Source organism: Monodelphis domestica, chromosome 4 (assembly GCF_027887165.1).
Source record: "Monodelphis domestica isolate mMonDom1 chromosome 4, mMonDom1.pri, whole genome shotgun sequence".
NCBI classification, from domain to species: domain Eukaryota; kingdom Metazoa; phylum Chordata; class Mammalia; order Didelphimorphia; family Didelphidae; genus Monodelphis; species Monodelphis domestica.
The window spans coordinates 69,237,038-69,381,216 of record NC_077230.1 but is presented as its reverse complement, the minus strand read 5'-3'; the positions used below and the strand labels follow the sequence as shown (position 1 = coordinate 69,381,216).

Below are 144,179 nucleotides of genomic sequence, written 5' to 3'. Positions count from 1 at the left end.
GTTTTTGCTTTTTCAACAAAACATTTATTACCAAATGTCCTCACTTCTCAAGACTTATGATCTTTAACAATTAAACAAAACAAAACTCTAACTGCCTTTTATTCTCTTTATCCCTAGATCCATGGTACTATAGTCACCTTCTTGTTAGTTGACTTTCCTCTTCCTCTAAGCTGAAAGATCCAATGTGCTGAGCTACAGAAAATGGAACAAACCATTGCAAAACATTTAGATTTTTTCAGTCCATAGTATTCCTTAGGTTGGAAAATGATGGGCCAAATGATCCTTAAGATCCATTCAAGTTCATTGTGGGGGACACTGGGGTAGTCACAATAAAAAAATAAAGAGAGGACACTAGCTGTATACTACATGTACTATATTGACTGTGGTTCAGATGATGGAGAGCCAGACCTAGGGATCAGAAATCCTGGGTTCAAATCTGGCCTCAGACACTTCCTAGCTGTGTAACCCTGGGCAAGTCACTTAACCCCAGTTGCCTAGCCTCTACTGTTCTTCTGCCTTGGAACCAATTAACAATATTGATTCTAAGATGGAAATAAAGGTCTAAAAAATGAAAGATGGAATTAAGGATTAGATAAGTGGGGTTAGGGAGAGTGGCTTCTTTAAGGGTTGAATTGTTCAATATCTCTGGAATGGAGAAAGGAAGAGATCATGGAAATGATATAACCGTTGAAGAATGAGTCCAGATTATCAGGGGATCCATAGAAGTCTGCCTATGAAGATGTGTGATGTAACCTTTCAGATCTTCCATCAGGTGTAGGCTCTTGCAGCAGGTATTGTAGCTCTGTCCTGGGGAGGAGGCAAGGGTGCAGCATGTTAGCATGCAGATGCCCAGATTCCCTACAGGCACAAGCAGGATCAGAGTGTGTGTATGAATATTTTTATAGGAAACTACTTGATCCAGGAGGCCAGATTTCTAATTATAGCTCTGACTCAAATGTTCTGTCCTTGAGTGGAGTAATAGAGAGGAAAGAGTCTTGCAGACTTTTGGAAAATTTTTAAGAGGTGAGGGAAAGGAAGAAATAGAACCCCAAACCTCCTGTAACCAAGAATACTTTTTCTCTCCTTCCAGAAATGCACAAAAGTAGGCATGTAGTGTACTAGCAGGGATCAGGAACTAAAGCTTTACAGGTAGCTGAAAGGGAGGGAACAGATAAAAGGGAACACCACTTTCCTCCTAGGCAGAACTGTCTAGAGAAATGGATTTGGACCTGACTAGAGCTGAAGGATAAAAGATAATCCCCTTTAATCTCTTCTCCTATTTTCTTCTTTAGTTGATATTATTTATGATCCCCTTTAGTACATTTAAGATATCTGAGTGCTCAGTAAGTTGGAATATCTATTTATTAGATAAGGGGTTTGGTATAATAAATTAGGAAAGAGGGAATAGGAAATCCCTGAACTATCTTCCTCCTATAGTTTCTTTAGGGATTTGAAGCTCAAGTCTAGGGACTACGTCCAGACGATCTTAGTATCTTTGTAGGTTCAAGATGATTGTATTTCTTGGCACAGAGATATAGTTTTGTAGGAGTCTTCTGAAAGATAGGCTATTGCCTTCCCTGAAGGGAAAAAAGTCTCTATCCAATCACTAAGAGACAGATGGATAGTCTGGATATTTTATATTGAATGAGGGATTGGTAGCTAAATATACTCAGTGGAAATTGCTCCTTCCTTTCTCAGTTCAAAAGGGAATAGCTGCTCTTCAACTGCTCAGCTCCTGCTTTTCTTAGCTGGAGGTTCCATTTCCATCCCCCATTGGCAACCGGAGTTCTATCTCCTTTTTCCATGAGATAACGCTGCCATCCAGTCCTTGCATTACCTTCAATATTTCTCTCTTTCACATTAGTGGTACAGTAGATAGATTGCTGGATTTGGAATCATGAAGACCTGAATTCATGGCAGTCTCAAACACTTATTTAGCTGAGTGACCTTTGTCAAGTCACTTAACCTCTTTGCCTCAGTTTTTTCAGTTATAAAATGAGGATAATACTAGCATCTACTCACAGAATTGATGTGAGTTTCATATCATATAACTTATAGAGCATATATAAAACATAACACATAGAAAACATAGAAACATATTTAAAATGAGATAACATATAAAATGCTTTGCCCATCTTAAAGCATTTTACAAATACTAGGAATTGTTATTATAATTGAAAATATCAATCAACAGCTACCATATACCTTTTCACTGACCATCTCTTTGCCAGGAATGTTCCTTCTTCATCCCCCTCTCCAACTCTAATCCTCTTTTCCCTGTTTCCTTCCAGACTCAATTTAAATCCTACCTTCTGCAGGTTTTCCTAGATCCCTTCCACTTCTTCCTAGGTCCTCTCCACTCCCATTGCTTGTCTTCCCTTTGAAATTATCTCCCATTTTCATGTGTTTATACCTATATACACCACAAATACATGCATTATGCACATAATTGTTTTCATGTTGTCTTTCCTCATTAGAATGTGAGGTCCTCAAGGGTCAGGTCTTTGCTTTTGCCTCTCTATTCATCCAGAGTTTTATTCAGTATCTGGATGCACCTACTGACTGCTTGCCAATGGACTTATTGAGAAAGACTGATAAAGAAGGGATGGTTACTTCCCCATTCAGGAGCACATGGCTTGATCTAAGGAGAAATATCTGATCTGGCTTGGCTTCCCCCCACACCCGAGGAAGGAAATCATGTTTTCTGCTCCCAGGGGATAATCAGACCCAGTGTGCTACATTTCACTTGTCTTTTTCTATAACACAATAAATGCAATATAAACAAATTGTGCAGTAAAAAGCAACCCCCCAAAACAAAACAATGATAAGAGAAAGAGAATATTAAGTGTATTTATTCCCTAAGAAATTTCTGTCAGATACAACAGCTGTTGGCTGTTATATTGATATTTCTCCCCTCCCCTCATATCCCCAGGCTGAAAGGAAAAGGCTGTTATTAATCCCCCTGGGGTGAAATTACCGAGGTCCACAGAACCAGTGAAACCACAGACTGTCACAATATTAGATCGGGGAGAAATGAGACCAATTTTAACATTTCAAAATTCATTTTCCTTTAGTGTTCTTTGCTCTCACTTTCTTTTCCATGGTATTTGACTAAGCTCATTTCCTTGGAGCAAAAGATTATGTATTATTAAGCAAATACTCATTTACCTTCTGTTGGATTATTTTCTCAGTTCTAAGGAAATTTTGATTGGTTACATATTAGTGGATGGCATCACCTCTCCACCAAAGTGTCATATCCTTCCTCAGTTTTTTTATAGCTCTTACCTGAGTGCCTTCCTCTTTCCTAATCATATTCTACCTATTTGTTCAGGCCTCAACAGCAGGAGTTAAAGAGTTTTTCATCTTCATATCCCCAGTGAGTAGCACAGTGCCTGGAACCTACTGCTGTTGAATCGTTCTCAGACATGGTCCCTTTTGGGGCTAGTTTTTGGCAAAGATACTGGAACAGTTGCTCATATCCTTCACTAGGTCATCTCATCGATGAAGAAACTGAAGCAAAAACAGTGAAGTGATTTGCCCCAGGTCATGCAGCTAGTAAATGTCTGAGATTGTATTTGAACTCAGGAAGAAATCTTCCTGATTCTAGGTCCAACACTCTATCTATCACGCCATTTAACTTTTTAGTAAACACCAAATGGGTAGTAATCTTTTACAATGGAAGTTCTCATGTGATCTTGGGCAAATAAGTTAGTTTTGAAGCCTTCTTCAGGCATCAGTTTCTCATATGTAAAAATGAAGAGCTTAAACCAGAATGTTCCATCCAGCTCTTTGATATCTGGCAAACTGCTAACAAAAAAGTTGAACTTTTATATGCTCTAATCTTGAAAAGAATATTTCTTTATGAATGTTTAAGTTTATAATTCCCCTAAATAAAAGCAAAGATTGCATAAATTCAAAGCAAATAAAATTAAATAGTGGTATTTCTGAGATGAATTATCTGCTGATGAGAATAAAATGACAAAGAGATTATCATGTTTCTTATCTCCATGTTCTCAATTATCCTCACTTTCCTAATTATCCTCACTAGGAAAAAAATGAAGTCAGTGCAATTTCCCAAAAAGAAATGTGTGCAATTTGGTAGTTTGTGATGTATTATATGCTCTGAAAAAAAAGGAATTCAAATACAGTGTCTCCCCCTAAAAATTATGTATCACTTTGATTATATTGTTTAAGTAATATTTAGGGTTGTATATGGAGTTTTGCTGAGAAAATGCTGAATCTGAGTAGATAGATCTACCCCTCCCTAAACCCACAGTGAAGGTGTATGGTTTATGTAAGAAAGTGGTATCTGTTTATAAGCATTAATTGACCACCTACAACTTAAGAAGTTCTGTTCAGGAGCACTAAGGCTAAAAAGACAAAATGAGATGGTCGCTTCTTCTCTCAAGAAGCAAACATTCTACAGAAAAGGAGGTACATTTGTAAGGAGGTGCAAGGAAAGTATCCTCTTCCCTACCCCCTCTCCCCAAATTAACCTGGAGTATATATTTCAAATGAGATAGTGCCTGAATATAAATAAATATAAAGTTCCTCTCTATTCTTCTATAGTGTATAGTCTAGTTAAGATAACAGAGAGAGGCAAAAAATCAGAATCCAAGAAATATTTATTGTTGTTTCATCATTTTTCAGTCATGCCTGTTTCTTTGTGACCCTATTTGGGGTTTTCTTTGCAAAGATACTGCAGTAGTTGACCATTTCCTTTTCCAGCTATTTTTATAGATAAGGAAACTGAGGCACACAGATTCAATGACTTGCCCAATGTCATGCAACTAGTAAGTGTCTTGAGAGCATATTTGAGCTTAAGAAGATGAGTCTTTCTTACTTCAAGCCCGGTACTCTATTTACTGCTCTCCCTAGCTGCCCCAAACATTTAATAAAGCTTACTCAAGATTCCTCTTGTGACAAATGAATAATAAAGATTATTCTTTATTATGACAAATGAAGAATATTTTATTATTAATAATAATAATAATTAATAAAATGAATAATAATGTATTATTGTGGCAAATGAATAATAAAGATTATAAATATCAAAAGGTTTCAGAAGAGATTCTCCAAAATCTGACTCCAATCTAATTTTCTCTCTTGATCTCAAAAACACTTTCCCAAAAGCTCCCATTGGAGCATTTACTATATACTCTGAACCCAACCCAGGTCTTCGTCGGTCTTATTTGTCGGTGTGATTTTGCTCACACCCTCCCTGTGCTTTTGGGGTGATAACTTCACATTTAGATCTTTTTATTTAAATTAGTTTTATAGTATACAGAGTTTCCCCCCAAAACGCTGTGAGGCATGTATAGGATGTATTAGTCTTGCTTTGCTGCTATTTTACAGATTAAGAAACAGACATTTGGGGCAATGAAGTCACTTGTCCATAGTCACAAAGCTACTATACATCAGAGCTTGAATCTGACAAACAAATACCCCTTTCACCTACCCTCCTCCTCCATCTCCTATCATTGCCTTTTGGAATCCTGTCTATATTCCAAGGGTTTACTTAAATTTTGCCTTTTCTGGTCAGAAGTGATATATTTGTCACCTGATTTCTTGTAGTACTTTTTTTGTACTACCCTCTGGCACTGACCAAATTATATTTTTATTACACATGAATCACATTATTAATTGGTTTCTTAAACATTTGACACTGGAGGATATTGATAGAATGCAGGTAAAAATGTTGGATGAAATAATGTTATAGGGAGCAAATAATTCGAATAGAGTAGGAAATGTTATAATTGTATTGGTTCATGTGGCTCAGCCCTTAATGAGCATCTGGGTCAATAAAAATCATGGTAGACTGAATTGAGTTAAGTATCCTGCTAAGTATTGGAGCAATGACCAAAATCAGACTAGAAATTTCTCCCCCCAAGTGAAAGAGCTAGAGGTGGGCAACTGTCAATGAAAGGCTACATTTCCTGGATCTAAGGCATGATAGAAGGAATTTTTAAGCCTTGCAGCTCATTCCAGCAAACTTATTATATATCTTTGTGCTACCATTTTGAATAAAGAAGCCATTTATTCTTACAAATAATCAGAAAAGAACAGATTCTAGTCTCAGTCAGAGGCAGTGGGCTCAGCTGAGCAGGATCTGGCACCATGTTTCAGTTTTCAGAAGAGACTGGATAAAGCCAGTGGGGAACACTCTCTTCTACAGGCAACAGTCTGGGAAGCAAGAGATGATGGGCTCATTGAAGTCTCTTATTTATTATTATCTTATATGACCCAGAACTGATAGTTGTTTTTGTTGTTCAGTCATTTCAGTCATGATGGCTCTTTATGGCCCTATTTGGATTTTTCTTGGCAAAGATACTGGAATGATTTGCCTTTTCCTTTTCCATCTCATTTTACAAATGAGAAATTGAGGCAAACATAGTTAAATGACTTGCCCAGGGTCACATAGCTAATAAGTAAGGCCTGGAATCGAACTCAGGAAGATGAGTCTTCCTAATTCCAGACCCAATCACTCTATCCACTGTGCCACCCTGCTGCCCAAGTAGTTGTCTACTAGCCTGGAAATGGATTGTTTAGAATGATTTTTGTGAGGATTTCAAGGATAATATTTAGAAGAGGCCATGTGGCTAGCAACAGGCACAGAGGATAATTTAGACATTTAGAGACAAAGAGAGCTGAGTTTTAAACCTTCCTTAGAACTGTATGCTTTGGGCAAGCCACTAAAGCTCTCTTGGTCATAGTTTCCTCATCTGTAAAATGAAGTGTTAGAATCTGTCCTCTAAGATCTATTTTAGCACTAAGTCTTTGGTTCTCTTCCCACATAAAGGGGAATAGAAATAACTTGTCAAAGTGTTGACATTTTTAAATCTCCCTTTGGGGTACCAGCTCTTAGAACCCCATCATCATTGGTGGAAATAAGTAGCCATGGTCACCTAGGTTTGGGGAGCCCAGAGGTTTGAAGGAAGATTGTGACTGCTGTGACGGGCATGGATAAAAGCAGATGAGAAGGGAGATAATGTAGATAGTTAGGCAGCTCTCTGAAGGCAAGAGAAGTGTATGAATTGCTCTACCTGTGCCTTGGGGCTCCTCAAACTTCATTTAGCTCCATGTGAACTGTTCTCACTCATGTCTCTTTATGCAGCTTCTGTGACTGATCACATACTCAGACCTGGAATGATTTATTGCCATCAGAACAGAATAGACTCCTGGTGCTGTTCACCACCTGATTGCTCAGGGGGTAAGGGAAAAAAGGCAGTCAAGCAATTCAAGACAGATGGGGGACAGGAGCATGGAGAAAGAACCCCCAGTTATTGGGTGGACAGGTCAATGAGCTAGAAAGAGAAAGAGATTGATGTTAGAGATAGAAGCAAGGTCAGAGAAAGAAACTCATAATATTGTCCAATAGAGGAGCTGGAGAGAGACAAGGTCCAGGTTTCAGGCTGAAAGAGTAAAGCTTTAGGATAAGGCGAGCTGAACTAGGCAAATAACTTGGGTTCAGTTGATCTCACTCAAAACGTGAATAGGTACATGCAAGTTTGAAGGCTCTGTGCTGCTGAGATGTTCTCCTGACTTGTCCTTCCCTGTCAGCTGGAAAACATTCTGTGCTGCTGTCATCTTCATCATCCTTCGAAGAATCTATGGAAACTGGGTTATCCACAGAACAACTTTGCATTGGCATTTAAGCAATAGTTATGGTGGGTTGGTTCTGAAACATTAATAGCAAAGTTATGAAACTTTATCTTATATAATATATCTCCTGTATATTTAATATAAAATATTAAGATTATGAAAACTTCTCTAGGGGATAGATTATGTTGTAGATGCCTATGATTGCAGCTATTCAATTCTATTTAATATTTAGTAAATGTATCTTAGGTAGGATCAAGAAAGCATAGATGGGACCTTGAAGGTCAATTCCCTCATTTTATAGAGAAGAAAATGGAGGCACAGAGAAAGTAAGTGATTAGCCCTGGGTCATACAGCAAGTATCTAAGGCAGGATTTGAACAGATTTTCCTGATCCACATTTAACACACTTGGCCACATAGCTTTCTCTCAAAGGCTAAAACTACAAAGGAAAAATGGAAAGTTTGCCCTCAAGAAAGGAACATATACTGGAAGAATCAAACAGGTACACATTTTGTGGCTAGCTGAGACTCTAATTACCCTGGCACCGAGTAGCCCAGGCCAGGAAAAGAACCAGGCTACTTCTTCCTTCACTTCATCATCTAGCTCTACTGTCGACCTACTGGCATAGTATAGAGGTTGGAGGAAAGGGAACAGTGCAAAGCTATTAACTGAAGCCTTGCCCCAGATTCTAAGAGGTATAAAAAAGGGAGCACCTGTGAGACTCAGGGGCTAGAGAACCAAGTCTGGAGACAGGAGGTCCTGGGTTCAAATGTGGCCTCAGACACTTTTTAGCTGTGTGACCCAGAGCAAGTCACTTGACCCCCATTGCTTAGCCCTTACTGCTCTTCTGCCTTGGAACCAATACTGTATCAATTCTAAGAAATAAGGTAAAGGTTTAAATCTTTTTAAAAAATTTAAAGGACCCAGGAAACTCACATGACACTGACCAGCCAGAGCTTATTTTTAAGCAAATAAAATTGCTTGGTGGGAATGGGGCAAACTGCCAATGAGAAAAGTGACAGAAAGACAACTGATGGATAATTCCTACTGGCTCCCTCGGGAGTGTTGTTTCTTCATGCAGCTGGACAAAATTTGAAATGGATAAAAGCTAGCTCCTGATGTAAGTGGGACCCAGGAAAAGGGAAGCAGTGAAGTGTCCTAGAGACTGAGAGAATATTATGATAAATATATATGCCTGTCTCTCCATCACCTGCCTGACAGTCTGTTTTACTCTCCTTCCCCCAGGTATCCATAACTCAATTTCTCTCATGTAAAAGAGAATGCTTCCAGAGGGAGGTGCTTCATGCTACATTTCATGGTGAATTTGGCGCTCAAGTTGGGACTTGAAAGAGATCTTCTACAGTCATAGGTTTGGAGAGGGGCATCATGCAGGATATGAGCAAAGCTTGACTGCTCACAGATCTTAATGAAACAGGCATCGATAATTCAATTGAGATGGAGAGTTTTGCCATTTGACCTTCCAGGACCTCCTAAGTATTCTAAGATCATCTTGGTCTTCCCATTTACCCTGTCTCTATGCCCTATTGTTCTCTGATACTAACCCCTTAACCATTTATGTAATGGAAGAGCTTCTAAGTCTTGCTATCCTTCTCACCACTGAACCTCTGGAACTTCTGGACTTTTCTACCTTCCCTGAAGCTAAATTCTCTTTTATGATTTCCTCCCCTTGTTAGAAAGCTTTTTCTACCCCAAGTCCTAGCAACCTTGCTTAAGGCACATGCCTTAAGCCCTTGGGAAGTATTTAATAAATGCTTTCTTATTTCCTGGGGCTAACTGGTACAGTGCATAGCACTTTGGACCCAGTCACATAAATCAGAGTTCAAATTTGGCCTCAGATACTTATTAGCTGTATGACTTTGTGCAAGTCACTTAACCTATTTGCTTGAGTTTCCTCAGCTGTAAAAGTGGGGCTAATAACAAGAAGGATGAAGATAAAAAATGAGATATTTGTCAAGTATTTAACATAGTACCTGGCACATAGGAAGCACTGTATAAATTATCCACCTTCATAGGATAATGTAAGGATATAAAGGTAGGATAAAATAGTTTTAAATTCCAGTCCTTAGAATCTAATTTTTATTCAGAAGACATCAGGGAAGGGCAGTTAGGTGAATTGAGAGTCATGCCTAGAGATGGGAGGTCGTGGGTTCAAATTTGACCTCAGACTCTTCCTAGCTGTGTGTCCCTGAACAGGTCCTCATTACCTTAGCCCTTAGTGCTCTTTTGTCTTGTAGCCAATACTTAGTGTTGATTCCAACACAAAAGGTAAGGGTTTTAATTTAAAAAAAAATCAGGGAACAGTTGTCTTTGGATCTAGAAATGGCATGGTCAACCTGCTTCATTAGGAAGATTATGAACCAATCAACACATAAGTGCTTGTGCCATGCTAGCCATTGTGCCTAGCTCTGAGAATACAAGAACAAAAGGGAAACAATCCCTATCCTCAAAGAGCTCACATTCTGATGGTGGAGACAACACATACTTAAGCATATACAGAAGGTATACAGAATGAAAACAACATCGTTTTGGAGAATAGTGACCTGTCTACTGTGAGGAATCAAAAAGGTATAGTTGTGAAGGAGACGTCAATCACCCAACATTTTTTAAATGACTGCTACATGCCTCCTTATCCTCTGAGATCAGCAGGGAGAAGAGGACGTTGAGTGGTTTAGAAAGTTGGACAGGTGGAGTCAAGATGGCTACATAGAAGGAGCAGAAGTTCAGACCTCTGAAAACCCTTCCTTACCAATCACAAACTGAATGCTCCTAGGGGACTGAAAATCAAACCCAACAACCAGACAGAGCCAAGGAACCCTCCTGCTGGACTCAATTCAAAAGGTACTCCCCTCCCCCCAAAAGCTGGAATCCAAGAACACTCAAGTTTAAAGGGAAGGTAGAAGGAAGGTCCCAGGACCCTTCCTCCCCCCCTCTCCCACCCGGAGCGCTGGGCCTCCATCAGCAGCAGGAACCTCAGGGCAGGTACAGGTACTGGTCTGGAGGGTGTACCTTGCGGGCATGGCAGTGTCAAGCTTGAAGCGTCAAGCACAGATGGCAGGGAAGGAGCTGGAGAGGGAGCTGGCAGCCTGGTCAAAGCCGTGGAGATCTTCCATACTGTTCCAGCCTTCCAGGAGGTTTTTGGTCTCAGAGCACACCTAGCCCAACCCAGCTGAACTTAATACCATCAAAAGTCTTCTGAACTCAAGGAAGCTTAGGCTGCAACACTGACTGCTGAACTTTAATCCAATCAAAAGCCTCCAGAGGACAGGGAAGGGCAAACTCCAACACTCCTCCCCTAGAGACTGCACCAAGAGATCTGACAAAGCTCCAAGAGGGAAGACTGACAGAAAGCCCCAAAATCAAAAAAATGAGTGGAGCACGAGCACAGACAAATACAGGGAGCAAAGAAGGGGTAAATATGAGCAAACAACAGAAAAAGAAGAAAGAAATTACAATTGACAGCTTCTGCACAGGCAACGAACCAAGAACAAACAATACACAGGAGGATGCAAGTAATAAAATAGAAATCCCAGCGAATTGTACACAGGCTTTGGAAGAACTCAAAATGCAATTCAAAACACAACTAAGAGAGGCTGAAGACAACTGGGACAAGAATTTAAAAACTAAGATAAGTCATCTGGAAACAGAAAATAGTGTTTTGAAAGCCAGAATCAACCAGCTTGAAAATGAGGCAAAGAAGATGAAAGATGAGGCAAAGAAGATGAAAGATGAGGCAAAGGAGATGAGAGATGAAGTAAAGAGGTTGAAAGATGACCTCCAAAGAAAATCAGACCAGAAGGAGAAGGATGACCAAAAAGCCAGGGAAGAAATCCAGTCTTTAAGAACCAGAATACAACAACTAGAATCAAGTGACCTCACAAGGCAGCAGGACACTATAAAACAAAACCAAAAGAATGAAAAAAAGAGGAAAATATGAAGCTTCACATTCACAAAACAGAGGATTTAGAAAATCATTCAAGAAGAGACAATTTAAGAATAATTGGACTACCAGAAGACCACGACAAAAGAAAAAGGCTGGACATTATACTACAGGAAATTATTCAAGAAAACTGCCCTGATATTCTGGAACAAGAGGGAAAAGTGGAGATTGAAAAAATCCACAGATCACCTCCTGTTCTTAATCCCCAACTGACAACACCCAGAAATGTTATAGCCAAATTCAAGAACTATCAGACCAAAGAAAAGATATTACCAGCTGCCAAGAAAAAGTCATTCATATACCATGGAACCACAATGAGGATAACACAGGATCTGGCTGCATCCACACTGAAGGACCGAAAGGCATGGAATATAATATTCTGGAAAGCAAGGGAACTAGGTCTACAACCAAGAATCAACTACCCAGCAAAACTGACGATATTCTTACAGGGGGAAGTATGGTCAGTCAACAAAATAGAAGAATTCCAAGAATTTGTAAAGAAAATACCATACCTGAACAGAAAATTCGATGCCCAAGCACAGAATTCAAGAGAATCATCAAAAGGTATTTTAAAAAAAAGGGGAAAAAGAAAAACAAAACAAACCCCCTTTTTTTAAAGTTATATTTTATTTGATCATTTCCAAGCATTATTCATTAAAGATATAGATCATTTTCTTTTCCTCCCCTCCACCCCCCACACCCCCCATAGCCGACGCGCAAATCCACTGGGCATTACATGTTTTCTTGATTTGAACCCATTGCCATGTTGATAATATTTGCATTAGAGTGTTCATTTAGAGTCTCTCTTCTGTCATGTCCCCTCAACCGCTGTAGTCAGGCAGTTGCTTTTCCTCGGTGTTTCCACTCCCATAGTTTATCCTTTGCTTATGAATAGTGTTTTTTTCTCCTGGATCCCTGCAAATTGTTCAGGGACATTACACCGCCACTAATGGAGAAGTCCATTATGTTCGATTATGCCACAGTGTATTAGTCTCTGTGTACAATGTTCTCCTGGTTCTGCTCCTCTCGCTCTGCATCACTTCCTGGAGGTTGTTCCAGTCTCCATGGAATTCCTCCACTTTATTATTCTTTTTAGCACAATAGTATTCCATCACCAACATATACCACAATTTGTTCAGCCTTTCCCCAATTGATGGGCATCCCCTCGTTTTCCAGTTTTTGGCCACCACAAAGAGCGCAGCTATGAATATTTTTGTACAAGTCTTTTTGTCCATTATCTCTTTGGGGTACAGACCCAGCAGTGCTATGGCTGGGTCAAAGGGTAGATATTCTTTTGTCGCCCTTTGGGCATAGTTCCAAATTGCCCTCCAGAATGGTTGGATCAATTCACAACTCCACCAGCAATGAATTAATGTCCCTACTTTGCCACATCCCCTCCAGCATTCATTACTTTCCTTTGCTGTTATGTTAGCCAATCTGCTAGGTGTGAGGTGATACCTCAGAGTTGTTTTGGTTTGCATCTCTCTGATTATAAGAGATTTAGAACACTTCTTCATGTGCTTATTAATAGTTTTGATTTCTTTATCTGAGAACTGCCTATCCATTTCCCTTGCCCATTTATCAATTGGAGGATGGCTTGATTTTTTGTACAATTGATTTAGCTCTTTATCAATATGAGTAATTAAACCTTTGTCAGAGGTTTCTAAGAAGATTTTTTCCCAATTTGTTGTTTCCCTTCTGATTTTAGTTACATTGGTTTTGTTTGTACAAAAGCTTTTTAGTTTGATGTAGTCAAAATTATTTATTTTACATTTTGTGATTCTTTCTATGTCTTGCTTGGTTTTAAAGCCTTTCCCCTCCCAAAGGTCTGACATGTATACTATTCTGTGTTTACCCAATTTACTTATGGTTTCCTTCTTTATGTTTAAGTCACTCACCCATTTTGAATTTATCTTGGTGTAGGGTGTGAGGTGTTGATCTATTCCTAGTCTCTCCCACACTGTCTTCCAATTTTCCCAGCAGTTTTTATCGAATAGTGGATTTTTGTCCCAAAAGCTGGGATCTTTGGGTTTATCGTATACTGTCTTGCTGAGGTCGCTTGCCCCCAGTCTATTCCACTGATCTTCCTTTCTGTTCCTTAGCCAGTACCAAATTGTTTTGATGACTGCTGCTTTGTAATATAGTTTAATGTCAGGGACTGCAAGGCCCCCATCATATGTGTTTTTTTCATTATTTCCCTGGATATCCTTGATCTTTTGTTCTTCCAAATGAACTTTGTTATGTTTTTTTCTAAATCAGTGAAGAAGTATTTTGGTAGTTCAATGGGTATGGCACTAAATAGATAAATAAGTTTGGGTAGGATGGTCATTTTTATTATATTGGCTCGTCCTACCCATGAGCAGTTAATGTTTTTCCAATTGCTCAAGTCTATTTTTAGTTGTGTGGCGAGTGTTTTGTAGTTGTGTTCATATAGTTCCTGTGTTTCTCTCGGGAGATAGATTCCTAGGTGTTTTATTTTGTCTAAAGTGATTTTGAATGGGATTTCTCTTTCTAGTTCTTGCTGCTGAGCTGTGTTGGAGATATATAGAAATGCTGATGATTTATGTGGGTTTATTTTGTATCCTGCAACTTTGCTAAAGTTGTTGATTATTTCAATTAGCTTTTTGATTGAATCTCTAGGATTCTTTAAGTAGACCATCATGTCATCTGCAAAGAGTGATAGCTTGGTCTCCTCATTGCCTATTTTGATGCCTTCAATTTCTTTTTCTTCTCTAATTGCTACTGCTAGTGTTTCTAATACAATGTCAAATAGTAGAGGTGATAATGGGCATCCTTGTTTCACTCCTGATCTTATAAAAAATCCTTTTTTTAAGAGACTCAATAAGTTAAAATGATATGTATCCCTATAAGAAAAGAGGTCATTGGTAAAAACTATTGTTATCACCAGAGCAGCTAGAAGGATTACACTTGCAGCAGTTCTCAACCTCTCAATTTGTAGCAATGAGAATACATAATGCATATCAGGTATTTACATTCCAAATCATAACTGTAGAAAAATTACAGTTTTGAAGTAGCCACCAAAATAATTTTTTTAGTTTGGGGTCACTGAAACATGAGGAACTGTATGGCGGGGTCACAGCATTAGAAACATTGAGAACCACTGAGAGGGAACAGTGACAAACTGTATAAGATGAAAGGACAAGACAGAAATAGGTATATAGATATATGCATGCATAAATACATACGTGTGTGTGTGTGTATAAAACCAGAGCTAAAAAAAAAAGAGGTTAATACTAAAAGAAATGGGAAAAGAAACAAATGGGGGTAAATTTATATGTCACAAAGGAGCTCATACCGGAAGGGGGGAGAACATCAATACACTAGAAGGGTAAAGAGGTTGGAGATAGGAAATACTCAACTCTTACATGCATTGAAATTGACTCAAAGAGAGAAGAACAATCCAATCCATTGGGGCAGAGAATTGATTTACGCCCTATAGGGGAGTAGAAGGTTAACAAATGGACTGGTGGGGAGGGAAGCAGTATAAGGGAGGGAGAGGGTGGGGGTAGTTTTAGAAAGACTACAGGGAAAATAAGGGGGGTAACAAGAAGGGAGGGGTGTTGAAATGGAACTAGGGGGACTGATTAAAAACAAAACATTGGTGTAGAAGGAAATAATGAAAGAAGAAAAGGCAGGACCAGGAGTAGAAATCAAAATGCTGGGAAATACATCCTAATGTAAAGAACAACATGTAAATGGGTTCTGATCAAGGACACAAGTAATACCCAATGAAATTGGGCATTGGCTGTAGGAAGGTTGGATGGAGAGGAGGGAGGGAAACAATGTGATTATTATAATCAAGGAATAATGTTCTAAATTGACTAAATAAACTAATTCAAATGGAAAAATTAGGAAAATAAAGAAAGTTGGACAACAAAAATAGAGTGAATTCATATCTAAGTCTGAGATCCAGTATTAAATCTATGAAAATCTGAAAATTATTCTCACTCCCAAGTGCAATCTGAATTGTTGTTTGATAGTTTTCATTTGTATCCAACTCTTCATGACCCCTTTGGGGATTTTCTTGATAAAATTACTTGAGTGGTTTGCCCTTTCCTTCTCCAGATCATTTTACAGATGACGAAACTGAGGCAAACAGGGCTAAATGATTTGCCCAAGGTCACACAGATCATAAGTACCTGGGGCCAGATTTAAACTCAGGAAGATGAATTTTCCTGACTCCAGACTTGGAGTCCACTGTGCCAACTAGATGTCCCACAATATGAATTCCCGCCTTTGCAAATATGGGGATATAATAGCTGATCAAGTTAGACTGAAATAAGAGTATTGTCCTTTAAAAAAAACAAACAAGCAAAACTTCAGAAAAATAATTGTCTGTGCCTTTTCATCTTTTGATGAGAAATAAATGTCCAGCCAGTGGGCTTCTGGTCATATTGGGAGACCAAGTTTATCTGCCCTGCTGTTAGTTTGGCCAGTAGACCTCTTTCCTTTTGACTATGTCCTTTTTTGTGAAATCCAATCTCACCATCAAGATAGTCTGATAATAGGCTTTTAATAGCAGTCTAAATTATATGGAGAGAAAAATAACAAAATTGTGTATTATCACTAATTTGAGCATGTTTATAAGTAATTTAGAGGTTTTTTTTTTCCTCCACAATAAAATCAACCCTTTGAAAATGAATGTTGCATCTAACTTTAATTATCCGAACACCTGCTGATAGTTAAGTTACACTTGAAGGCTTGTTTTGTTTTCTATTTAAAATAATAAAGTTACTTAAAAGAAAAAGAATGCAGAAAAATCTACATAATAAACCATAGTGGGAAATTGGTGTTTATAACGAAACCCATATTTTCCAATAATAATAATAAAACCCTGAACTAGGATTTAGAAAACTTATTTCCACCAGCTCTGTTAGTAATTAGTTATGTTTTCTCAACCTCAGTTTCCTCATGTACAAAATTAGAGTACTTAAGAAGATCAGTAGTTCCTAGTTTTAAAAAAACTCAAACAAATCCTTTTCATCTACTTTTTTCATTATTTTATATTTATTTATCTCATTTTCATCATTTCATGTTTTAATTATCTTCATCATTTTATAACTTTATTGTTTTCATCATTTTTATTCACTGCTTTCTATTTTTTTTAAAAAAGGATTACTCACTCCTTTAAGAGATTTCTAGGATTTTTGATAATTTTTTGATACTGATCAATGTTTATTTTTCTTATCTCTCTGGCTTTATTTTCTGATTTGGGGCTTTGCCTCTTATTGCATTTTTTTCAATTAGCAATAATTGCACCTAGAATAAACCTCATTGGCTAAAATATTGTCGTTGTGCAAAGCTCTCTTACTGTACTTCTGGATGAGGTTGTTGGCCCTGCTTGATTTTGCTCTGGACTTGTACTCTCACCTCCACTCCTTTGCATTAGGCTCTCTGGATCTCCAAGGTTCAGAGCCCAGCATCCTCAGTGCCTTCTAAGGCAAGAGGTCTCCGTCTTTTTTAATGTCATGGACCAGTCTGGCAGTCTGATGAGCTCTATGTACCCCTTCTCACAATAATGCCAAAAATAAAATGATGAGTCTTCCCAACTATAGAACCGATGTTCTATCCACTGCACCACCTAGCTGCTCCTTTTTTCTCTTGCTTGTGACTTTTTTCCCCCAATTTGGGGCTGGAAAAAAAACCCACTTATTATTGTTTCGCATTATATTTCTTAGTCATTATTCATTCTGAGATGAAATTTCTGGTTTGTTTTAGAGTAGATAGGTGGTTCCTTAGTTATCTGCCCCCTCATTATGTAGCCCTCTTTTGTCCAGAAATCTAAATCCTCCTGCTTTTTTGAAGTTAGTGTTCCAATTATTTTTTAGTTGTATCCCTAGGATTATATTAATATAAAATTGTGTCGTATGTAAAAAAACCCAACAATTTAGGGGGGCAACTAAATGGCTAAGTGGATAAAGAGTCAGGCCTAAAGATGAGAGATCCTGGGTTCAAATATGGCCTCAGACCCTTCATAGGCCCTGGGCAAGTCATTTAACCCCCATTGCCCAAACTTTACTGATCTTCTACCTTGGTATTAATTCTAAGGTGGAACGTAAGTGTTTTTAAAAAAGGCAGTTATTTATGTCCTCTTTGCTTAATGCTTATTTTCTCAAAAATTCATTTTTATCTTTTCCTATAGCTATCATTTCTATTACATAACAGTGGTTATTATAGACATCCTTATTTAACCTGAAAATTTCTAGAATAGGCCTCTAGAGTTTCTCCATTTCAAATAATGCTAGTCCTTGGATAGATATTGCTTCATTAGGAAAAAGCCCATTTATTCCTAAAAATTTTAATGTTTCTAACATACATGAGTATTGCTTTTGTTAAGACCCTTTCCCATCTATAGTAATAAAATCATTATATTTTTATTATTATTAATACAATATTATATGTTGTTTTTTATTTTTTCTTTCTTGTTTTCCTATTTTTTCTTCTTTCCTTCCTATCTTTCTTATAGTAGTTATAACAACTAATAATAATTTAAAAAATAGTTTTCTCACCCTGGAACAAACCTCTGTCATACTGGCCTGTTTCTCCCATTGCTGAGTTCCTTCTGGGGCTTCCATATTTGGGGCTGATCAGGATTGGTCATGCTTCATTCATTTCCTGGTTGTGCTTCTCCAAGTCTATACTTTGTCACCATCATCAGTTGTCTTATCCTGAAACTTACCTCAACAATATATGTAATAATGGAATTAATCCATCTTTAAATGTTTGTAAGACTTCATTTTTAAACCTACCCAGTCTTAATTTTTTTCCTTAAGCAATTCAGTTATGGCTTATTCAATTTCTTTTTCTAAAATTAGATTACTTAAATTCTCAATTTCTTTTTTGTTAATCTTGATAAGTTCATGCCATTTACATCTATTATGATTATTAATTTTGTATTTCCTTCTATAATATCTTCTTGTATTCTCTTTGCCACTACCCCTACCTTTACAAAGAAGAAAATAAAAGTGGAATATGATCAACCTTCGTAGCCAATAACTGAAGCAATTTGCTCCTATTTTACTATCCCTCTTCTTTTCACTTAGCTCCCAGACCCCAGTCCCTGACTCTTACATTTTTTTCAATCTTCTTTTATAATTGTCCTTCGAAGGGGCAACCAGGTAGCTCAGTGAATTGAGAGCCAGGTATAGAGAAAGGAGGTCCTGGGTTCAAAATATGACCTTGGATGCATCCCAGATGTATGATCCTGGGCAAGTCAAAAAATCCCATTGCCTAGACGTTACTGTTCTTCTGCCTTGAAATCAATACTACAGAAGGTAAGAGTTTACAAAAAATTATTGGCTTTCTAAAGTTTAAATTCCTTCTTGTGTCTTTTTTCATCCCCAATTCTATCCTCCTTATTAAATCCCTCCCCTTCTCTCTTTCCTTGAATATTTCTCTTTTGGGTTTAAATGATTCCAACATCAGTCCTTAGTTTGATTCAGATAAGAGTGAGGTTTGTGTTATGTCTACACCACTAAACAATCCTTCATATTAGTGTCCTGGAATATATATCTTAATTATGAGAAATACTAAATTTCTCCTCTTTCTTTCCCTAAGGTTTTTTTAAAATGTTTCTTTTAAATCACTTCCTTTCCTCTCTTAAAATGATCCAAACAAACAAAAAAAGACACTAATCTCCTGTCTGACTTTCTTAATTCTTCCTATGAGACCTTTGAGATTACTGGGGTTCAGAAGGGACACTTGTGAATAAAAGTACTTCATCATTTAGCCCGTTCCAATTGCTCAGATGTTTTTGCAATCTTAGCTTTCTCTTGTCATCTATATTTTTGTATTTAAAAGTTTCTACTCAATTCTGTTTTCCATCAAGAATGCATGAAAACCATATATTCTATTGAAAATTCACTTCATACAATGTAGGTTTATACTCAGGTTTTTTAAAAATATTCTAAAAATGTAATTAATTATATAAAAATGCTTATCCAAGAGAAAAAAAAATTCTTGCATTAGCTATGTCCAAAAATCTGTCTCATTCTTCCCCCCGCCCTCCCACTCACTCCTTTTTCTTCCCCAAGAAGGCAGGTAATATGATATAGCTTGTACATATGTTATCATATAATACATTTTACCCTGTTCATCATGCTGTGAAACAAAATATCACTTACACAAGAGAAAAAAATTAAGGGGAAAAAAGTGAGGAGTTGTATGTTCAATCTTCATACAAACTCTGTCTACTGTCCTATTTTGGTGGATACCCTTTTTCACCATGAGTCCCTTTGAGTTATCCGGGATTCTTACCTTACTGATAATCATTGGCATTCTCAGTTGATCATCACACATTACTGTGGTTACTGTGTACAATATTCTCCTGGTTTTACTCACTTTGCTTTGCATCACTACATAAAAGTTTTTTCCAGGTTTTTATGTGATCATCTTGTTTGTAATTTCTTATGGCACAGTAGCATTCCATTACAAACATACATCACCACTTGTTCAGACATTCCCTTCAATTTCCAGCTTTTTGCCAGCACAAAAAGAGCTGCTACAAATTTTTTAGGAGGTACAGGGTTCTTTTTTTCCTTTCCTCTTGATCACCTTAGGAAATAAACCTAATAATGGCATACTGTGTCAAATGTAAACACAGTTTTATAACTCTTTGAATATAGTTCCAGGTTGTTCTCCAAAATGTTTGGGTTAGTTCACAGTTGTACCAATAAAGTATATGTCCCTATTTTTCCAAATCCCCTCCAATATTTGTAATTTTGCCCTTTTATCATTTTAACCAATCTTATAGGTGTGAGATGATATCTCAGAGTATTTTGATTTGCATTTCTCTACTCAACAATGATTTAGCACAGTTTTTATATGGTTATATGTACCTTTGATTTCTTCATCCCAAAACTTCCTTCTACTCTTTGCTACATTAGTTTTATTTGTACAAAAATTTTTACCTTGATGTATTCAAAATTTTCCATTTTCCAGTTATATTTTCCACTGCTTTCTATCTCTTACTTATTCATAAAGTCTTCTCAAATATAAATTGGATAGGTAATATGTTTCCTGTTCTTTTAATTTATTTATAATATCTTCCTTTATATCTAAGTCATGTACCCATTTTTATCTTATCTTGGTAAATGGTGTAAGATATTGGTCTATATTTAGTTTCTGCCATACATGTTTCCAGTTTTCCCAGAAATTTTTACTTTAATTAATGTAGGGGTTTCCTAAAAGTAGCTTAATAACTTCATTCTTTTCCCAGATGAAATGTCCCATTGATTAGGAACTTTTATGACAATTCTGTTTGCCTATTTTTTTAAAAGAAAAAATGTACTGAAGATAATCTAAATATTATATGGTAAATTCAAAAATCTTTACTCTAAATTAGAATGTAAGCTTCTTGAGTAAATGTATTGGTTTTGTGTCCTTAGCTCTTATAATATGAGTAGAGAGGATGCTGGATGACACAATGGATAGATAGTTGAGCTTGGGTTCAGTTGAAAAAACTCTCATTCTCTCCATTGAGTCCAGCTGAATCCTAGGGATTTTCATATTTATATTTACCTATTTTGGGTTAGGCTTCCCACAAATGGAATTCACCTGTGAATTATAGGAGTCAATCCCCTTCCCACTGTACCTCCAAAGGGCATGAAATTCATGAAAGTCATAGCAGAAGATGTCTAGATTTGCTTCTCCATATCGTGGATCAGTATTCTGTTGCTTCTCTAGATCCATGCCACACAATTTCTCCTTTTCTCAACAAGTGGCTTGACCCAGCAAATTGAATACAACTCCACTTCTTCTTCTTAGAAGACAGAGTCCAAGAACTTTGTGTTATCCAATAAATCTTCCTCCTGTCTTTGGACATCTGACTCTCTCAATGTCTCTAGCTACTGCCATTTCTACCTAGGTTTTGATTTATCAAGGTTCTTCATCTAGAGAGACTTTCATTCTTCCAGAGCCAAGTCTACTCTATGGCCTCTGACCTCTGCCTTTGCTTGATTCTCTCTCTCTCTCTCTCCTTGGTTTGAAGGAATGATTTCAGATTAGAGTAGTAACTAGTCTCTTTTCATTCTCCAATATTTAGCAGCAACTATTTTCTAAATCTATAATTATATAGTATCTCCCCATTGTTTGTGTTTAGTCCTTTTCAGTCATGTCCTTTTTTGCTGTCTTCTTGGCAAAGATACTAGAGTGGCTTGCCATTTCCTTCTTCAGTTCATTTTACAGATGAGGAAACAGAGGCAAATGGGATTAAATGACTTGCCCAGAGTCACATAGCTGATAAATATCTGAAACCAAATTTGAACTCGGGTCTTCCTGACTCCAGGGTCATCACTATTCACTGTACCATGTAGCTGCCAAGTATTCCCAACATAACATGAAGAAGTAAAAAGAGAGGCCAACATACAATTTCTATATCTAAGGAGGGTTTATTGACAGATAAAGATAATGAAGAAAAGTTCTAGAATGCCACAGGCTTCAGTATTCCTCGTGTGATGAATTTTCTTTCTTTATTCAACTCCCATATCTGGGAAGGGCAGGCAATAATAACAATCTCAATCATTTATATTAAGAGTTTACTATATTCCAGGTATTTTTCTAAGGACTAGAGATGCAAAAAGAGGTGAAAATGTGGCATTCAGTCTCAAGGAGATCACATTCTAATGGCAGAGACAACACACACACACACACACACTTATGTACATATAAGATACATACAGTGAAAGAGGTAATTTCAGTTCAATGTGATGTCAAAAGCTAGACTAAAGAAGGGTTTAAAGGTGAATGAAAAGATAATAGTTGTAGATTAGTTTCCCATGGAGTTTGTATACCCATGAAAGGAAGGAGAGATGGCTGGGTTGGTGTATCTTTAACAGCAGAAAGTTTCTTGGAGGTGGGGTTGTTTGTTGGCAAAATGCAATCTGAGACTGCGTTGTTTATACTTAATTAGAGAATCCACCTCTGCTGTGGTGTATCCATAAAGCCTCATCTTTCATCTGATCTTGAAGGTTTCAGGAGTGTTCATTGGTAAGGGGACATATGGCTGTGTTCATGGACAGCCTCTTTGAATTAAGGATTGGTCCTGTGGGAAGCTCAGTCTTGACACACATTCAACACCCTCAGCAATTTTAGACTCAAATGACTGCTTTCAGGACAGGATGCCTATGCTGGTCAGTCTTTTTCAATTAGTTAAGAATGACAGATATTCAATAACCTTGGATTATCATTGTTTTTTTTTCAGTGTAGGTGGGGCTGCATAGTATAGCTGCTAATGATTCTCCTAAGAATGATTTTAGAACAGCCTTCTCTTAGAATGGAGGTAGCAAAGTCTTCACTGAACTGTAAAGGGAATGATACATTAAGAAAACCATTGACTAAGTATTCAAAGGTATAATTCACGACATTTAATATGTGTTTCTTCTGCTCAGGATGTCAGTGTCCCAGGGTAAGAGTTGCACAGATGGTTTCAGTATAAAAACAAACAATGAACAAATAGAAGCATCCATGCCTACACACATGAATAACTAAGTGAATAGATAAGTAAATGAATGAATGAATGAAGAGATAGATAAATGAATGAATGAATGATCAAAAATGGATGCACTTAAGATGGATCTAATTCTAAGCACAAACATGATCCTTCATTTCACTTTTCTCCTGGGGATAGAAATCCAGTCATCAAGACAACCTCAATATTGTGAAATGTGTCAAAGCAGTCACATAAGGCATTTGCTAAGAAAGATGCTGCCTGTAAAATTCTAGAACTCTCATTTTTCTTCTAGATCAATGTGTTCCATTTTATGGGCAGAAGGCCAAGGGCATGGCTCAGAATCTACAATGAAAGTGATTCAATCAATCATCTTCAACGAGGTATTAATGAGTTAACAAGTGTGTAGGCCAAGTGTAGGGAGAAGGCAATGTGAAGAATAACTTTACTGTGGTTTCATTTATTGGGGATATCCACACCTTTTGCAAAAAAAAAAAAAGATACTATTTTCAAGTAAGAATGAAGGTATCATTCTTCAGCCTTCTTAATCTGACTGGAGGATCTCTTATAGCTCTTACACTTAAAGACGGGTATTTCTTATTAGAAATTATTTCTTATTCTTAAACTATTGTTTAAGAATTCAGAGTGCCTCCAAAAGAATAATTTTAAACCCTAATGTAAATGGTTTCAAATTTAGAAGAACTCCAAAAGAATATGAAGCTACACTCTATAAACTCTTTTCCCCATGGTGATGCAGGTACTTTGGCCTTTTTGTTTTAGTGGTCTCTTCACCATATGAAAGACTTCGAAAGTCTTTTGGAATCAAGAACTTATTTGCCAACAAACAGAAGTAAAATCTTCCCATACCTTGGGAGATTTTCAGGAAAGTTGGCAATAAAATCATATACTGATTTGTCCTATTCCAAATCTAAACAGTTAACATTCCACCATGATGATGATGATGATGATGATGATGATGATGATGATGATGATGATGATGATGATGATGGTAGCTAGCATTTGTATAGCATTTACTACACGACAGACACTATGCTAAGCATTTTACAAATATCTCATTTGGACCTCATGACAACCCAAAGAAGAAGATTCTATCATTATCCCTTTTTTACAGTTAAGGAAACAAGTGACTTGTCTAAGGTTACATGGCTAGTAAATGCAGGAGCTCACATTTGAACTCAGGACTTCCTTATTCCAGACCCAGGAAATAATGGCCACAACACACCTATTTTGAAAACTGTTTACTCAGGCTCAGACATAAAGAAATTGATCATTGAAGGGAATGATTTTACTATTTTGTTCTGCAGAGCCCTTATATATTCAGTGATAAATATAGGTGAGATAAAGCTAACTTTCTTGATTCCCAGCCCTGTCGATCATTTACTCAGCTCTTTCTTTGCTCCCATACTATTTTGGTGATGGAAATCTTGGGGGGAAAAGTCACAAAAGAGAGGGATCTCTGTTCATCATTGGTCTTTGAAACCTTCATGAAAGATGTCCAGAAGAGAATCCAAGTGAAAGTTAAATTCCCTAAAGAGAGTATGCTGCCTACCCCCCAATAGATGCTTTTGTTTCTGAATATTTTCTTATGAAATAATGCAAAACCTGAAACATTACCAAGTTTTCTGGGTCAGAATGATAATACTTTTGTTTTTAAAGTTTGGACTAACTATCCACACCGAAAAATCCTTGTGGATAAAGCATGTCTATTGTTCAGAGGCAGTTGAACAGTCGATATAAATTGCATAGCTGATTAGTACATATATCTTGTATGGATGCCTCAAATGGGTCATAAACTATTATGTTAATAAATCTTGGTATTTTTGTCAAATGAATAATTTTATTTTCACTGAAGTCCTACTTTAATGACACATAATGGCATTAAATGTAAACTTAATTCTTAAGTATCAAAATATAAGTATTTCTTAGAATCCATGTACATGCTTTTGTATTTATTTCTTTTTTGATGAACTAATTCTGAACATAAAGCAAAAAATTATGTGCAACACTCACTTCATAGTCTCATTCTTATGCAAAATATTCTGAATTCAAGGAGGGAAGAAAATTCCATTTAATATGTTGGTTGTTTGTAATTAATACTAATATTTCTATTTATATAAAACTTTTACTTTTTTCATATAGAGACTCCTTAAAATGAGGGGATACCCTTTGATTGGGGAATGGCTGAACAAATTGTGGTATATGTTGGTGATGGAATACTATTGTGCTCAAAGGAATAATAAACTGAAGGGATCCCATGTGAACTAGAACGACCTCCAGGAATTGAGGCAGAATGAAAGAAGCAGAACCAGGAGAACACTGTACTCAGAGACTGATACACTGTGGCACAATCCAATGTAATGGACTTTTCCACTAGCAGTAATGCAATGATCCAGGACAATTCTAAGGAATTTATGAAAAAGAATGTTATCCACATTCAGAGAAAGAACTGTGGGAGCTGAAACACAGAAGAAAAACAACTGCTTGATCATGTGGGTCGAGGGGGATATGATTGAGAATGATGACCTCTGAATGATGACCCTGGTGCAAATATCAATAATATGGAAATAGGTCTTGATCAATGACACATTTAATACTCAGTAGAATTGCACATCGGCTACAGAAGTGGGGAGGGAGGAGATGAGGGAAAGAACACAAATCGTGTAACTATGGGAAAATATTCTAAATTAATCAATTAAACAAATTTTTTAAAAAATGAAAAAAATAAAGAGACTCCTTAGTAGCCTATAGCAAGGTTGGCTCCAAGTTAAATTTGCAAAGTAGCATGGTTTATTTGGCAGATGAAAGTTGTGAATTTTAAATGGATGTGTCTGAGGAAGGTGAGATAGAGAGTCCTGGGAGTTGTAGTCTCCCAGGGTTCAGAGCCATTTTAAAGCGTACAGTGTCTCTCTTCTGTCTGGTCTCTATTATTTATATTGCTCCACCTAACTTCTTGTCTTAACACCTTTTAGAGAAAAACAATATGATAATGTAAATTATACAAAAGTGTTAGTGGTGATTTCTACCTTTACCAGCAATATGTACATTTTAAAAACAATTAACTCTTTCATGTTCTTCTTAACCCAAAGGAGTGAATCTTTAGTGGTAAAATTCTGGATACGATGTCAGCTGCTCTTAGCACAGTGCCTGTCACATAGTGGGGAGCTTATTAAATATTTCTTACTGACTGATTAATTTGAATAAGAGAATTTGGGGGATGAGGCTAGAGGACATCTCTGAAATAAAAGAGAAAGGAAGACTTGTGTGATTGGTTAAGCAGTTGATGTCAACAATTGAGGTTGAATCTCAGAAACATTAACATAGTTGCCCAAAGTGACTAGGATGAATTTAAGCCTTTGTAGTTACTTAAAAGGGACTCTGATAGAATGGGTAGACCTGTGGAATTCGTGTCAGGAAGAACTCAGTTCAAATCTTGCATCATACATTTATTAGCCATGTTACCCTAGGCAAGTCACTTATCTGTTGTGTTCCTCAGTTTCCTCATATGTAAAATTAGGAATTAGAATCAATGATCTCTAAGATCCCTTCCAGTTCTATATCAATGATCCTATCATATGCACCCCATTTTCTTTCAGATGAGAGAATTAAAATTAATATACAATAACTCAAGTATTATATTTATAAGATTTATTAAAATAACTAAAATAAAAACTAGAGTTAAAAAGGAGCTATCTAACTCAAGCCATGGACACAAGAGAAGAGATGGAGAGGGCAGAGTGAGGGAACTATACACACACATAACAACACAAACTTGAAGACCAAGGGAAAGGGATGCTGGGTAATGAAAAAGAATTCTGGGGAACGTAGTCCTGGGGTTCAAGATTTTCCAACTATACACCACTATGATTTCAATCTTTAATAAATTTAATTTATGACTAATCGTAAACATGAAAAGATTCATTGAGATAGCTCTGAATTAAAACTATTATTTGATACTAAATCCAAAATTGGGGGTCTTGCTTTTAACATTGAATACCTCTTTTATTATTAATCAACTGATATTTCTAACCTTCCAAATTAGAATATTTTTTGTCTTTTTTTAAATGTAGAGTAGAAATAAAATGCATTCAGTATTCCAATAAAATAATGTATGTGATAACACTTATCTTTTTAATTTTTCTTCTCCAAAGGATGAGAAAATTGAAGAGATAATATGCCTAAAGAAAATTTTAGGCTTATTTAAGCACAAATCTGATTCCATATGTTTGTTACATAGATGTGTGTTCATTATCAGCCAGCACTTTTTGATAGTAGTTTACTATCATTCTATCAGACATATATTTGATACTTCTCAGATCTTATTAAACTAAGCTAGTATGAACAAAATACAGGTATCCTTTTCACGTTGTTGGAGTTAGGAGCAAAGCACCCCAGTGATCTGGAATATCCACACAAAATTTTTGACTCTCCCTTCATACTAGAGAAGCCTGAATTTTTTCTTTTCTTTTTATGGGGTGTTTTTAGTACCTTTTATGCATTTAGAAGTTACTAAACTTTTAAAGATGTCTACATTTCTAGCCTTTGTGTGTCATCTGCTGGCTTTTGCATTCTTTTCACAAACTTTAACTTTTGTTTATTCTAACTTTAAAAAAGAATGTATGCATATTTATGATATTAACAGATAAAATAGGTTGATATTATATAATATTATACATATTTTATTCATTTCTGAGTTTCTAAATTTTTTCTTTGTCATCTGCTGGCCTTCACATGTCATCTGCAGCTTCTGCAAAACTTCTGAAAAATTCTCATTTAATTTTTTACACTGACTCATGATCTATCAAAACTGCAATGGGGAAAGTCACAATGTGGAAGGGATATCTATATTTGCCAATGCTATTAATTCTTATCTTTTTTCAGGATTGCTATTTCTGCTAAAGCACATTCCATTTGCTTTGTTTCTATCCTCCCTCATTTGTTTCTCTTATTGTTGTTGTTCAGACATATCCAACTCTTCCTGACTCCACCAGAGTTTTCTTGACAAAAATACTGGAGTGGATTATCATTTGGGACAAACAGAATTAAGTGACTTGCCTAGGATCATACAACTAGTTACTATTTTGAGTCTGGATTCTAACTCAGGTCCTCCTGACTCTAGGGTTGGTGCTCTATCCACTGTGCCACCTAGATGCCCTTCCATTCTCTTGGTTTTCCTTAAATTTATAGGAAGTAGGGGCAGCTAGATGACTCAGAGATAGAGTGCCAGGCCGGGAGACAGGAAGTCCTAGGTTCAAATCTGGCCTCAGACACATTCTAGCTATGTGATCCTAGGTAAGTCTCTTAACCCCAATTGCCTAGCCCTTAAAGCTCTTCTGCTTTGGAACCAATATTCAGTATCAATTTTAAGACTGAAGGTAAGAGTTTTCTTGAGTTTTTGTAGGAAATATCATTGATTTGATCAAGATCAAAGGAATCCCTCAAAGTCCTTATGATCATAGATGTAGAGTTTCTAGGGAACATGGAAATCATCTAATCTAACCTTCTGGTTCTTTAGATCAGTAATCTGAGATTTACCAAGGTGAGGTCACCTATTCAAGGTCACACAAAGAACAAGTGGCAGGATGCTAGATTAAGAGCTGGTAGGAAGTCAAGAGATCATCTAGTCAAACTGCCTCCTTTTATAGATGAGGTAACTTAGTTCCAGAGAATTTAAATGATTTGTCCAGTTGTCCTTAGTACAAAAGCCTTATCTGGAGTTGAACCCAGGTCTTTTAACTTCAAATTCTAAAAGATGTTACTTAACTAATAATCCTGTTAGAGAATATACATTCTCCAATGTTTGAAGAAATAAATTATAATATCTAAGGAGGAGCCTCCCATCAAATGTATATCAGGCTCAAGATACTATTTACTTAAAATCATATCTCATAAGTCACCACCAATTTATTTACTTTTTCTTTAGCTGGGCAGAGGATACAGTTCAAAGCAAATTTATTTAATGAAATTGTATAGTTAGAAATTTTAGAGTACATCATTCCCCACCCCAGATATCTAGACATAATATTACATATATATATATATATATATATATATATATATATATATATTGAGAGAGAGAGAGAGAGAGAGAGAGAGAGAGAGAGACGGATGGATGGATGGATGGATGGATGGATGGATGGATGGATGGAAGAATGGATGTTAGATAGATAGATAGATAGATAGATAGATAGATAGATAGATAGATAGATAGATTAGATAGATCAGTGGGTCTAACTAGAGGCCATGCATGAGAGGCCAGTAAGTAGAGAAAATATGTGGAAAGGCAAGTCACAGCTCTGCAATGTCAGAAACTTTGGTATCTTCGGGTGATTTTATTGTAATTCATCCCCTGGACTTGTTCAGCACTGGGTACAGTGTCTGTCATAGATTCAGTTTTCCAATGGGCTCTGCTGTTGATCAACTCTCATGAGACTACACAAGTAGAAAGTATTAGAGGTAGGATTTGAATACTTTTCTGATGGTAAATCCCTTTTTTTTCTCATTGAATGCCATTGATGTTCATAGTAGATGGGTACTTAATGTTGATCAAATGTAACTAAATTAAAATTTTCTTAGAATTCAACTATATTTAGCTAAATTTTCCTAGTCTTGAACTCTCTCAGCTTACTCCCCAAACTGATGAGAAATACTATTTAATTATATTATTCTAGCAACATTAAGTTCAGCAGGAGCATAATTTCCCATTGTAGGTTTGGGGACATAATCAGCAACTGCCTAGTTAATTAGCATTTCTAAGGGCATTAATAATCATTGAACTTTAATAGGAAAAGATCTGAAACTATTAAGAAAGAAGTATTCTAGCTGCTTAAGACCCTAGAAACTAGACTGGAACTCTATCCCAGATTTAAAAAAAAACAAAACCTATCTTTGCAAGAGAAAAATAAAAATTATTTCCAACGAGTCACAATAAAGAAACATTACTCAGTTCTTTTCTACATAAATCTGCAAGAACTTTAAAGGCCAATCCTTTCATATGATAGATGAACATCTGTAATTAGACACCCAGTAAAATGCTTCAAAAGCAATAAATGAGACTTAACTTTGCAAATACTTTCCTTTTTCTATTTACACAAACCTGTTCTAACCACATAAGACAGCAAAGTAGCTGAGAGGCTGGCTTTGGATTCAGGAAACTCCAAGTTTAAGTCTTATCTCAAATACTAGCTGTGACCTTTTTTGCTGCTTTTTAAAAAACAGCCATTACAAATTCACAGATTTGTAGCCAGATGGAACCAAAGCAGACATCTGATTCAGTCCATTCATTTGACAGATGAGTAAATGGAAACATGGAGAGATGAGGCGACTTGACTCTGATCACACAGAAAATGGCAGAGGAAGAGATTAAAACCCAAGTCCTCTGACTCCAAAGTGAATATTCCTTCCATTTTACCATAGTGCCTATAAAAGTCTGGAATAGCTGGAAAAATCTTTCTTCTTGAAGAGATATCATAACATGGGAAGGAAAGGAAACAGCATTTATTAAGGGCCTACTATGTGCTGGGCACTGTGCAAAGTGCTTTACAAATATTATCAAATTTGATGCTCCCAGCAACCCTGGGAGTGAAGTGGTACTATTACAATCAAGGAAATCAAAGCAGACAATTGAGGAGACTGAAGTAGAAGGAAGTTAAGTGACTTGCCCAAGGTCACACAGTAGTAATTATTAATAAGTATCAGAGAAGGGATTTGAAACCAGATCTTCCTGATTCTAAATTTAATCATCTATGTTCCCAATCCAGCCTCAGACACTTGGCACGAATGACCCTGAGCAAATCACCAGCCTGAGAATCAATTTCCTTATCTGAAAAATAAAAGAGTTGAACTAGATAGTAGCTAAGTTTCCTTCTAACTTTAAAGTTGTGCTTTTTGATAAAACACAAGGCCACTATTTTTTTAAACTGTGAGTCACAGACCATAAAGAGCAAGAAATATTTAAAATAATGTAAATTATCCAAAGCAGCAAAGTCGGGCACATGGAAAGTTTATTAATAAATGGTTATTGACTGATTTTCAAATGGCATACTAATAATATCAAACTGTAATAATATTCCCTGTCTGGACAGTCTCAAAGAGGGAAGATGATTACCTTTTCCTGGCTATCTATAGTATGAGTTCATAGGTACTTCTCTCCACACCTTTTTGTTGGACAAGGAAGAGAAGAGAAACTTTCGATGTGTTTAAAGTTTTACTTTGTGACTTATCTTTGCAAAATTAGTGTAATAATGCAATTTTGTAATAGATGCAGGGTTAACCTTTCAAAATCTGACCCTCCTACCTTGCAATGATATTTAAAGTTAAATGCAATCTATTTTTGCTCAAAGATGAAATAATGCATTTCATTTTCTTAGGCCATTTGATTAAAAGTTCCTAGAAAAGTATTGGAAGACATCCAAGACAACTTTATTTTTTGTCATTGGTTTCAGGTTGGTAGAAAATGTTTTAATGGGTCACCGTTTCTTTTAAGTCGTGTGTATTGCTGCCTATAAAATGATCTCCTTATCGCAAGAAAGCAGCTGTTTGCTTTTCAGACCTTAATTTGTCAAAGTATTTAATTGGAATGAAATTTGACATAAGCAGCGGTCTGGATGGGGTGATCCTTGGCTTAGGATGGGTTTGGTTTCTGAAGACTGCTAATGTCCTTTTAAGAAGTCTCCAGCCCTTTCTTCTATGTCTTGGCAACTTGGTAATTTTCACAGATAGGTTTTATACATACTGATGAGGTTCAACTACACAGCTGCATGCATCAAAAACACTAAATCAGACTTAACCTTGCCAAAAAAAAAAAGCCACCTCCTTTCATTTGCCTATTTACATAAGCCTGCTGTCATCAAAAAAGATGGCAGAGTAAATGAGTGCCTTGCCTCGGAGTCAGGAGACCTATGTTCAAATCTTGCTTCAGACACTAGCTATGTGACTATGAACAACTTATTTAATTTCTCTTAGATTTAGCTGTTTCATTTGTAAAATGGGACTAACAGTATCACCTAATAGGGTTGTGATGATGAAATGAGTTTAAGAATGAAGTTTGTAAAGCTTAAAAAAACAAATAAATATCAGTTTATAATAATTCTACATATCCCGTTTGTAATTATAAAAGATTCCATAACTACACGTTGTGTAACATGTGTGCATAATTAATAACTTTATATTAGGTATTATATTCTTTTGTTATAGATAAAATTATAACAATAATTTATAACTTAATTTATAGTTTGTTGTACCCATAGTCATATATATATGTGGATGCAAATACACATACAAACATACATTTGGGGTGTTCCAAAAGCTTTAGTGCAGTTTTAAGGTAAGACTTTTGTCTTAGCTTAAAGAATAAGACTTTTAGAACACCTGCATATTTTTGGTCTAGAAGTATGTTATCACTGGTATGGGATATTCTTGGTACCGAAGTCTCCTCTTTTGATGCACTATTGCAAATAGTTTACTTAGCATCTTAGAAAATTACCTAGGAGACTGAGAGATTGTGTCTTGTTCATAGTCATGCAGCTAGTGTGTTATGAGAGACAGAATGTGAACTCAAGTCTTTCTGACTTCAAGGCCAGCCCTCTTACCAGTATGATCCATTTCCTATCTTAACAAGTAATTATTGTTTCATTTTAAGTCCACATTGATTTAATTTATTCTTAGAAGAGATTTTTCTTTATTTGTATTTATATTCCCAATACCTACTCAGTGCCTGGCACATAGTAGGGGGCTTAATAAAAGGATGATGATTAATTAATATATTAATTATCTATGCGGTTACTCTCTCTACTGACACAAATCATGTTCTCCCCATGTTTTTCCTCTTCGGTGTGATTCTGCTTCATGCCCTCCCATAAATTGTCCTTATATCATATAAGTTGATTGTTGAGTTCCTCGTACATCTACATCAATCATTTTTAGAGAAAAAATATTTCAAGCTCTCAGAGGATCATCTGACTTCAAATCCTGTAATTTTTTTTTCTGCTTAGGAAGACATTGAAAACATTAAAGTCATCCACTAGAACCCAGGTTGTCACCAGTCTTCTTGGTTTTTGTCCTGCCACTGGACTTCAATGCCTGGAAGAGAGAATAAGGCTGGTGATTTTGCAGAACCTTGCCTTACAAATCCAATTAATATGCAAGTCACCTCTTGATGTCATTGGTCCTCTTGGAAAAGAAAGGACAAACAACAGCAGCAGCATGGTAGATAGAGTGCTTGCTGGACTTTCTGCCCTTTTACTCAGCATTTTACTTGGGCACATAACCATTGAGGTTGGGCCTTTTAAAAAAGCAACAAGAATAGCCATACATGTTCACCAGAGGTTTCTGCCAGCATCCTAAAGGATATCTAATACAGACTCCATTGGCAAGGTTCTCCAGATGCTTCTATTTCTAAATGGAAATGATTTTCTGGCATCGAGTCCTGGAACATTGTAAAGCTTCAATATGAGAGCCATAAAAATTCAAAAAGCTTGTCCTATCTACGTAACAAAAACCTTGTGGATAAAGGATACCTATTGTACAGACTGTTATGCCATTGGATGGACAGTCCATGCAGCTGGGTGATGAGTAAATTCACCTTATATGAATACTACAAATGAACAATAAACTGGGGTCCATATTTTTCCACTTAAGTCAATAAATCTAATTGAATATTTTTGCCAAGTAAGTCCAAAGTCCTATTCCAATGGCATATCATGGCATGGAATGCAAACTCTGCCCTCATGCAAGCATGAAAAGTAAGCAATGAAATAATTATTGTTCCAATATATTATTACAATATATTAGGGCAGCGAAGAGGTGCAGTGGATAGAGTGATGGGTCTGAAGTCATGAAGACACTTCCTTAATTGAAATCTAAACTCAGACACATGTGGCCCTGGGCAAGTCACTCAGCCCTGTTTGCCTCAGTTTCATCATCTGTAAAATGAATTGGAGAAGGAAATGGAAAAGCACTCCAGGATCCTGCCAAGAAAACTACAAAATAGTGTCATCAAGAGTTGGACGCAACCCAACAACAATAACAAACTGTAGAATCACAAATCTAGAGCTAAAGGGATTTCAAAGGTCATCTATTTTGCTCCCTTCATTTTACAGAGTAAGAAATGGAAGCCTAAAAGGATACCCAATCTCTAACAAGCAATAGCTCATAGAGGAGGGATTGAGGCAGTATTCCCTCCCTGATAACAGTGATCCTGGACTGCAACGTGTTTCCCTTGTAGGTCCCATGAAGCCAGGATGGAGATGAGGATTTGAATGGGTCAATGAGACATGAACGCTATTTGAAGACTTCTTTAGAATTTGTCAAGGGTAGGAGTGAAAGTGAGGTAGGAGCTCAATTTTTGATAGTTTTACGAAATCTTAAATGCAAATGATCCTTTTACATCTTAAAACCTTCAAAAACTTATGATATAGGACAATTATGAAGGACTTATGACAAAGAATGCTATCCACTTCCAGGGAAAGAACTATTAAAGTCAAAATGCAGATCAAAGCATATGACTTTTCACTTTAGTATATTATTGTTTTTATTTGGGTTTTATATGGTTATTCTCTCACAACAATGGCCAACATGAAAATATGTTTTACTGGATCATACATATATAACCAAGATCAACTTTCTTCTTATTATTTTGAAGTATTAATTAAAATTCTAGTTTAGTTTATTGATTTGAATATAATAATTGTCATTGTAATAAATAATTATTAATCTAGGAGGGAGGAAAGAAAAGAAGGAAGGAGACAATTTGGATCTTATAATTTCAGAAAACATGTATTGAATATTGTTATTACATGTAATTGGAAAAATAAAATACAACCAAAAACTTATGCCAAGGTAGGTGGAAGTGGGTGGGTTGTGAGGTATTCAATAAAGTTTGGATGTTAGGACAAATTCCTAACTCTCCATCTAGACAGATGGGGCAAACTCTCCACTTTTCCTGCTTATTTTAGAGATGGAATTAAGTCCCTTATCTCCCAAGGGCCCATCCTCTGATTTATATGGGATGATCATTGTCACTCTACATATTTACATATTGAAGAAACAGTTCCTTGCAAAGTAGTGAGTCTTTGTCATGTTTCTGTTCCGCAGATGTATTTTTAGCAGCTTGATGCATGTTGATGAAATTTTGTCAAGACTAAATTATGCCAGCACCCAAGAGATGGACCAGCCTCTCCTATTCTTCCACTGTCTGAGCTGATGCATGAAAGTTGTCAGTAGCAGCAAGTAGTTTCAAGTTTCAGTTTCAAGTCCATTGCCAGTGTGAAATAAATGCATCTGTGGCAGTTCATACCAACCCCCTTGGTAGGTTTTGAAGTACCAAATTCTGCCATCCAATAGCTCTAGTTGTGAGTAAGTTTCCCTCTTGTATTAAACCTAAATCTGTCCCTTTGCAACTTCCACCTATTCTCCTATTTGTTTCTGACCTCTAGGGTTAAGCAGAATGACAGTCATTTCTCTTCAATATGATAAATACGCTAAAGGAGCAGTTCTCCAATTTTTGGTCTTAGGATTCCTTTTGTTTTGTAAAAAATAGCAAAACAAACAAATAATGATGAAAGAATCAACCAACTCTGATTTTCTATAATAGCAGAATCTTATTTTTATAAGGACCTCTACTATACTTACCTCAACACGAGATGACGAGATTTAGAAGTAGTGCTTTTAGTATTTCCCAAAAAATACAGAGCATTTTCTGAGGTAGGATTTAAGAAGTGTTGTAATGTAGTTCTAAAGATATTAAGGAATTCTATTCGATTGTAGGATTTTCTCACTCAAAGAGAGAGGTATAAATCACTCTGAAGCCATGTCTCTCACTTATTTTAACTCATCCTGATCATTTTTAGGATTTCTTTGAACTAACATTTTGAAATTTTTAATAGGGTATGGGGAATGAGACTAGAACTACCCTTGGTGTCATTGATTCAGGGAACTTCAGGATGAGGAAACTCCTTCTACAAATTCAGATCAAAACTTTCTCTTCCAATTATAGTCTTGAGGAGATCCAGGGAGACTTGAGATATTAAGGGACTTGTTCAAGGTCACATAGTCAATATGTATCAGAGGAAAGACCAGGATTCAAACTTTTCTGAGTCCTCCTATTCTATATCTACTATCACTACTGCTACTGGTACTACTACTACTACTACTACTACAACTAATACTACTGCTAATGATACAACTACTGCTACTACTGATGCTACTGTTGCTACTGCAGTTACTATTGCTGCTTCTGCTACTGCTGCTACTACTACTACTATTACTCTCTACCTCTACTACTATTGCTTCTACTGCTGCTGCTGCTGCTACTATTACTTTCTGTATCTCTTTTTTCTCATTTGGAATATATTTACCTTCAAAATAAGTAAATTATAATTTTGAGGAGAGTAAAAAGCTGAGCTTACTCATCGAACTGCCTGGTGTTGCCCTAAAATAAGGTTATTCCACAAGCATGACATAAATTGTGTCAACAAATGGGTAAAGTACAGAGTTTGAAAGGACTAATTGGGTGTTACAATGACCACCAGGAAGGCTATAATAATAATTCAATTCCCCAATAACCTTGTGAAGCTCTTTAGCTAATGATCACTAGACAGTGTGATTCCTAGTTTTAAATGTTATTTAGTCCAAAGATGTTTGTGCCTGCAGACACAGGCAGAGTGGAGTTCATAGTCTGGCTGTGTAGCTTCTGTATTCCTGAAAAAAAAGAGTGTCTGGGACACACTTGCTGCCTCTCCTGGGTCACCTTTTACCTATTTAAGCTATTGCTTTTTTCTTTGCTTTTTCCATGCCTGTTCCCTGCCATTTTAAAGGTAGATTTCCCCAAGTTTCAGTTTCAGCTTCTCTACTCTTTTCTCTTTATATTTTCACAGATTCTCAAGGAACCTCAGAAGCTATCTAGGTCAAACTGTACCTGATGAACTATTCATCACCATTCATCACCAGCCTATGACTGAAGAGCTCAAGAGAAGGAGAATCTCACAACGAGTTGAAGCATCTAATTCTACCATCAAATTGCTCTAGTTGTGAGAAGTTCCCCCCTTGTATTAAATGTACTGCTGCTACTGCTGCTGCTATTATTGCTGCTGCTGCTTTTACTACTACAACTGCTATTTTATGGACTTCCACCCTTTTCCCTATTTGTTTCTGCTCTCCAGGCTAAGTGGAACAAGAGTAAGTCCTCTCCAATATAACAAATATCCTAAAGTAGACATTTTCTTTGATTTGATTTGAGGATCCCTTTATACTCTTTAAAATAATTTTTAAAAACTTACCTTCCATCTTAGAATTGATGCTGCATATTGATTCCAAGAAAGAAGAGCAGGAAAGGCTAGGCAGTGGGGTTTAAGTGACTTGTCCAGGGTCACACAACTAAGAAATATCCGAGGCTAAATTTGGACTCAGGTCTCCTGATTCTGAGCCCAGTATTCTATCCACTGTGCTACTTAGCCACCCAAGTATATTCCCCTAAAATATTCATTTTAAAAAAAGACTGATTGAAGGTTCACGTTGTTTCCTACCCCTGGAGTTCATCGTGTAACACCAGGTATATGGAATATACTCTCAGATTTGGCTAAAGCTTTGGTTTTATTTAACTATTTTACTTTGCTACAGAGGAGTATTCAATGTCATGGGAGGTGGGAGGGAGAGAGGGATAATGATGGGAAATATTTATAATATAAGAATAACAACATCAATGAAACTAAATTATTTGCATTTCTGTTCAGTGATTATGAACACTTTTTTCAATGATTTCTTTCAAAGACTTAATATACTTATATATATATATAGTAATATGGTTCTTAATCATATATATTTGTTAATTCCCTATAGATTTTGGAGGCCAGACTTTTATCAGAGATCTTTAACATAGTAATTTTAACAGCATCAATTTTTGCTTTTGTACTATTGTTATATCTAAAATCATAATTCTTTCCCTGTATCTGAAATCATTCTCTAGTCCATCACCTTGTCATGTGCCTTGTCAGCCAGACCTAAGACATGCCTTTGAGGTATTAACCCTTTCATTTCTGTGAATCTACCAGGGAAGCTTACTACCTAAACTCTTGAGTCCACGAGAACACACCAGCATTGGCCAAGCTGCGCTTTATTCTTGAGGCAGAAATAAAGCACAGGAATTGTGGTAAAGAAGACCTGAGTTTAAATATGACCTTAGATTTTTACTGACAGTGTGCATACGGGTAAATCATTTAACTCCAGCCTCAATTTCTTCATCTTTAGAATAGAGACAATAATAATAGTACCTACCAACCAAGATTGTTATGAGAATAAAATGAGATATTTTAAAATGTTTTGTCATCTTATAATGCCATATAAATCCTAGCTATTATTAACTGTTATTCACTAACTCACTTTCTAAAACCATAATCAAGTCAATATATTGATTGGTCCTTGAACTTGTCTGCTACTCTACTTTCCCTGATGCTCAATTCACTTCTCTATAATTTTCCAAACCAAAATACCTGGCTATAACAACTGCATTATTTCCTCTACTAGAATAAAAGGTACTTGATATCAGAGACTGGTTTTACTATTTTATCTGTATGCCCGTGGCTCAGTATAGTTATTTGGCATATAGTAAGCACTTAATGAATATTTTTCATCCATTCATTCATCAATGGGTATTCTTGATTTTTTTGCATTTAACGGAATCAAGAGATGACTAATAGACACAGTGGATAGAAAGTTGGACTTGAGGTCATGAAGTTCTGAGTTTAAATTTCACCTCAGACACTTACTATATGAATGACCCTTAGCAAAACACTTAGTCACTGTCTGACTCATTTTACCCAACTATAAAATGAGGGAAATAATAGTGCCTACTTTTCACAGGGTTATTGTGAAAATCAAAGGAGACATTTGTAAAGTAGTTTGTAAAGGCACAATGCCTGATGCATAGTAGATACTTAATAAATGCTTATTTCCTTCCTTCACAAGAAATATTACTCCAACCCTTCATTTCAAGTCTGTATATGCTCCTGTTTTTGAGTGTATATGTGTATTGGTGAGCAGAAAAGTGTTGGGTTCTGTTGTTTAAAGCATTCTGCAATTCACTTATAATTTATGTATTATTTCAGTCCATTAACATTCAAGTTTATAACTGTTGGGTTGGGTTTTCACTCCATTAAATTGTATTGTAAATTTGTAGATTAAATTCCTTTTATAAAATCCAGAAGAGGGGGCAGCTGGGTAGTATAGTGGATTGAGAGCCAGACCTAGAGATGGGAGGTCCTGGGTTCAAATCTGGCTTCAGACACTTCCCAGCTGTGTGACCCTAGGCAGGTCACTTGATCCCCATTGCCTAGCCCTTGCCACTCTTCTGCCTTTGGCTCCAAGACAGAAGGTAAGGGATTTAAAAAAAAAATAAAATAGAATCCAGAAGAAATTTTATAACTTGTTTCCCTTGTAACTATCATATTCTAATCATCACAAATACATAATATACCCCCCTCCTGCCTAACCCTAACCCTAATTTCTTTTGTGGGGATAGGATGACTAGGTAGAGAAGGAGTATAAACACAGGTGAATGTTTATTTAGAAGTGGTTTTTCCTCTTAAGAGGAAAAAAGAAATTAATGTTTTCTCCACTTTTTGAAGAGTTCATTCCTTGGGGTGGAAGATACTCCTGCCCTGGTGCATGGTGGGAGATGCAGCTTGGGTGGGCCTTCCCTCCAGCATTTTCCTAGCACCTGCTGTGGCCTGTCTATTTATGTGTCTTTATTTTTTTTTTGTTTTGTTTTTATTTTGTTTTTGTTTGAAATGAGGAGAGAGTCTGAGGTGTGATTTTTATGAAAATTTTTTTTTATTATTTATAGACACTCCTTACCTCTCTGAACCCTTCCTTCCTTTTTGATATTTCAGACACTGTCCTTAACCTCAACCCCTTCCAAGGTTATCCTCCCACATCAAGAAAAGAGGTTCTTGCAGATTCCAAATTGTGTTGGTGTTGTGGGCAATGGTGGGCCTTTGTTTATCTTAGCATGTAATATATTGTTCCTCTGCCTCAGTTCTAGATAGATATGTTTTTCAAGTAAAGTGTGTGATTTAAAGAGTATAAAATAGGCTGGGTGGGTGAGTGGGAGTTCATGAATGGTTGAACTCAGCTCTCCTTTATTTTCCTGGCCTCTTCCTCTGGTGCCTTCTTCCAATTTGGATGGTGGCAGTTGCCATGGTGTTGAGAGTTGGTTGGCCCTGGTCAGAGATCCTAGATGGAGGAGACTTTCCTGGGATTAATGATGGAGGCACAGACCTGAACTGTCTTCTTATGTGAGAGCAGAAAAATCCCAGGGAGCCAATCCCAAGGACCTCTGGTGAAGAGAGCAGGGCCTTCTGGGGGCTCCCTTTCCCACCACCACCCTGCTGGCTGGGGTGGGCAGCTCTTCCCAAACTGCCCTTGTTCTTGCTCCCTTTGGAGATCAGCTCCCTGATTTGATGATTGTCCTACCCCTACCTGCCCCAGGACTCCAGCTGGCTGGGTCTTTGCCCTCTTTCCTTGAGTACCTTCCCCCCCAACTCCCATTGCCCACTGCTGTGACTGAGTGGGGGGAGTGGGCACTTCCTGTCTTTTTGTAGTTGCTTTTCCTTGTGTCTGTTATGGATATTTTGGATAAAAATAAAAAGCTTTCTCAAAAAAAATAAAAATAAATAAAAATATTGAGAATAAAAAATAGATTTCTAAGATGAAATGGAATTAGTTTATTTTCAGTGAGGTATGATATCTTTTTCATTCCAACTATAAATATGGACTGACCCAAAGGAAAACCTATTTGCTTACTCATTTTATCTTAAATCTCATATAACTTAACTTTTATCCCTTTTTAGAGTTAATATGTCACGACAGAATTGTAAAGCACTAATGTTTCAGGTTAAGAGGTCTGTCTAATTCCTCAAAGTACTGTCTGTCCTAAATGACCTTGCGACACACACTGATATCATACCAAGATATTGTATAATGTAATCATTGTTCTTATGATGACTTGTCTTTCAGAGCTTGATATCATGATCTGTGAATTCTTGGCAAAGATGATTTAGATGTACGTATACATTTGTATATTTTTTGAAACAGATAGAATAAAGATTCACAAAATTGTTATAAAGAGAGGTTCTCCTGACAACTGGAAAATTTTTCTCTAGAGCAAAATTGGAAAATTTGACCTTTTCCCTCCACCCCCCCCAACCTAATCAATATAAACCTGTAATTCTTGTTAGTTACCGGAGAGGACAAAGGACCCCAAAACTCCAAGTCTTACTCTGTGAACTTAATACTTCAAAGTTAAGTGGGGATTCAATATAGAAAACTATTCCAATGGGTTGAGTTTCATTCTGCTATCGACTCCCCTCTAATTGGGGTTTTCCCTCCCGAGAGAAGTCATGTGAAATCTTTCATGAAAAATGTGTTAATAAGGCAGAACATGTAAAATACTCCACAAATAAAAAGTCTTACCAGTTTTTTTAACAAGGCAGTATTACCCACCAATATACCCTTGTTAGTCATAGAGGAATGATTTTGTCTTTTATATGTCTTACGTGTTTTAGATAATAAAAAGAAATTTAAAAAAAACTTGTAAGCCACATGAAAAAACTTAATAAGGCAAAACAAATAAGAAAAGATGATACATTTGGAAAGCAAAATATGATCCTTCTTTAAAATATTGAGAAATGATACATAGTTAGATATCACATTCATTTTAAATGTTCATGCAAGATTGTATACTCATATAGTCTATCAGTCTTTTGGTATATGTAGCATGAATATCCAATGGTCACCTTAGGAGACGGTGTACTGTATGTGGATGATGTGACCACTGCTCAATACTTTGGGGTAATCTAGGGGCAATGTATGTTTTAAATATAGATTTTTTAGAGTATATGTATGTTAAACATTGTAATGTTTGCATAATATGTATATAGACATTAGATTATGTGTATATATAATCTCTAATTTATTGCTAATTTAATAAACTTATGTATTTCTCATCTCTAAAAAAAAGCTTTTGAACTATGTAAGACAATGGTCTCATCATTTTATAGTCATTCCTCAATTCCTGGTAACTTATCTCTCCTATCCCCCATTTCCAATTTTTTTCAATGTTGCATAGTGGATACACAGCTGGTCTTAAAGTCATGGTGACATGGATTCCAGTTCCATCTGTGACATACTGTATGACCCTGGGCTGGTCACTTAACCTATGGGTAATCTAGAAAGCTCTAAGTCTTTTTTATTTTATTTAAAAAAACATTTCCTTCCATCTTGGAATCAATACTATAAGGCAGAAGAGCATTAAGAACTAGACAATGGGGGTTAAGTGACTTGCCCATGGTACACAGCTAGGAAGTATCTGAGGCCATATTTGAAACTAGTACCTCCCATCTTTAGACCTGGCTCTCAATCCACTGAACCACCCAGTTTCCCTTTTGCAACATTAAGTCTTTAAGTTTCAGAGAAGACACTGACCTGTGTGAGAATTTTTTTAAATATTCTATATTAAATTCTCTATAAAGGCCAGTGGAAATTCCTGTATATTCTTGTGTCTGAGTTCTGGGTCAGAGGTTCTAGCCAATCTGCTGTTTATTGCAGTTCCTTTGTTCTTAGGAATCCCCAGGAATGTGTCACTCTTAGCGTGTTTCCCGTGCTATAGGAATGGGCAGGGCCACCCCTTCATTAACTATTTAGCAATTAGAAATGTCTTGGGATGATAAGGGTTGGAGTTGAATAATGAGCTCCTAAAACTCTATTTATTGATCTGCCTGACTGAACTTCAGGGCCTCTAGTCTTTGGGAGGACCATTGACCTACATCACTATTGGGTGTGATGCTGGCCTCACTAATAAACTGGCATTTCTTACCCAGAATCAGTCTCTCAAAATAATTTCTATCACAGCATTGCATTGGTTGACAGAGTTTACTCATTTGCTGTACTGATAAAACCACAAACCCTATCCTTCTCCCTATTATCAGCTTTGAATGATTTTTGAAAAAAATGTAATCAAGTTTACCTTCAGAGGACAAAGATTTGACACTATGAAAGTCTGAGTATATTATCAAAACAACCTAAATGGTTGAGACAAGCAAAGCCCTTGCTTCAATATCTTTGCATCGTAATAAATCTTTGATGTCTTCTTTAGTTTCCGGTTTGTCTCTTAATAATAATAAATAAAAAATAAAGCATTGAAAGATGTATTGCTAGCAATTGAAAGAATACACTGTCTGATCCTTGCTCATAGAATTAATGAAGAAGAAGGTGGAGGGTCTTTTAAGCAGTAAGAGGAATTTGTTGCTTCCTACAAGTAATTACTCAGGGTAGCTATAAGATATTTTCTAGAATAAAAACAATAATAACTGCTGACTTTATATCAGTTCATAGGTTGACATAAGTTTACAAAGGTTTACAAAAGTCATTACAATGGCTCATCTGATCCTTGCAACAAATCTCAGAGAGGTTATTGATGTTTTTCATTCTTCATTTTCAGGGAGCCCCAATGATATCATGGAGGTGATTTCTTGAGTTGCTAGTAAATTGGATTTAAGTGAGACAGAGTTGTATAGAGTCATCAGCCTCACTCTCTCTTCAAGTCATCCAAGTCCAGGGGCAAGACAAAAGTCAGGATAACTGGCGATGGTCCAGGATGCAGGAAATGACCTTGGCATCTTCGACATCTGACCAAGCTCTAGGAGCCACACAGTGCCTGCCTCAGCCACTTTCATGACCATTGGAATAAATTGTTTTCATCCACCTATTCTGCGTGGTCAAGTCTTCACATGCTTGAGGTAGACAAACTCCTAACTTTCAGTTTCCTTCAACCTGGTTTATCCCAATTTCCCAAGAGGCTTTTACTGGGGTGTGGCCACAAAATGTACTACAGCTTCTTGGTCTCACAATTGAAAACTGGATGCCAGGTTAGCACCAAAGGTAAATAAGCAGCCCTGAAAAGACTCAGCAAGCTCTTATACATCAGACATGCTAGTCCTCTCCCAATTCTAAGAGGTACATATTCTAGGTACCACTATATTACAGATGAAGTTATTAAGGTTAAAAAAAGGAAAGTAACTTGCCTGTGGTCAAATAATTTGAACCAAATCTGGTAAGCAAAAAAAGGTGCTCTTCTAGATCCAATTCTGAACCCAGAAGGAAGAGCTAGTAAATGAGGGAAAAGAAAAAAAGGAAATCTTGAGAGAGAGCAACTGCTCAACCATATGATATTTAACCTACTCTGCGACTTATATTCTTAGAAAGTTGCATAAAGAACTGAGAGGTTTAGTAAATGGTTTAGGGTCCTTTCATTCATTAACCATTTTGTTAAAAGCAACAGATTTGTGAGGATTCTTAAGAACAAAAGAAATGCAATAAACAGCTGACTGGAAAGAATCTCTGACTCAGAACTCAGGTATCGGAATACATAGAAATTTTCACTGACCTTTATATAGAAGGAATTTGGGGTATAACCACCTTTAAGAAAACAAACTGCCTAAATTTCAAGGAAAAGCTAAGCCTAGTCTTATAGACTGAGGTTGCAAAAGGAAAGATAGTTCTGGATGAATGAGAAGCCACTAAGAATAAAATTTTAATTGTCACAAATGATGTCAGAAAGAGGTAAGAGAAAATATATGTTTAAATTATGATGCAGCTGTTCAAGGAGTTCTCTAAATTCAAAAGAATTTTTTTAAAACACAGAAACACATGAGATAGAAGCAAGAGTATACAAGGATAACCAGAAAAGACTGGTGTAGGCTTATAAAATTAGTTTCAGGAAATATAATTGCCAAATTGAGCTGAAGTCTATAAAAATGGTAAGACGTACAAAAGGGAATTTTGGGTTCTTTTTCTTTTTCTTCTTTTTAATATTCTAGAGACAAGGACTAAGAAGAAATAGGCTTGATGCTTGCGGTTGATAAAGTAATGTTAGGATATGACAAAGTCAAAGTGAAATTATTCATCCCTTCTGTGGTATCATTTGTCAAAGACTATTAAGTCTTCACATTGGAAAGATTAGAAACTCAGTCCAGGAAGTCGAGTTCTTGTCCCAGATCACCACTAACTAGGGATATAATTGCATAGAAGGCGCCACATCGAGTGTGTTTATCAAGCTTTTTTACATTTTTACTATGTCTAATAAACTATGTTACCATTGTATGTTGATTAGCCATGCTCCATGATAGGAGACATGTTTGATGGGGAATTCCAAAAGCATGATGATGCGTGGATATAGCTTTCCTCCTTTTTAAATCATTTTCAGCAATACTTCAACTTTGACCAGTACAAGTTCAGACTTCAGCCAGCATGAGACTGTTTTACTTAGCCATTCATAAGAAGTCAAGAAGTTTGGGGGTGTGAGACGTTGTCATGAAAGCCTGTGATAGAAATACTGGTGAAGCCATCGGCAAGTGGCTTGAGTGTACCACCACCTGGTGGACAACTCAGGTTTGATACTTTATCCCTGAATAACTAATATGGTAACTTGCTACTTTTCTATTGGCATATGGAAGACCGAACATGAGCCAACTGCAGCTGCTTACTCTACCGCCATGTCCCAAGAGTAGCAAGGATATCTACAGATTTCATTAGTCCACAGGAGTCCAACCTAGAGGTGTAAATATAATATTATGCCTTGGATGCTAAATTAAACTGGGTCTCTTCTTTCTGTATCTGCTACCACATCTGCAACTTAAGATGGTTTTTAAAGTCTGAAGACTGGGGTCAAATACAACAATTTCAATCACAATGATGTCAAACTCAAAGTGAAAGGATCCTCTTGGTTTGCACCATGACAAACCACAATTAATATTATCTATGCTCTATCTCATTTTCATTTATTTGGTTAAACATTTCCCAATTTCATAATTAACCTAGTTAGAGACTACAAAGTGTTGTGGCTGACACCAAATTTGACACCTCTGCTATAAGTGACCGATGAAGCTGTTGACTTCTTTTGGTTGTGTCTGACTTATCATGACCCTATTTGGGGGACTTCCTTGGCAAAGATACTGGAGTGGTTTGTCATTTCATTCTCCAGCTCATTTTACAGATGAGAAACTGAGGCAAATGGGGTTAAATGACTTGTCCAGGGTCACATGACCAGTAAGTGTCTGAGGCCACATTTGAATTCACAAAGAGAAGTCTGCCTGATTCCAAGCTCAATCCCCTATTTACTGTACCACCTAGCTACACAAAAATAACCAATAAGAGGTATCAAAAGGCAACAATCTGAAGTCCATAATATAACAATAAAAATGGTTCATTAAGGTTGAAAACAAAAAGGTCTCCAGGCTCAATTTAAAGAAAAGCTAGCATCGAGCAATGAAAGAATAGAGAGTAGCAGTAATCTCTGCAAGAATAAGGAAAATGGGGATGAGAGAAAGGTAACCTACTGATGGGCAACATCCATTTCTTTCCAGAGTACCGCAATGAAAATAGCAATATTCAATAGCATTACCTGTAGGACTGATATATTTCCTAGGGGTGGAGCTATATGTTGAGGCAACAACAAGATGGGGCAACTGTTCCTAATTACCCCCTAGCATCATACATTATATTCAGAATTCAATTGTGTAAGGAAGGGGACTAGATTGCATTTTGGAAATTGTGTAGCACTTTCAATAATTTTCAAGTTTTTTTTCCCTAACTCAAAGAATCTATCTTTTTAATAGCAATATTCTCTAGGTGATACTGTGTAACTGCAAACCATGGGACCCCCCAAATCTCCAAGGAATCAAAATGGCGTATGATTCAAAGGGAAGACACATGAATATATGTAAGATTCAGTGCATTTCTAATAGTGACTTTGTAAATAAATGGCATTTAAAACAAACACATGAGATTACTAGTCAAGGTATGAGGTCAAAGAATAAAGTATTGGCAACCTATGATACGAAATACCAAATACTAAAAGGCCTACTTGAAAATAGTCTTCTTGGTGAGTCTTCTATCTGCCTAGTCCAGTGTGACAGGTGTGTTAAGAATGGAATGAAATACAAAATTCTTGGATAATAAAATGCAATTTAATTTTTTTCTTAAAATAATACCCAAAATGGCAATTGCTAGTTGATAAAATAAAATTCCATTCCTCTTTACGTACATATTCATCATATCCCCAAACCAGTCCCAATTTAATAAATTCCAGTGGCTCTCTGTCATCTTCCAGATCAAATGTCAAATCTTCTGTTTGGGTTCAAAAATCTTTATAAATCTCTTACCTTTCCATTGTTCATATTTCTTATGCTGCTCCATGTATTCTACTTTCCAGTGATACTGGCTTCTTTCTGATGCCTCATACAAGACAGTCCATCTCTCCACTGGGCTTTTTCTCTGCCTGGAATTCTCTCCTTCCTTAACTCTTTCTCTTCTGGTTTCACTAACTTTCTTTAGCTCTCAGCTAAATTCATTCCTTCTACAAGAAACATTTTCTGATGCTCCTTAAAAGTAGTGTGGGCCAGATAGGTGGCACAATGGATGGAATGCCAGGCCTGGAGTCAGGGAGATTCATCTTCCTGAGTTCAAATCTGATCTCAGATACTTACTGGCTGTGTGACCCTGGGAGAATCACTTAACCCTGCTTGCCTCAGTTTCCTTGTTTGTAAAATGAGCCAGAGAAGGAAAGAGCAAACCACTCCTATATCTTTTTGAAGAAAACTCAAATGGGGTTTTGAAACAACTGAGCAACAATAACAAAAAGATATTGCCTTTCTTCTGTGATTATCTCCTATTCGTTCCATGTATATCTTGTGTGTACCTAGTTGTTTGCTTGTTGTCTTCTCCACTAAACTTTGAGGTCCTTCAGAGTGAGAGTTTTCTTTCTTTGCATTCTTGGCTCCTAGCATGGGCTCTAGCACACAGTAGACCCTTAAATACTTTTTTTTTTATTGACTAACCATGACAATAGCAATGGCTGCATTGCCAGAAAGGCTTCCCCAAAGGGTTGTAGAAACTCCACTCTATTACTAATTTGTCCCCCAGAGAGAAGAACAAAGAAATGTGTGGAAATGGGGAGGTAAAAGAGTGCTAGGCACACAGCAGGAATTTGTTCTACCTTCTGGATCAATATAGAACAAAGGACAAGGATTGTTCCTCCTGCCAAAGAACAGTAAAAGTAAAATCCCTGAGCCTTTCCTCCAAGATATCAATCAAACAAGCTCACCAGGTCAGACTATGTGAAGATATGTTGGATTTGTTTATAACTTTTCTCCTCTTAACAACCCAAAATGTTTGCTCTTCATTGTTCATGCCAACATTTTTGCCCCTTGGTGAGAAACTAAATTCCTAACTTTGATAATGAAGAGCATCTTTAATCAATTGACACTTTTCTGGTGGAGGAAGGAATACGGGTTAAATTTAAAAGATACTTGATTGATTATGAACTACTTATCCCCATCTATCTGCCTCTTAATTTAATTCAATACAAAAATAATTTACAAGGTGCCAGGTTCAAAAGAAATGTTAGATACACAAATTTAGGGTCACGTCCTTCCCAACTGTACATTTGGGTTATTTGTTCCCAATCTGTGGAAGAGCCTTGGAGCCAATCGATTGATTGGTCTGATCTAATACTGTTGGAAACACTGTACAGTCACCCAACAGAGTAACGTCATTTTGGTCCTCTTCAAGTACAAAGGACATCAACCAACCAAGTAGATAACAAGAATTTTAAAGGTCCTGGAAAGACAAAGAAGAAAAGAATAAGAATAGTCTTTACCAGGAAGCATCCTACATTTTCCCTTAATGAAGATAGGGGAAATAACGTAAATACAAATAAGTAAATACAAAATATATAATTTAGGACATGGAGGAAAGTACTAACAATTGAGGGAATCAGGAAAAGTCAGCTAAACTGAACCTTGATTCAGATCTGGCCTCAGACACTTCCTAGCTGTGTGACGCTGGGCTAGTCACTTAATCCTCATTGTCTAGCCCTTACCTCTCCTCTGCCTTGCTACCAATACATTTAGTATTGATTCTAAGGCAAAAGAGGAGGGTTTTTAAAAAATTAAAATAAAAAAATGAACCCCAAGGAGTGTTAGGTTTTCCAAGAGGCATCAGTAGGGGAAAAGTGAGCATTCTAGGAATGAAGGTGTGAGATAGACTATCATACATTGTATCAAAACATCAGTTTGACTAGACTATTGATTGTATGATCAGGAGTTACATGAAATATTTGGAAAAGTCATTTGGTTCCAGAGAATGAAGGTTTTGAAATATGTCTTTTTCATCCTAGAAGCAATAGGGAGTCATTGAAACATCTTGAGCAGAACAGTGAGATGATCAGATCTGTACTTTCGGGATGTCAGTTTGGAAGCTAAGATCATAAGTAGAAAGACCAGTTAGTAGGGTATCGAGGTTGTCCATTTCAGGTGATAAGGTCCTGAATGGGGGGGGGGGGGTGCCCTATGCTCAATGAGAGCGAGAGTGAGCATTGGAGACACTTTAACTCAGTTTCTCCATACTACTGGGGTATCTCCAGGGCACTTCAACTGCTATGAGCAAGGATTTGTGATCTTAAGTGGAATGACTTACTGATGTTGTGGTGAGAGCACAGGACTTGAAGTCAAGAAGACTCCATTCAAATCCTGCTTAAGATAGTTATGTGATCTGGGCAAGTCTGGGACTCAATTTAATCATCTATAAAATGGAGAAGTTTATTATATGGACTTGATATTCCTTCTAACTCTAGATCTATGCTCTATTCCCTGAACTGGAAGAGTGCTATGAGGCAGACTGATCTCTGGACTTAAAATCAGGAGACCTGGATTCAAATTCAGATTCTATCAGCTACTAATCTATTTTCCCATCATTGTCAATAGTTCTTTGTGTTTTCCTTTTTAAAAAAATGTATTTATAGTGGTAACTCAAGGCCTCCCAGGGTTGTTGTGAGATCAAATGAGATAATATTTGTAAAATATTTCATGTTTATATAATATTTATAAAAGGCACATGAAATTATGAAGAATGAAATGAGCAGAGCCAAGAGAACATTTCATACAGTGACAGAAATATTGTTTGATGAATGACTGGTGTCTGACCACCTCCAGAGAAAGAGCTGATAAATAGAAACAAGTAAGAGAGTTTTTATATACATATCTCTTTTTGTCAAATGATGTCTTCTCTAATGGAGGAAGGGAAGAAAGGGAGGGAGGGAATTAACTGAGAATTTTAATGTAACAAATTAATTAATTTTTGTAATGTGCTTAGTACACTGCCTGGCACATAATAGTAACTATTGAAATGCTTATTCTCTGTCCCCCTTCCCTATCCATTTAACCATCACTTCCATTCTTCATGCCTCAGTTTCTTCATCTGTAAAATAGTTTATAATGTTAGCACTATATAATAAAATTGTTATAAATTAAAGTGCTTCATGTATAATTGATATCACATCTTTTGAGTAGGGTAGGGAGGGGAGAAGAGGTAGGGAAATATTTTAAATTCAATTTTAAAAAAGCAAATGTTAAGAAAAAAAATGGAAATTAAGCTGAGCTTCTGCCTTGCAAAAAATAAAGTGCTATAGAAATGTAATTTTTAGTCAAAACCATTTTAAATTCTGAAACATGGAAGAAAATCCAAAATCCAATCATTTTTTCATATACTAGTTCCACATGGCACTTTTTCCCAAATTGAAGTGATGACAAATCGTTAAAGGTTAGATTCTCAGTGGCCCAATTAGTTCCACTGATTACTGTGTAACTGAGAGTTGCTAATTTAGCAAATGAAGGAAAAGGATTATCTAACAAAAACAATGTAGAAAAAGTAGATAAATGAAACAAGTAAAAAAGGTTGAGTTGATACCATTGCCGAATGTCAGTAGTTCCAAAGAGTATCAGAGGCCAGATTAGATGATGGCATACTTTATTAGCTGACACTTTATGCCAGGCACTGTGCTAAGCATTGGGAATACAGAGAAAAATTAAAATTAAGCCAGTCCCAGACCTCATGGAGTTTACAGTCTAATAGAGATGGCAAACAAGTATATAAAAGCAAACTGTATACTGGATAAATAGCAGATAATTTACAGAAGGAAGATATTGTTATGGGAGAAATATCTCCTCTTGGAGTTCATGTGGTGGATAAGTGCTGCCAAATATATATTTACCTCAATTTAGAAATTATGGGAGCAATAACCTGGGTTTCATTATGATGTTCAAGCCTCAGAAAAAATTGACCATGAGGATTTAACAAGGATCCTCATAGGCAAAATAATGTCAGGGTGACAAAGAAATAATTCTTTTATATATTACAACCTTGTTCGTTTCTTTTAGATCACAAAAGTTAAAAAGATAGATTCATGATCCCATTCTTCTTTCAATGTCATAAAAGTCAAACAAGGGGCAGCTAGATGTCTCAGTGGAGAGAGAGTCATGCCCAAGACAGGAGATCCTGGGTTCAGATCTGACCTCAGATACTTCCTAGCTATGTGACCCTGGCCAAGTCACTTAATCACAATTGCCTAGCCCTTACCACTCCTCTGCCTTGGAATTGATATTTAGTGCTGATTCTAAGACAGAAAGTAAGGGTGATTTTTTTTAAGTTGAACAGTTAAAAAGAATCATAATGTCATACATCCCCTAAGGAAATACATCTCATCAAACAAACTATAGGTAAACTAAGTCAGGTTACAAATTAAGCTCCATTTCAAGGACTCACAGTTAGACTAATTGAGGAGGATTTATATGTTGCTAAGAGGTCAGAAAATAATTTAGATTCTTCCTCCAGCTTCTTATCTAAGGAACCTTGAAGGCTCTTAAGTAAATATTTATATCCCTTTTGGTTAGATGAGGTTAATATTAACCAAAAGATGCAAGAGAAATAAAAAGAAATAGGAAATTCCCAGAAATGTACTATATTAAGAGGGATGAGGAAAGGCTTCCTGTAAAAGGTGGGATTCTAGTTGGAACATGAAGTCAGAGAAGCCAGGAAGCAGAGATGAAGGGAGGGACAGCCTGTGAAAATGCCCAGCGCTAAGAGATGGAGTATGTTACGTGAGGAACCATAAGGAGGTTTGTAAAACTAAGTTTACTGGAGAAGAGGGTTCCATATAAGGTACAAGAAGACTAGAAAGGGGAGTTTGGAGGGATTGAAGCTAAGTTATGAAGGGCTTTGAATGCTAAGCAGAGAATTTCATATTGACCCTGGACTTGGATTTTCAGAATAGAGAGAATAGAGAATAGAGTCAGACCTCTAGCAAAATAGCTTGCATATAGTCTCTGGTCCACTTCCTTCTATTCTAAAACTGTTTGGAGATATATAGATATAGATATAGATATAGATATAGATATCACTTAATCTCTATGCACATACGTGTGCATATATAAATATATAAATGTTTAGAGACTAAGTGATTATTAAACAAGGAATATTCATTTCATAGAAGTAATATGGTGGAGTTTTTTACTTAACAAAGTGAAAAGTGAATCACTGGCTATCAGGGAGTTTTGAATCTAGGCTATAAACATGAAGAGTAAAGTTGAAGAAGCCTGATGAGTGGTCAAGAAGAGTCAAAAGAGGGAAAGAATCATAAGCCTAGAAAAACTTCTCTGTCACAGCTATGTGAAAAAGCCAAAACCAAGACAGTTAATTAGTGAACAAAAAGATGGGATAAAATCTGTAACTCTTGAGCTTCACTTTCAATTCTTGCTCTTCTGAAGTTTCCTATTTTTTTTTGTCATGTCTGATTTTAATTAGAAAAACAGGAAAAGAAAAGATGAGGCAAGTGCTTTGCTATATATAGGAAGAGACGCTGAGATCCAAGTGGACAATGCGGAATCCTGATGAGTGAAAGAGACCAGCTGAGTTTATTAGCCTCATTTTGAAATCCAACCTGAGGGCAGTAAGTTCTAAGCTCTTTGCCACAGGCAAATAGAATTTTTTAGGATCTAGGCTGGGTTTGTCTGCCTTGTCCAGAAAGAAGCAGTGTAATAGACTGTAGTTCTCAAGCTTAAAAGAAACTTTCGGTGAAATCACAATTATAACTCTTGTCTAATCCCCCTTTAAGTGATTGTAACTATAAAGGGCTTGTAAATGATTTATCAATTCAAAAGTAGGAGAGAGAAGAGAATTTGCTCAGTTGGAGAGCAGTGAGGATTAGGAGAGCAGTTAGCAAAGAGGTGTGTAATATTGATGTTTCTGGAGACTAATAACATGAAAGCCTTCAGGCCAGAGTTATGCAATTCTCTGAGCACATGACGTCTTCTCACTTGTATTTCCTTACTACATTTTTGTAAGTGTGTGACCAGTCTTCCCCACAGATATTGAGTAGATTGATGAGGGAGTAGGATTCATTCAGCTGTCCTGAACCTGGTGCTACTTCTTCCATGTCTTGCTGTTCTCTGAAAAGCTGATTCATAAAAGCACAAGAAAAGAGAGCACTTTTCCACTCTGTAGTCAGGTTATATCTGGACTGCTCCATTCATTTATGTCTGCCCTAGTTTATGAAAATATATTTATTATTCCTGTATTTGCTTTAACATATGAATATGATGTGGTTTTTGTGATGTGATGTCATGTTTATTATTCCATCACTCATTTTAATATCTGAATATCTGTTATGATTTTTGTTTTATTAGTAAATAAAACTCTCTCAAGGTCCTAGAAATAATATTTTTATGGGGTGGGGGTGAGGGGGGAATACATTCCCTCTACTTCCCTGTAGATGTACTTTTCATTTTACACAAACTAGCCACACAATGATGATTCTTTTTAGACATTAAAGTAGATAGTAGGAAGAGTGTTTCTCAGTCCCTCCTACCTCCCATCCAGGACACTGAAAGAGTTTGAATGCAATCACACAATGGTGATATTTTCCTGGCAACCTAGATATGCCAGTGTGAGGATAGGTTGGAATAAGTGAACCAGCATAGAGTCGGTATGTGTCCATATGATCTTTCTTTAAAGTTCAAGACACCCCAGTTGGGATAGTTACCCCATGAATCCATCATACCTAAAAAAAAAAAAGATTAATTTTACACAAATTTGAATATTCTCTTTCTAAAAAATCTGAGTAACTGGACACGGAAGGAAGTAAAACAAGAAAGGCCAAGCTGGCCTAGATAAGAGCTGAGAAATTGAAAAAGAGGGATGGAATTCTTTCCAAATATGAAATACATCTTTTAGCCCTATTCCTAAAGTCAAAAAGTTGGGAGGTTCTTTAAAGATCACCCAACAAAATTTATTATTTAATGAAGGAAACCATCTGATAGTATTTCTAATAGATGGTCATCTAGGCTCTATTAGAAAAAGGAAACTTGCTTCCTTGTTGGACAGCTCCCAATGTGAGAAAATTTTTTTAATTTATATTGAACTGAAATCTTTCTTTGCATCTTCCACCTACTGGTCCTACTTTTACTCATTAGACCAATCCAACAGAAGTCAACTTCCTTTCCCCTTTGATAGATATATTTCACCTTAGTTTCCTTGAAGCTTTCTACACTAGCTACTTTGATTTTTCCCCATATGCTTTGATTTCCCTGAAACTATGATGGAATAAAACTACCAGTATAACCCTTATTCACACAAACAAGACAAACTCTAAGCACTAGGTTCTTACAGCATAGTTATAGGATCCAAAGGAATCTGAGTGGCCTCTAGAGCTAAACCATTTTTGCAAAGTTACTTTTTTTGTTCAGTCATTCAACTCTTCCTGATCGCATGGGGGGTTTTCTTGATAGATACTGGAGTGGTTTATTATTTCTTTCTCTGGATCATTTTGCAGAAGAGGCAAACAAGGTTAAATGACTTTCACAGGGTCACAGATCTATTAAGTGTCTGAGGTCAGATTTGAACTCATTCAGATGATTCTTCCTAATTTCTAGTCCAGTGCTTTATCCCCTGGACCAACTAGCTTCTCTCAAAATTATATAACTCCTTTAAAAAAATCTTTCAAGACACTGTCCTATTTTCTTTCATTTGTGTTTCCTACTGTCCCAAACCTAAGCAATGGGGCATTTTAGGGATGATGCAGCAGAGGATTGAAACAACATAACCAAGATCATGTATATATACACGTGAAACCAGAAATTTAGGTATCCTGCTTCTAGTGCTATTTCTACTATGCTATGCTATTTTCTGAAATCGTGATTCATAAAACTACAAGAAAAGAAGGCAATTTCCCACACCACACTGCCTTGTTCAGTTATATCTATCACAGTTTTAAAAGATTGTTGATTGACAAGCTGGATGACATCTAGAGAAGGGCAACCAAGATGGCAAAGGGCTTTGTGCAAATGGTATATTAGGATCCATTGAAGGAACTAATGGTATTTATCTTGGAGAAGGAAAAAAAAACTGAGGGAAAGGAAAGGAGGAGGATATGAAGGCGATGTTCAAGTATTTAAAGGTCTCTTGTATAGAAGGATTGAATGGGGCATCTGGGTAGCTCAGTGGATTGAGAACCAGGCCTAGAGACAGGAGGTCCTAGGTTCAAATCTGGCCTCAGCAACTTCCTAGCTGTGTGACCCTGGCCAAGTCACTTGATCCCCATTGCCTAGCCCTTACCACTCTTCTGCTTTGGAGCCAATACATAGTATTGACTCCAAGACAGAAGGTAAGGGTTTAAAAAAAAAAAAAGAAGGATTGGACATGTTCTATTTGGTCTCAGAGAGAGGACAGAACCAGGGGCAATAGATGGAAGTTGCAAAGAGTAAATTTAAGCTAGATGTTGGGGGAAATTTCCAAACAATTACAGCTGTCCACAAGTGGAACTCAACTGCCTTGAGAGATCTTTAAGTAGAAACTGGTTAGATATTCTTTGGTACATTATAGTGGGCTTCCTTTTCATAGAAGAGTTGAACTAGATAGCTACTAGAGTCCTTTTCAACTCCAAAATTGTGTGATTCTATTATTCTATTAAAAGACAAAAAAAAATCCCAAGTGCTGGGCAAAGGTGGCTGAATCACTCTGATAAGAATGGAAAGGTCATGATTGGTTTTCTCCAATCTTTCTTTAAATCTGCTCAACTCTTCCTTTAAATCTGCTCATGAGCACACTTCAGTTTGAAAATTGATTTGGTTTTCTCCCCAGATGAAGATTAATCATTAGTAGTTTTGTCAGGACAGAACATTTGAGTCACAGATTCAATTTGATTATCTTGTTTAATGTGCATTTTCATTATTTCATTTTCACAAGCAACATCTATTTCACATATCAACACAGATTTTTTTTATTTTATTAATATCATCCACGTTGACAAAGTGGTGTCTGAAAAAGAGGTAAATTGAATTTCTATAAACATCTGATCAACATACAACTTTCCTAAGTTATCCTCCAACTTTAAAGTTTGTTTGTTTTGTTTTGTTTTGTTTTGTTTTTGGCAAAAATCATTCATTCTCTAAGCTGGGTCAAAGTCTTGCAAATTTATCTGCTCTCTCTTTGCATGAATCAAACCAAATAGTCTGATGGGATCATCATGAATGTTTTCCTCCATGTTTTCTTCTTCTCTGAAACTGTGGGCTGAATTTCTTTCAGGTAGACTGGTATCCACTGTATGTAATTTCTCATTTTCATCCTTGTCTGAAAAGCAAGCTTTTGGCTTTCTGCATTTCCCCTTGAAGCTGTGATCCAGTGAAGCATAGCACATCTGTGCATCAGCCTGTGCCTAAAGGAGGAGGAAAAGCATGTTAATTTTTCATTGTTTAGCATTTTTTTATTTTAATTCAGTGGTTCTCACTAGGTTTTTCTCAAGAAAGGCAAAAGTAAAGTTTTTACACTGGATCTCTACCATCTGGTTTCTTATGCTAAACTTTTCAAAATCAATGCAGAAAGGGGAAAAGAATGAGCCAAGTTATCTGGAAGATAGTACATATATCATACCTTTCGGTACATATATTCACACCCAATTGTCAGATCAATTCTTTGTATGACTTCTACCCAAATCAAGAGTAAGCCAGAGAAGGAAGGAATTGCATAAAAATTTCAGTCCTAGGTAGATGATTTGGGGACTAGAGATGGGGATGAATTTGTTCACTAATTCAATAGCTATTTATTAAATACCTTCTATGTGGGAATTATAGTAATAAGTGCTGCTGGGTGTATGAATATGAATGGGTCTTGACCATGAATATATTACAGTCCAGCAGGGAAGATAAGATATCCATATTGTATGAAGGAAATTATTTAGGGGACATTGATCCTGAGTACAGAGTCTAAGCTCTGGCATCCCCTGGCTTCAGCATGAGAGTCAGTGTTAGTTTGGGTGGCAATGTGGCAGAGCCCATGTCACTGTGGGCTTCCCTAGTAAATGAGGAAGGGCCAGCAGAATGTCACTACCCAGGCATGAGTTTGAAAGCTAGTGGACCATGAGGATTCTTAAACCGAGGGGGTAAGTGCTCTCGATCTCTTTATTGCTGCTCTACAACAGAGTGACTCCCAGGGACTGGCTCTTTGCAAGTGGCAGTATAGTATGGAGGGGACCACACTGGGCTGAAATCTGGGACCTGATCTTACCTTAAAGTAGTAAGACTGAAATCTGTCTTCCTCTCCCTCTTATCTCTCACTATTTTTCTCTCTCTCTTTATTAATAAATACTTATAAATCTGGCTCTGAGCCTCCAGACCACCTTTTAATTATTATAATAAATAACTCTAATAAAAAGATGCATATAAAGGCCACAATGATGTTAAGAACAATTCATAAAAGGGAAAGATAGCTTTTAATGAGCATGATTAGTGAAAGCAACCTGGATCAAGAATTTTGGTAGGCAGAGATGTCAGAAACAGCATTCCAGGCACAGAACACAACATGAGCAAAAGCCCAAAGTCAGGAAAGTACAAGGTATATTCTAGATCAGTGATGGCAAACCTTTTAGAGATGGAGTGCTGTGCCCCACCACCACCAAATTCTGGGTGAGCATACCTTCCCCTTTCTTTACCCCACAGAGGAGAGGGAGAAAGTACTTCCATTGGGCTGCTGGGAAGAGGGGTAGGGGATGTGAAAAAATGTCAGTAGGCACAGTAGAGAGGGGGAGGAGAGCACCTCTGTCCGAGTCCCTCTGCCTTTCTAGTAACAAACTCTGGGTGGGGGAGGAGGGGAGAGGAAGGCCATTTGGACACAGAGAGTGCTCTGTGTGCCATCTTTGGTACCTGTGTCATGAGTTTGCCATCACTGTTCTAGATAGTCAATAAGTAGTATAGTGGATAGATTTCAGAAGGCTGGACTTGGATCCAGCAAGACCTTAGTTTAAACTTTGTCTCAGTTGATAACTAACTCTGAGAAGATATAGGTCTCAAAAGGAAAAGCCAAGATTTATATAATGGGCTTATGATACAAGAACCTATATTATTTCTACTATATCAAAACTGCCCCTGCAAAAGAAAAGGAAAACTAACAGGAAAAGATCATTGGTTTTGGGCAAGTATCAGGCCCATTGGTTGAATGAATCGATTGAATATTTTTCCCATAGGATGATGGGAATAGAAGCCAGACTTCAGAGTTGAGGCTAGATTAGGTGATAAGAAAGTAGAGTAGGTATAGATCAGTTTTTGAGAAGTTTATGCAGAAAGGAAAGTCATGTGATGATGGTTGGGGGTAGCGCAAAAGGGATTTTTTTCCAGGCAAGATTTGCATCTTTAAAAGTTTAGGGGATAGTTTGAGAAATCAAGATCCTGGAGGAACAAGACAGAGAATGGAGGTCAAAGATACAAATAAAGGGAAAGGCAAACAATACCTCTTCAGAGAAAGGCAAACAACATCTCTTAAGAGAAAGGCAAAGGGATACCTTTTAAGAGAGAGAAGGGGAAAAAAAGGCAAAATAAGTGAAGAGCCCTAAATACAGAAGAAGGAACATCATAATCCCGATTTTCTTGGAAGAGTAGGATAGCTTTACTTACAAGTTGCTAGCAGTAGACTGAGAGATTAAATTTCCACTTTTCAACTCTTGATTTTGAAAGTAAAATCGATTTGTTTCCAGATTTGCTAGCAATTTTTAAAAAAGTAATATTTTATCTTTAAAGTTTCCTTTATAATATAGTAGAATTGAGATGTAATTAGTATGGCTTTGTTCCAAGATGACAACAACGTGTCACATCTTCCTCTATTCCTTCATCTTCTGGCACTGGACCACTTCCCTCAGAGTACCGTTGCTGTAGTATCTTTCTCCCCTTTACCACTTCTGCTTCCTCTTCCAGAGTGGTTGAGACTTGCAGTCATGGAACAGAGATGTCACCTTGAACTTTTAGGGAACAATTTCCTGGGGAAATGCCCTCTTGTCTTTTTCAACTTTACGTTCACTGCTTGCAATGTAATTTGCTTTGAATGCTACAGTTCCTGGTTATAGCTCTTCTGTAATCTCTTGGTAACAACTAATTAGCTAACAGAGGTTTGAGAACTGGGAAGAGACCAGACCTGTGGTGTCATCCATGTAGGGAGGCCCTTAGGTAGGAAACTCTCTCCATGCATGGATTTAGCAGTTTTCTGCAACCTGGACTGTTAAGAGGGTTGCCTGCTGAGGTAGTTGGGTGGCTCAGTGGATTGAGAGCCAAGACTTAGAGACAGGAGGTCCTGGGTTCAAATGTAATCTCAGACACTTCCTAGCTATGCGACCCTTGGCAAGTCACTTAACTCCAGTTGTCTAGCCCTTACTGCTTTTCTGCTTTAGAAAATACTTAGTATTGATTCTAAGACAGCAAAGAAGTTAAATAAAATGACTTGTGAAGGGTCATACGGTCAGTTTGGGTCAAAAGTAAGACTAAATTAATTTTGACTTTCTCTAAGGTTTTTCTCTATGACCTCACTTCACTCTGACGATTTTTAGTGTTCTGATCATTTGACCTAGATAAGACTAAGGGATTCTATGGCAATTATTCTAGACTGGCATGGCTACACTTATGGGAAGAATACTCTTCTAGTAACACTAGCAATACTAAACCCCACTCCTGAAAAGCTATGGCAGAAAATGATACCTTTTTAAAAAGTCTTTGTTCGAGCTTCGTTTATGTAAAAATCAGATGCTGTCTGAAAGAAACTGGCCTTTTCTGTAAACATACGTTGTGTAACAAAGACTTCATTAACTGCCTTTCAAAATCCCCGGCCTGTGCATCACTGGAGCATTACAGATTTGTGTAGTTCAAGTTCTGTTTTGTAGTCCTGTTTGCAACCTATCTGAAAAGGGCTTCAGAGGAAAAGGGTGAGTTGACCTCCCAAGATGAAACAATTGATAGGAAACCACTGTGCAGTTCAAGAACATCAATCTTTTTTTAAGCCCAGAACACAGTCTATAAAAACTATGTCTATTAGCCAGAGGGCAGCTTCACACTTTGCATAAGTTTAACCACATATTTAAGGTTGGAGCTGTGGTTTGGTGATAAATATTTTTAGAAACTAGAGTCTTAGATCACTGCTAAGGTAGCTGGGTTTCTTAACAAAAATTGCATGAATTTCTGGAGAGTACATAAAGCTAATCAGTGAGGAAAAGGGAAGCCTACATCCTGGGGGGAGGTGCTTGGGTTCTAATTAATTTTATTAGGATGGCTAAAATGCAAACCGTCGTATTACTCACATTTTGAGCTTCTATAAACACCTTTTCTGTCCCTTTCCAAAGGGTAGAAGAGTTCAAAAATGAAAAGAGCTTGCAGCCACTTCTCTAATTGGGTTTTATTGTTTTGTCAAAGTTCTGGTTTCTATATGACCATGTCTTTCCTGCCTGAGTACATGCTATAGTGTTTTTCCCAAGGACCTAATTTACCTTAATGTAAAAAAGAGCACTGAAAGTGACATCTTCTGCTTTTTTTAAACCCTTAGCTTATGTCTTAGGATCAATACTGTGTATTAGTTCCAGGACAGAAGAGTGGTAAGAGCTAGGCGATGGGGGTCAAGTGACTTGTCCAGGATCACCCAGTTAGGAAGTGTCTGAGACCAGATTTGAACCCAGGACCTCCCATCTCTAGACCTGGCTCTCAATCCACTGGGCCACCCAGCTGCCTCCATCTTTTGCTTTCTTTTTATCAGTACATCCTAATGATTTTAGTGTAGATACTCTAAATATTGTTCTAAATTATCAAAAATGCTGAATGGGATCATCAGAAAGGGAATATTTTCTCTTCTTCAAATTATTCTCTTTCTTGTTTCGAGACTGAAAGTCAAATTCCTTTTGCTTGGATAGTGAATCTGTTCATAGATGATACTGAATTGGATATAATGCAGGAAATTCCTAATAAGAAACATGGGTTGAACAGGCAGGCATTGTGTGCGCAACTAGAATCTCCTATTTCTTATTTGGTAATTAATGATTAAAAATGGTATAACATTTCCCAAAACACGTTACAAATATTATCTCATTTGGATCTCATATCCACTCTGGGAGGCAGATGCTATTATTATCCCTCATTTTATAGATGAGGAAACTGAGGCAAACTAAGATTAATGACTTCCCAAGCTAATAAAAACTGTCTGAGGTCTGACTTGAACTTAGATTTTCCTGATTCTAAATCCAGCACTCAATCCACTGCATTATCTAGCTGCCTTGTTACACCCCCAATTTCCCCTCACACTTGTCTGTATGCCCCAACGGAAAAAATCACCTGCATAGATGATTGTCCCTCCTTTTCTCTTACAACCCTCTCTGGTCGGGCTTTCATTTGTTCATAGCAGCTTTCATCCCCAGATCCTTGGGAGTTAAAAAGAACATGGTTAGAATGGAGACAAGTGGAAACTGCACTCCAAATGAAAATATGGCTGAAAACAATAGAAGTCTGAAACTGAATAGTAGATGGCTGTTGGAGTTACTCTTTCTTCTCTAGTGGATGTAAAAAACGAAGTGATTCAGTTTATGTAGTCCCTTCTGTAGAGAGAAATTCCCTTTCTCTGTGTAATATCTTCAATGTGAAAGTGTCTTTCCCCACAAAGTCAATGGTGAGGAGAGAAAATTAATCAATTACAGGACAGAATCACATTAATCCATTTTCCACCCTCCATGGAAACTCGAGTGGGAAACTAACTCAAACCTTGTTAATAATTCCTACATAATATAGAAACCATAACAGGTTAAGGAAGTCCCAGGAGAATAATGTTTCAATGTTATAGAAAACCAATGAATTTCCAATGTACTCCTAAGATCAAAGGAAAATAGATGTACAATTGGAGGAGACTTTGGAGGTGATCAAGTCAGGTGTCCTTATTTATGGATGAGAAAAGTGAGACCCAGGCAGGATGAATGATTTACCCAGGGGCTCATAACTGCTAAGTGTCTGGGGCAGGATTAGGGACCAGGTCTTTCTGACTCCTGACATAAAAATTAGGAGGTTACAAACAACTCAGATGAAATAAATGTATAATGACTCTTTGGTTGATTGGGCATGAATAGAAATGAATGAAATAGAATGAAGTTAGCAGGATGGAAAGATAAATAATCTCTTTAAGCCTTACAAAGTGAATTTACAAGAATGGATCTGTGTGGTAACCACTGACAAAAGCTCCTGCCTCCCTCCAGCTTTGTGCTTTATCATGTCTCTGTATAGCCTTGGTGAGCCAGCAAAGTTTCATCCACTTCATATTAAGGATACCTTTGCTTTGCTCCTTTCTCTCCTTCATGCCTCATTCTACAGATAATAAAATGTTAGTTAATAGTTTATGTACCCAAGTAGGCATGCTTGGGGTCGGGGACAGGGAAGGGAAATGGTGATAATCATCTCTTACGGGGACCAAGCAATCCATTCTCTATTTATGAATTATCCAAGTTTGATCCATAGAACATAACACACATTTCCTTAAGTAAGACTTTACCTAATTATGAGTCAACATTTTATGAATTATACTGTAAAACTTATGTTCCATGAAGCCCAAGGATGTCTCTAATCCTTGTGGGAATGATTGCTAGTAGTCTTCAAATGCATATAACTTGGTATTGAAATTGGAAAGGATGAAATAAGCACTGATGAACTTAGTTTTGACAGTAGGGGATAGAGAACCAATCTCAGTCAGTTCTTCCTCTGATATATGATGGTTTTATGTCTCTGGGAAAGTTATTTTAAACTTTTAATGCCCAGGGAAGTTCTCCTCTCTAATACTATTAATTATAAAACATTTGCTGATCTGCATTGATAAAGGGAGTCTTGTCATCAGTAGTTCCCTTCACCAATAAAATCATCAGTCCAGGAAGCATGTAGTTGGCTCAGTGATTAGTCCTAGAGATAAGATATTCTGGATTCAAATCTGGCCTCCTACACTTCCTAGCTGTATGATCCTGGGCAAGTCATTTAACTCCTGTTATCAAACCCTTACCCCAATTCTGCCTTGGAACCAATACATAGTATCGATTCAAAGACAGAAGGTAAGGGAGTTTTAAAAATCATTGTTCTGGACCAAAACAAAACAAAACAAAAAGTGCCCAGACGACAGATATGCTTGTTTTTCTAGCTTTTCCTAACTCAACAGAGAACATAGAATAGAAAGGAAAATGGAAGAAGAAAAAAGGAAACCTTTACAAACACAATCTAGGTATGTCTAGAAACCTTTAGAAACATAGTAATTCACAAAACATCAAGGAAATATCCATATTATTTTATTGATCCTTTGTTAAACTTGATAGGGTATTTGAAATCAGGAACTACATAGGACCTAGAGACAAAAAAGAGAAACCAAGCATTTTTGCTACAAATTAGCAAATTAAAAGATATACTTAGAAACCATGAAGGCATAAGGAAAATGCCCGGCATATAGTAACATCTCATAGCTTTTGGATCTATGCAGTATTTATTTTGGTTAATGGTAAAGAGAATTCAATGGATCCCACTTTGGTGGTTGGGATGTTTCAGGTAGGAAAGGGTGATGGGAACTGAGCCTTGGCTGCCCTTGGTGCCAGCACAAAAAATTATAAAGAGCTCAGCCATCGTTCAGCTTTTCTCACCTCTGCCTACAATCAAATAGCTCACAAATAGACGCTTTAGTTATAAAGCATGGCCAGGAACCAAAAGAATGATTTCATTGTTCAGTGTTATTCTTTTTAGAAAATTTGTTGTAACCAGGGCAACATGGTTTCTATGGGACATTCCCTGCACTAGAAATAGCTTTGTTATAAAGGAATCTTTTCTTTGTATGAGTATTCATTATAATAGAATTTTTCTTGGAGTCTTGTAATTAATAAAGTTAAATGTAGGTAAGCCTGAAGTAACTGGAGCCTTAGCTCCATATGTTACATATGTAACATATAATATATGTTATTACATACATACATTACATACATACATATGTAACATATAATATGTTACAAGAGTAATATTGCAAGTAATATAAAGATAAATTATCCACCCAGTATGATACTGTTAATCTCTCCCTCTTTCTAGCACATATATTTACTATAAAATCATTTTGATATAATCACAATAAAATACAACTTACCAGAAAGCACGTTATCAAGGTTACCATAAATTGGTGTATTTTCAGGATAATAATCATCATCTCTGTAATAATGAAAATGAAATCACCACATGGAATTACCAAAGAAAACAAATATATTTTTATGCTATTTACAACAAGGTGAAAAAAAGTCTCGCTCATACAAATACAGTTTTTCACAAATTTTATTACTTGATGTCCAGCAAGGTTTTGAAAAAAAATGAAGTAAGGCAAAGAAAATTCAGAAAAATAAAACTCTTCTGCAATTAACTATTCAGTGTTTTATGGTTGCAAAACTACTTGAATAGAAATGGGTTAACTCCCAACATTTCTACAAAGCTAGGTTAGTATCTGTCATCTAGCATTTTATAGATATGAAAAGTGAAATTGAGGAGAAAAATTATTTATAGTAATATTCTACAGCAAGTTGAAGTGGTCTATCAAGTTCTGAGTTTCTTCTAGTCTATTGCCTAATCCAGGTATATAAAGGATTATATACCTCTCCAAAACTAGTTTCTAATTTCTCACTTTTCATTTTTACATACTCTTTCATCCTTGATTCCTAAGTATAGAGATATGTGTGCATCTGTAAATATATGTATATATACCTTAATTCTATCTTTCACTTTCCATCCCTGAATCTTTCCCAATGCATGAGTTGTCCTTATGAAATAGGTGACTTCTCACCAACACCTTGTTTCTCTTATTTATCATTCATTTAGCACTTCCTTAAATGCACAGCAATGTGGTACATTGGAAAGGCCATTGATCTGAAGTCTGAAGACCAAGGCTCAAATTCTGACTCTGATGTTTTCGCTCTCTGACTCTCAGGTTGCACATCTACAAAACAAGTGGGTTGAATTGGCCTGTAGATGACTCACTAGCCCTAAATCTATGAGATCACTTTCTGTTCCTGATGCTTTTTACCCCAAACACCAGAGGCTCCTATCCCATGGTGAAGGGGAAAGAGAAAAACATTTAGATGATACCTATTATATTCCAGGAAATGTACCAAGTACTTCTTGGAAATATTATCTCATTTGTCATAGGGACATAGAATGTTAGAGCTGGGAAGGATCTTAGATATTATCTAATCCAATTCTATCCTTCTACTATTAAGGACTCTGAGGTTGAGAGAAGAGGTAAGGTGACCCACCATCATTACAGAGAATTACCGAAAGACCACTAAAAGAAAAATTCAGGTCTCCTATCTTAAGTCTGATGCTCTTTCAACTATATTATGACCTACACTCCATTGCAAAGCAACTAATATCAATTTTTCACCCTTTCCAAGAACAAATAGAAGACTTTTGAAACCTGAATTTTGAAAAACTCCAGGCCTTTGAGGACTGAACCAAATTGAAATTTCAGGCACAATGATAGGAAGGGAGAGAATATATTTTTGAACAAGGAAGGGAGTAGAATTCCAGACAACTTTTTAATTATAACAAGCAGAATTAGATAGTTAAGGTTTTTAGGAACTATGGGCTAAACTAGGATGTGTACTACTTATGTGCCTTTGGCACTTTTGTGCAACACAATAAAAATATTTTTTTCTACCCAAAGTGTATCAATTCTTGGTAGAGGTAATCAAAAAAGATAAAATAGATCATTTCAGTTTCATGAAATTGAAAAACTTTTGCACTAATGAAGTCAATACATTTAGGATAGGAAAGGAATCTATCAACTGGGAAGTCCTGATAGCATATTGCTAATAAGGGTCTATTTATCATATATTATCTCAGATAAGAGTCTGCTATCCAATATTTTAAGGAATTGACTCAAATATATTGGGCCAACAGTCATTTCTTAATAAATAAGTGATAATAGATAAGTGACCAGTTTTTAAAAGAACGAAAATTATTATCATCCACACAAAATACATCACTAATTCTAGAAATGCAAATCAAAACAACTGAGGTTTTACCTCATTCCCAGATTGTCACAAAAAAATAAAAAGATAAAACGAGAATTTTCAAGAAATTTTGTGGGAGGCATATTCCTACAGTAATAAAAGCACCCTAATATAATGTTGAAACTATAAAATGGTCTAAGTATAATGGAAAACAAAATGAAGTCATTCTAAGAAAGTAACTTTAATGTGTCCATATCTTTTTTTAAAAAAGAATTCTTAATTTCCATTTTAGAATTAATACTGTGTATTGGTTCCAAGGCAGAAGAGAGGTAAAGGCTAGGCAATGGGGGTTAACTGACTATAGAGTCTTGAAAGTGTCTGAGATCAGATATGAACCCAAGACTTTCCATTCTGGCTCTCAATCCACTGAGTCACTTACTGCCCCTTGTCCATACTTTTTGATCCAGGGATCCTACTGCTTAAATATATGCCCAAAGGAGATCAAAAGTCAAAAAGAAAGTTAAGTCCCATGTACATACCAAAATATTCATAGCTTCATTGTTATATTTTCAAAGGACTGGAAACAATACAGATTCAATTGGGGAATGAATAAATAAATTGTGATACATGAATGTAATAGAATATAACATTGTTATAAGAATCTATGAATGCAAAGAATTCAGAGAAGCATGGGAGACACATGAACTGAAAGAAAGAAGAAAAGGAAGACAATATATACAATTACAATAATATAAATGGTGAGAATAAAACTAAACAAAACAAAAAATACCTAAACTGATCACAGTCATTATAATGACTAGACTTGTAACTGATAAAAAAATGAAAAATGAACCTCTTTCCCTTCTTAAAGAGGTAGAGTACTAAAGGTATAGAACATTCTGTATGCCAGCATTGGCAAAGTATTGGCACATGTGCCCAGTCAGCACTCAGGGAGCTGCTTCAATCCCCCTCTTCCCAGTGTCCAAGCATTTTCTCTCTCAGCTCTCTGGGTAATGGAGCTGGAAAGGAGTTCACAGACAGCTTGAATTTGCCCTCTGGGCACTCAAGCTTGAAAACCTTCACCAATGCTGTTATATATTGTCAGTTGGCCTTTTTTTTAAAAAGACATAGGAAGTACTGCAAAGTGAAGTGAGCAGAATCAGAGAACATTGTCCACAGTAGTAGCAAAAATGTGTGATGATCAACTGTGAATTATTATTATCAGTAGTGCAAGAACCCAGGACAACTCCAAAGAACTCATAATGAAAAAGACTATCCACCACCATAAAAGGAGTCTGGATACAGATTGAAACACACCATTCTTCACATTATTTCCTCCATGAATTTTTCTCTAATGTAAGTAATATGTGTCTTGTGGCACAACATGACAAACATGAAAATATGTATTATATGATGATATATGTACAACTTATATCCTATTACCTGTCTTCTTGAGGATGAAGTAGAGGTGAGATGGGGGGGGGGAGAATAAGACAGATTTTTTAATATTAAAAAAAATAAAGCAAAAGCATGAAAAAGACAAAGATTTGGGGATAAGAATAAACTGCGAGATAGAAATTTGATAACTCTCAGCACAGATCTTTAATGGCCTAAGGAACAAAGTCAGTCACTGCCTTTTTTTTTAAAGCATAGATATTTATTTTTAAATATGTAACATAATATATTTTTACAATCATTAAACTAATTACTTAATTATTTAAGTTTCTTTATAATCTCATCTTTCCTTTATAGATAAAATATGATTCTGGAAGTTCTTGTCCCCTTAGACTCTAGGAATGAGTAGATGTGACAGCATGAGGGATTGGCCATCACTATGACAGGTTTGAGCAAAAGAAAATTTCAGAGTGACTGCAATACTTCATAACACAAATGGATTTACCCTTGCTATTAAAAATGATTAGGCACAGGAACTATATGAACACAACTACAAAACACTTTCCACACAGCTAAAACTAGATCTAAACAATTGGAAAAAGATTGATTGCTCATGAGTGGGACGAGCTAACATAATAAAAATGACAATCCTACCCAAATTAATTTACTTATTTAGTGCCATACCCATTGAACTACCAAAAAAACTTCTTTACTGAATTAGAAAAAACCATAACTAAGTTCATTTGGAAGAACAAAAGATCAAGGATATCCAGGGAAATCATGAAAAAAAAAATGCAAAGGAAGGAGGACTTGCAGTCCCAGATCTCAAATTATACTATAAAGCAGTGGTTATCAAAACAATTTGGTACTGGCTAAGAGACAGAAAGGAGGATCAGTGGAATAGACTTGGCGTAAATGATCTCAGTAAGAGAGTTTATGACAAACCCAAAGACCCCAGCTTTTGGGACAAAAATCCATTATTTGATAAAAACTTCTGGGAAAACTAGAAGACAGTGTGGGAGAGATTAGGTTTGGATTAACACCTCACACCCTACACCAAGATAAATTCAGAATGGGTGAATGATTTGAACATAAAGAAGGAAACTATAAGTAAATTAGGTGAACACAGAATAGTATACATGTCAGACCTTTGGGAAGGGAAAGATTTTAAAACCAAGCAAGACTTGGAAAGAGTCACAAAATGTAAAATAAATAATTTTGACTACATCAAATTAAAAAGTTTTTGTACAAACAAAACCAATGTAACTAAAATCAGAAGGGTAGTAACAAATTGGGAAACAATCTTCATAAAAACCTCTGACAAAGGTTTAATTACTCAAATTTACAAAGAGCTAAATCAATTGTACAAAAAATCAAGCCATTCTCCAATTGATAAATGGGTAAGGGACATGAACAGGCAGTTCTCAGCCAAAGAAATCAAAACTATTAGTAAACACATGAAAAAATGCCCTAAATCTCTTATAATCAGAGAGATGCAAATCAAAATGACTCTGAGGTATCACCTCACACCTAGCAGATTGGCTAACATAACAGCTATGGAAAGTAATGAATGCTGGAAGGGATGTGGCAAAGTAGGGACACTAATTCATTGCTGGTGAAGTTGTGAATTGATCCAAACATTCTGGAGGGCAATTTGGAACTATGCCCAAAGGGTGATAAAAGACTGTCTGCCCTTTGATCCAGCCATAGCACTGCTGGGCTTGTACCCCAAAGAGATAATAAGGAAAAAGACTTGTACAATAATATTCATAGCTGCACTCTTTGTGGTGGCCAAAAATTGGAAAATGAGGGGATGCCCTTCAATTGGGGAATGGCTGAACAAATTGTGGTATATGTTAGTGATGGAATACTATTGTGCTCAAAGGAATAATAAAGTGGAGGAATTCCATGGAGACTGGAACAACCTCCAGGAAGTGATGCAGAGCGAAGGGAGCAGAACCAGGAAAACAATGTACACAGAGTCTGATACATTGTGGTACAATCGAAGGTGATGGACTTCTCCATTGGTGTCAATGCAATGTCCCTGAACAATCTGCAGGGATCTAAAAAACACTATCCACAAGCAGAAGATAAACTGTGGGAGTAAAAACACAGATGAAAAACAACTGCTTGACTACAGGGGTTGAGGAGATATGACTGAGGAGAAACTCCAAATGAACACTCTAATGCAAATACCAACAACATGGAAATTGGTTCGAACTAAGAACACATGTGATACCCAGTGAAATCACAAGTTGGCTAAGGGAGAGGTGGGGGGAGGGGGGAGGGAAGAAAAGAAAATGATCTTTGTTTCCAATGAATAATGTTTGGAAATGACCAAATAAACATTTTTAAAAATGCTTAGGGGAAGAAAAAATAAAAGAAATTGGAACAATCTTCTTACTTTGGCAAGTCTATAAAAGAAGAATGTGTGTTCAAGTAGAAGTCAAACAATTTTGAATGCTAAATGAATTCTTATCTCTACAAGATGTCATCTATAGAATAATGCCTGAATTTTTCCATCTTTAAATTAAGGAATATAACCAAGTTTGTGAGTTTGTTTATGAAAATCAAATTAGATCATATGAGTAAATATGTTTTATAAGCTTATGTTTTCTTATAAAATGTTTTAAGTAAACATATTATTATACATAATACAAAATGTCTGCTTATTTTGTTCTAGTTATGAAACAGATGAATCACAAGATCACAGAGAGAGCTGATGGTACCTCAGTGTCTAGTTTAGTCTAACTTGCTCATTTTACATTAGAGGAAACTAAAACAAAGAAGTTGTTATATATGTTGGCAAAGAGAAGGTTTTAATCCAGGTCCTGTAACTCTAAAAACAGTGCTTTTTTTTTTGTTGCACCACATTGCACAATCTAAGTGACAGAGGAATATTTCCAATATCAATGGAACCTCATCAAAATAGCTATAGGCCTATATTGATTCAGCAGAGAACAGCTCTTTTAGTTTAACCCCTTACTTTCTGTCTTAGATTCCATATCAGTTCCAAAGCAGAAGAGGGATAAAGGCTAAACAATTGGAATTAAGAAACTAACTCAGGGTCACAAACTAGAAAGTGTCTGAGATCAGATTTGAACCCAGAACCTCCTGTCCCTAGACCTGGTCCTCTATCCATTGGGTCACCTAGGTGCCCTTTAAAAAAAATTAAACATTTTTCAATTAGCAGAAATTGTTTTTCCTTCCTTCCACATCCTCTACCACTGGAAAAGAAAAAGAAAATATTTGCAGCCAATATGCCTAATAAAGCAAAAAGAAAATCCTCCCATTGACCATGCCCCAAAATATATTTCTCATTTTAAATGAATAAATGGAAAAAAATTTTAATGAAAAAATTTAAAAATTCAAATAAATAGTAATTTAAAAATAAATGTATAAGGCATTAAAGACCTATTTTCAAAGCATTGGGCTAAGCATTGGGGATACTGTACCCTGAATTCACCATATCTCAATCAGGAGATGGGTAAACTCTTCATTATCAGTCCTCTAGAACCATGACTGATCATTACATTGGTCAGAGGTCTTACTTAAGTCTTTCAAAGTTGTTTGTTTTTACAGTTGTAATAAAATAAATTGCTCTCTGGATTCTTTTCTACCCCAATTCTTACAAGTCTTCCAGAGTTCCCTGGGTTTACCCTTTCTTTTGGCAAAATACTATTCCTTTATAGTGATATGGAATGATTTGTACAGCAATCCTTCAATTGATGGAAACTCCCTTAGTTTCCAATTCTTTATCATCACAAGAGTTGCTATATTTTTTAAATCTATTTAGGTATTATTCCTCTTTCTTTTATCTCTGGGGTACATATGCTTATTACAAGTATTGCTGGGCCAAAGGATATGCATCTTTTTTCAGTCTATTTGAGTATTGTTCAAAACTGCTCTTCAGAATTACTAAACCAACTCACAATTTTAAGAAGATTGCATTAATATGTCTATTTTCTTGCAGCTTCTCAAACATTTATCATTCCTCTGTTTTGTCAGCTTTGCTAATCTGATGGACATGAGATGGAACCATAGATTTACTTCAATTTTCATTTCACTAAATATTAGTTATTTGGACCATCTTTTCATAGTATATATCAAACATAAGCCACACATAGCTTATAGCTTGTATTTCCTTTTTTTTTAATTGTCTATTTATATTCTTTGACCATTTGTCAGTTTGGAAATGGCTCTTGTTCATATAAAATTGAAAACATTCTTTATATGCATTGGAAATGACACATTTATGAAAGAAAATTGCTGCAAAGATTGTTTTTACAGTTACCTGTTTTGATTTTAATTTTTTCTGCATTTGGTTTTGTACTAAAACTTGTTAATTTCATGTAATCAAAATAGTCCATTTTATAATTTGTTACCCTCATCCTTTCTTGGTCATGAACTAGTCTTCTATCAATGTGTCTGAAAAGTAGTTCATTCTTTGGTCTTCTAATTTGTTTATGATCTTATCCTTCATGAATAAGTGATGTGTCCATTTGAAGTTTACCGTGGTGGTTATTATTAAATGTTTGTCTATACCTAGTTTATTTTAGAGTGATTTTTAATTATTCCACCAGTTTTTGTTGAATAATGAATTCTTATCCCAGTAGCAGGCATCTTTGAGTTTATGAATCACTGAGCTCTTCAGTAAATTTGCTTCTGCATATTGTGTAGTTAATTTGTTTCACTGATAGACTTTTCTGTTTCTTGACTGATAATCAATAGTTTGATGCTTACTTCTTTCTTGTATAATTTGAGATCTGGTTCTGCTCAGCCCCTTTTCTTACCATTTTTAATCATTATTTTATTTAATATTCTTGGTCTTTTGTTCCTAGAGAGGAATTTCATGATTATTTTTCCCTAGTTCTATAAAAACGTGTTGGTAGATTGATTACTTTGGTTGGTAGATAGTTTACTCTAGAGTAAACTAATTTTAGATAAAATTGTCATTATTATTATTATAGCTTGGTCTATGAATAAACAATTATTATTTCTCCAATTATCTAGTTCTGTCTTTATTTACATAAGTAGTATTTTTTTAATTTTATCCACATATTTCCTTGTATCTTGCTTGTAAAGCATTTGGGATACCGATCTTGTTTCTTATTTTATCCTAAGTATTTTATATAATCTGTAGTTATTTGAAGCAAAATTTCTTTTTCTATCTCTTCCTGATAGGTTTGTTGGTACTATATAGAAGGGTCATTGATATGTGGATTTATTTTATATCCCTCGAGGTCTTGTTCTTGTCTTACTGCAATAGCTAGCATTTCTAGCACTAACAATTGTTAGTGTTGATAATGGACATTTTTACTTTACCCCTAAGCTTTTAGGAGAAAGGCTTATAGTTACCACTACCCTCTCCATTGCATATAATATTGGTTCTCTTTTTTTGAGAGATATTATTTGTCATATTGAAGAAAGACCTATTTGTTCATATTTTCTGATTTTAATAGGATTGGGTATTATATTTTGCCAAAGGTTTTTAACTACATCTTTTGGTGTAACCCTATGATTTTTATTATTCCTGTTAAGTGTCTTTACTAAACTGGCATTTATGGTATAAATCCAATATGGTCATCATGTCTAATCTTTGTGTCATGTTGCTATAACCTCTTTGCTAATATTTTATTTTAGATGGTTCTGTCAATGTTTATTAGAGATATTGGTTTATAGCTTTTTTTAACCTTCTATCTTAAATTCAGTACAAGTATTGTTTCCAAGACAGAAGAGTGGTAAGGGCTAGACAACTAGGGTTAAGTGACTTGCCTAGGGTCACACAGCTAGGAAGTGTCTGGAGTCATATTTGAACCCAGTAGCACTCATTTCCAGGTCTGGTCCTCTATCTTCTGAGTCACCTAGCTGCTCCTAGTTTTCCATAAGGGAGTTATTATTAGGGCTTCTTTTCTTATTTTTCAAATAGTTTTATATTATTCTAATTAATTATTTTTTGAATATTTGGTAGAAATTGTAAATTCAATTGGTCATTCGGTTTTGTTTTTCCTTTGGTTCATTTATGGCTTATTTGATTCTTTTTTCAGAGATTTCATTACTAATGTTCTTTATTTTTTTGTTATTATATTTTTCTAAATATTCATTCATTTTATTTGAGTTGTTAGTTTTATTGTAATTTGGTTGGCCAAAATAGTTTACAAAGAATTCGTTTAGTTCTCTATTTTTTTGTAAATTCTCCTTTTTTTAATGTATTGTGTTGGTTTTTAATTTATTTTTCTCTTTCTTTTTTAAAAATTAAATTTGCTAATGGTTTATCTATTTTGTTATTTTATTTTTATAAAGAGTTCCCAGTTTTATTTATCAATTAAATGGTTTTTTTTCTTTTGATTTAAATTTTTTCTTATTTGATTTGCAGAATTTGTGATTTATGTTTAATTGGAGTTTTTAATTTGTTGGTTTCCTAAGGGTTTTTTTCCCCATCACTTGCCCAATATATTGATTTGTTCATTCTCTGTGGTTGACTAAAAATGTTTAGAGATACATATTTTCTCTTTGGGGTTTTGGCTGCATCTCAGCAATTTTTGTGTGCCATCTTATTGTTGTCATTACCTTTGATGAAATTATTTATTGCTTTTTTCAATTTGTTCTTTGACCACCAATTCTTGAGGTTGAATTTTTTCTCTAATTTTAGTTTCTTATTTAATGGTCATTTCTTGAATATAGTTTTCCTTGTAATATCATCAGCAAAATGTGTTTAATATTTCTGGTTTGGGATTAATACATAATCTATTTCTCTCTTTCTCTTTCTTTTTTTCTTTCTCTCTTTCTTCCTTTTGTTCTAGGTCATGATTTCCCCAACTATTGTATTATAAAGTCTTACTATCTATTTTTCTCCTCATAACTCATTTTGTTTCTTTCTTTTTAGTATTTAGATGATATGCCATTTGGTACATACATGTGAAGTATTAATATTAATCACCTGTGTTGCCTTTCATCAAAACATCATTTCTCTGTTAATCTCTTAATAGACCTATTAAGTTTATTTTTGCTATTGTCTTTTCTGAGATCATGATTTTTCCTCTTACTTTTTTTTTTTACTTCTACAGTAGTATGGTAAATTTTGTACCAATCTCTTATTTTAACTCCATTTCAAACTTTGTTTCAATTGTGTTCCTTCTTAGCAACTTGGATGTGCTCTTTTTTGGAGAAAGACGTTGGATTCCTGTGAAGGCTTGGTGGAGGGATCAGGGAATGGAGTGCAAACCAGGAAAAGGAAAAGAAGAGGAAGAGTGCCTTGGGGAACATGAGAAATAATTAAAAGATCTGACCCTAGTCCTAGTTACATACTGAAGTGGCTGATGATGACACATAAGGAGAACATATAGATCCTGATTCAGATGATGAAAAATCATTATATTCTATTGACAATATCTCCCTAGACTTTACCTGTCTGAAGGAGATTTCTGCATGGATTGGTGACTACCCCTTGCCTAATATTCTGGTTGTGTATGCTGGAAGAAAACAAAGGTCACCAGAAGCCACTGATCCTGATTCAATATCTAGTCATAATAATAGTTATCCTTGACTAGCGAAGGGTTCAAAATCGGACTACTGGCTAGTGGATTTAAAGATACCAAGGAAATGATACCAGAGGTGCCTAGGTGGCAAAGTTCACAGAGCTTTGGATGCAGTCATGAAGACCTGTGTTCAAATCCTACCTCTATCTGTCACTAGGTTTGTGACCTAGGAAAGTCACTTAAACCACTGTCTGTCTCAATTTCCTCTTCAGCAAGATGGGGAAAATAACAGCACTTGTTTCCCAGGGTTCTTGTGAGAACGGAATTAAATAATGTATGTAAAGTACTATATAAATTGCAGCTATTATAATGCAGACAATAGATTACCACCACAGAAATGTCAGAATTACCCAGTTGGGCAATTGTACCATGGTTAATGAGAGATGAGGTTATATACACTTACAGTTATTAGTACAATAACAACAATAACAAGATTTTTAAAAGAGAATACATTGCTCATGTTGATGTAAATAACTGTATCTCTGGCAGCACAGTGTTAACAATGGGATGCAAAGTAGCCCATGGTGGTAGTTTTTCTTTGGCTAAGAAGTTCAAGTAGCAAACAGTGAATGATTTTTAATAAGGCACAATCTATCCTATCGATAGCAGATGCAACCTGCAAATGATAAATCACACCCAAATATGAACAGCATTTCATTCCCTGCAAATGAAAATAAGATGTGATTTATAATGCAATGCCCTCAGTGTACATGCACGTCTCTGATGATTAATCATCCCAAATAAGCTATTATTCAGGAGCTGTTGCCTAACCAACACGTTGAAAAAATGCTTTTGCTTCCCAGTGCCAAAAAAGGTTCATGGTCTACTGCAAGCATTCCTATACTATTTCTGCTTTTGCAAATGGGTTAGTGTTTTACATGGAGGACTGATTGATTTTCCAAATAAACATACCAATGAGCCTATGATGGACATTTAGGCCAGATCCAAATAGATTACTGACTGATTTTACCAAGTATTCTCCCTGAACGATCATATTTCTTTGGGGGAGAGGCCTAGAAAATAAATACTTTGCTACTCCATTCCATCCATAAATCAACAAATATTTGTTAAGTTACTTCCATGTACCACACACTGTGCTAGGTGCTGGGTATAGAAAAGCAATAAAAAGACCATCCTTGCCCTTGAGGAGTTTACATTTCATTGCAATGTACAACATATATTACTATTTATAAATAAATATAAAATATCAGTTGAGGAAAATCACTAGCATCTAAGGGGATCAGGGAAGGCAGTGGATCTATCCTATTCATATAGGGACTCCTCAAATATTCATAATACTTGAACTATGTATCAAGAAAAAAAATCAAGTGTCTATTATGTGGCAGATATTATCCAAGGCATAGGAAATACATAGGAGAAAATGAAATAGTTCCTGCCCTCAAGGAGCTTCCATTCTTTGAGGGGAAGCAATATGATTCTCAATACAAATGAATACATATATGTACAGAAATACAAAATATATGAAAAGTAATTTTGGAATAGGGAAGAGATGCGATTTGGGAGAATTAGAAGAGTCCTCATTTAGAAATAGCATTTGATCTAAGCTTTGAAAGAAGATAAAGATTCTGAGAGAGAGGTGAGGATGGAGCACATTCTAGACATGGTAGAACAGCCTATGTAAAGTCAGACAGTCATCAACAAATATTTGTTAGATACTTACTGTGCACAAGACACTAAAGACACACAATAGTTCTCAAGGAACTAAGTGTAACGGAGGAGACAAACTATATATAAGCAAGACATATATCGTATAAATTTAAGATAAATGACAGGGGGAAAGTAGTAACATGAAGAGGATTAAGGAAAGGCTCCTTATAGAAGATGGGATTTTGGTTGGGACCTGAAGGAAGCTAGAAAAGCTAGGAGTCAGAGATAAAGAGGAAGAGAATCAAGGAAGAGACAGATAATGATGGGAAATGGAGAGCCTAATGCAAAGAATGATAAGAAGTCTAGTGTTATAGGATCTTAAATAACATGGGAGATGATGAGAGTCAGGTTTGAGAAAACTGGAAAGATAAAAAGGGGACAGGTCCTGAAGGACTTTAAAAGACAGAGCATTTTGTATTTTATTCTAGAGGCAATGAGGAACCACTGAGGATTTATGAGTGAGAATGGGTTGAAATGGTCAAACCTGAATTTTAGAAAAAAATCAGTTTGACAGCTGTGTAAGATGGACTGGAATGGGAAGAAACTTAAATCAAGGGGACAAATGGGCAGACTAATTCCATTGTGGAATTGTGAGGTAATGAGGTTTGGCACCAGAGTGGTGGCAGTGTTAGAGGAAAAAAGGGAGGAGTATGTAAAAGCTGTTACATGAGTAAAATCAGCAGGTCTTGGCAACAGATTGGATATGGGATGGAGAGGGGAAATGGGGCAGGGTGAGAAAGAGTGAGGAATTAAGAATGACACCTAGGTCATGAGCCTGGATGACTGGGAGTACGGCAATATGAGAAGTTAAGAAGAAAATGGGATTTGAGGGGAAAAGAGAATGTTTTCAATTTTGGATATGTGAAGACATAAACCTATGAGATATCCAGTTTCATATGCCCAATAGGCAGAAGGAAGGGGAGTCTAGAAGTTAGGGGAGATTAGGGCTAGATAAGTATATCTAAGAATCATCAGAATGAAGATGATAGAAGAATTGATAGAAGCATTGTATAGAAGAAGAGAAAAAATCCCAAGACTAGAAGATTCACCTTTATTGGGAATGTCCTTGAGAAAGATACAGCAAAGAAAACTAATCATATCTGTCAGCAGGTAAAGGAGACCCAGGAGCATAGTATCATGAAAAACCTAGAGAGAATAATATTAAGGAGAAGAATGTGATTTGGACTTATCTCCTGGAAACACCCAAGACTCTGGGATTTTGCTTTATCATGTCCAGATCCAGGCCTTTAGTTCACTTCCTTTCCATCTCCAGACCATGCTACCAGCCCCTACCACTCCAGCCTACTTCCTCCATACTTTCTAGCACTTTTATTGTGTGGTCTGCCCTCATTGGTATCGTAAGCTCTTTGAGGGTAAGGGGTCACCTTACTTGCTTTTATTTTTATCCTTAATTCTTAGTTTAGTACATGGAATATGGTGAGTCCTTAATAAATGCTTTATCTATCATCAAATATCAATGCTCACAAAACACAACCCTAAGGAAAAGAAACATAGATCTAACAGACTTCTTCCCCAGCAATTGATACAACGGAGAAAATACACATAGATCCACTTCAAGGAAACTTCCTAAAATGCCAAGATAATGCCACCATGTCCTTCTTATATTCTGGGAGCTGACCTTCATCTGTCTCTGACCCCACAAGCAATTCTGTCTACAGGAAACAAATTTGTATTTAGACTAATTATTCACTGACAATTGTTAAACACCCTTTCTCTTTAAATAATCCAACTACTGTTGCTTCCACAAGCTGCTAAAATGGAGCCAAATTGTGTAAAATGGATTTGTATGTTGGTCTCTTCACCCCCACCAAACCCCACTCCTTGGCTGGGATTCTTTAAATATATGTACATATATAGATATATTTAACATAAATATTTAATAATACTTGCACTGGCCTTCCATGCTTAGAATCTACTCATTCCTCACTGTATCCCATAATCCTTTCTTCCTTCAAGATTTTTTTCAACTTTTAACACAAAACATTTACTAAACACGAAGGCAAAAGCAATAATAATCATGATATAATATTGACTCAATTGAAACCAAAATCAAGAATAATGAAAATATAACAGTGCATATAATATAAAGCTTGGTCACTCTCCCACCAATGCATGTATAGTTCATGGAAGACAGGGCACACACTTACAGAAACCTAGAAGTGAAGTCCCTGAGTCGGGAAACTCATGTTCTGGTCTGTGGGGCTGTATATAAATGGTCTATTTTAGGAAACAGTCTGACCCACAGGTTCCATGAAGCCTTTCATGATCCCTCTGCCTGCCAGTGTCCTCCATTCCAGAATATTTTTTTATTTAACTATCTTGTAATTATTCTTTTTATATCTAGTTGTACCTCTTAATATATGAACTTGTCTTCTCTGCTAGGATTAAAACTCTTTGTGAGTAATAATCTCATTCTTTAGGCTTCAAGAGTCTGGTGCATAGCCAATTATTAATTAGTGCTTGTTGATCAGCTCTTGGGTTAATCACTGGATCTCTCTGGACCTTAGTTTAATTAAGTTTTGTTTTCTAAATAAGGAGATTGGATTACGTGTTCTTTATGAGTTTTCTAGCTCCAAAATTCCATGGTTCTTCAAAAACATGTCAAGACTTCAGCATTTTCATTGAAAAAATAAATGTTGAGTTCATTCATGTCAAAAGGAGTCTACAAGATTCAAAAGTTTCTGAGGATGCATTCATAGGAGCAGCCATGAAAAGGGACTCCTGGAGTTAAGGAACCAGAAGAGGAAGATGAGACCTCTGGGTTGAGGAGTAGACAAGCAGCAGTTGCCAGGTGAGTCATAACAAGCTCCTGGAGTAAGATGAGAGCTCCAGGAAATGGGGTCATGGTGAGAAACGTGGTGAACAAGAGACTGTGGAATGGCAGCCAATGTCAGAGTGAGGAACAGATGGTGATGGTGTGGTTTCAAAGACAGAATCCAGGGATCACCTAGGTAGCTTAGTGGATAGAGAGCAAGGCCTGAATACAGGAGGTCCTGCATTCAAATCTGGATTCAGATAATACCTGGCTCGGTGAGCCTGGGTAAATCACTTAACTCTGTTTGCCTAGCCTTCCTGCTCTTGTGCCATGGAACTGATAGTAAGGCAGAAGATAAAGTTTTTAGAGGGAGAAACAGAGAGACAGATAGAAACAGAGACAAAGAGAGAGCAAGAGAGTAAGAGAGAGACTGGGGTGGGGAAGAGAGAGGAAGGAAGGGAGGAAGGGAGACAATGAAAGGGACAAATACCAGAGTAAGATTAAAAATTGACCTTACACAGGGCAGCTGGGTTGCTCAGTGGATTGAGAGCCAGGACCAGAGACAGGAGGTCCTAGATTGAAATCTGGCCTCAGACACTTCCTAGCTATGTGATCCTGGGCAAGTCACTTGAGCCCAATTGCCTGGCCCTTACCACTCTTCTGCCTTAGAACCAATACATAGTTTTGATTCTAAAATGGAAGGTAAGGGTTAAAAAAAATTGACCTTACAGATGAGAAAGGCAAATGAAGCTGAGCCCTGTCTAGGACCCATGATAATGGAATATAAGCCAGAGGCTTGACTCTCTGATACTATATATTTGGTGGGGACTCTGTATGGGAACAAGGAATGAGCCATTGTATTTAAGTCCTTTTTCTCCTATTTTCTTACTCTATATTATTTTCTTATTCTTGTCTTATCCTGCTTATTTCTTATTTAAGTGTTTATTGTTAGTTAAATTCCTGCAAAAGAATTGAAAGTCTCTCTTGCACACCTAAAAAAACTAAATTCAGATGTTTTCAAGGTTGTCCTGAAGAGTGACAAAATGATACACTGTAAAGATTGTCATTATAGAGGCATTCAAGAGTGGACCTGGTTTACATGAGGTCAAAGTCATGGTTCTGAGTCATGTTACATAAACCTTGAACCTTTAATATAAAATCATAAAATTTACTTCCAAAGGAAAAGGGAAAAAAAGTTAAAATGAACGTTGCTAATAAGTTATGATGGCCAGAATTCAGATGAACTCCATGATGGATTACCTACATGACATTGGGCAAGTCATCCCTATGCCTCCATTTTCTCAATTGTAATATTAAGTGACTGGAGTAGATGATCTTTGAAGTCACTTTGATCTCTAAAGCTATGGTCTTGTAACTTATTAATTCATGTCCAAAAAAAAAAGAGCCTGCCTATCTTTGAATTAAAACTAATCCAATCTCTAGACTGTAATTGCCCCAAATTTCTATTTTTCATACTCTTTCCTTTCTTTTCTTCTCTTTTTATTCCAGACTTGAGACTAAGGTCAGATGTTTATGGAAGGATTTAGATATGTAAGGAATGTTAGAAATCATCTAGGCTAGCGTCTTAATTTATAGATGACAAAACTGAGACTGAGAGATTGTGACTTGCCTATGATCACACAGATACTATGTTGCTTCAACAGGATTTGAATCCAGAGCCTCTGAGTCCAAATCTAAACCTGTCAAAGATAGAACCCAGGTGATAGAGTGTTAGGAAACAGTATAGAAAGTTCTGTTCCTCCTCCAAACAGATCTGGAAAGTATACTAGATTGAATCCTTATACGGAAATACAGAAAAAGTCAATGAATCATTTGTCCATTCCATTTCACCACATAGAGACAGAGAGGAAAGTCTGTGGTCATTGGAGACAAGGTCTCACCAGAAATATACTTTCCAACACTCAGAGAGAAGCCATGCATCAGGGAAAAGGGAGGCACCACCAGATTTATTTTGGGCCATTGTCATAGGAACAGGTGAGAATTGGCAGTTTTGTTACTCACTATTCAGTTGGGGTAACAGATCCAGGTTGGACTGAAAAGGGGACCTACTCAGGAGACTGGGCTGTCATGAGTCTGGAGGCTCTGAAGGCAGTGTATGGAGTTCAGAAGCAAGCATTAGTGATGATGGGGCTCAGACTGCAGGTACAAAGCAATCTCACTTCCAACATTTAGTTCAGCCTGCAGAGGAATAACTAAAGCAGAAATCCTAGATCAAAGGAGAGTCTCCAATCCTGCCCCTCTGTGTAAACTGAGTTCTTCAAATGGCCAATACAGGTTAAATCTAGCAGCAGGCTATTTTCATACACAGTCAAACCCAGGTCAGGAATTTGCAGAGCTCAGACCAAAGAGGCAGCAATCAGACTACCCTGGAAGCCCTGAAAGCTTGTATGTCCCTGGACTTCCATTGAGAGGCTGGAACAAGATAAGAAATATCAACAGCACCTTTCCTCCAGAAGTGCATAGTTCTCAGCCCTAACATCAAGTCTGAAGATTGGAAATAGGCTGGAAGAATGAACAATCAAACAAACAAAAAATAAATCTACCATAAAGAGTTATTATAATGGCAGGGAAGCTCAAGACACAAATCCAGAAAAAAGTAATGACTTCAAAATATCTCAAAAAAGTCTGAGAAAAACACTGCTTGAGCAATAACACAACCAGGACACTGAAAGAGATGAAGCAAGAGGTTTAAAAAAAGTTTTAAAATGAGAATGTTTAAAGGGAAAAGGTAAAAATGAATTCTAATTTACAGAAGAAAAATTGGAAAGAGAATTAATAATTTGGAACAAGAAGTACAAAATCTTGCCCAAGAAATAAGTCTTAAAAAAAAAGATGAGACCAGGTGGAAATCTCAGGCTACAATAGGCAACAAATATTAAGACAAAATTAGAAGGTTAAAAACACAGGAAAAAGTGAAAGGTAACTCATAACAAAAAAACAACTGAGGGGCAACTAGATGGCTCAGTGGATAGAGAGCCAGACCTAGAAGAAGGTCCTGGGTTCAAATGTGAACTCAGACAATTCCTAGATATATAACAGCTAGGCAAGTCACTTAACCCCAGTTGCCAGCCCTTACTGCTCTTCTGCCTTATAACCTATATACCTTAGTATCCATCCTAAAACAAAAAGACAAGTTTAAAAAAAACTGACCTGGAAAATAGAGAAAAGGCAAAAATTGAGAATTATTGGACTAAATGAATGTCATAACAATAACAAAAAAGAGTGAATCTAGACAGCATATTTCAAGAAATCTTAAAAGAAAACTACCCAGAACTCTTGGAATCAGAGAGCAAAATAGAGGGAAAAAATCCTCTAGTCACCTTCTAAAAGAAACTCCCAAAGGAAAACTCCCAAGAACATCATAACCAAAGTCTAGAATTCCCAAGTCAAAGAAAAGAATACTGCAAAAAGCCAGAAAGAAAGGATTCAAGAACTGAAGGTCATACATAGAATCACAAACAATTTAGCAACCACCATTATAAAGGAAAGGAGAACTTGAAATATGATGTTCAAAAAGGGAAAGGATGTGGACTTATAGCCTGGAATGTCTTATCCAGCAAAATTGAATATAATGTTATAAAAGTGAAACTTTACTAAAATAGATGACTTCCAAGCATTCCTGATGAAAAGACCAAAGCTATGTAGAAACTTTGATGTTCAAACACAAAAATGAAGAGAAATATAAAAAGGTAAACATGAACAGTGCTTAAAAATTAAACACAAATAAATTATTTACATTCAAATATAGGGAAATAATCAGAGATCACAGAGTGAACTCTAAGTAGGCAAAGCCTGGAATTAATTACAAGGCTTATTTCCTAAGGTAATCAGGAGGAAAGGGGAAAGAATCTATATGTTCTAAAATATTTTTGCAGTGCTCTGTGGTGTCAAAGAACTGGAAATTGAAGTGATTCCCTTCAAATGGGGAATGTCTAGTCAAGTTGTCACATATGATGATAATGGAATTCTATGGTCCATAAAAGATGACAAACAGGTTAATTTTAGAAAAACATAGAAAGAGCTATATTGTATTGATTTAGAATCTTGAACCCTAGAGACTACATTTCCCACAATCCCCCTTTCCTTTTCCTGTTTGTGTGTCTCCTTATGTGGGGGGAGTTTTGAGTTTCTTTTTTCCCCCCCACATGGTCTCTCTGGATCCATGGTGGAGGAGGCCCACCCCAGTGCTGCTACTGTGTCCTACAGCTGCTGAAGCCTAGTCATACCTGACTTGGCTTCTCCTACCCACGGTCTAGTTCCAACCTGGTCCCCACCCCTGCATTATTGCTGCTTCTTCTACTTGTGCTGCCCTGATCCCTGTTCCACCTGGTGAGTATAAGCTTCCCTTTCCCCAGCCAGAATGAAAGAGAAGCCCCTTTCCCCACTGGACAGCTGATTGCCCTGTAGGCTTCACCAGGCTCTTTACCGAGGCTGGAAGAATCCTAGCCCTCTTTTAACCACCCCAGCTTAACTCCTAACCCTCCTTGCTTTACCAAATTTGCCTTAGTTCCATCTCCCTGTCTCCACTGGATTTTGTAGTCATATACTCCATTTTGGTTTCTGGCAGGCCCTAACCACACCCCTTATCCTGAAAACCACCCCTAACCGTGCCCCTAACCCATCCCAGTTGTAGTGCTGCCTTGTGGCCACTAGAGGTCAATATTGAGCACTGATTTTTTTTTTTCCTGCTCCTTTTTGTTCCTCTTTTTTTCCCTTTTCCAACTTAAATACAGTGGTTGTTTGCTGCCACGAAATGGCAGCAATAAATACATAATTAAAAATGTTTTTCCCTTTTTAAAAATAAAAATCTAATAAAATAATAAAAAATAAAATAAGCTAAATACCCTCGTCTTCTACCCCCACCAAAAATTATTTATAATTTAAAAATAAATCAATAAAAATATACATTATTTTTTCCTTTTTTGATCAAAATTCTAAGCAGCATAAATGATTTTGCTTTTTACCCAATTAGAAGCATGTAAAATTCCAAATTCCCTCCTCCTCCTTGTACTCCTAGGACATTTTATTACTGATCTTCATTCTTTAGACAAAAAAGTCCTCTATATGAGAGATTAAAGCAGAAATGCAGGACAACAGGAAAATTCAATCAAAAAATTTCAAACACTTACATGACCTAATGAAAAGACTGACCCCATCCAAAACAAATCTGAATTTTGCGATCCTGTTCCTGAACCACAAATAGAGGATGATCCTGTTTTCTCCCAAAATGGAGATGAGACACCCCTCTTGTATACATCAGGTACAGACCCTTCTCTCTTGTACTCTGCAACATCTCTCTCATGCTCTGTAACTCCTGGCTGATATTACCTCCCCTGATCCTTCTTCTAAACCCCCATCCTCTCCCGCTATGCCTTTGGCATATGTCACGCTATTGGTATACTATGGCTTCAGAGGGGATTCTTAACATCAGCTGGAAAATGTATTGTCAATGCACACCTTATTACTGAACTTCTTTCTGCCATCCAGCTCTCCAAAGTTATAGCTGTCATTCACTGCCCTTCACATATAGGTGGCATTGACCCTGTCTCCAGGGGAAATAACCAAGCATATATTGCAGCAAAACTAGCAGCCTTAGAAGGCCCTGAATTAATTATTCCACTAACAATTATTGATGATTTGGGTCTATCCCTTTCTTATAATGACAAGGAAAATGGAAGCAGAAATTTAAAGCCAAACAGATAGAGTATGGGTATCATCAGATGGAGAACCCTTACTCCCCAGGCTTTCCATAACCAGATTTGTCACTCTATTCATAAACATGGTCATTTTGGCACCCAAGGCATTGTAGACTCTGTTAAAAGAGTATGGATAGCACCTGGAATAACTACAATTGCCTCCAAAGTATATACAGCTTGTCCTACCTGCCAGGCCTTTAATCAATACACCTTTCAAGGAAAAGCCTTTGGTGGGCAACCTCTTGCTTACACACCATTTGAGTATCTACAAATTAACTTTATCTCTGTGCCAAAAGTTGGACAGTGTAAATTTTGTCTGGTCATAGTCAATCAACTGACCTAGTGGCCTGAAGCATTTCCTACTGCTCATGCCACAGAGGCTTTTGTTGATAAAATCCTTTTGAAAGAAATTATTCCTAGTTTTGGCCTGCCAGCACATATTGATTCAGATAAAGGAACTCATTTTACCGATTTGATATTATCTCAAATTTATTCATGTCTAGGGATAACTCCTAAATTTCATACACCATATCATCCCCAGAGCTCTGGCCAAGTTGAACGAATGAATAAAGAACTTAAAAGCATGATTGGCAAATTTTGCACAGAGACTCATTTAAAGTGACCTGAAATTCTACCTCTGGCCCTATTTTATCTCAGCAGTAGACCTGGAGGTGATTTGCACATTTCACCATTTGAGATGCTATTTGGACATTCACCTATTCAGGCACAACCATTTGCCCCTACCTCACTGTTAGGAGGGGATACAACCATTACTACATATATCAGTCAATTACAAACAAAATTGAAAGAACTCCACAACTCTGGAGCTGCTGTTCAAGCAGACCCCATTGATTTCTCACTTCATGATTTAAACCCAGGTGATAATGTGTACATAAAGAATTTCAAATGTACTGGGTTGACTGAACCTGCTTATGATGGACCATTCCAGATCCTATTAACTACACCAACAGCCATAAAAATTGGAGAGAGGGACTCATGAATTCATTGTAGTCATGTCTACCTCATTTGTATTCACATTGTTTTATCTGCCTTACTTGCAGTCACACTGTGGATCATGGTAAGTCAAAGAGGAAATGAATCTTATTTTTTGAAAACTAGTCCTTATACTTTACCTCTGTAATTATGAAATATACATAATTTTAACATCTTGCTTTCTTTCTACATGTGTCATACAGTATTTGATTTTTTCCTTCTTTTCTTTTTTTTTTTGCCTTTGAAACGCTGTTTAACATGTGTTAAATGCAGGTCTTCCTTGTACCACACTATATCAAGCATATAGCATTGTTTGCTCTAGCTCCATTATCCCGAAAAAAAATGAAGAAAAGGGTTGAACCAGGAAATTCTATTTCCCATTTGTCTTGAGATCTAGTCTCTTTTTCTATTTTCTCTCATGATGTGACAATTTACTGTATTTAGTCTAGACTGCTAAACTGGGTTAGTGATTAATTGTTGTTGTACACTTATGGGACATGGATCACTACAAGAACCTGTTGTGAGTTGTGATTTTTTTCCTTTTTTTTTCCTTCTTCCCAGAATTTTTCCAAGTTTTCTTTTTATATTTTTTATATGACTCAGAAGTTATTTTTTTATTTTAATTTCTTTGATTCCTTGATGTTTTTTGATACTTAATTCATATGCCTTATGACTCGCCCATGCATCCCTGTATCCTCCTGGGGGGGGGGGGGGTGTTATTATTATTTTCCTCAGGGAGGACTATGTTATTGTTGTGAACTTTGACATGAATTTGAGCAAAATTTAGAATAAGTGACTACCTCCTAGAATCTAGAAGGTGCTGTGAAGATGCCTACAGATACCACATGCTATACCAGAAGATACAGAGTGAACTTTGAGTTTTGGGTGGAGGGGGTTGAATTCTTTTGTTTTTGAATGTACTCTCTTATGCCAAAGGGGACTGCCCCCTAATTGGCTTTTTGTCAATGCACCTATTATTGGTTATGTTCCTTTTCCCTTTTATTTTCCACTTACCCCAAATTATTATAATTTCCCTTTAAAAATGTAATATTTGTATATACGTCTAGTTCAAGTTATAAGTTAATTATGTTTTCATAATTAACTGGAGACTGGTCTCCCAAAGGATCACAGGGGAATGTATTGATTTAGAATCTTGAACCCTAGAAACTATATTTCCCACATTCCCCTTTCCTTTTCCTGTTTGTGCATCTCCTAATGTGGGGGGAGTTTTGAGTTTCTTTTTCTGCCCACACAGTCTCTCAGGATCCATGGTGGAGGAGGGAGGAACGGCTCTTGGTTTTTTGCTAGCCTTATTTCCTTATACTTCAAGATAAAGATTTAATAAATATTATTAAATATAATACTTAGAGTATTGGATATTAATTTTAATCTTTACAATAAAGTTATGAAGAGTGAAATGAGCAGAAACTAAAGAACATTATATATAGCAACAGTAGTTTGAAGAATGGCTCATGTATGGTCACCACTAGAGAAAGAATTGATGAATAGAAATAAGTTAAGAAATAATTTTATATGTTCATATGTAAATATCTTCTATATAAATATCATATTTTTTTGTCAAATGATGCCTTCTCTAATTAGGGGAGGGTTAGGAGGGAGGGAGTTAACTGGGTATTTAAATGTAACTAAAAATAAATTTAAATTAAAAAAAGAATGGAAATAGAAGGGAAATTGAATACACTAGAAAGAAAATCATCTCATCTTATCAGCAAGCATAGATAGACATCTTTACAAACAAGGAGAAAGCAGTGGGAAGAGTTGTGGAGAGTTGAACTTTCCTTTCCTTTGAACTAGTCAAAGAAGAAACGATGTCTGGGTAGGTATGTGAGTGCACACGCATACACATGAGTTGAGTATAGAAATACATGTCATTCAACCAGGAAATAGGGGGGAAAGAAGCACTAGGAAAGAGAATTAGAGGGAAGGTAGATTAGGGGAGGGATATTTGCCCTAATCAAAACAAACTCCAAGGATGAATAAAAATATTTATAGATATTTTTTGGTGGTAACAGGAAGAGAATTAGAAGAGATACCCATAAATTGAGGGATGGATGAATGAGTTATTGTAAATAAATGTGATGTGCCAAAATCATCTGCAAATGACCTTTCATGATTCTTTAGGATTAATGAGGAAATGTGCTACCTTCATCCTGATAGAGAAGTGAAGGACTTAGAATGTAGAATGAGGCAAAATTTCTTTTGGATATGAATAATGTGGAAATTTGTTTTGATTGACTGTACAGGTCTGGAAGTCTGTAATAGGTTTTGTTTTTCTTGTGTTCCCATCTGTGGAGGTAAGATGGGAGAAGGTAAAAAAATAGATTTTATCTGATTAGAACAAATAAAATATTTTAAATTTCTTTTAAAAATGTAATCTGGCTCATACTATTCCCTAATTAACCATGATATAAAATGAGACCACATTTTAATTACTTACTACATATGAACTTTATATAAGTAAAATTCATTAATCATATAATTTAGAGCTGAAAAGGATCTTGGAGATAATCTTGTCTAATCTCTTTATGTTATAGATAAGGAAAATGAATTCCAGATAAGAGGAGTGTCCTTCCCAAGGTCATACAACTAGTGTCAGAATGAGGAATCAGACTCAGAGCTATTAAATCAAAGTAGAAGCAGCATGTCTCTCTGATTTATGCCTCACTTAATAAAGATAAGAGGACCATTTAACAAAAGTGCATTTATGGCTAAAGCTATCCAGAATCTTTGTGTAATAATAGGAGAATGGTGGAGTAGAAGGTGACTTTAGGATCAAATGATCTGGCCTCAAATCCCTATAAGTCCAAATTCCTAGCTTCAGTTTCTACATCTGTAAAATAAGGGGATTGGACTAGATGATCTTTGAGATCCCTTCAAATTACATCTTTTCTCTTAAGCTCTGCTTTTTACCAGTATGATACTAGAACCCAAGAGAAGGTAGATCATTTGTCCGTGATTAATAGCTAGTGTAATAATCTAGATTTCTTTGGTGTTTTAGCGATTTTTCTAACCTATAATATAAACATTTATAAAATTCCATTATTGCCAGAACCCTTAGGTCACACCTCTCTCTCTCTCTCTCTCTCTCTCTCTCTCTCTCTCTCTCTCTCTCTCTCTCTCTCTCTCTCTCTCTCTCTCTCTCTCTCTCTTTCCTCCTCCTTCTCAAGGCTTTAATTTTAGTCATGTATAGAACTATCTATTGATGATATAGAGAATGAGTGCAAAACCTTGATGACAACAAATGAAGAAATTATTGAGAGCAAAAATGATACACACACTTATATACAATTTTATACACACACACTTACCAGAAGACAACCAACTATAGAAAGAGGTATAAAGTTGACTGGATTTGGGCTGCCTTGTGGATAGGGTTTTTTTTGTGGTTTGTTTTTTTTTTAAGACCAGTCCTATTATTTTACCAGTTAAGAGAACACTCATAGTGGAACCTACTCCACTTATTCAGATTGGGAAAGATTCTATAATTTGTCATTTTGGAGACCTGTCAAGGAAACTGAGTCATTAAGTGACTTGTGTGTGGTCACATAACTAGTATATGTCAGAGGCAAGGCTTGAACCCACATCCTTCTGACTCCAACCTGATTTCAACGCACTGTGCAATGTTGCCTCTAATTATAGATGCTCTCTCACTTTTAAGTTATTGTGGTTCCAATAAACTAATGCAAGGTTATAATAGGGATTTGGCAGAGAAAGAATGCATAATGACTCCCTCTCTTTTTTTGACTTTAAAATATTTTTATTTCATTTTCAACTCCAAAACCTGTTATTCCCAATTTCCCTTCCCCTCACTGAGAACTTTTTCTTAAAAAATTACATACATGTAAAGTTAAGTAAAACAAATTCTTGTATTAGCTATGTCCAAAACTGCAAATCTGCCTCAATCTATGCTCTGATCCCATCATATCACGCTCTGGAGAGAAACATTACAAGCCCTCTGGAATTGTGAAAACCAACACTCTCTTCACCATAGCTTCCACACTGAGCCCATCATCAGTGGAAATATTGAACTTGTTTTACTATTTCCAAATGCCAATGCTATGGCTAATAGGGCATCCAACATCTTCCATAATCAGGTTATCAAAGAAAAGGAAGTGATCTCAACGTAAGTAAGGTAAGTAAGGTAAATGGGACAGGTGGAAACAGGCACAAAAATAATCTTTTAACTACTTCCTATTTGGGCATTTCAATAGAGTAGACTTTGCCATTGGAACTGCCTTTTAAAAATCTAGGCTATTTAGTCATTGTAATGACAGTGTACTTTCCACGTGAGTCTAAATCTTCCTTTTCATGTAAGCCTAAATCATCACAAAGTTCTCTAAGTCCTCTGTGATAAAAAAACATTATTTATGGGGCAGCTGGTGGTTCAGCGGATAGAGAGCCAGGTCTGAAGATGGGAGGTCCTGGGTTCAAGCCTGTCCTCAATCATTTACTAGCTGTGTGAACCTGGGCAAGTCATTTATTCTCTACCTCAGTTTCCTCATCTATAAAATAGAGATAATAATAGCACCAGCCTTCCAGAGTTATTGTGAGGATCAAATGAGATAAAAATTATGAAACAAATAGAACAGTGTTTGCTATAGAGTAGGCACTTCATAGTTGTGTTTTTTTAAATTCTCTCCTATATACAAAAAAAATCTCTTTTATTGATGCAGTGGGTGGGTGAGGGAGTAGGAGTCAGGGAGATTGGGGTTTGGGTCCTAGCATTGCCAAAATGTCCATTTGGGCATCATTTCCATTCTTTGGATATCACTTTCCTATTCTGTAATCGGGACTTGCTGGGAGATGGGCTAAATGATCTACAGCTCTTCCAGCTAAAACATCTATGAAGCTGTTGGGCTCCACAAAACCTTTGGCTCCCAAGCTAGCTTCTCATTTCCATTCTTAATCACTCAGTACTCTTATTGACACTGAAAGATAAACTCTACTCAGAATGAGGAAAGGGACAGGTGCTTGCTTCTGTGTCAAAAAGTAATTAATAATCAGTGAGGGTTTGCAATCTTTGCAGAGAAGGCGGTAGCATTGAGGAAGCTAAAATTCACTTGTCTTTCTTTGAAGAAGACACGTCTTTGTTCTCCTCCGCGATCCACCCAGAGTCAATATAATATCTCTGATTCCACTTTGTTTTTGAACGATCTGAGCACTTACCTTTGAAAATAGTCATCATCAGTATAGTCATAGGTTTTATCTGTAAGATAATTGTAAAATGAATGTTAGAAGACACTTGGAATCATTGCAATGTTGATACTGCATAGAGAATATTCTAAACCCAAGAGTTTTTAACCTGGGGTTTACGAACTTGTTTTATGTTAACATCCTGATAGCTGAATTTCAGTATAATTAGTTCCCTTGGTTATCCTCTGTATTTTATTCTGTGCATTTTCAAAACATTATTTTAAGAAGTCACCATTGAAGTAGTCCATCACACAAAAAATGTTAAGAAGCCCTGTTTTGAAGTGTAATTTTTTGACGCACGTGTCAACATTGAATCTAATCATTTTGTCTATGAATGACCCCCATAAAGTAAGCAAAAAATTGCTCTGGCTGGGAGCATCTCGGTGGCTCAGTAGGTAGAGAGTCAAACCTAGAGATGGGAAATCCTGGTTCAAATCTGGCCTCCGACACTTCCTGGCTGTGTTACCTGGGCAAGTCACTTAACCCCATTTTAAAAACCTGCTCTGATTGCCATCCCATTTTAACTATGGTGGAAAGAGCACCAGGCTTAAAGTCCAAAGACTTCTTTTCACATCCCAACTTCTTCCCTTTCTGGGTGTGAACTTAAAGAGTGTGAACTTAAGGGTGTGAACTTACTGGTGTGAACTTAAAGAGTCACTTTCTATGTGCTTCCATTTCCATAGCTGAAAAATGAGGTTCTCTTCTTAGTCTAATATTCTTGGATTCTTTGAGTGAATATGCTGAAGAAGGGCTAAAGACAGAGAGAAATTCTTCCTAGCTTTAGAGTGAATACTTCATTGGAAACAAGACTTTTATGTCTTTCCAGAAATGGCATGTTTTTGAGACTAATTTATCTCCAGACAAGATGGAATTTCCATTTTGACTCATCCATTGTTTAATATCTACTAGTTCCTTACTGTAAGGATGCAGGGGAAAGGGTAGAATTCCTCAGCAATAGAAATAAATACATTGATAGTATTACTATATATTAACCAGACTTCACCAACAACTGTAAGATATGTCAGATGTTAACAAGGATTCTCTGGTAATAAAAATCCTACAACATATTTTAGGGGAAAAGTCAGGAGTGAGAACAGCAGTGTCCTAAGGAAAAGTAGCATATCCCACCTCTATCGTGGTGGTTCTTTGAGAAGTTGATATTCCAAGAGAGTTGAGTTAGGGAAAATGAGCCTGAGATGGTGTTCAAGTTGAACAAAACATAATAGACCTAAAAAAGAAGACAACTAAAATGATAATATTAGCTGGTATCTGTATTGCCTTTTATAGCTAAGTGTTTCACACACATCTCCATTACCAGAGTGCTAAATTGCCCTCAGACAGACACAGATGAAAAAATTCCAGGACTCTTGTCTGGAAGTACAAATATAATAAATGATACACTCTTTATCTCTTTATACCTAGACAGCATGGTGGATATAACACCAGAGCTGGAACCTGGATGATCTGATTTCAAATCCAGCCTCAGACACTTACTAGTTATGTGTCCCTGGGAAAGTTACTTGGCCTCATTTGCCTCAGTTTCCTCATCTGTAAAATGAATTGGAGAAGCAAATGGCAAGCAACTCCAGGATCTTTGCCAAGGAAACCCCATAATAAAGTCACAGAGTCAGATATTACTGAATAACTGAAAAACAAAAAATGAGGATATTGGACAGATGCTTTCTAAGTTCACTCCCATTTCTGGATATAAGAGCCTATGATCAGAAAAATAGAAATAGAAAGAAAACAGAGTTATTTATCCAATCCCAGAATTCTAGAAATAGGGGCCATGTAAAACTCAAAAGCATTAGGGGAAAAAAAGGATAGGAAGTATTACTTTTCCTAGAAAGAAATTGAGAACATGAAACTGTAGGTGAAGTAAGGTGAAAAACATAATTTCAAGAAGGAGAATTTAAGTAAATTAAGTTATAAGCTCTTTGTGAGTAGAGATTATTTCACTTATTGTGTTTGTGCCCCTACCACCTAGCACAATGTGCAGCACAAAGGAAGAGCTTAATAGCTATTTGTTAATTCATAATAAAGTATTTAAAGAAAAGTCTGAAATGCTGAAAGCATTACCTTTAATATTTTTAGGCCATTATCATAAAGAGCAACTAGCTATGTCTTTCTATGGACTTACGCTATTCTATCAGAACAGAATTCTGGAATGAATGATTAGACTATTATTTGATTTGGCCCTAGCATTGAATTTCTCATGTTTTTAATCATTTCATGCTAACCAACATGCCTAAAACTGATCAACTTCTTCTTTAAAAAAAAATGGAGTGAGACAGCTAGTTGACTCATTGGATAAAGAACCAGGCCTAGAGTCAGGAGAAGCTGAGATAGGCAAGGGTAAACAGGCAAGTCATATAATTCCAACTGCCTAGCCTTTACCACTCATCTGCCTTAGAACCAAATACTCAAAATTGATTCCAAGATGGAAAGTAAGAGTTGAGAGAAAAGGAAGAGGGGGGGAGGGAGGGAGGGAGAGAGAGAAAGAGAGAGAGAGAGAAAGAGAGAGAGAAGAGAGAGAGAAGAGAAGAGAAGAGAAGAGAAGAGAAGAGAAGAGAAGAGAAGAGAAGAGAAGAGAAGAGAAGAGAAGAGAAGAGAAGAGAAGAGAAGAGAAGAGAGAGAAAAGAGAAGAGAAGAGAAGAGAAGAGAAGAGAAGAGAAGAGAAGAGAAGAGAAGAGAAGAGAAGAGAAGAGAAGAGAGAGAAGAGAAGAGAAGAGAAGAGAAGAGAAGAGAAGAGAAGAGAAGAGAAGAGAAGAGAAGAGAAGAGAAGAGAAGAGAGAAGAGAAGAGAAGAGAAGAGAAGAGAAGAGAAGAGAAGAGAAGAGAAGAGAAGAGAAGAGAAGAGAAGAGAAGAGGAGGGGCGGGGAGAGAGATAGAAAGAGAGAGAGGAGAGGAGAGGGGAGGGAGGGAGGGAGGCTGAGAAGAGGAGAGGAGAGGAGAGGAGAGGAGAGGAGAGGAGAGGGGAGGGGAGAGAGACAGACAGACAGACAGAGACAGAGACAGAGAGAGAAAGAAAAAGAGAGAGAGTGAGAGAAAGAGAAGAGGAGAGGAGAGAGAGCGAGAGAAAGGAGAAGAGAGAGAGGGAGAGGGAAGAAGGAGGGAGAGAGAGAGAAAGAGAGAGAGAGGGGGGGGGGGAAGAGGCTAGTGAGAGACAAAATGATAAAACATATAGAAGGCTGACCTTGTGGTCAAGAGAGCCTAGATTCAAGCCTTGCCTCTTAAAAATACTATCTAGATGATCCTCAGCAGACCACTATACCCAATAACAAATCTAGGCCCCCAAAGTAAAACAAAACAAAACAAACAAACAAAAAAAGGCTGATAGCAAGCACACTGAAGCTTAGGACTATAATAAAAGCACTTTGGAAGTAGCAGGCACTTACAGTATTGGGACAGTAAAAATCAAATAATGAAGAATTAACTAATGAAGACCATTTGTCCTAACTGGTTTCACAAATAACAAATTCCACACTTTTTGATAAGAAAAGTTATTTCTTTTACTATGTACCTCAAGCAGAATTTTTTTTAAACTAGTGAGACAACTCAACAAACACAAAGATCACTTTCTTCCGTGGGAGTTATAGACTATGAATTTCAATGTGTCTCCAAGGAGATCATTAATTGTTGCAGAACCATTATCTGGAGTCAGACTGCATCTTGGAGCAGACAGGAATATTTCACATGCAAATGTATCTTTTTAAATGGCAGAGACAATGTGGGAGGTTCGCTACAGAACCTACACATCAAGAGCTATGCTAGAAGTGATGAGTGCAACTGTTGGAATGTGTCAAAAGGAGGACGTCATTATCCTGTAGGGAATCAAGTCTTGTATTGACGGTCCTAAATTTAATTTTCCTGACTTAACTAAACTTGTGGTTCCAACCCCAAGATCTCAGATATGTACAAGGCTACATGCACAAGAAGGGTAATGGAGGTTCTCTATTGACCCCCAAGTTAACAATGATATTTAAAATTTTGTTTAAAACTTGGGAAGAGAAACAACATATAAAGACAAAACAGATTACCAATGCTTGGAGATGAAGAAAAAAAAATTCTTACCTTCTGTCTTGGAATCAATACTGTGTATTGGCTCCAAGGCAGAAGAGTGGTAAGGGCTAGGCAATGGGGGTCAAGTGACTTGTCCAGGGTCACACAGCTAGGAAGTGGCTGAGAAGATGAAGAAATTTTAAGTTAGGAAATAAATAAGTTTGATCCAAAGTAGAGGTTATTTATTTGTATATGGTGAGATTATTTAATCGCTGGATCACAGGTTTATAGTTGGAAGGGATCTTAGTGGTCATGGAATCTAAGCCTTTTCATTTTATAGGTGAGAAAACAGAGTCAGAGTCAAGACCTCCAATTTGCACAATTGGTAAGGATTCATTCAGTACTCCTGGCATCATGTTGCCCCCTCAATCCCTTCTCCTTTCTTGCAGGACACACCATTCAGTTATATCACCATTTCCTGACCCTTCTAACAGGCATAAACCAACTCTCAAACACTCCCTCACTGGCTGAGATCATTTTGAATCCTAGCATTTAATCTATTTCTCCAACCCATCCTTTGCCATCATTCTTGGTAATAAATATTTACATTGCTAATTAACGTTGCTAATGCAGCTAACAGGGCAATTAGGTGGCACCATGGATAGAGTGCTGAGTCTGGAGTCAAGAAGATCTGAGTTCAAATATAGTCTAAGACACTAGCTATGTGACCCTAGGTCAGTCACTTAATGCTGTTTGCCTCAGTTTCCCCATCTATATGATGAGCTGGAGAAGGAAATGGCCAACCAGTCTAGTATCTTTGCCAAGAAAACTCCAAATGGGATAACAAGAGTAAGACACAACTAAAACAACTGAGCAACAACAAGCCATTTGAACAACCTGACCTCTTCACAGTCTTCAATCTTATTAATTATTTTTTCATTTCTAACTATTTTAGAAATAAGTTTATTTTACTCCTACTCTGCTTTAGCCTCCCAGATCTCATTATCACTCAGAAATATTTTACTTCCATTGCCTTGAATTCTAAATAATTTCCCCTTTCTCATAATCTATATAAGTTGTTCAGTCACTTAGTTTTGCCTAACTCTTCATGACCCAGTGGACTACCGTATACTGGGCCAATACTCTCCATGGGGTTTTCTCAGCAAAATTACCAGAGTGGCTTGCCATTTCCTTCTCTAGTGGATCACCTTTTGTCAGAATTCTCCACTATGGCCTATTCATCTTGGTCAATCCTACACTGAATAGATCATAGTTTCATTGAGCTATGCAGCCTCCTCCATCCTAACTTCCCTTTAAATACACATAGAATTATGAATTGTGCATAAAAGCATGTACATGCACATATATATGCATTTAATACACATATACATATATTGTTAAGAATTTTACTAAAATATAATTAAATTGTGTTATTAAAATATGAATAGTGGTTCTTTGGGTTTTAGGGTATATTGAATAATAACTGATAAAGTTTTATATATTATTTTTTGGAAATTCAACTGCTATTATGACATATATCAAATTTAATTGACAAATAATGTAGAAAGACAAAAATATATACACTAAAGTTGATCCAGAATCCCTTCCAGACTATCACTCTGGAGACTGATGGCTCCCTGCCCCCTTTAACCCTGGCTTCACTTTCAACTTAAAACAAGAATAGTTTAGAATGACTACCCACACTTCTTTACCACCTGCGTAATTTTGCTCCTATTCCCACCATTCTACTGAAAACACCTTTCCAAAATCAATAATAACCTCCAAATTGCTCATTTCAATACCTGCCCTCCTCAGTTTTGCTGCATTTGACAGTGCTTACCATCTACTTCTTGACACGTTCTCTTCTCTTGGGTTTCATAGTAAAGTTCTACCTTGTTTCACCTTTCCTTCCTCCTACTGCTTTTTTGATTTCCTTGGCTAACTCTTTTTCCCATCCCTGCAAAAATGGACATTCCCCAAGGCTTTCCCAAGGCTTTGTCCTCTTCCAATCTCCCTAGAGGCTCTTCCCGGACAGTTCCACCCACTCTCATGGCTTCAATTTCCAATCACCTCCTAAATCTTCTTCTATACTCTCAAACTGAGCTTCACTTCTGTTTTTCTAGCAGATATTCCTAACTGGATGTTCCACTTTCACATAAAACTTAGAGCATCCAAGTCAAGTCAACACATATTTATTCAACACCTATTATGTTCCAAGAACTTGTGCTAAACTTTTGGGTTAACAAAGAGAGGAGGAAAAACAGAGCTCATGGCCTAATGGGGTTGGGGGGTCAAAATCCAAAGAACTATGTACAAATAAAATATATTCAGGACACATTAAAGACAATTCACAGAAGGAAGGCACTAAATGAAGGGTAACTAGTAAAGGTTTCTGTTTGGTTGTTTGTTTTTTTTTGTTGTTGTTTTTTTTTTGCATGACCTGGGCTTTTAACTGAAAATTGAAGAAAGCAAGAACAGTCTGGAGCAGAAGTGGGGAGGGAGGCAATTCCAGTCATAGGAGATAGTGTAGAGGAGAGAATTTGCAAGGCAGGCTTGCAAGACAGAAAGCTGAGGACAGAAGCTGTCAGTCAAAATGAAGATTCCATTTGGAATATGACTGGGAGATAGTTGAAGCCAAGCCAATGGCTGGACTAGGCTAACTGAGGCTGAAAAGGCTTTTGCTAGCTGGCTGATTTGAAGGCAGAAGGAAGAAGAAAAGACAGTGGTCCTTATACCTCTCTGACTGACTCTGTTTCACAATTGTGACAGAATTGTCATTTCCCTCAATATCCTCCAAACCAACATTCATTGTAAAGAATATGGATATCCTGCTCCTCTTACCTTATCCTCCATCCTTGTCCTGTCTCTCCCCCAAATTAACCCTTATTTGAGAAAAGAGAATTTCCTCTGAAATCTCATAGCTCACTCTGAGTGACCTGAGGGAGAAGAAGAAGGGGGAGGGGAAGCTGAAAGGCTTCTGAAGAGGGAGGAAAAATAGGGAGGAGGGTAGGCAAAACTTGATCCAGTAGTTATTTAGTATCCCGCTATATACACCCTCAAATTACCATCTATTACAATAGCCAATGAAAAGGCACAGAGCTGGGAGATGGAGAGTTGGGTTCCAGTCTCCTTGTAGATCATACCTCACACCAACGTGTGAGGAACAACAGGGAGATGAATGTTAGTGAATCACAGAGTACATTGAAAGGAATAAAGTATAAGAAGAATGGAAATGTAAGATGTCCAAGATTGAACATAACCCAAACTTGGATCCCTGACTCTAAATTTGTTCCTCTTCCTAACTTCCCTGACTGTTTATGGTACAAATGATCCACTCTGTCATATTCCCAGACTCTCTCCTGTCTTCATTCCAGAAGTGGGTATACCAAAGGCCAAAAGGAAAACCCATATGTTCAAGACTTCAGGAAGACAGAACTTCACTTGATTTCCCTGGTCTATTTAAGTATACAACTACCTTTGAAGCTAGCATTTGGTGGCTTTCAAAGTTAATGACAAAGGCAATGAAGATTATTAGAAGTAGCTTAGAAAAACCAAGACAATGTTCAACAGTTAATTCAATGGGTACATTGGAATACACTGAGTCATGGTGAGAGAGAATTGAGTGCAGCAGGAGAGTAAATGAGTTGGTACTTGCCAGGACAAGTAAATCCAGCTATGAAATGAGTCTTAGTCTGAAATTGTATTTGAAGTTAACACATTATCTTCCCTTTCCCACTCATAAATTTACTAGGAAGTTACTGTTACAATAAGACTTAGGACATAAGAGTGATTGACAGGGCATGGGATTAGAATTTTCCCTGGAGCTGGTGGAATAGAATCCCAGAGAAACAGTTAAGCAACTGACAATCTCTCTGGACCTGGAAAAAGGAGGAGTATTTTTCCGGAGCAGCTTGAGAAACCATCATTCAAATTACAAGCCGGGGAATATCGCTGGCTGTGGGAAAGAAGGCAGTCTTCTACTGGACAGATAGAACAGACTACCTTTGGATATTTCTCTTGGGATTTTTGGACTTTACCCACAAAAGACTCTGTGGTAAGATTACTAATCCCTAAAGACTTTGCCTTTAATGTACTTAGAAATAAGAGTTTTAGTCAGACAGCTTATAATTTAGAGGGTAAAATAATTAAGATCTCTCCCTTTCCCCTCCTTCCTTTATTACTTTCCCCTTCCTTGTTTAATAAAATCAAAATATTTATAGGTTCCTTCCCTATAAAACCCTCCTAATTAATAATACTGGTATTTCAATTCCAAAAATAGAACAGTGATATGAAGTTGCAATTTCAAGATTTTACCCCTACAAGCAATCTGAATTCTCTTTTCTGAGTGCTACTTATTCTTTTTTGAATAGAGATTATCTGGAAAATATAAAGGAACTGAAGGTATACCATATAAGAGATAATTTTTCCAATTTATCTTTTATATTTTTACTAAAATATTTCAACTGAGCTGCTTTGATCTGGGTATTCTGTCTCTGAACCCTTCCATTTGTTTATCATAAAATACAACAATAATAATAACTAGCATATATATAATACAATGATACTATAATAGTAATAAAATACCATGATAAAAAAACTAGCATATATGTGTACATACACATATATCTCTGTTATGATTAAAATTCCCTGGAAATCCTGCCTTATTTTATAATTATTTGTTAAATGATCAAAAGGAAGTCAAAAGAAAAGTACCAGTCATGTATGCCTGGCCATTCCCTTAGCAGCCTCCTCCCTGAGGTGGCTGAGCCAACTCCACAGCCAGACCTTGGGTACTCCTGTGCTCCCTTAGGCAGCCCTCAACCTGACTCTGTGGGCATGCCAGCTTTCCCTATGGCTAGCTCCAAGCCAATTCACCTGAGCTAGCACCCTCCTAGCCACCTCCAGAGCCAACTGCACAGCCAGACCACCCATAAGCATGCACACGGTTCTGAGACAAGAAGCACTCCTTCCTTCCCTGACTCTGATTGATGCTCCTCCTAATATCTCTTTGCCAAGAACCTCTGATTTGGAGGACTCCAACCTCAACAGGTCTGCCTGATGCCAGGAGTCACCAAGTGGTCCTCAGAATGGCTGCCCAGCCCCAGTACAGCATCTCCTAGCATGGATGGAGATCTCTACTCATCACCTCACAGAGATACGGTTCAGAGGGTTAGAAGTAAGACCTTGTGCTTTGAAATTCAAAGATTGTCTTGGGGTGTTCAAATAAGGGGTGCAGAATAGTGTTGTATTCCCACAGCTTTGACATTTATGTTTTCAAAGCACTCGATAAACATCTCATTTGACCTTCACAACAACACTGGGAGGTAGGTACTATCATAATACCTCGCTTTACTCTGCCTGTCTTTGTTTCATTTCACTCACCTTCACAAACTCTATGTTCCAGGCTAACTGGAGTTTCCCCAATTCATGTTCCATTCTCCATGACTTGAATAGATTCTACCCAATCTCAGTTGACCCCAGCTCCCCTTTTTGCATCCTTCCTTACTTCCAACATCCATCATGCATGGAGTCTTCCCTAAATTTGCAACCAAAAATGAGCCCTGCCAGCTCTAACCTTTCAGTCCTTTCTGATTTATCTCTCATACACTTACTAACCTTCTCATTTGTTTTAGCTATTTACATTCAAGTCTTAGCTCCTATAACACTGCAGTCTTCTTGAGGGCAAGGACTGTTGCATTTTTTGTCATTATGTCCATGACTAGCATGACATAAGCAAAGAGCTGGCGCTTGATAAATATTTGCTAATTTTAATTTTATATTAATTTAACATATTAACTAGTCACGTAATATCGCATAATGTGTTGAAATGACAAAAATAATAGGCATAATCTAGTCCAATTTAACAAGGTCTAAAATGTATATTCTAATGCCATAACAACTAAAAGAGGTTTAACTTAAAAATAGGGACTAAATCTGAAATTTCACTGATATGATGAACTTATAAGAAAGGAGTGTCTCTTCACCAGTGTAGGTGAGCATCTTCTGTACAACTTATAGTCACAGACTGCTGCCTAGACAGCTGAAAGGTTAAACAAATTAGTCATACATACAGTATATTTCAGAGGCAGGACTTGAATTCAGGAGTCCAAAGCCCCCTTTGGGGGTTTGAAATGTCTTCTTCTCAATTAAGAGATGTTTGGAGATGTCTGAGGAGTGATCTCTAGGAAACTGGATGCTGACACAGGATACTCTCAAGTAGATTTTTCTGTCAAAATCCTCAGCCCCAGAACAGGTCCTGTCTGATTCAGGACCCAGGTCAGAAGCCTGAGTCTCCTCAGAACTCTCTGAGTCATTTTTTTCTTCCCAGAAACCCTTGTGGTTCAACAGACATTTTCTTTTCCTCAATCCTCCTGCCAAAGTTCTATATCTTGCCCTGCCACCATCCTTACACTAGGCCAGCTCTTTACACTGTGTGCTGCCTCTCTAATTTAATAATAAGTTTACTAGTGTTGATTTTTTGGTAATTATTCAATCACTTCAGTAGTATCTGACTTTGTGAAGCCATTTGGTGTTTTCTTGGCAAAGATACTAGAGAATTTTGCCATTTCCTTCTCTAACTCATTTTACAAATGTGGAAACTGAGGTAAAATTTAAGTGATTTGCCCAATATCACACATCTATTACCTGTTTGAAGCCAGATTTGTACCCAGGAAGAGGAGTCTTCCTGACTTCAGGACCGGTACTGTGTCTATTGTGTCACCTAACTGCCTTAGCTGATATTGAATTTAAGAAATTGCAAAATATAACGACAACAGAAGCATTTGAATGTCTAGGATATCCTGTAGTGGAAAATGAGGTCAAAAAAATTAAGAATTTATTAGAAAGTGCAAACCTCAAAATGCAACTTGATTTTATATTAAACTATTGAATTATGCTGTTGTCAATAGTATTGTCGCCAGCTGAGTTATTATTTGGGAAATCAAAAATAGACTTTCAAAAAACTTTTAAGTGAGAAATATCTTAACTGGCAATATGTCAAGCAAGACATAAAAAGAGAGGGTGGAGTGTGAAAAGGATTCTGAGAACTTAGCCCAAAAAAAGTATTAAAGATAATAAGGTAAAGCTGTTCTGCTTAAAGGGCTGGGAGAATAAATGTTGTTATGTGGGAAGTGGCACCAATAATAGCCTCTAGAGAAGAGTTTTAAATGTTTCCATTGACTGTCATGAGAAAGGAATAAACAATAGGCTTAGTTGAAAGTAGAAGTTCTGAGGAGGAAAGGCTGTAAGGGAGCTGAAAAGAAATATTCCAAACCAAGCTGGAGTCCAGGGAAAACAAGAATGAAGATGGTAATGCAATAAAGAAAACTATGAAGGATAATATACTTCTGGCTAAATTCAGAGGAAAAGATAGCGAAAAGTTCATTTACATGCAAATTCCAGGCAAATATTTGAACTCCATTATATAACTGAGAGATGGATTAGCAATACCATTATAATTTGGGTTACTTATACATAATCAGTGATTCTACATCCTCACTCACTACAAAAAAAGTCTACTGGAACTAATCATATGTGAAAAAAATGTCAGTTTTAAAAATTTGAAAACGTTATTTTACCTTAGAAGACAAAGGTATGTATGAATGGGAAGAGATTGGAGGATATATTATTTTATGAATTAAAAATATGAATTATGGAATGCAAGGTAACATGTGAAACTGAACTAAACTTTAAACAACGATATCCCTGAATTTAAGGTCTCTATTGAATCTCTATTTCTTTGTATCAGTATAGTTAGATGGTCCAAAGGAGACAGTGATAGTCCTGGAGTCAGGAGGACTCCTCTTGCTGAGTCAAATCTGACCTCAGATACTTACTGGGAAAATATATTAATCCTGTTTGCCTCAGTTTCCTCATCTGTAAAATAAGCTGAAGAAGGAAATGAAAAACCACTTCAATGTCCTTGTCAAGAAAACTCTAAATGGGGTCACAAGAAGTCAAGCATGACTGAAACTTCTCAACACTAAAATAAACTTTACTCTCAGTGGCTCAGGTGATACCTAAGACTAAGGTACAGAGTAAATGTGACCTGTCCTTCACTGTGAGCTGCCTTTAAAGAATGAAATCACAAGTCTATTAAAAAAAACAAACAAACAAAGGGGGCACTGGGTGGCTCAGTGGATTGAGAACCAGACCCAGAGATGGGAGGTCCTGGGTTCAAATGTGGCCTCAGACACTTCCTAGCTGTGTGACCCTGGACAAGTCACTTAACCCCCATTGCCTACCTATCCCTTACTACTCTTCTGCCTTGGAATCAATATACAGTATTGAATCTAAGATGTGAGGTAAGGGTTTGAAAAAAAACCCACCATCAAAGAAATAAAACCTTAGCATGTGGCATAAAGTGGTAAATAAGCATGAATGAAGTGAAAAACCATTACATGACAGGTAGGTACTAAGCATAGGGAATACAATACAAAAGACAATCCCTGCCCTCTAGGAGCTTAAATTCTAAGGAGAGACAACACACAGGGGAGTGATGTAGATGTAAAATATTTTTGTCAGAAGAGTGGCAATGATAAGAACTAAAATCATGGGATGGTCAACCAACATACTCCTCCAAGAGCAATGGTAGCATTGATGTGATTATCTGACGAAAAAGAAGATGTGAAGGAGGTGGAGAGGACAAGCATGCCTATGTGGCAGGTCAAAAGAATGGCCAGAGGTCTGCTTCTAGGTAGATATAGTGGGTACTTGGCAGAGGGGTGCTGGAACCATTTGGAACTGGTACTCAAGAATGGATTATTACATTTCCAGTATGCAATTTGTGTGGAAATTATTTTTTTGGGGGGGATTTTTAAACATTATTGTATTTGGTCATTTCCAAGCTTTATTCATTGGAAACAAAAATCATTTTCTTCCCCCCCCCCACCTCTCCCATAGCCAATGCATGATTCCACTGGGTATCACATGTGTTCTTGACTCGAACCCATTTCCCTGTTGTTGGTATTTGCATTAGAGTGTTCATTTAGAGTCTCTCCTCAGTCATATCCCCTCCACCCCTGTAGTCAAGCAGTTGCTTTTCTTCAGTGTTTTTACTCCCATAGTTTATCCTTTGCTTGTGGATAGTGTTTTTTAGATCCCTGCAGATTGTTCAGGGACATTGTATTGACACCAATGGAGAAGTCCATCATCTTCGATTGTACCACAATGTATCAGTCTCTGTGTACAAAGTTTTCTTGGTTCTGCTCCTTTCTCTCTGCATCACTTCCTGGAGGTTGTTCCAGTCTCCATGGAATTCCTCCACTTCATTATTCCTTTTAGCACAACAGTATTCCATCACCAACATATACCACAATTTATTCAGCCATTCCCCAATTGATGGGCATCCCCTCATTTTCCAATTTTTGGCCACCACAAAGAGTGCAGCTATGAATATTTTTGTACAAGTCTTTTTCTCCATTATCTCTTTGGGGTACAAACCCAGCAGTGCTATGGCTGGATCAAAGGGTAGACATTCTTTTATCACCCTTTGGGCATAGTTCCAAATTGCCCTCCAGAATGGATGGATCAATTCACAACCCCACCAGCAATGAATTAATGTCCCAACTTTGCCACATCCCCCCAGCATTCATTACTTTCCATAGCTGTCATGTTAGCCAATCTGCTAGGTGTGAGGTGATACCTCAGAGTTGTTTTGATTTGCATCTCTGATTATAAGAGATTTAGAACACTTCTTCATGTGTTTATTAATAGTTTTGTTTTCTTTATCTGAAAACTGCCTATGCATGTCCTTTGCCCATTTATTAATTGGAGAATGGCTTGATTTGTGTGGAAATTATAAGTAAAACCCAATATTTAGTCTATTGCTTTGCTGATTGTATGGGGACTTAGGAAAGCGATGGAGAAATTGTTAATAAAAAAGATTAAGTTTTAATATGCATCTTGAAATTGTCTTCTTCATCATCCTCTTCCTCTCCTCCTCTTCTTCTTCTTCCTCCTCTTCTTCCTCTGCTTCATCTTCATATTCTTCTCCTCCTCTCTTCCTCTTCCTCCTCCTGCTCCTCTTTTCCCCTCTTCTATAGCTGAATGACCTAAGTCCTCCAAAGTATGGTCTCTAGAGGTTCAGTTAGGAATTTATAACAGCAGGGCATGGCAAGAAGATAACTTCTGTGAAGGAAGGTCAAGGATAGGGGGGGTAGCTACATCTAGTGAATTCCAGCAATCAGAAGGTGGATTAGAATGGAGTTTCACAGAATTAACACAATCTACTTCCCTTACCCCTTCCTAAAAATGAATATGCAGGAAAAGGGAATGCTTTTCTCCACCTACAAATAAACACATTTCCACTGGAATAATCCCCCTGAAAATCACTTAAGAACAAAATTTCACACAAAGGTAAGAAATTGTGCATGAGTTAAAAGAAAATGGTAGAAAGTAATATTTCAAAGCTTTTATTTATTGCTACAGAGATCACTGAGGCTCTTCTTATCTTACTGTCTATTTGATTAGATCTATGGCAATATCCTATTGCTGCTGTGATGGACTTTTTCTTTAGTTGTCTTATTGAATTTACTGGCAAAATTTATTCCCTGCCTTTATGGCTGGGCTAGCATTGCCCTTTACACAGGGCAGTGCCATCTCCAATAACAGAAACACAAACTGAAATGTGACATAGTATTAAATGCATCATACACTAACCAGTGTGATGGATTAATAAGCCCTCCTTTATGTGTACCAGATGTGATCTTGTAAAGATTCTCCCCTCCCCTCAGCAAAAAAAAAAAAAATCCCTGAAAGGTGAACCAAGCTTCTTTCAAGATTTTTTAAACAAGAGAATAAAGAAGGAAAATGTTTCTAGCTTTTATAACATATTAAAAGGAAAGACAAAATTATAAGACCTGGAGGAAAATGTTAGCTGAAGCTAGAGGTGTTGGGAAGAAGTGATAAGGGGGAAAAAGTAGAGTTGAGGGTATTTTGTAGTACATACTTGCAATAAACTTTAGTTTTAAATTCAATTTTCTTAAAATTAACAGATATTTATTTTCTCAATAAGTATATTAATGTTCCCTTTTTCTAGATCATTGATAAAAAATGTTAAACAGCCCAGGACCAGCCACAGACAGGGGGCCTTCCACTGGAGATCTTCTAAATTGATATCAAACCATTAATGATTACTGGACATTCAACTAGTTCTGAACTTTCCATCTGTAATTTCATTTGGCTCAGCTCCTTCCATCTCTTCCACCAGAATTGCGGGAGAGACTTTGTCAAATGCTTTGCTAAAATGTAGGTAAACTATTAAGTAACAGTTCCCTCTTAAATATATCAGCCCTAGCATGGATGTCTTCTAGTTCAATCAATCCTTCTGTTTTCCCCATCTTTGGTTATGTTAGTGTCATTTATACCTCCTTTAAGCATCCAAGGGTCTATGGTGATAGGTCCAATGGTATTGATCCCATTATCTTTGATGGAATAATCAATTTGTTAAAATAACTTCTGAAATTTTTTTTCCATTTTTCTTCTCTTTGTAGTCTTATTTCCGTTTTCATTTTTGGATGCCCTTCAGATGGCTTTCCTTAGTTGGATATCTTGCCACATATCCTTCAAACTAGTCATCAGGAAGAAGGGAAAGAAGGTTGTGTTCTCAAGGGACTGGGTTCTTCATCCAGAGATGGTTATCTTTTCTGTGAGATGCACATAATTCTGGAATTATGCACACAGAAACATATTCTAGGGATCATGCTCCACAGTTGCTTCCTACCTTGACTGCCTATACACTGTCATTTTTTTATGTGATAAAGAGCATGGCTAATCTTATGCTCACCAATGGCAAGCCAATATCCAAATTCATCAAGGAAAACATCTTTATACTGCAGTAAGGAGAAACATGGTGAAAACCCTTCTTTGTTTTTCACTTGGTATCTTCAGAGATTCTCCTCTTTTCTGTGATTGGGAGGGAGAGGGAGGAATCAATTCTTCTGGGAAGGGCTAATTAGCATTCCCTTATACATATACCCCCTATTACCAAGTCCTTGGGAGCAAAAAGGAATTCAAGTAGAAATAAATAATTCCTTTTTTTTTGAGATTCAACAAATACTAATATAGTGTGCCAAGTTGTCCTAAAAATATGTTAATTCTTTTGATTCTCTCAATCAAATAAATAAACTGTAAGTATAAGAATCAATGAATCATCAAGAAAAAGTTACTTAATTTGAAAAAAAGTTTGCAGACAAGGTTATATTCTAACACAATATTACCTTTGGTGTCTATCTTCATTTGGCAAGTAAATTAGATGATTGCTGACTTAGATGCTTTCTGGACTCCTTGATCTCCTTGTTGTGGTAATTAAATTATACTAATTAAACTTCCTGATAAAATTATTATAATTTGTTTTAAATTCACTTCTGTTGCCCATTTCACATTTTTCAATTGTTTTAAATAATTTAGTTTTATCATTTCAACTGCATTCAATGTTATTTCCTCATTATTATTTTATATGCTTCATTCTTCTTATTCTTTCTTCTTCCTTCTTCTTCTTAAATAAAACATTCAAGTCATAGAGTTGTATATTTACAATGATAAATATTTTGAAAGAACGCCTAACACTGGATGATGGAGTTGGGATTTTAAAAGAGTTTGATAGGCTAGAACACTGGGCAAAATCTGAAGTGATAGAATTTAAAAGGAATTGATTCACTAAGTCAAATAGGTACTGAACATACAGATTGGCAGCTCAGATAAAATCAAAGAAAATTATAAAAGATCTAAAATGTGTAAGGGCTTCTCTAGCTATCTAAACAGGGACTGCATCACAATTAGAACTTAGACCATGAAAAAAAATAGTTAGAATCAGCCAACCCACACCCACACAGGGAGGAAAGGCATTAGCACTGAAAACTAGCAGAAAACAGCATTGGTACCCAAAAAAGCCACATCACAGCAGAAGAGGAGCAGCAGAAGATCAGTGAAGAAGCTATCTCATATACAATGATCAACAGATACAGGCATAGCAAAGGTGCTGGCATCTCAATTGCATTGAAGCAGCAGAGATCAGATGCCTGACAGCAACACAATCAATGCCAGAGAACAATACCCATGCTTAAAAATTGGAGGAATGGGGGGAAGGGGATGGGCAATGGATTGAGAGCCAGTCTAGAGACGGGAGGTTCTGGGTTCAAATCTTACCTCAGACACTTCTTAGCTGTGTGACCCTGGGCAAGTCACTTAACCCCCATTGCCTAGCTCTTCTCACCCTTCTGCCTTGGAACCAATACACAATATTGATTCCAAGATGGAAGGTAAGGGTTAAAAAAAAAAAGAATTGGACACATGACAGAATCACAAATTAACATTTTCTATGTTATATTGCATTTCCTTTTGTTCTATTAAACGTTTCCCAATTAAATTTTAATCTGGTTTGACCCCATTCAGCAGTGAGTTTGATAACTCTGGGCCCCTACATGACCCATGTTCTCTAGGTGTATGCCCTTTTATAAAGAGCCCCTGGAACAATAAGCTAAAGATATGGAAGCCTGCCACCCACCTCCTCATCCATGAGTAAGAAGGCTCATCTTCCACCTTTTCATTTACTAGTCACATATCTATATTGTGATAAAATATGAGAGATTATGTCTATGAAAGGAATCCTTGTTGTCTCTTGTTTTTCTTCTCATTTTAACTGTTGGATAATTTTACACTTAAAGCATTTCGTATATGCTTATTGATTAAACAATTGATTTTGAACTATAATGTCTTCTAGTTGGTATAATAAAGGAAACATTGATGGAGGTTCACGGACTATGAATTTGAAAAGATGCAGACTCAAAACATATTTCCCTACCTGGCTTTTTCAGGTACTTACATGTGAGGGAACACAGGGAACTATTAGTACAAATCAATGAATTATAAAAAACTAGCTAGATGCGTATAAAAACAGAATATGGATATAAAAATGGAAATGTAGCTCATGTAGGAAAGACATAGAAGCAAACGTGCACAATAAGCCATTGTTTAATAAATGCGAGAACATAAACTATTAGAGAAAAAACTTTGTAGTCAACAGCAATGGGTGGAAAAACAAGAAGTTTGGAAGAAAATAGGTTTAGATGAGTGTTTTACCTCACAGGCCACAATAAATTATAAATGGAACCATATAAGTATAAAAAGGTACAATATTAGATGATCAGAGAATGGAAGGTTATATAATTTATAACTACTGATAAGACACAGACACAGGATAAAACACTAGAAAAGACAAAAAGCAGACAGTCTCAATTATACAAAATTTAAAAGCTTTTACCCAGATAAATCAATGTAAATAGAGTTAAAAGGCAATATAGAAGTTGGGGAAAACTTGACAGCAAATTTCTTGATAAAGTTTGGCATCCAAAATTCCAATAGAATTCACATAAAAGTATAAAATCAAAATACATTATGAGGTAGATATATATGTGAAAAAGTTTTCAAAAGAAAAAATAAAAATTATCAATCATCTGAAAATTAAACTAAACAATTAAACTAATAATTAGATAAATTAAATTAATTTTAATTAATTAATTAAGTATTGATTATTTATTAATTATTTGTTTATTTAAATTAAATAAATTTACATTTAATTTAATTTAAATTAAATAATTTATATTATATATTATAATATATATTATACATTATATATAAATAAGATAAAATTTAAATAAAATTTTAAAAAAATTTAAAAAAATTTAAATTATTTAAATTAAATAAATTAAAAAAATAATTAATTGATTAATGATTAATTAATTAATTAAAATAAATTAAATTAATTCTAGATATCATTTTATATTCAAAATGATCAAAGATGACAACTGAGGGAAAGGCTCAAGACAGGAATTTTAGGAAGACAGACTAATTCATTTCTATAAAATTTTGAGTTGACTCATTGTTTCTAAAAATAATTTGGAATCATGGAATAAAAGCTATTTTAATATTTTGTATATTTTTATTTTTCATAATTTAGTATATTTTAGTTTAGTATATTGTGGCCCATTAATTTCATTCCCAAGAGATCAGCAATGAGAATAAAGGCAGCAATGAGATAAGTAAACTTGATACTTATTAAAAATTGTTAAAAAAAATCATATAGGCATTATTTGTGAAAGAAAGTGAGAAAGATGTGTACAGTAACTGTGAAGTCCTGAACTAACTATGGGATAGGGATAAAATGTAATATTTCTATACTAGAAAGAATATGAAGAATTCCAAATGATAAATTTGAATGAAGCAATGCAGAGTAAAGAATACAGATTCAAAAGAACAAGAAAATATTCATAATAACTCCAACAGTGTAAAAAAAAGACAACAAAACTCAAGTGAAATAAAATGAAAAAAGTTAAAATCAAAGTATCAAAGTTAAAGAACAAACAAAGAATTATGATAGTGGGAAATGGCATTTTTATTAGCTAGGATCTCATTATTAATTAATTTTAATTAACTGATTCCAGGTTATATAGTTTTCAAAAAGGGGGGAATATTTGGGTATTAATTGAGAAGCAAGCAAGCAATTATTATGCATTCGGCAATGTACTAAGTTCTGAGGACACAAAGAAAAAGCTTTCAGATACTGATGGAAAATTCTTGTTTTGTCAAAATTGTATCTTTTTTATAAAAAAAAAGGGGGTACAAATAAGTATCAAGACATCTTTAAAGACTTATGTATATATGTGTGTGTATAAATATATGAAAATAAAAGGAGGATGATATTGATCATGGTTTAAGAGTAGGGGGATAATGAATTGATACTATTGATAATATTGATACTACTTTTTTTACTTGAACCAGACCTATGAAACCATTGGTACAAAAATTCCCCTTACCAATGGAGCTCAGTACCTGCTCTCAATTGACTTGATGAGTGGCCTGGGGCCTCACAAGGCTAAGTAGCTTTCTCAGAGTTACATAGACATGGTTTCTGGTCTTTCTGACTCAAAGGCCAGTTTTGTGTCCAGTAGGTCATGAATTCCTCATTGCTACTAATGAAAGTATTAAAACTTCTGAAAGTGGGTCAGAAGCACATTGAGTAGATGCTTTATGGGATCCATGGAAGGACCAAGATTGTAATCACAGAATGAGGTTTATAGCCTGTACCCATAATGGTAATATAAACATAACGGTTATAAGACCATTGGTCTACCGGTATTAAAAATATATCTGACTACTTATAACCCTATTTCCTTAAGTTTAAAGTGGGAGCAGTACCTTCCTTACAATGTTAGTCTCAGGATTATAAGCAATAATGTATATAGATAACTTTGTAAACTAGAAAGGACTATGTAAAAATAAATTCTTGTTGTTTTTATGACTTCTGTGCAAAACCCTGATCCTCCAAAGGACTAGGTTGAGGTAAAATGGGGAAAAAAGTCCTTTTTATCCCTTTAATGAGAAATAGAAATATGAAAGCTAAGGTCACATAACTTTTCTGTGGTAAAAATTCCAAGTTTTTCTGAGATTGTAAGTCCAGAATTATATTGATTTCCAGAGGGTCAAATGTCCTTAAAAGTAATCTCTTTACACCCTACCCCAAGATAAACTCAGAATGGTGAATGACTTGAACATAAAGAAGGAAACTATAAGTAAATTAGGTAAACACAGAATAGTATACATGTTAGACCTGTGGGAAGGGAAAGATTTTAAAACCAAGTAAGACTTAGGAAGAGTCACAAAATATAAAATAAATAATTTTGACTACATCAAATTAAAGTTTTTGTACAAACAAAATTAATGCATCCAAAATCAGAAGGGAAAATAACAAAATGGGAAATAATTTTCATTTCAAAAACTCGGACAAAGATCTAATTACTCAAATTTATAAAGAGCTAAATCAATTGTACAAAAAATCAAGCCATTCTCCAATTGATAAATGGGCAAGGGACATGAACAGGCAGTTTTCAGCCAAAGAAATCAAAACTATTAATAAGCACATGAAAAAGTGCTCTAAATCTCTTATAATTAGAGAGATGCAAATCAAAACAACTCTGAGGTATCACCTCACACCTAGCAGATTGGCTAACATAACAGCAAAGGAAAGTAATGAATGCTGGAGGGGATGTGGCAAAGTAGGGACATTAATTCATTGCTGGTGGAGTTGTGAATTGATCCAAACATTCTGGAGGGCAATTTGGAACTATGCCCAAAGGGCGCTAAAAGACTGTCTGCCCTTTGATCCAGCCATAGCACTGCTGGGTTTGTACCCCAAAGAGATAATAAGGAAAAAGACCTGTACAAGAATATTCATAGCTGTGCTCTTTGTGGTGGCCAAAAATTGGAGAATGAGGGGCTGCCCTTCCATTGGGGAATGGCTGAAAAAATTGTGTATGTTGGTGATGGAATACTCCTGAGCTAAAAGGAATAATAAAGTGGAGGAATTCCATAGGTATTGGAATGACCTCCAGGAAGTGATGCAGAGTGAGAGGAGCAGAACCAGGAGAGCATTGTACACAGAGACTGATACACTGTGGTACAATTGAATGTAATGGACTTCTCCATTAGTGGCAATGCAGTGATCCTGAACAACTTTGAGGAATCTACAAGAAAGAGCACCATCCACAAACAGAGGACAAACTGTGGGAGTAAAAACACCAAAGAAAAACAACTGCTTGATTACATGAGTCAAGGGGGATATGATTGGGGGTGTAGACTCTGAATGAACATCCTAGTGCAAATACCACCCAGTGAAACTGTGTGTCGATTATGGGAGGGGTGGGGGAAGGGGGGAGGAACAGAAAATGATTTGTGTAACCAAGGAATAATGTTTGAAACTGACCAAATAAAAAAATAATGTTAAAAAAAAGCATTTTTTTTCAATATTTAAACATACCAGAGAAAATAAATGGGACTCTAGCACTGTCCATAAAAGTACCATCTGGTGTCTTCCACATAATACTAAGAATCCCTTCTGTTAACCTAATTTTTAAAAATATGCTATAAGCAGTACTCTTTTATTTAATATAATATTTCAACCTAATAAGTCTTGCCTTAAAAAATCAATAAAATATTTTAAAGTCTCATTTTTAACAACAAATAACATAAAATATCTGAAGATAAGCTGTGATACATTTGAAAATACTATAAAACTGCATTGACCAAAATAATGGTATGAATAATTGGAGGGAAATTAAATGTGCATGTATAGGTCAGGTCAATATAGTAGGAGTGATAATATTGCAAACTCTTATTATGCAATAATAATTTTAAAAATTGATGAGTTTACTTATGGAACTAGAAAAAAACACAATGGAGTTGATCTGGAAACACATAGGAAAGAGTACCAAGACTTGGTTTGATGGGAATGAGGAAAAACATGGTTAGACTTACCTTATAATATATTCTAAAGCAATCCTAGTTAAAAACTGTCTGCTACTGGGTTAAAACAAATAAACTAATGGGACAAAAAAAGAAATTCCACAAACAGAACCAACTGTATACAGACACATAAAACTATAGAAAACAAATAAGGATTTTTTTAAATTTAGAAACTATGCTGTAAACCAAAAGGATTACATAGTTCCAAATTTTTCTTTCTATCTTTATCTGAACTCTGTACATGGTAAGGATATTTCTATCTATAGTTGAGAAGAAATATCTCTTGTTCCAGTACCTTTTCTTTAAAAAAAAATTAGTTTGCTGGTTACATTAAAATTCCCAAATATTCACTCCCTCCCCTCCACACACTAGAGAAGGTATCATTTGACAAATATATAGATATACCATTTCATTCATATTTTTATTTATCTCTGGAAGTGGACATCCACAAGTCATTCTTCAAACATCAATTCTGTAGCAATATATAATGTTCTCTTGGTTCTACTTGGTTTGCTTTTCATAATTTTATGTAGGTCTTTCCATTTTGATGTTGTTTCTTTTTTTTTTTTGTTAAATTAACCTGCACATCAATTTTTAGGGCACAGTAATATTCCATCATAATCATATGCCACAACTTGTTCAGCCATTCCTCAATTGATGGACATCCCTTCAATCTCCAGTTCTTTGCCTCCACAAAGAGAACTGCTGTAAATATTTTAGAACATGTAAGTTCTTTTCCTTTTTCCTTTTCTTTTTCCTTTTTCCATGATCACCTTGAGATGCAGACCCAAGAGGAATATTTCTCAATCTAAGGGTACAGGTAGATTTCTAATTCTCTCGGCAACATTTCAGATTGTTCCCCCAAATCGCTAGAGCAGTCAGTTCCATCAACAGTGTTCCATTTTTCTACAACCCCTCCAACATTTGTGTTTTTGCCTTTTTCTCATTTTAACCAATCTAATCAATATGAGATGATATAAGTTTTTTAAGCCTTTACCTTCTGTCTTAGAATAGATACTAAGTATTGGTTCCAAGGCAGGAGAGAGATAAGGGCTGGGTAATTTACTGTTAAGTAACTTGCCCCTGGTCACACAGCTGGATATGTCTAAGGCCAGATTTGACCCTAAGATTTCCCATATCTAGACCTGGATCTCTATCCACTGAGCCACCCAGCTGCCCCTCAGAATTGCTTTGTTTTTCCATTTCTCTAATCAGTAATGATTTAGAGCATTTGTAATATACCTATATGTGGCTGATTTCTTCATCCAAAACCCATCTGTTTATATCTTTTGACCATTTATCAGTTTCAGAATGGCCCATTTTCTTGTGAATTTGACAAAATTTTCTATATATTTTAGATAAGAGATCTCTAAGAAACTATAAAATCTCCCCCCATTTTTCTGTTTCCCTTCTAATCTTGATTAATTATTTTTCTTTGTACAAAATCTTTTTAAATTTGATATAATCAAAATTATCCATTTTGCTTCTCTCAATGCTCTCTATTTCTTGTTTTTCATAAATTCCTCACAACTCTGCTATCCAAAAATCTGATAGGTAATATGTTCCTTGCTCTTCTAATTTGATTATGCTATCTCCCTTTATGTCTAGTTTATGAATCCATTTTGATCTTATCTTAGTAAATGCTGTGCGATATTGGTCTATTCCCAATATTTTTAACAAATAATGGTGAATAGTGAATTTTTATCTCCAAAACTTGGATCTTTACTTTTGTCAAATTCAAGGTGATTCTAAACTACTACTGTTTGTTGTATGTCAGAGAATAGGACTTCTTAACCATTCTTTGTGCCACTGACCCTTTTAATAGTCTTTTGAAACCTATGAACTTCTCAAAATAATGTTTTAAATGCAAAAAAATTAAAAAATTAGACAACAAAGAAAATTATATTCAATTATGCTGAAATACTAATCAACAAAATACTTTGTAATTCATGAATTTCCATTTAAAAATTGCTGCTCTAAAGGAACATGGACATCTGATTGTATATGCGTGTTACATATCAACTAAACCAAATGCATTTCTGTTCGTTAATAGGAAAACGTTTCCACTAGTATGGTGGAATTTTTCTCCCTTCTGTCTTTTATTCCTTCACAACTAAATTACAACTCCTGCCACTGGTTGCCAGGTTTTAGAATGCAGTAACCTAGGATCCAGAGCCAGAACAGATCAGGATTTCAATAGCAGCACGTCCTACAAAGGGATATCCACACTACTATGTGTGTCATACAGGCAACCAATAACCATTTATGCCTTTTCTCTGTATCCTTAGGTCCTGGATTAGTTAAAGTGTATTAGTATCTGTTCTAAAGCAATTCCAGGAGATTTAGACTAGTTTTAGATTTGGTCCTACTCTAGAGAACTACAGAAAATCAAGTTGGTCCTTGAAGAAACCCCCCAAACTGAACTGAATCCCCCAAAATTTGAACTTGGATAAAGTGATCATTTGGCTCCTTGATCCTCCCCATATACAATGCACCATGGCCATTCTAAAACTAAGAATCTACTAGATTAGCCTTTGGGCTAAAGTTAATCTCATATTGGATCTCCTGTGTCATTCCCCACCCCAACCCCCCCGTTTATTACCCAGGTATAAGACTAGAAATTATGGTTTCTGGTCATCTTGATCAATAAAATTTTAGCTTTAAGGGGACTCTGGAAAATTCCAAGTTTGTATTATGATCATCTCAGAAAGGAAATAAAATAACTCCATTTCTTTAAATGCTGATAGAGTTTCTTGAGATGAAAGTGAGCACCCTCTCAGTTACGCAGGTTCAAAATGTTTTCTCACCCTACCTCAGATTCAACCAGTTGACAAGTCATCAATTTTTCTTTTCCATCTCCTTCTAGTATCCAATTCATATTGCCACCCTACTTCAAATCTTTTCCATCACTTGCCTAGACTATCATAATAGTCCCCTAATTTATTTCTCTCTCTTCACATTCTTCCTTCTCCAATCCATATATTATAAAGTTGTCAAAACAATGCTTCTAAAGATAGGTCCAAGCCTGCCACTTTTCTTCTCAAAAACCTTTATGACTGCCCCCTTGTTGACTATATGAAACACAAACTTCTTAATATGATATTTTTAGGGCTGTCACAATATGACTCCAACTTGCCTTTTTCATCTTATCCTTATTTTATATGACTCTATCCGTTCTCCAAATTCTAGACATCACCTGTCTTCATCTATTTACACAGGCATTACAGACATGCCTATGATGTACTCCCCTTCATTTTTTGACTTTTGGAATACTTATCTTCCTTCTAGGTTCAGTTCTAATGATGCCTCTCTTAAGCTTTCCATCCATCCAATCCACTTTTGCTAAAGATCTCTCCTTCTTCAAATTACCTGGCATTAGACTTATCTGTATAAACATTGAATCCTCTCAGTAGAATGCTGGATTAAGAACAAGGGCTACTTTATTGTCATCATTCTAATCCAAGTATGTAGCAAAAGGTCTTAGCATAGTATGCATTAAACAAATGTTAGATAAATCAAATTGAATTAAACCCAATAGTTACAGTCATTTAAAAATTCTTTAGGTTGGATTATATCTATCTTACCTTGTCGCTGCTTTTCCACCCAGTTGGAAACATTGAAGATTAGGGATATAATCAGGGACAAACCCAAGAAGGCTAAAAGTCCCCAGACAAAAAGGGGACATTGATCATTTCCTGAAATAGAAGGCAAATATATTTAGCATGAGATGATTGCTAGTTGTATTTTTTATCTGGCTTAGCACATAATTAACATTGTTTATGGATTGAATGCTAGGCAAATTCATGAAAAAAAAATTTATTATTAGCCAAAACTGTTAAGAAGCCAAATGCCTAGAATGAGTGACATATTTAAGTCAAAGCTGTAGATCACCATTGATACTGATGCTATGAATACACTGACTATGAAGATTTAACACTTTTTAAAATTTGTTCTGTTTGTTTGTTTATTTCACTTAGAATTAGCTAGGTAGCACTGGACTTAAAGACAGACTTAGAGATGGAAGGTCCTGAGTTCAAAAATGGTCTTAGACAAGTCCAAACTGTGTGATCTTGGACAAGTCACTTAACTCCCATTGCCTAGCCCTTACCATTTTCTGCCTTGGAAACAAAAGGGTATTGATTCTAAGATGGAAGGTAAGGGTTAAAAAAAAAGGATAGCAATATCTAAGTTTAAGTCCAACCTCAGGCACTAGCTTTGTGACCGTGGACAAATCATTGAGTCTCAACTTCAGTTTCCTCATCTGTAAAATTAGGGTATTAATAAAACCCATGTTGCAGAATTTCTATGAAGTATGATGATGGTGGTTGGTCTGTTGAATGAATAGTTGATTGGTTGGTTAATTGGATATAGTTGGTAGTTGCAAAAACCAAATTTCTCACACCTTTTCCAATATCCTAAATCACTTCCCCCATCCCACCACTTCTTCTTTTCAATAGATAGACCAGATTCCTAAAACTCTTCCTTTTTTATGTATAACAGCACACAATCTCCAAGTTGGAAGAGAGCTCAGATGCTTCAACAAAGGATCATCCAGACTTTGCATGAAGATCTCCACTGATGTGGATCCACTACTTCCCTAGGCATCTCATTCCACCTTTCGATAGGAAGGTTTTGCCTACACTACACTGAAACTACACATCCCTATAATGCCTTCTTTTTCTGACTCCTTACCATCAAAATGAAATGAAAAAAAAATAAAGTAGTGAATAATCCATTATTCCCTTCCATTGATCTGGGTGAAACAGATGGCTGTTGAGTAATAGGGGAAAGTCACATTTAGGAACATAGCAGCTCCAGGGGGACATGGGGAAATGGGGAAGCTCTCATAAACTGTGCATGGATAATATATGCATGCATAGTGGACCGTTATGTCTCCCTCCCTTCTTGCTATGATAATCACAGGCAATTTGAGCTCCTGGACTACCAGAAACAGTGTTAACAAATCTCACAGATCACTTCCACAAAATGACTAATATGGAAAAATATGTAAAATACACACCAAATTGCTGCCTGTCTCTGGAAAGGAGGGAGGCAGGGTGAGAGAGGGGAAGGGAGAGTCAGAAGAAGAGAGAAAATGTGAAACTCAAAACTTTTAAAAATGAATGTTTAAAAATTGTTTTACATAGAGAAAAAATATATTTTTAAAAGAATAGATCTCACATATGATATTTACCGGTATCTAGTAGTTCATATGTGTGCACATGTACATATACATACATGTGGATATATGTATACATGTGTAGGTGTATATTTATTTATTTAAACACACATCATCTCTGTTAAATCATCCTACAATGTCCCCCAAATTGTTCATGGTTTCTCCCCTTAATTTATCTGGTGTTATACTTATCTACATAAATGTGTTATTCCTTTTCTAAAGTATAAGCTCTTTGAGGGCAAGGACTGTTTCATTTTTTTGATGTTACATACAATGCATGTGTGTGTGCTTGTGTAGGGAAACTGTGGCATGGTGGAACAAATTTTAGACTGAGAGTCAAAGGACTCATTTTCTGTTCTACTACTTCCTAGCTAGATGACGCAGAATTTAATTACCTTCTCCCTCAAACATGGCTCAGGACACACTGACGGTTCCTTACTTTCCAGCCCTACTTTTTCAGGGTTGACTTTTAAGCCTAGATTCCATACATGAGGCCATCATCCCCTTTCTTCACTTCAGGCTAACAGTTTTAAAGTGACAATTTCCACATTAAAGTTCTATATTATAGCTGCTTCTGATTCCTACTTTCCTCACTTATAAAATGAAGTTGGACTAAGGTTTCTATAAAATCTTTCTGGCTCTTCAGTCTACGGTATTCTCTTTGATATGTGACTATCACTTAATGAAACTTTTTTCCTTGTCGAAAGTATTAGAAGTCATCCAAATGTACATATGTCATACAAAGTAGGCGTCTCCGACATCCCTACATTGTCTCGTGGATGTCTTCATTGTTTAAAGCATTGCTTGAAATCTTCACTTATAACTTCTTTGAGTTCTAATCTTTGATCTCTATGAGGAAAGTGATCTCAGCCCTTAAGGACTTTGGAATATTTCCAAAAATCAAAGTCACCATAAAAAGATGAAGATTGGCTCTCATTGAAGATGTTCAAAAGAACTGTCAAGAACTGTCTTCCTTGTTTGATACTATCCTTTAGAGCAATTAGACGGAAGACATCAGGTTGACTTTTCTCAAGTAGATTCTGGAACAGCCAAGCCTGGGTTCTCATCACAGGCTGAGCCCTAATAAGCATGACAAACAGGTTCCTGACCAAAAAACCCTGCTCTGCTGAAACAGAAAGGCTTGACCAACCCTCTAGATTCTGAAGTCCAAGGAATTACACGCGCAGATTATTGTAATCAAATGCTCCTCTAACCATCCTCCAATGCCTCCTTTTGTTTCCATCTTTTGGAACCTTAAAAAAAATCTAAGCTTAAGGCAGCTAAGTGGCTCAATAGATTAAAAAGCTAGGCCTGGGGATGGGAGGTCCTGGGTTCAAATCTGGTCTCAGACACTTCTAGCTGTGTGACTCTAGGCAAGTCACGTAATCCCAATTATCTAGTCCTTAAAACTTTTATGCATTGGAACCTCATCTCTAAAATGGAAGATAAAGGTTTAAAAGAAAGAAAAACCTAAGCTTGTTGATGAGTTCTCTGTGCATCTATACTGATCACTTTTGATTCCCCCTTATCCTCTGATAGGAATCGTTTTTCTTTATATCTTAAGAAATGTACTCTCACAAATACCTCACTCTTCTTAGATGTTCTTTAAGTGGTAACTACTAGTAATAACCACTAGCATTAATAATAGCGTTTCAAGGTCTGCAAAGCATTTTATCAATACTATCTAATTTCATTTTTACAACAACCATGAGAAGTAGATGCTATTAGCATTCCTATTTTATAGATAAAGAAATTGAGGTTGATGGAGGTTAAGTGACTTGCCAGGAGTGACACAATTCATAAGTACCTGAGGTTGGATTTGAACCCAGGTTTCCCTTTTCTCCATTACTCTACCTACCTATAACATTGAACTTTAATGTGGAAACTCACTTTAAAGCTGTTAGCCTGAAGTGAAGAAAGGAGATAATGGTCTCATGTATGGAATCTAAAAGTCAACCCTGAAAAAGTAGGGTTGGAAAGTGAGGAATTGTCAGTGTGTCCTGAGCCATGTTTGAGGGAGAACGTAAGCCTCGCCCACTGACATGAGTATTCCAGCAATCCTCATAAATATATCCTATTTATTTTCTTACATTATAAAACAATTTGTCGTTACAACAAGCTTCCATGACATTATCTTGTTTGATGTTTGCAATAACCCTGAGAAGCAGGCAATGAAGCAAGATATCCTCATTTAGAACACAGCAAGAAATTTATCCTGAGAGATTATGATCTGCCTATAGCTCCATAATTAGTAAATAGAAAACTCAAATCTAAATCTTCTGGCTCCAAGTCCAATGTTCTTTCTATTTCACCAAACTTGTGTGTCAAATTATCTCCTTCAAGAACCAATTCTTTGATGAATGCAATCAATTTCTCCAACGGATTATGTTATTTCTTTGGTGTGGGTTCTTTCCTTACCTACACATATCACACACCACCCTACTCTGACTTAGCATTCATCCTCTTGCAAGTTAGCAGAGATGCCAGGGCTCAAAAACTTTGCCAGAGCACAACTTGCCCTGGGAAGAGACAAAGGACCACAACTGAAATAGAACGCACAAAGCAGATTCACCTGAAATCAAAAATAATCTCTTTTTGAGAAAGGCATATCCAAAGAACACTGGAGGAGGGGAGAATTAATATGAACCTTGTTATCTATGACTATATAGAGGTGCTGCCTGGTATGCAACAGAACAATGCTAGAATGGTGGTAATCTAAGAAAATTATGTCATTTTAGAAGCTTTGGAAGGAGTATAAGTGATGAAGCACTGAGCTGAGATTCCCTGTGTGTTCATTTTCCCTTTCCATTTCCAAGAGCTTATTTTTATTGCCATTGTGATTTTTTGTATTCTTTTGATTTTGATTGTGTCCCTGTGCACAATCTTTATGTTTAACTTTTTAAGAAAAAAATTGTTACGTGTGTTTAAAAAATCAGCAGCATGAAGTTTAATTGGTGGTGAACTTCTCTGAAATTCCCTAGGCTGCAACTCAGCTAACAAATATAAATGGATGTTAAATATGCATATATATATATATATATATATATATATATATATATATATATATATATAACATCCAACATCAATAGAGCATATCCTAATCCTAATTTGGCAAGGTGTGACAGAGTTTGTATTCCTTTTTTTTCAAGTCTCCAAGAACCCTGAGTCATAAATATGGATTTGGATTTTAGTGGAAGGAAGCAAGTATAGCCTTTAATGATAGCTCACCAGATAACAGCTAGGGGAAGGGTGGAAACAAAAAACGAGTGTGGTAGCCACTATTCATTGTGTTCCTACGCAGGGTTGGGGGAGGGAGGTGGAAAGAAAAATTCTTGGGTGAAATTACCTCAGATTAGTGGGCAATGAGGAGAAAAAAGAAATTCCCTTAGGCTAAGATCCTAAGAAGTGAATGCTATTTCTTTTGGATATTTGGCAATCAAGACCTACTGAAGTGTTAAGATGATGGGAGTGGGAAGACAAAGGACTTGGGCTGCCCTGAGCTTTTGGGGGGTAATGTAATGGTGAAGGGGTTCAGGGGTGATTTTAGGTTGGTGAAGGAGTGGGTGTAATAAGTGAAGCCATTTGTAAAAAAAGAAAAGAAAAGAAAAGAAAATGTCCTTCCTTTTTCTGATTCCTCCTTGGATGAGCTGATAAAATCAGATACCTCAAAACTGAGAACCATATTGGAAAGCAGAGAAATAATAGTCACATTTGAGAGGTCTCATTTTTTAACAAAAGGCCACCAGTCTCATGACCTACCTTATTACACTTAATTTAATGTAATTTCCATATTTTTCAATTAAGTAACCTGAAAATCCAAATTTTTATAGAAATTACAACCAACACTGGTGATGATATAATTTTCCCTATTATACTGTCAAATAGAAGTGTTCTTTCCCCTTTTCAAATGAAATGGAGCTTTGAAATAATTGTCTTAGTCCATTAACTCCCTCTAGAAAATAATTTTGCTCTTAGTCACAAAGAAACAATAAGCTTGGTACTCTAATGCTGCATTTACATGGAAGGCTTCAGATAACATCCTAACCATCGTTGTAAAGCATGTCATCAACACCGCAGTAGAATTGGGGCCATTTTGTATATTCCTTTGAGACTGGGGAAACATGTTTAATGTAACATAAATATTCCTCTAGATACTGTTCAAATGCCTTCTCAAGAGGTCTTTAAAAAAACATGGCCTCTCACTTGTCTGACATTATTCAGATGTCACGTAATCCAAAGGCAGAGGGGTAGACAAAATGAAATCATTCAATATAATCAATGTACAGTAGCTTAAAAACCTAAAGAATATCACTTTAGATATATATATTGAAATAAAATGAAAGCGCTTTATAATCATAGAGAGCACTATTTAAATGGAACTTAGTATTGTATTTTTATTTTTATGTTTAAAGGAACTTGGATAAAAAAACTATATTAGAACAAGTTGCTATCCTATCATTGTTCTTGTTACAAAGTTTTTCAAAACACTTTGCAAATCTTAAAGTGTTATGTAAAAGTTAATATTGCCATCATCGTTGCTGTTTAGCAACCTATCATGAAGCTGGCTAAAATAAGTGGGTCTTTTTTTTTAAAAAATTGGATGAAAGCATGGGAATGAAAGAATAAAAGAAAAGAGAAATAGTGAGGAGTACCAAGCAAAGGAACACTTCTTGGAAAGGGGCACAATACAATAAAGTTATTAAATGAATATAGTTGGAAGGGAGGAATAAAAGGAAGAATTTTTAGTATTTGCTTAACTAGTTACAGAAAAAATAGCTAAATAAAAGAAGGAACATTAGTCATTTAAGTAGATGCAAAGAATTCGGAATAGAGTAGCAAATGGAAGAGACAAAATATTACTACTACTACTACTAGTACTATTACTATTACTACTGCCATCACCTTTCAAGTTTCCTTCTAGTTAAAGTTTTCAATGATTCCTCTTTGAACCCTTTATTTTTCAGGATTTTTGACAAGTATTACTATATAATTTTTCAATGGGAAAAGAGTAATATAGTATCTCAGAGTTTTGTCTACAAATATATTCCATAACAAAATACTCTGGCCAATTTTAAACCTCCCCTTAAGGTTATAAAACCCCGTGGCAACATTATTTACTCACTGATACATTTATAAATAGTTCCTATGAAGGTAATTGCCTTTCTAATGCTATTACCTAAATTTATGCTTGAATAGAATCAGTGAATGATATGCTTCCTTAAATTTCCAATGACGTATCTCTCCAACCTAAAGAAATGAGAAATAATGATCTATTTAACTGAAGAGTGTAGAGTTAAATATTTAAATTCTCAAGCTGAAGACATTAATGTGAAAGATCCTTGTATAGACTGCTGAGCCTTCTCCAGAGATAGCATGGTATTATTTAATGAATATATGTATGAATGTCTACAGAGACAAATCAACAATATATAGTAGGTACAGACTAGTATAATGAATCAGTATTTTATGTAGTTATAGACCAAATGTCGACTGATATCATCATTTCATGAAACTCCTACTGTGAAAACCTTCTCTAATACAGGTAGGATCTTTATCTTGTATGTAACTTAAAATCTTAAGGAATTATCTGGAGCATTGAGATATTTTAATAACTTGACCATTGTCATACCTAGAGTATGCATCAGAGGGAGGAGTTAAGCCTGGGTCTTTCTGATCCAAAGACTGACCTTCTATTCTTTAATTTAAATTTATTTATTTATTTAGAATATTTTTCCATGGTTACATGATTCTTCTCTCCCAGCCCCTGAGCTGACAACAAATTCCACTGGGGTTTATATCTATCATTGTTCAAAACCTATTTCCATGTTATTCATATTTGAAGTAAAATGATCATTTAACTTCAAAACCCTATGTTTTTTTTGTGTTTCTGCTCCCACAGTTCTTTCTCTGGGTGTGGATAGCGTTCTTTCTCCTAAGTCTCTCAGAATTGTTCTGGATCATTGCATTGCTGCTAGTAGAGAAGTCCATTACATTTGATTGTACCACAGTGTATCAGTCTCTGTGTATAATGTTCTGCTGGTTCTGCTCTTCTCACTCTGCATCAATTTCACATGGAATTCCTCCACTTTATTATTCCTTTGAGCACAATAGTATTCCATCACCAACATATGCCACAATTTGTTCAACCATTCCCCAATCGAAGGGCATTCCCTCATTTTCCAGTTTTTTGCCACCACAAAGAACATATCTATAAATATTTTTATACAAGTCTTTTTAGACTGGCCTTCTATTAACTTTGCTACCCAACTTCTAGTAAATCTGTTTAGCCTTCGCTGTAAGGAGCTAATTGTTGTTGATTTAATTAACTGGTTTCTAACTTCCATAAAAGCATCAGTAATTGAAGACCCATTTTGATTTCATATTCATGTTTGGATTTTATGAGCCTCCTGGTTCCAGTTCCAGAAGTTGAGGGTGGCATCAGTTCCAGTTTCTAGCCCAATCTAAAACCTGCAAAGATATACAAGGTAAAGAATTCTAGACCAAAAGAAAGGATGCAGTTCTGTCACTCTGAACCAGTACACCACATCCATTCCAGGTGACTGATGGTGTCTATGTACACTATTGCTCAGGAATCAATCCATGAACTTGTAAAGTACAGACCAGAAAAGCCTCAATTAATCTTGTCCTGCATCAGACATCAGGACATCAGAGCACTCAAAGTTTTCAAATTCCCAATGTGAACTTTCCTTAAAAGCCTGGAACAACACAACACTCAGTACCTGAGAAAGTTAACAACAGGACCGGCTCAGATCTCTTCAGAGATGAGCAAAGCTGGCCCTCATATAAAATCCCAATTTGGAAAAGAGGCTGGAAAGAACAAACAAAAAAATCATCAAACCCCCCAAAATGGTTACAATGACAGAAACATTAAGATACAATAAATCTAGAAGAAAAAAATAACTTAAAAAATCTGAAATCAAAGCCTCAAAGAAAAAACACAGCTAGATGACAAACTCAGAATTCCAGGAAGAGTTAAGCAATGGTTTAAAAATGGTTTTGGAGATTTTATTTTTTTTTCAATAAATTAAATGAGAGTGCCAGAAGAAAAAATATTGAAAAAGAAATGAAAGCAATAAAATTCAAACCTTACTTATGCAACATACTCCACAATGCCTCCATGAGACAAGAAGAAATGATAAAACAAAGTCAAAAGACTAAAAAAAAAATATGTAAGCTATCTCCTAGCAAAAATCACTAGAAAAACAGATTGAGAAAGAAAAAAATTGAGTCATTGGACTATCTGAAAGCCATGACCAAAGAAAAGAGGATAGATTTCATTTTCAATAATTATTTTTAACCCTTACTTTCCATTTGGAATTAATACTATGTATTTGTTCCAAGGTAAAGAAGCAATAAGGGCTAGGCAATGATGGTTAGGTGACTTGCCCATGTCACAGATGTAGTAAGTATGTGTTGTCAGTTTTGAACCCAGGACCTCCCACTTAGATGCTCCCCATTTTGAATAAAACTTAAAAGAAAATTGCCTGTATCTCTTATTACAACAGGGCAAAGGAGAAATAGATAGAACCCACTAGCCATTTTTGAAAGAAACCCCAAAATGAACTCTCAGAAACATTATTACCAAAATGCAGAGCTTCCAAGTCAAAAAAACAAATATTGCAAACAGCCAGAAAGTAATAATTCAAATACTAAGTATCCATAGTTGGAATCACACACAACTTAGCAACCACCACTTAAAGGAATGGAGAGCTTGGAATATGACATTCCAGAAGACAAAGAATTTAGGCTAATTGTCAAGAATAATTTAGCCAGCAAAACTGAATATAATCTTACAAGGGGGAAAAAGAATTCTTGAATGAAATAGAGATCTTTAACATGTTCCTTATGAAAAGGTCAGAACTGGTAGAATTTTTTAAGTTAAAACAGAGTATTTAGTAGAAACATAAAAAGGTAAATACAAACAAATAATGATATTGGACTAAATAAAGATAAAATTCTCATATTCTAATACAGGGAGATGTGTCTCCTATGAACCCTAATATCAGAGATCTTATAAGGGATCTAGTTAGAAGGCCAGGATCAGTTCTTTTATGCCTTGACAAATCTTTTTTTTAATGGAAAGGGAAGCAAAGAGAAACATACTAATGGCAGCAGAGGAAGGAAAAGAAAGGTTGGTGAAAATTATCTAATATAAGAAAAAAGGGGTGGGGAAGAGTAACTGACATTTGAACCTCACTCTCATCTGAACTGATCAAAGTAGGAAAGAATACACACACACACACACACACACACACTTAGAGATACAGTTGGGTACAGAAACAAATTTCATTTCACTGTAAGATGAAAAGGGAAGAAGAGAGGAGGGATTAGAAAGCAGGTAGGGTACAGGTCAAATTATACTTAAGGAAAAAAAACTCTGATTATTCAAAAACATTTATAGTTCTTCTTGAGGTGGCAAAGAGTTGTATTCTGAGGAAGTGTTTCATCAATTGCAGAAAAACTGAACATGCTACAATAAATAAATATGATAGGATACTATTAAGCTATAACAAATTATCAAAGAGATAGTTTCAGAGAAACCTGGAAGGACTTGCACTAATGGATGCACTGTTAAGTGAACAGAACCAAGTGAATGATTTATATAATGACAACAATAATTCAAAGACGAAAAAAACTTTTTAAAAACTAGGAAATCAGATCAGTTTAATGACAAACTACAATTCTGGAAGATTAATAATGAAAGGCACTGCCTTCTTCCTGATAGGGTTGAAAGACTCAGAGTGTAGAATGAGATATGGTTTGGAGTTTTTTAGACATGATCAATGTTGAAATTCATTTTGCTTGACTATACATGTTTATAATAGGGAGTTTTTCTTTCATTCTCAATTAGAAGAGGGTTTGAAAGGAGGAGGAGAGATGGTTTTTGTTAATCAAAAAACAAAATTTAGTTTTAAAAAAGAATCAGAAATTAAGGATCTCACTAATTTATCTGACTATATTGTTATAAACATCTAACCACTTTATCATTCTAAAAATGTCATGATCAAATGAGATATTGTAAAACTCTTAGCAGGTCTTGTGTTAAAAATATATTTTGTAATGATCCCTATGACTACCCACCAACTAGTAAAGTAAAAAGATATGTAACTAGAATAAGATGATGATAATAATAATAATAATAGGAAACAGGAACTAAGAATGCTTCAGAGGAACATGAAAATCTCTCATTAAAACTATATTCTAAGTTAATGATGGCCAAATCTCAAAAGATTGCATACTAAATTAGGGAAAGTCAACTAAGTCCCAGCAAATCATCCCTGGACTACAGCTGCAAGATATGCATCATATATATGCAGCAAAACCAAAAAATCAATTATTAATAAGACAACCCTAAGGTAGCGTTGATGTACTGAGGCTACCCTAGATTTAGTCTGCTACCCCCATACTAGAACCCAATAAAAATGGGTCCTCCAAATCCTGCATTTCAAGGACAACTCATCCATGTTCCGGGAGTGCCCCTTTTTCCTTTACCTATGCCATCTGTCTCTATAGTGACTATACCAAATAAAGTGTGATTGAAGCATTATCCCCATCTATTGGCAGCATGATCATTCTCAATGATTATCCAAAGAACCAGCTTACACTCTCTAATCCAACCAGGACCCCCTTGTGGTCCTCTCGCTAGGCATAAACTAGACTTCTAGGGTAGGATAAGTTGTCAATAGCTACACCTAATGTGGGGGAGTATGGTGCCAAGAATATATTAGTAAAAACCAAGGGCTAGGGGCAGGTAGGTAGCACAGTGGATTGAGCCAGACCTGCTTTCAAATGTGACCTCAGACACTTCCTAGCTAGGTGACCCTGGGCAAGTGACTTCACTCCAGTTGCCTAGCCCTTACTGTTCTTCTACCTTGAAACCTATACTTGTATCAATTCTAAGGCAGAATGTGAGGGTTTAAAAAAGGCTGACTACTGAATGCTAAACCCATCTGGCAGGGACTTCCTCCAACAGTTGGGCTTAACAGAACACCTGGCATGAAGTAGGCACTATATAAATGCTCCTTCCCTTCCCTTTACCTCTTCCGTACTAAATAAAATTGTCTTTATGAAAAATTAAGTAGCCTATTTTCTTATATGCATATACATGACCTTCTCAGTCCTCAGTGATAAGGCAGTGAAGCCCCAGAGGGTTTATATAAGTACCAATTGTATGTGCAGAGCAATGCACTAAACACTAAAGAATGGGAAGGGGCACAAAAAGAAGTGACTATCTGTACATGGAGAAAACTCTGTAAACTCTTAATTATGGCTAGTTCTCTCATCAGCTAGTTTGTAAACACAGCTTCCCTGCATCGTATATTCACTCAATGACTGAGCAACACTTTTACTAAGGAATTTGTTGGTAACAAAGATGAAGAATTATATAGCATCAGAGAGATATTCATGCACTATAACTTAGTCACTTTAATAATATTCTCCAAGTCACAACCAGTCTTCTTTCCTAGTCTAAAGCAATCTCTGAATTTGAATTGGTGATCTTAAAAACCCATTCGGCTACCAAAATTGGTCTGTGATTTCATCAATGCAGACATTTCTTCTGATGATACAGACCATTAGAGGAAATGTTTATTTGTGCCAGTCCCCTCTGTGCAATTCTTATCTCCCATAAATTCACCATACGAGGTCCCCCCAAAACAATGGGTGTCTTCCTTGCTTTCTCCTGACAGTGTAAAGATATTGGTTAAGTACAAATACCATCCATCAGTTCTACTTTGCTTTCAACATGATACCAGTCCTTTTGTTTCCTGAATTTGTTAAGCCCTTATTTTCCAACTTAGAATCAATATGGCTTACTGATTCCAATGTAGAAGAGTGGTAAGAGCTAGGCAATGGGAGTTAAGTGATTTGCCCAGGGTCACACAGCTAGGAGGTATCTGAAGCCAAATTTGAACCCAGGACCTCCCATCTCCATGCCTGTCACATTTTTAATAATTAATTATTAAATTAAATTCTAATTATCCTCTTATTATTCCAATTATTATTATTTATTATTATTATTATTATTTATTTTATTCTCCTTTTATTATTCCAATTATTCCAGTTAAATTCCAATTATCCTTTGTAATTCCTTATTTATCACAGTCTATGCCTTATGGATAATACTAATTTTCAGTTCTTTGGGGACTATAATCTTTCATGTCTCATAGTTACCACTAGACTATCAGCATTTTTAAATGGGCCTTTGTATCAGGGGAAATTTTGAGGTCATTGAAGAACTTTGCAATTGGGCTATGGATAGAGGGAAAGACATTACACTCATTTGCAGCATTTTCATAGATGGTTAACCTATATGAATCAATTTCCACAACAAGGAGAATAAAATAAATTATAAACCGCCTTACTCAGCCAAAGCTTGACTCAGTTGGCAAGAGAGCTATGATGACACTAATTTAGCATATAAACTTGCATGTAACAGTTGTGAGTAATATTATCTCATAAAACAGAAAGAAACAACAAAAACTAAAATCCATTTAAAAAAAAATTTGGAAAGGGACCCAACTTACTAAGGTCTTTCTGCATTAATTTAAACAAGAAATGTGAAGAAGAGAAACAAATGACTGAAAAGATCTTTGAGGATTTCTATAACAAATTCCTTTCCTCATCAAGGATATTGGCATCCAATCTCATTGCCCAGTTGTGCTGATAGGAGGTAGAAATGTTCCTTCAGAGAACAGAGATAGGTAAAGAAATTGGATCATAACAAGTATATTCAAAGAATGTCTGTACTTAAGGTGAAAGAATCGTGAAGGCATTGAAAGATCTATTTTCAATATATCTGAAGGAGGCGAACGTGCTAACGGGAGAAAAATAGCTTGGACTATTAGGGGGAAAGTAGCCAAGAAAGCATCAAAACTCACATTTAGATCAAAATGTTTTCGCAATTCTCAGACGTCTTTGAAATTTTAGGATGAAAGTTGTCCCTCTTTATTTGCATTGAAGCTAGCTTAGATGTTAGTTTCCTTTCTCCTCAGGGTCTCAGTGACTGGAATAATCTTCATTAATAATACGTTAGCATATAGCATTTTAAGGTTTGCAAAAGTGTCCAATTTGGCAACCCTGAATTCTGAATGGCATTCGTAATTCGTTGTTTTAGTCTAAGCAGTTTCTATGCCCTCTTAAATAAATTAGGAGTTATTTACTCCTCTGTCACCACAGCTTAACTCACAAATGTCTGAAATTATACTGAGAAAATTATAGGAATATCTAATTTTACAAGGACAAATTTTTTAAGTAGGAAAATCTGGGAGACTGCTGGGCAGCTCAGTAGATTGAGAGCCAAATCTAGAGATGGGGAGGTCCTGGGTTCAAATCTGGCCTCAGATACTTTCTGTGTGACCTTGGGCAAGTCACTGAATCTGCATTGCCTAGCCCTTACCACTATTCTGCCTTGGAACCAATACATAGTATTGATTCTAATGCAGAAGGTAAGGGTTTTTTAAATAAAAAATTTTTTAATTTTTTTAAATTTAGGAAAAGCCCACATATACAAAACAATTTATACTAGTTTTTTTCTGTAGCGGCAAATAACTGGAAACTAGGGGATTCCCCTTCAATAGAGAAATTATTGAACAAATTATGATATATGGAATTGATGGAATATTATTGCATTGTAAAAGTAATGAAAAGATCAGTTACAGAGAAATCTAGAAAAACTTCTACCTTTTTTTTGGATGTGGAAAGAAGAGAGCAGAATGAGAACAAGTTACATAATAGCAACAACATTGTCAAAGAGAACTTTGAGCAGTTTAAGAGCTTTAATGAAGTGACCAACTATAATTCTAGAGGATTAATGATGAAATATACAATCTGCCTTCTGATAAAGAAGCGATAAGGTCAAAGGGCAGAATTAGATGTGGTTTTTTGGCATGACCAATTCAGGAATTTGTTTAGCTTAACTCTGCATATTTGTTACAAAAATTTTGTTTTTTTAATTGAGGAAGAAGGGGAGATGAAGGGAAAGAAAATAAATGCTTGTTTGTTTTTTATAAATAGAATAAAAGTCCAAAAAGTAAATAAAATTAAGTGCTTTAATATTTAAATATGCATATGTTTAAATACATATACATACATACATACATATATATGTATGTATATATATATACCACTAGTCTCAGAGTCATAAAGATTGGATTTAAAGGTGGTGGGACTCTAAGCAAGTAACTTAACTTCTCAACATTAGAAGTAAAGGGAGTTTCCATACCTGGTAGTTCCTTATACCAATGGAATCATAAATCTAGTCCCTGGTAATTTGTGAATCATCTTTTAAACTTTAATGGCACCTAAATTATTCGTGGCCTTGAAGTATTTGTTTTGATTATATAATTCAGATAACATTGATTTTTGTCTCTAGAAAAACAGTAGGAATTAGTAATTTAAGCCACATTAATAATGGGGCATTAACTATAGATCCTTGAGTTGGAAGAGTATTTTGCTTATTTTTACTAACTTTAGTGGGTTAAGACTTTTATTCCTTTGTACCTCTTATACTCTTCATAAGTTAAAAATAAATTCTTTTTTTTTAATTAACTCTTGTCTTCTGTCTTACTATCAATTCTAAGACAGAGGAGTGACAAGGGCTAGACAACCAGAGTTAAGTGACAGAGTTAGAAAGCATCTGAGTTCAGATTTGAACCCAGGTCCTCCAAACTCCAGGGCTGGTGTTCTATCTACTGTGCTAACTAGCTGCCTCTGGTGACATGAATTCTGATAGAGACACTCTAAAACTTATCTATCCTAATTGTTGGAGACCAGACATACATCCCAGCCCTATCCTCCGAGTCTTTTTGGCTCAATGTGAACTCACAGAGCTTGCATACAGAAAGATTAACTTTTGAGACCCCTTCGTCACCTTCACATCAAGTTAAAGAAACCAACAGAGAACTCTAGTGTGATAGAAGAGAAATACTTGCACTTCCATCTCCCTAAATACTCTTAATTTTTTTTAAACATCTTCATCTGAGCACTAAAGTAAGGTTGCTGTCAAACAGGATGAGAGATCATATTTTCTTATTCTCTCCCAAACATAAGCACATCAATTTTTAGAGGGAAAATGACACTCCATGCCTAAAGGATCCTTTTCCTCCAACCTCAAGTTGAACATGTTTTTCCCTTAGACCTCATATACTATGAGGATTACTTTTTTTTTACTTTTCTTTTTGCATCCCCATCACTTAGCACAGTGCCCTAGCATGTAGTAAGAATGCGTGTTCACTGATTCCAATATTTCTTATCATGTTCTATTTTATATTGTAGTTGTCTGTGTAGATGTCAAATAGTAAGCCCCAAAAAGGCAGACATGCTATTCTATTGATCATTATACTTCTCTTAGCATAATAGTCTTCTTTACATGAAGGGCATTTAATAAGAAGTTGAGTTGAATTGGGATCACCATTATTAGGAGTTGCAGAGAGACATGGTGGAACGCGTCATGGACTTGGTGTCAAAAGACATGGGTTTGGGGGAAAATTAGGTATCTCAGAGGATTGAGAACCAGCCTTGGAAATGGGAGGTCCTAGGTTCAAATCTGGCCTCAGACACTTCCTAGATGTGTGACCCTGGCCAAGTCACTTGACCCCCATTGCCTAGCCCTTACCACTCTTCTGCCTTGGAACCAATACACAGTATTGATTCTAAGATAGCAGGTAAGGATTTAGAAAAAAATGAGATCTAGTCCTGCCATTTAACCTTGTTAAGTCTGTTTCTTCACCGGTATAGGTGAATAGAATTACGTGATATTCTAAGGTTCCTTTGATTTCAAAATCTATGACTCTATGATTAGTATCTATAGACACTGAAGTATTGATAATCTTTCTCTGCTGATCCAGCTTTAATGCCACAAAGAGAGACAATTGAATTAGTTTCCATTGAGTAACAACATTCTTTTAGAGCTACTTTTCATTCATGCTGACCCAGAACAGAGAAAATCATCTCCCAGTTTATGTTTCCAGTGTGAGTTGTAATTTTAAAACAACTGATTTAGAATTCTGCCTTTGCAAATTAGGAAAGAAAGATATATCCCTTACTGTAAATGAGAGGCATAAAATGAACTCAGTAGCTACAACCCTTGGAAATAATTCACCAAATAGACGGGTAGACTTGAGCAAAGCCAGCAAAACTTTCCTAGAGATTGAACCGACCCCTTAGGAAAACTCTTTTGCTTAATCAGCTATGGATTAGATCAAGGTTCATTGATCACAAGTTACAATTACTATTTCAAAAGGAAAAAATCACAGTCAACAAGAAGCAGCTCAGGGAACGAATCATATTTTTTAAACACTAAATTTCTGTGTTAGTAACAACTCTGAGGCAGAAGCACCAGGGCTAGACGAATGGGGTTAAATGACTTACCCAGAGTCATACAGCTAGGAAGTATTTGGGTTCATATTTGAACCCAGGTCCTCCCATCTCCAAGCATGGCTCTCTATCCCCTGTGCTACCTACCTGAACCATGGATCATATCTTTAAGACAAAATCAATGTTATAACATCATCCTAGAACACCAATTGAGAACCAAGAAGAAGCTTGATGCTACAGCTACAGCAAGGCCATCAATACCTTTGCCTTCCCGGTAGTTAATGATCGCAGTAGAACCCTCAATCCCTTTTGCAATTCCATCAATTTTCCTTCCCAATTTTTCATCACTTGCAGCAATAAATTCAGATTCAACATCATGATTCATTCTTTAAAAGCTTGAATTCTTCCTAGTCTGTTAAATGCATTAATTTTTTTTTCCATCTACACAAATAAGGAAATAGATGTTAAAGCATCACTTACCTGACATCCTTGTTTTCTCAGACAGGTTTGTTTACCCCCATAAGTAAAATGTCAACAGTTCAAAGAAATAAATGCCTGCCAATAGCTTTCTGCTAAATGATCCTGCTCCCCAGCACTAGAAATAACATGGCAATGTGCCTGTTCTTCATCTGCAACTCAAGTTTTCTTGCCTGTTTCTTAAAATCTTTTGTGTGCACTTGGTTCGGTTGCAAACAGGAAATGTGGTGATAGAGGCTTCTTCAGCTGAAACACATGCTGCTGGGCCCCTCTCATGTTTTGTAACAGGAGAAGAAAACTCCACGGGTCTCTCTCTATTTGGCGTTTGATCTTCAATAACATGAATCTAACAAGGAAAGACATCATCCAACTAAGATGCAAGCTACCCTACGAGGAATCTGGTTGGGCTGATCCATCAACATTTCTTCAGGTCACTCTATGGGGAGTTGAATTCTTCCTTGAGTTTCTTTTTCCTGCCCAGAATGGGAATCACTCTAAGGATAGTTGGATTCTTCTTCTCAGAGATTCTTCTCCTTGCACAGAGCAGGCAATGAGAAATACCAAAAATGTCCCTTATCAAATAGGAGTTTCCAGAAAATGAAGCAAAGACAAAAATGCTAAAGGCCAAGGACGAACCCAAGTCATATTTTTGTTGTTGTTCAGTCATTTTCAGTCATGACCGACTCTTTTGTCACCCCACTTTTGGGGATTCCTTGGCACAGATTCTTAGGTGGTTTACCATTTCCTCCTCCAGTTCATTTTGCAAATGATGAACTAAATCCAACAGAATTAAAAGATTAAACCAGAGTCACACAGCTAGAAAGGAGGCCTGATTTGAATTCATGAAGTTGAGTGTTTCTGACTCAAAGCCCAATCCACTATCCACTTTGCCACCTAGTTGCTCAAGTCATAATTTTATATCCCTGATAATAATAACAAGCCACCATTTTTGTTTGTTTGTTTGTTTTTAAACCCCTAGCTTCCATCTTGGAATCCCTACTACGCATTGGTTCCAAGGCAGATGAAGAGTTAGGCAATGGGGGTTAAATGACTTGCCCAGGGTCACACAGCCAGATTTGAGCCTAGGATCTCCTGTCTCTAGGACTGGCTCTCTGTACACTGAGCCACCTGCAAGTGTGAAGAGTGGGGATTTCTTTCTAAAAAACATAAATGACCTAGATTTCTTAGCCTTATTGAAGCACCTGTAGAGGAAGGATGCCCAGGTGCCAATAGCCAAGTGGCATTATCTCAGCCTCTCGTGTTCATTCAGCCCATCTTTGAAAACTCTCATTTTCACTTAATCCCTCCAAATCCTCCTCTCTATTAGGGTGATGGACCATAGAATAGCACTCTTGAGTCAATGTCAGTTATATCTATAAAAGGTTCCTTCTAGTCCTAAATTACTTGAGCAATAATAATTGATATTTACAGAGCTTTACATATTTTATTCATTTGACCTTCACAACATCTCTATGAAAAAATTATTACAAGAATGGTTATATCCCATTAGAGGATAAATTGATAGAAATGGGAAGACTTAGAATGGGATGTAAAAGCCATCTAATTGGAGGTCTACTATGTGGAAGAAGACCCATTCAGATTTCTGTGTAACAGCAGAATTATTTTTCTATAAACCAAGGTCTACAAGATTCTAGCAAAATCCAGTAAGCAAATTTTTGTGATTCTCAATCTTTTGAACTCCTCTTTTTCCTTTGACATTGAGGTTCTTTTTCTCCTCTTTGACTTATTTGCTAAGCTTGGTTTCCTTAATGGGAGAGTTGTCCAGTTTTCCTTCTAACTTCTTTCTCTTTTACAAGATTTCTCTTCTTTCCTTTTCTGGTAAATTAAGAATTTTCTCTGGCGTTCAGTTCTGTGTCTTCTAACTTGGCCTTTTATATGGTCCTTTGAAGAGTTCAGTGATTTGCATTTTCTTTTTTTTTTTAGTTCATCTTTGTTATAGAAATTGAGCTTCTATAGGGAGGGAAGTTTTTACTATTCTTTGGGATCTCAGTATTTATCACAGAATCATAGTTCCAAATGGCTTTCCAGAATGGCTATACCAGTTCACAGCTACATTAGCAGCATATTAGTATGCCTGTCCTGCCATATTCCCTCTAATAATTGTTATTTTTATCTTTGTCAAAAATATAGTATATGAATCTTGAAGTTCTTTTAATTTAAATTTCTATAATTATTGATAATCTGATGAGTTTTCCATGTTATTGATAGCTTATTTTTCATCTTTTGAGAACTGCTCATTCATTTCCAGTGACATTCTAACTACTGTGTTATGACTCTTGTTCTTATACATTTGATTAATCACTATATATCTTTGATATCAAACTTTTATCCAAGAAATTTGGAACAAAGATTTTTTCCCTGTTAATTACTTTTTTCTAATTTTAACTGCATTGATTTTATTTGTGCAGATTTTAATTTGATATACTCAAAATTAACATTTTTGTCTTCCATCATCCTCTGTCTCTTCTTCAGTTGGGAACTCTGCCTCTATTCAGAGTTGTAAAAAGTATCTCCTTCCTAGCCTCTCTTGTTTGAGATATGAGCTTTTATATCTTCATCATATATACACTTGGAAATTATTATAATAAATGGTGGTGAGTTGTTCATTTAAATCCAATTTCTGCCATACAGCTTCCAGTTTTGCTAACAGTTTTACTCAAATAGTAAAGTCTTTTTTTAGTAGTTGGGAGATTGGGTTTAACATTATGTTAAATTTAGTTGTTTCTAGACCTGTCCCATTAATCAACTTTCTGTTGTTTTTTTTGACCAATACAAAATAATTTTGATCATTATTGCTTAGTAATAGCAAAGCATATTTTAAAATACAGTGCTATTAGACTCCTTTGCATCCCACTCTTTTAAAAATTATTTTCCTTGATATTCTTAATCTTTTGTTCCTCCAGATAAATTTTTTTCTAGCTCTATACAGTAACATTTTGATAGCTCAATTGTTATATTGAAAATGAGGATCATGAAAAGTCTAATATAAACAATGGCTTGGGCTAAATCTTATTGTTAATTTACTTTTTTCCTGGGTGATGTTAAGCAAGTCAAAATCAAATGTTTGAATTCTAGTAGATCTTTAGTTTATTAGTTATAGAATCTCAGCATCAGTTCAGTAAACTAGGACTGTAAAATGAATCTAATAAAATGAAATTTATACAGATAAATTTAAAGTTCACTTGGTTTCCAAAAATAGATTTCATGAAAATACAAAATGGGCAAAGTACAACTAGATATTTGTTTTAAAAGATCTGGGAGTTTTAGTTCTAATAGTTTTAAGTTTATAAAAGGAAAAACTTCCCCATAGCCAGAGATATTGGAAAGTGGAACAAGACACTTTGAGAAATAGTGAGTTTCCCATTATTAAAGTTTTCAAATAAACACTGTCTGATCATTTGGGGATATGTTGTATAAAGGATTCTTGTTTATAGTTTGGGCTGAATGATTTCTAACATGTTTTCTCAATCTCAAGTTCTATGAGTCTGAGTTGAAAAGTTGGAGTTGGAAAATATCATCCACATGAATAAGAATCCTTTCATATGACCCTCAAAAATGGTCTTCCTTATTGTTGTTCTGTGTCAGCTATACCTAAAGACATTTGCTGTTTCTTCAACATTAGATTAGGATAGCCAGCACAGGGGAATCAAGACGACAGAGAAAGCTTCCGGGCTGGTCCTTTCGGTTGGCTGCCTAAGCAGAAAGGATCCAACATCAATTTGTGTTTTATTATAGGGAACTCCTGTTTGACCTCTTCCCTAAACTCCATCATAGGTATCCCATCCCAAAGAAATAGTGTTTGTTTATTCAGTAGCAGTCAGATCTTGAAAGGGTTGGAGGTTTTGTCAGGAGGAAGATCCCTATCAGGTCCAGGCAACAAGCAAAGTCCTGGACCAAAAGCCATTGATCACCCTCCAGCAAGGGTTTTTGGTTTTTTGTTATTTTTTTACCAGAGGGTCTCCCAAAAGGATTAGGTTTCACCAAACTTCCTAATCACCCATCATTCTCCACTCCTGTAGTGTGTCTATATCTGGTATGGATCTCTGCTTTATCTGTGCCTCCATCTTATAGATCAAGGACAGAGGGCAGCCTTCAACTCTGCATCCAGACAGGGAGGGAGTATCCTTGGGAGGTTAAAGTACCAACACATTCTGACTAACCTTTAAACCATCATCCCAGGAGTTCTCCTCCTTTCCTTTTAACAACATGTACATACATGTATAGATGTGTAGGTCTATGTTTGCTGTTTGAGTGTTTTCAGTCATGGCCGACATTTTATGTCCCCATTTGGGGGTTTTCTTGGCAAAGATACCGTAGTAATTTACCATTTCCTTCTCCAGCTCATTTTACAGATGAGGAAACTGAGACAAATAATTAGGTGACTTGCCCAGGATCACATAGCCAGATTTGAATTCAAGAAGATGAGTCTTCCTTACTCCATGCTTGGCATTCCACCCACTACACTTAGCTGCCCACAGGTATCTAAACGTATGTATATATTTTATATTTTCATATGTAGTTGATTTTATAAATTTTGTACATAATACATTTTTGCCTATTGGAGCTGTGTATTTTGATTATGTAAAACTACTTCATAAGCATTTTCAGCCAATAAAGTTCTATTTAACAACATACCATGTGGTAATTTAGCAAGTAACAATCTAACACCTAAAAGTAAATATACATTCAAGAAACTAATACATATCTGCGGACTCAGAGCTTGGAGTCAGCTAGCAGAAGTATTTGATAAAATGGAGTTATCTTAATGTCATTGGAAAGTGGGTCTGCATACACAAGCCTCTCTGCTTTGTAGATGGACGTATGCAGTGAAGGAGTCCGGCGAGTTGTCCAGATTCACATAGAAACTCTGGGTCTTTGTGAAGTTTTCTGTGTTTTACTAAGGTGCAGATGTTCAACATTGAAAAGAAAAAAATGACTTTTCATTAAATATAGATGGTTAAGCACTAGCATACATAATCAGGATACAGAAGAGGTTATGGATGTAGATTTGTCAGGAAATATATCAGAGAATGTGCTTAGGATGTGGGTGATGGCCCATACACAATGCTCAAATAATAAATAAACATGAGTGTTTTTATAATACCTTTTAATGAGACAAGACTATCAAAAGTGAGTTTAGAATATGACTAAGCTCAGCAGGTTTGAAGATATGTACTGACAAGCATATTGCCAGCCAAGAAATAATACAGAGGTTTGGGGAGAGATGATAATCTTGATGAACATGTGTCAGAAAAATGAGGATTCTGAGGTCAACAGAATTGGAATTTTATTGTCAAAAGAGAATGAAGAACATATATCAACGTGGCAGCTGCCATTTGTAACCCTCTACTTTTGGAGTAGGGTGTTTCTGTGAGCCAGAAGAGTGCTAATTAAATCCAGTAATTCAATGGATCCAGGGTATTCTCTATAAACTAAGGCAAACCAGAATTTACACCAAATGTAAACCAAGGCAGACCAGGATCTGGAAGAAAATTAGGTGTCTTCATTAGGGACTTAGATGTGTGTGGGAATAGCTAGAGAATTAAATTATCCAATGTCCCTTAGAGTATAGATGTAGTTTATAGAAGAAAAAAACACAAAAGGGAAGGAACAGGGAAGTAATATAAAATGATAAATTAGGTAATGGGACTAGCAGCAACCCTCCCCACTCCTTATCTCATGGGACTTTTTAGTCCCATTATTGGGCTCATTATTGGAATTCAGGTACAAGAAAATGGCCAGGACTTTGGACAGCAAACCACAACAAAAACTGGACAAAGCGACTGGAGCAGGTGGAGAGGAGGGCAGTATACATAGTGTTCTAGTAAAGGTTGGTACCTAGAACATCAGGAATGCTAAAGATAAAGGTAAATAAATGCTAAAAATAAGAGTAGATCCCTTGGTTGTTGCTGATTTATATGAATTACAAGGTTGCAGCTTGCAGTAGTTCAGGCTCTAGTCAAAAGGCAAAGTCATCTGGCAATGAACCATTCTTTGTCCTTGGGACATACTCAATCTCAGTCTCATAGAAGAGCATGGAGGCTTGAATTTACCAGGGTCTATAGAATTTCCATACTTCCAAATGACTGCTTTCCTACCTGAAAAACTTTCTTCCAACACCACATAACATAGGAGGACTTCACGAGGGGCTGAGCCCTTGAGCATTTCCTACTCATTCCTTCCATGATTCAGTTTTATATGAGACACATGAAATACTTCTACTGGTTTGGTTTATATCTGCACTGGTGGTCTAGGTCCCTGGAGGGAAGTTGACTATTTCTCAAGATATTAGGAATAACCCTAACAGTTTGGGGTTTCTAGTACTATTGCTCATGAGTTCTTTGCAATTATTATCTAGGTTTAATTAACTTTGAGAAAAGGGCATTTACTAATGTGGCATAGTGAAAACAATTAATTCAAAAGAACTCTCCTGAACCAAAAAATTCAATCCCCCCCTACAAGTTCCCTAGAGAGAGTGCTGAAACCCAAAGAGCACATGTGGCCAATGAGTGACTCAGTTTCTGATTCCTGGCAGTCTTCTTCTTCCTTTGTGGAATCCGATGACGTTCCCTTTAAGGGGATGTAGCTCTTTGTATGCTGTGAGTGTCTGATCATTTGTAGATTCCAGAAACTGCCTCTCCTTCATGTTTTTAATTTGTCCTTGACATGTGTTTCTACTCCTAAGACAGATGCTACTATCAGCTACTATTATTCCAGAAACAATGGGAAGTCCAAATTTTCTAATTTTTGAAATTAACAAGATTATTCCCCATCAATAGGCATAAAGAAGAGTTACCAATATCACCTTTTCATGTAGGAATACAAATCATTTGAATTTATAGAGTGCCTTAATTTTTTTTCTTTCTTAATTATTTTTTGGTCATTCTTTTGAGTTCGATATTTAGGCATCAAATTTTCTGTTCAAGTCTGGTCTTTTCTTCAGGAATGTTTAGAAATCTTCTATTTTATTAAATGGCCATACTTTCCCCTACAAGGATATAGACAACTTTGCTGGGTAGTTGATTCTTGGTTGTAGACTCAGTTCCCTTGCTTTCCAGAATAGTATATTCCATGCCATCTAGTCCTTCAGTGTAGATGTAGCCAGGTCCTGTGTAATCCTGACTGTGGTTCCATGAGATCTGAATTGTTTCTTTTTTAGCAGCTTGTAAAATCTTTTGCTTGGGTTGGAAGTTCTTGAATTTGGCTATAACATTCCTGGTCATTGTTAATTGGGGAATAAATGCAGGAGATGATCTTTCTTTCAATCTCTACTTTACCCTCTTGTTCAAGAATATCAGGGCAATTTTCTTGGATAATTTCATGTAGAATGAAGTCTAGGCTTTTTCTTTGGTCACAATTTCCTGATAGACCAATAATTCTTAAATTGTCTCTCCTGGGTCTATTTTCCAGGTCTGTTGTTTTATCAATGAGGTGTTTCATATTTTCCTCAATTTTTTCATTCTTTTGATTTTGTTTTATAGATTCTTGCTGCCTTGTGAAGTCATTTGCTTCTAATTGTTCAATTGTAATTTTTAAAGACTGAATTTCATCCCTAACATTTTGAACCCCCTTTTCCTTTTGTCCTATTTTTCTTTGTAAATCATTGTTCTTCTCTTTTACCTTCATGATCTTGTTTTCAAGCTGGTCAATTTTGGCTTTTAAAACACTATTATATTTTTTTAGTTCACATGCCTGTGTTTCCAGATGACTTATTTTGCTTTTTAAGTTCTTTGCCCAATTTTCTTCAACTTCTTTGAATTGTGATTTGAATTCTTCCAAAGCCTATGTTCAATTCACTGGAGTTCCTGAGTTTTCGCTTAGTGTTCCTTGGTGCTCCTCTGTTTCATTTGTTCTTTGTTCATTACCTGAATAGAAGCTGTCGATTCTAATTTCTTTGTTTTTTATCTGTTGTTTACTCATATTTTCCCCTCTTTATTGACTGTATTCTTGTTCCTCTGCTTATTACCTGGATCTGTGAGTTTAGGCTTTTCTGCCCAGAAGGGGGTTCTTCTCTGCTCAGCTGATTAACTGGATTAGGCTGATGGAGCTGACCAATTGTACTAATGTGCCCTGAGGCCAGATCTTCCCCAACCGCCAGCAGAGGCTTTCAGGTCATATTGAGCAGGAGAGATCCACTGCTGAGTCTGGCTCTCTGTCTACTCTGCACCCTTCATTAGGGGTCATGAGAAATTCTTCTTACAAACATTCTAAGTTGGTCATTTAAATACACAAATTATTTTACTATACTGTGGAGGAATTTCAGAGGATATACTGCATGAAGAACAATTAAGTCTTCAAAAAGAAAGACTGATACCTCCATAATAATAGACCCCATGAAGAGATAATAGATGAACATTAAAAATCTTTAGAATGGTGATGAAATGCAAGAGATATAAATGGAGATTTGGCATCTTTAAAAGTGGACACAATGATACTTGAAAGAATATAAAAGAATAAGCATGAGACTTGACTTAACTTGGAACATATGTTGAAAATTTTTAATAAAATAGTATATTATAAGAATGTTACAAATGGAACACAAAAATATATAGATGGCAAGAGTTCTAAGCTCTCAAATCCTTTCTTATCATCCATTAATTCATCCATTCCTTCTGTCTTCCATAGTTTTCTAAAGCTTTCTAACTTTAATATAGCTAAAACTCAATTTGATGTTATAATTACTCCAGCAAGATGGTACTGGCTCAAATAAAATAATTTCCAGTAGCATTTTATTTTTTAATCTTTTATCTAGTTAGTCAATTATTCTTAGTTTCACATTTAGCTCTATAATCTTAAATACTTATCATTTCTATTCTGACATGAGTCATATATAAAGATGTACGCCTCCTCTTCAGTTTGATATTCATGAAGACAAAATGAAAGTTGGCTTTATTAACTTATTCATACCTATATAATGAGCCAACATCATTTTGTGACCTTGAAATCCATTCCTCCTTAAAAACAAACAAAAAAATTCCAATGATCCCTAATACTCAAAATTTAACCTGGAAATCTTAAAACTTTTCAGAGCCAAAGGATTGTCCTTGCTTCAGAGAAGCATTCAGAATTTAAAGAAAAAAATCAGTGTATCTGTGCACTACCCTCATGCTGTTCAAAACATCTTTTACCAAATAGTTGCATGGTGATACCAAAACTTTTACTTGAACTCCCCCATTCCCCTTTCCCCAAAGCGAGACCATTCCATGGATATAATATTATCATCTCTTCTTGTGATGCTGTTTCTCCTTCCTTCATTGCCTAACAGAATTTTATGAGTCCTACATTAGGTGCTGGGGAAAATCTCCCTTCCCAACACTTCTTCAGCAAGACAAAGGCCATGCTC

The 144,179-nt window shown here is 36.2% G+C and overlaps 1 protein-coding gene across 1 annotated transcript; it reads right to left on the bottom strand.

Annotated features, from left to right (window-relative positions):
* Positions 1 to 56,120: 56,120 nt before the first annotated feature.
* LOC100619678 (T-cell receptor-associated transmembrane adapter 1) lies at positions 56,121 to 135,016 on the bottom strand. The gene is made up of 6 exons (XM_007493640.3): positions 134,819 to 135,016; positions 117,408 to 117,518; positions 91,499 to 91,538; positions 64,373 to 64,434; positions 61,558 to 61,643; positions 56,121 to 56,639 (listed from the first exon to the last, which is right to left on the bottom strand). Exons 1-6 carry the CDS (start codon positions 134,823 to 134,825, stop codon positions 56,373 to 56,375), a joined length of 573 nt encoding a protein of 190 aa, XP_007493702.1. The 5' UTR covers positions 134,826 to 135,016; the 3' UTR covers positions 56,121 to 56,372.
* Positions 135,017 to 144,179: the final 9,163 nt, after the last annotated feature.

Excerpts from the sequence above, each read along its gene's own strand:
- LOC100619678 (XM_007493640.3), bottom strand. Across the intron at positions 64,435-91,498 it reads GATGATGACTATTTTCAAAG|AGATGATGATTATTATCCTG; the intron begins GTAAGTGCTCAG and ends TCATTATTACAG. Across the intron at positions 61,644-64,372 it reads CCTTGATAACGTGCTTTCTG|GATCTGGGGATGAAAGCTGC; the intron begins GTAAGTTGTATT and ends TTAACTCCCAAG.